The sequence below is a fragment of the Pleuronectes platessa genome, chromosome 13 (genome assembly GCF_947347685.1).
Source record: "Pleuronectes platessa chromosome 13, fPlePla1.1, whole genome shotgun sequence".
NCBI classification, from domain to species: Eukaryota; Metazoa; Chordata; class Actinopteri; order Pleuronectiformes; family Pleuronectidae; genus Pleuronectes; species Pleuronectes platessa.
In genome coordinates, this window is record NC_070638.1 from 22,339,758 (window position 1) to 22,483,936 (window position 144,179).

Genomic DNA, 144,179 nt, shown 5'->3' on the forward strand with positions numbered 1-144,179 from the left:
TGTTTTGTGATGGCGTGTAATCAAACTTTGACGCCACGCCACGGTCACAAAGTGTGACGAAAAGTTGATTTTCGAGGCAGTTTTGATCTCCATCTTGTTGTGATGACACTCTCCTAAATTATAAGTTGATCTGATGAAAGCCCTAGGACAAGTACGTCAAAGTAAAAATGTGAAATATAGCCAAAATGGCGGGCTTCCAGTCATGTTTTTCACAATGCTCCTTGAGGCTTTTTTGTATGAATAGTCACGATACACCTGCGTTCTGATTTTGGTGAAGATTGGTCGTTGGGAAACCTAGGGGCTGCGTTCCAGGTGGCGCTATTGAGCCATTTTGCCACGCCCATTTCCAAATACTCCAGAATACATAAATAAAATAATAATGGTGATGATGATTTCACTCAGTGCAGATGAAAAAATGTCGAGGTGGGCTGCACACCGAGCCTCCGGCAGAGCCGCTACCGATGCTCGGCCGATACATCGGTGTAACACTAGATATTAGATATTTCCAACGGCACACCTTACGATCTCTCACGGCACACTAGTGACTTGGACAAGTAACTTTAATCTGATTACTGGTTTTGAAATAGTAACGCATTAGATTACTCGTTAAAAGTGGTCAGATTAGAGTAATGCGTTACCGGCAACACTGGTCTGGATCTCATTTAAGTAGAAACAGATTGAAGAATGATAATAAGGTGTAATAAGATGGAATTTCCCTAACTATGTCAAACAGCAGCAGCATCACAGGGCTGCTTTTAAAGGGCTTCTGGTCAAATGTAACTAAATGCATGCATGCACACGAACAAACACACACACACTCACACAAATGGGTCCATAAGATGACATGAGGCCTATGACAACAACTATTATTTTCTTCATCATAAAATGTAAATATTTATGTTGTTTCTGCATAATATTGTGCCTACTAATTCTAATCTGTAAATAGTTCAAAGTTTTATGAAAATATGTTTATGTGTGATCTCGCTGGGAGTTATATGAGAAGATGAACCTGGTTCTGTTCAAATGCAACAAAATCCACAAGGACATCAGGAACTCACTGTTCCTGGACAAACATACCCTGACCACAGTGTGTGGTTTGAGGTTGGTAAACAAGATCTCATGTGGTATTAAATTGCTTTTAGTGAAACTAATAAATAGGTTTTATTAGCTTCTGAGTCTTTGTTAGCAAACCTCGACACAATAACAGGGGAAACAGTGAGGCTCTGTCTAAAGCCGACAAAATCTGTGTATTAATGATTAACATGTTTGTTTAATCTGAGGAATTAAAATGAAAGAGCAACGAGTCACTGCTCAGGAAAGAAAAGATCAGAATGGTGAATTATTATAATATTTATTTCTGAACTTTGATCAGATCATACTTATTCATTTTGAATAATAATAATACTTACCTGTTTAGATAAGTATTTTTTCTTCTGGCTGAACCTTTTCAGTCACTAATGGCCCAACTGTCAATGGCAGAAAAAGGCCAGACAATCGATTTGAATTTAATCGAACTGCAACAAATGTCACACACTCATAGATATCAGTTCCCTGAACTCATCAAGATCAATGAAGTATTTCCGGGGAATATTCTCTCAATGTTAAAGAACGTGAAAAAAGCGAGTCAGTCTCGCACTATTATTTCTGTGAAGAGAAGTGCAGGGATAACCCAACCAAACCCAATAGCAATATAAACTACTGCAGCACATTTGCACTGCATTTCAGACCAAATTGAATAGCAGCTGAGGGCTAATCATTTCAATCCATTGATCAAAAAGCAACCTGAATCCCATTGTTCAAACTGCATGTTGGTTGAGATAATTCCTGTGTTGTCTCACGTAGACCGCATTCTTCCTCCGGACTGTTCTGCAAGATCAAACAAGAGGTAGACAAGAAACACCCCCTATGCCCCCCAAGGTAATCATAGAACTGACCATTGATATCCTTGCCCATAAGCTTCATTTAGTGACCTTACGTGATGCTTGATGCGCAAGGGAACTTGTACAAACAATGAGTTAGGAGTTCCTGGTGATCTTGGGTATTGGAAAGCGCACAGGACACAGCACACTGAAAAATGCAAAGGAAAAAGCTTCTCCCCACAATACCCTTCCCCAAATACAAGCAGTACAGCACTACAAGACAATCACTGGAATTACAGTAATCCAAATTACAACAGTTCCCCTCCCAACCCAACATAGCCGCTTTAAGCCTGTACAGAATTACAATGGCTTCTATTAAAGAGACTGTTACCGCACTCCCTGGGAAAACAGAACATCTTGCTACATCTGGAGACTAGTTCTGAAGCTGCTATCCTGCGATAGTGTCCATCTTATTGGTGCACCTGGAAGTTTCCTATTCCTATCCTATTCCTATGGCCCAATATCAGGCCATAGTGTAATGGATAATTATGAGGTATGTACAAGATAGTTACACCCACATGTGCATTTCATGCATTAATGCCCTGCTGGGTTAAGAGGTAGAGGTAGCTGATGTACCAATGAGGGGCTTTTGCTGAAGCACTGAAGGGTTGTGGTATACACGCATCAACTCTCACTCCAATGCTGAAACTTCTCTAAAAGTAATTGAAAAGCTAAATGACTGAGAGTGATACAGAGATACCTCTACCCGTTATACGAACCACCGCCTTGCTTTAACTTGTGAAGCTAGAACATTTGTCTCTCATCACTGGCTGGCTTGTTCTAGAACTGCTGCCTCCGTGATGGTCCCTCTGTGCTGCTCCTCTGCCCTGTACCTCTGACTCCCTCTGGTGTACACATCGCCAACAGCTGCTTCATTCAAAGGAAAATCCTTTGGGTTCAAAATCTAAGGAAAATCCTTTGGGTTCAAAATCATAGGATAAACCTTTGGGTTCAAAATCAAGGGGAAATCCTTTGAATGAAAAATGACTGTATTCTATACAGCATAGGTAATTATGAGCCATCTGCAGTTGAATAAAAATGCCCCTTAAAAACTTGAGGATTCTGAGATTGAGATTAAGGGCCTCTGGCTCTTGCCCCATACCTGTGAAACAAATAGGCTCAAAACACCAATCACTGTATTTAATAAAATGTTTAGACTAAATAAACTAAAATGTTGTTTTTCGGCATCCTGCACTTTCAAATATCGTGGAATAGTAGAATATAATGTGCATCACCCTTGGACAAGGTCTACTTTTAAGGCATGTTCAACGTTGTCAGCTAAAATTGAAATGTCATTATTTTGTATATTTCTATTTTTGATATGGTTAAACCTCGTTTTTACACATTACCTTTACCAAGTGTGCATTTCACTGTTAAAATGTTGCTACTGTACTAGTTAATTCCCCAACCGAAGGACTTCTGCAAAAAGTGTTCCATAAAATTAATAATCCAAACTCGGTGAGGACAAATGTCTGAAGGCCCCTCAATCCAACATAACAATGTTATTATAATGACCCCAAAGTTATCACCGATGCCCAAATGTTTTTTTGTTGGCACTTTGATACTCCAAGCTGTCATGTTGCCAAAGTCAGACTAATCACATCATTGATTTATGGCTATACTGACAAACAGAAAAAAAGAAAAAAAAATGAACAGAAGGTATTTATGTACTCTTTTATTCACAGCTGTCATTGTGCTTCATCGAACATCTGCCATCATGTTCAGTTAACTAATTTTAAAAAAGCCCTTTTACCCACGGTAAAATCTGTCATCTTTGATTCACACAGTGAAATGCAAACAAGTAGTAAATAATGTGAAAAGTTCTAAGACATTTTTGACATTTTTCTCAACCATGGCAGCTTGGAGGACACCAGGAGCAATGTGGCAGACTTTGCATCAGGTTTTTGTCAATTTAAAGATGGTCCTGACACGGAGCTGGAGGAGGAAGGCTCTGTTGCTGCGTGAAATGTTGAACAGCAGAGCAGGTAGTTCAAGTGCCGGGAGACGTCATAGATCAGCTGCTGACATTGATGAAGAGGTGCCCAACATCTGGCTGTACCTCTTAGGTGATCCGCCCTCTGCCTTTGGAGGCGTCTCCGTTGATCAGCTTATTCAAGTATCTTGTAAAAAACATTCTAGAAATAAAATTTTAACATTCCTGATCCCTTCTCTGCTTGGTCACATCATTAATCCAGCTATGAGGACAATAGAAGGAAACCTATGAAGAGTATAGAGGATCTAGAATTTTACATCACAACAGTATCTTCGGTACCAATATTTCCATAGACATGACAAAACCTGAATTATTGCCTTGCAGTATCAGTTTACATACATTTCTTTAAGTTTTATTTGAGGACAAATTAATATTTGTATCAAATTTTATGAGGGGTTAAGGTTAGAAGAATGAAATTCCCCGCAGGTGTTTATCATACAAGAACCAGAGACTCCATCCCCCTCAAAGCATCAGTGGTTTAGAAAATGGATGGATGATGAAGTGTCTCCCATCATTGGTTATCTAGCTCACCACAGTCGTCATCTTCTGACTCTGGTAAAACATTGAGTTGGATCAGTAGCTACATTAATGTCAGCGTGAATTTAGTCCAGAGGTTGAATCAGACTTTTTTACTGTAGATAGCATCAACATATCAAGCCTCATAAATTAAATTTATATGTACTTCTGCATTGAATCTTAACGGCATCACTGGATGTCAATGTTTGACTGCCCTTGCTGCTGTAACATTGCAAATGACCCTGTTGTAGGACTAATAAAGGATTATCTAATCTTATTTTATCTTATCTAATGTTGTGTTATATTATCCTACTGATTAACTGAGCTGAGATGTAGACTTCAGACTACAGCCCCCCTCTCTTTTTTTCAACCACATCTGTAAATCCTACTTTAATGGCCACATGGATTATTTTCCCAGGCCCACATGCAGACTCCAGTACAGTTTCTGATCCCAGTCTCTGACCCTCTCCTCCCTCTCCTCAGCTCAGTGCAGCTCACACTGTATTTACCGGTGGTTTGGAGGCGGGTCTGCTCCATTGTCCGTTGCTTTTTGTATCCCTTAATTCTGTAACACGCTGGTCCACAACCAGTGTACTGAAGTTTTTCAGCTTTGTTTTGGGGGAAGTCTCGTGTCGCTGCTGCCTGGTCCTGCGGATCTGCCTGATCGTTACCTGAGACTTCTTTCCTCTCGCAGTGCTGTTCTGAGTCTGCTGCAGGAGACATGTGGCACCGTCTGTCTTTGCTGCTCCTGTGCTGTGCTCTGACCGGACTCGATGCTCTGGATGCGGACAGGATTGACAAGATGCCGCCGACCGACGATCCGGTGGCGGGTCAAAAAGCGGAGCAGGACGCTACTCCCTCCGCGGCGGCCAGCGCAGAGCCGGGTCCCCGAGAGGAACAGCAGCGGCCCGCGGGGAGAGACGCTCCTGCTGCGGGTGCAGAGGGGAGAGTGGAGCGGCCCACCGCCGAGCCTCTGGAGGATGAGCTGGACAACCAGGAGAACATCATCAGCCAGGTCAGTGACATGGAAACATCTCATCTGTCGCCAAACGTCATTCAGAAAACTCAAACTGTATTCAACTGATCCACTTCAAACTGGTAGAGAGACACTAATTTGAGCAGACCAATCCAATGTGTCCAAATTAACATTTCTTCCTCCTGTTTTATTGCCATGATCATCCTAGTTCATTAGATGTGTTCATCGGTTGTAAAAATGTATAGATACGTAATTAATCTATTATTGTATTGAATATTTTCAATGTTTTATAACATACAGCACATATGAACTGAATAATCTGCACGACACATACCCCAACATCTGGTGCCTGCAGGCCTGTTACAGTAGTTGTACCTGGAGGAGATGGATGCATGACCCAGATAAAACTGTGTTTTACTGAGAATGATTAGAAAGATCAGATTTCAATTCCCACTCTCTTATAACACCTCACTTGATCTCAAGTCTTGTGTGTCAGGTCACTCCTCAGTGGTGAACCCATTTGGAGCAAAGAAATAGTTCCATTCACTTCATTTAGCACGATTCATGTGGAATCAAAGCATTTCTTATTTTTTGGGGTTGCAAATCTCCAATCTCTCACTTCCTGTATGAAAAGTGATTTTGCTATGTAGACACAGCACTTTTTACTCTGCCATTTAAACACAGCCCAAAATCCCACAGTTTGTCAGTTCAGCTTAAATGACGTGGTAAATCAGGCCCAGAGCTTGTGTGTGTGTTTGTGTGTGTGTGTGTGTGTGTGTGTGTGTGTGTGTGTGTGTGTGTGTCTGTGTGTGTGTGTGTGTGTGTGTGTGTGTGTGTTTGTGTGTGTGTGTCTGTGTCTGCGTGTGTGTACCATGGTAACAGTTTGCATCCCTCTGGCGGTTGGTTATATAACATCCTTCAAACTGTAAGAGCTCCACACCAAAAAGGCCCTGTTTGTAAACGCATGTGTCTTACTTCTTCCCAGGCAGCTCACCACCGCTGCAGCTGCACAACATCACTCATGCTGCTATACCCTCCTTCCTTTTAGCTCTCATTCATGTCCTTATAGCTAAAACACAGCATATAATAATACATAGCATTGAGTCCACATTCATATTTATTATTTTTTCAAAGTTACTCCCATCGGAGTGAGTTGAAAAGTTCTTACAGAGCAAGAATCACAAACTCTGTCCCTCTTTCTTTCAGCTGCTGGGTGATTACGACAAAGTAAAGACTGTGTCATCAGGCTCCGATTGTGTCTGCCGCTGCATTGTTCGACCAATCAAGCGCTCTGACTGCAGCCGTATCCCTGACAGTGGCCCAGCATCGCTGTCCCAGGATTTTTACACTGTGGAGACGGTTACCAAGGGAACAGACTGCAAGAAGTGTGTGTGCATGGTGCCGCCTTCAGCTGTCAACCCGTGTGAGGGAGACTACAGGTTTAAAAAACTGCAGGAGGCCAGCAAGGATGACATAAAGGTAGAAAGATTTGTGAAATGGAAAGTTATTCTATATCTATTGGCTACAAAGGTCAAACATCTTCTGAAATAGTTCGGAGTTTGAACATTATTTGAAGATGTTGTTTACAATCACAATCAAAGCGTATTCTTTCTCTCTGCTTTTTTCTGTGTCGCTCATTTTCTGTCTGGTAAGCTGGCAACTATTATGGACTTGTTGGAGGGCTCTCTGTATGGAATGGACTTGTTAAAGCTCCACTCTGTCACCACCAAACTGCTGACCAAGATGGACAACATGGAAAAAGTGAGGACACACACACACACACACACACACACACACACACACACACACACACACACACAGACACACACACACACACACACACACACACACACACACACACACACACACACACACACACACACACACACACACATGCACATGCACAATGCACCAATCTATGAAATCTGTAATTTCCACTGGGTGTGTGTGTGACTTATCCACCTAATTGTGCAAACATTCAGTTGGATTTTCTCACTAAAATCTGTCTAAAATGTGAAACTACTGCCAGTGCAGTGCCTGTTCTAAACCTTTCTGATTGGAATGGTCTGTTTGCTTGTCCTGTGTTAATGCTCTATTAACACATCATAATTATTACTTATCATTAGTGAGTCCTCATCAAACAGTTCTACAATATACATGTCACTTTTCACTGCTTATGTGCAGGACGTTGTGTGCAGAGCTTTTTTATAAACAGTCGGTTTATAAAAAACGCAGTTGGTGAAGAGACATTTTTGTGATAAACCCACCTTGTTTATCTGCAATTAAGATTTTATGTTCAATGTGTTTCATGAAAGAAAACTAGATTTGCTGTACTTCAAGTATTTGGTTTATAGATAAGATTGAATGATTAACTGAACTGGTGTTATTTTTCATAATTTGTATGTATGAATTTTCACAATCTTCAGATCCAAGTTTGCAACTTTTCGAAATAAAAGCTCTCTAACTCAGATCAATATGGAGCAGTTGTGCTTATACTTTGAAGACAGCTTGTCAAAGAGGGCATGATTATATGAATGTTGCTGGCCTGAGATCACCCGTGAATTTCTGTGTCAGCCCAATATGGTGAAGGAAAACAGATTAAATCCTCATAATGAGCAGACGGGCCAGATATTATTGGCCACAGCCCACATATCTCACAAGATATGTGTTCCTCAGACAGACAGATATTTGTGGAAATAGGAGCTAGATAGCAGCTCTGACTATAAAAAAAAATTGATGGATTAATCTATGTTCCCTACATGTTCATTACTAACTGCAATTTTAAATATATGTCATCTAATTAGTAACATATATATGTATCTTTTTTGGTTGAAGATCCCTAGATGCCATAAAATCCCAATGTTTGTCTTTTTGCATTGTGGTAAGATTCAAGTATGATTCATTTAAAGATGATTGCCTTGCACACAAAGGGAATTTCAGTCCTTAGAGTTTAAGGCTGTGACCATAAAGTGCAACGTTCAATCAATGTGTGACTGGAAACCTCTTTTCATCTGACATCTCTCTCTCTCCCTTTATTTTACTGGAGTTCCTGTAACTCTAGACTCTAGACTGTGGGGAAATTTTACGGAGAGCAGGAGATCTGTCACCATTAATGTGACCGTTAAGATCGTGTTCCATTAAGACCATATTTTCTATTAACCTCGATGACTGATAGAGGATACTGTTACTTGGTTGGTTTGTTAATGAAGAACAGTGTTCTCTTCCTGTTACTTTACATCAATCCACGCATGTGTGACCAGGCTGTGAGAGACATAGTTTCAGCCTAATATAACCTGTTTGTATTCTAATTGATTGGATCTGTGCCCATTCACTTGTTTACTTGTATGTAGATTTGCTTGCAGACAGTTTAATGCAAATTGTGCTTTTAAAGGTAACTGTTAGTTACATTTTTGCCCTTAATGTCATCCTGTGTTTGCTCTCCAGGCCTTTGCACGTAACTTTACAGAGAGAGCAAGAGAGAAAGAGCGTGCAATGGACAGAGCAAAAGAGAAGGAGAAGGAGAAGAAGGCCCAGCAGAAGAAAAAGAAAGTGACTGATCATGCAGGACAGAAGAATCGAGCCCCTGCCTCCCCTTGCAAACAGGTATTCATTATCCTGATCTATTGCCCCTCTGTCCTACCTCAGAGAGGGATCCTTCACTTTTGACTGTCCCAGAGGTGCCTGTGTTTTCCCCTGATTTAAGGTTTTTCCTACTAGTCAGAGGGTAAGGACGAAGGATGTTGCACCATATAAATATTGTTAAGCCCTACTAAATGGTAAATTTGGTTTTGTATATATAGCGCTTTTCTAGTCTTGATGACAACACAAAGCTCTTTACGATACATTTTTACATTCACCCATTCACACACACATTCATACAGTGCATCTATTAGCAGCACTTTGTTGTTCTATGAGGGGCAATTCGGGGTTCAGCATCTAGCCCAAGGACACTTTGGCATGCAGATGGGGAAGATTGGGGATCGAACTGCTGACCTTCAGGTTGGCGGACGACGGCTTTACCCCTCAGCCACAGCCACCTACTAGGCAAATTATGACTTGTGAATATGGTCTGTAAGAATTCAATTTGATTTGAATTGATATGATACCCATTATTTGAAAATGTGTGTCTGAACAGATATATACATATTTTTTTAATCTGTATTCCAAAAGATATTAACTGCAAAAATGTCCAAATTCTTTATAAACTGGACTGAATGTTGCTCGTGCTGTTGCAGAAGAATAACCGACAGCAAGATGTTCTGGAACAACAAGAGCCAACCAGCAACAAGACAGCAAGTCAAAAGCCAGTCAAAGAGAAGAACAGCATGGTCGTTAAGGGCATGACCTTCTATAAGGCAGAAGAAGAGAGCTATAAGACGAAGGAGAGAGGGAGGGCAAAGAATAGTAAGTTTGGTGCATCTCTAATGATTGATATCCCAACAACTATTACAGTGAATTGAGGCTGAAGCGAAATAAATGTCCTGTCTTATTTCCTCCTCTCCCAGCGACTCTGACTGCACATACTTCATGGGACCTACTGATTTCTGACCAGCTCCCACCCGACAGAACTTTCCCGATCCAGGATCCAGTACCTGCGTCCACTGTGAGCACAGGACCAGATGGTGAGGAGGCATCAAGGAGAGTAAGCAGTCAAGCACCAACCCAGCCGTCAACCGATCGTCCCACCACCACCCAACAAACCACCAATACAGCCAAACCAGCCCCAACCACCATACAAGCAACGACTGCAGCAACCACCTCCCCGGCTCCCAACCCAACAACAGCCAAACTGACAACAACTTCCCAACAAACTACGACTACAACTACAACAAAGGCTGCTACACCTCTCACCCAGCACAGGACCTCAGCTTCAAGTTCTAATATAAGTCCACCTGTTGATGCGTCTCCCACGGCAGGGTCTGAGCAGGAGCCCAAAAGACGTCTTAGCTGGACGGAGAGCCCTAAGGACCAGCCGAAGACCACCAAGAAGCCTGGTAAAGACACATGTGGAACACTAGTTTATCAGTTACTTAGTGCATGTATTTATAATTGAGATCCTGTGATGTTCCTGACTCATGCATGTGTTCTTGCAGGGATGTGTAAGGACACAGTAGCCAGCCTCTCTGATCCGGTCGAGCACAACTCCTACGGCCTAAGTGACGGAGTCTGGATGAGAGATGCACGCGGCCATGGCAACGTCATCTACCTGACCAGCGGGCTCTATGGCAACAACCTGCAAGAGTTCAGAGACATGGACACCTTCAAATCAGGTTGTGTGTGTGTGTGTGTGTGTGTGTGTGTGTGTGTGTGTGTGTGTGTGTGTGTGTGTGTCTATGTGGAGGTGAAATAACTGTTATATAATCTCCTTATTTTTGTCCTGACACATATTTTACAGTGCTACTACACACAGGGTCTTAAAAAGTCTAAATATAATAATCTGAACCCTTTTCAAAAAGTCTCTTTTGTTGCTCTTAAGAATAGCTTTTTTGAATGTTTTCGAGTTATGATTAGTTTGTAATGCCTCCGTGTTGTAGTTATTTGTCCACAATACTGTTACTAGAAAAAAACAAGAACAAGACTAACGTGGGTTCGTTAGAATTAATAACAGTACATTCTGCCTGGCTGAGGGAAAGACTATGGATAGGGACTCATATTCTGGGACTCAGCTACATTATTAGTAGAGGAAATAAGGGGAACAATCGTTCATTTTGTGATACAAGCATGAAATTTGGCATAACCATTCTTCTGGGTCATCTCTTTAACTTTAGAATGGGGGCCATCCAAAAATCCAATATGGCGGCCATTTTTCAAGATGGCCGCCAAATCATCAAGTCTTAACTATATTTCTTGCATATTTGGGGAAATATTTCGACAATTGTGTCAAGTCAAAAGAACTTCTTTGGGCCTCAAACCTCTCAGTGACATTCACAGCTGCACAAGGCTGTACAAGACAGAGTCAGATGAAAACATTTGCACCTACCATTAGTACATCTGTTTTTGCATGAGCATTTTGCCAATTCCTGGCAACTTGCAGCAATTGGTGGAAGTGTTGTCCAGTTCACCAACCACCTTTGTCCTTGCAGCTTCCATCCCCATTCTGCAGGACTTGGTAAAACTGGTTGAGTGACAGTTGCTTGGCCCCAGACAGCTCCTGCTTGGTAGGCTGCACGTTTAATGTGTTCCTTGAGGGCTGAACTTGTTGGTGGTATGGCATCATATGGCCTTTGCTTGCGGGCGAACAGATGCAGTCGTACATCATTCACAGATGTGGCTGCACTTGATCGGTCATACATTATGACCACAAATCTCTGCAGCATTTGGAGGTCATCATCATCAACAGTGGTGGGCCAGTGACTGAGCTTGGTAAATGTCCCTGACACTTCATCACACACATTCCATGTTTGCCAAACAGATTTCTTAGCCTTGCCACGGAATGCAGACACAACGTCACACCCACTAAATGCATGGAAAAATGGTAGGCCACTGGATCTTTCTGGCCCAATTGTTGAAACGATGTCATGGATTGGAATCCATCGTGAATGGGCTCCCTGAACAAAAGCAATCCACAGCTTCTCCAGACCTATTGCTATGTCATCTACACATAGCTTAAAGGTTGGTTTGTAAATGGAATGAGAACACAGGGAAGTGCTCCTCCTTATATAGTACCAGACAGCCAATCAAATTGTTCGTTCATTTGAGTCTTTTTTCGATGTCTGAAAAAGTGACTAGCAAACAAATCTAGAGTGTCACATGCTACAGTGCAAAAAAGCAACTATAGCGACAAATCTAGCTACTATTTTTACTGTCCTCTACACATAGCTTAAAGGTTGGTTTGTATATGGAATGAGAACAGAGGGTAGTGCTTCTCCTTATATAGTACCAGACAGCCAATCACCCAAATCTAGCTACTATTTTTACTGTTCTCCTATACTGTATATCCCCCAAATATCTCTATCCCTCTAATTAACCCTAAACTTCACGTAGTTTTCCCCTGGACTATAACACAGTTAGCCTATGTTTTAGAAATGTTTCAGATGGTTATTACTGGTAACTCCTGTTTGAAAATGTTCAAAAACATACTATGGGAGTCCGATATTATTGACATCTACAAAGTATAGGCAAAGATTATGCTGAAATGCAAAATCAGTCTAACCATGGTGGCCATCTTGAAATAAATGGCGGCCATTTTTGATTTTCGAGTGGCCCCGATTCCTAAATCGAAGAGTGACCTTCAAAGATGATTTGTACCAAATTTCACGCTTGTATCACCATTTGAACGATTTCCCCAAAATATTGCTTTTATTTCCTCCACTATATCTATTATACTTGACATAGGTCTTAAATTTCATTATGGTCTTAAAAAGTCTTAAATTTGACTTTGTTCCTGTTGGTAGCAGCTCCTGTTTGGATCCACGTTGTGCTTTGTTTCACTCGTTTGTTGTCACGTGTAATTCTGACCGGCTGTATGTGTTCTGCTTGTTCATCCTGCTCAGGTCAGGCGAGTAATTCATACAAGCTGCCCTATAGTTTCACCGGCACGGGCCACGTCGTGTTTAATGGGGCTTTCTACTACAACCGTGCGTTCAGCAGGGATGTCATCAGATACGACCTGAGGCACCGATATGTCGCCGCCTGGACCACGCTGCACGATGCGATACTGGAGGAGCAAGCTCACAGAACGCAAACTGAAGTAAGACTCGTTGAACATGGTAATTGTGATGTCACCCCACAGGAGACCCTGCATGATGATTTACTCGAAGAATACACAGTCAGGACACCTTCACAGACCTGAAAAGTTCAGAGAGGGAACAAAAGCACTACAAATCACTGTAGGGGTCAAAAGGGCAGATTGTGAGGAATAGGTGTTTTTGTAGTTTTGATCCGTGTTAAATTCAATTCGCCTCAATCTTATATATGTCTAGGTTATACCAGGCCCTTACCCCAATGAAAGTGAGAAAGAATCTTAAAAGGAATACCTTTGGGCATTTGGGGAATTTATCTGATTTGTTTCTGACAGGGAGATGGGAGGGTCAACACCAGCATCGTGCATTGAGTACACACAGCTCTATGGGTGGAGGTGGTTATCTCATCCAAATTATTAGAGGAGTACTGTCATCCTTTAATATTCTTGCTCCAGGAGCAATCATCTTTTGGTGAGTGAGCTGAAACGGCCCAGCATTGACTCAGTGTTTCAAATCCATTATTTTTATTGTGAGTAGTTTGTAAAGGTTTCTAAAAAAGGAAGATAACATCAATATAATATCTAGCAACATGCATCCATCTTACATGCAGTGACCTAACAAACAATTACAATGATGCTTTCAAATTCACAAATTAAATATAAAAAACTATTACCTAAACATCAACCCACTATAGATCTGTTCACTGATGGACCATCAAATATGGCAATCTCACATTTTTCATTCACACATACCAAACTTTTGAATATGAGGCCTTCCAGGTGTCTTTGTTCAGGACGAGTGAACCAGGTGAAGTGGCTTCCTGTATACAGTCTGTGGGTGGAGCCACAGGAGGCCCTCAGCCGGGTAAGGGAAGGAGGGGAAGAAAGACAGGATGTTCCTCATGTTAGCTTAGCCTTAAGACGTGAAGCAAGGAGAAAACAGCTTGCTCTATCCCAAACCAGCAGAAGTAATAAACATCTATGAAGCTCAAAACATTTGAGGGTGACACACTCAGTAACTGTTAACAGACAGTTACCACTGTGACATATTTGCAACATGGGGAGCCCCCCATTATGATAATCATGAATATAGAAAATGGTTTTAGAGGCTTATTAGAATTCAGGTGGTGAGAGGCAAGGCAGTGTCGTTTCTATAGAGCCTTTCAGGCATAACAAGTACTTTACAGAAGCTGAAGTGCAGTAGAGAAACCAATCAATTCAAGACACTGGACAACATTAGTGTTTTAAGTTAGTGTGAAAGGGTCTAATGTTGAGGCTCATTTAATTCTCATTGATTCTTATGAGGTTGAATTCACCTGCAAACAGATTCACAGCTTAAAAATGGCTTTGCCCCGTTCAGCTCTGACCTAAAGATTTCTATCTTTAAATAATCACAGAACGTTTTGCTGCATCTAGTTATTATCTTGCTGTAGGTGTTGACACAGTGAGTCTATGGGGAAAATGGTAAGAGAGCTAAGTACATCTGGGTGGGATATGTGTAACTATGATAAACACTTATTGTTATGGATTTTGCCCAGAGGAAGGTGGGTTTTTGTTGGAGAGTCATTCTTGCCCCTGACTAAACTTAGCAGACCATGTCTCAAGCTCCAACTCCAGGCTTATAAATAAGAAATGGAAATAATAATAAGTAGTATAAAGCAATTTCCCCAAAATTTAATATACTTTAGTGGTTTTAAAGCTGAATTATTTTATTTTTCAAACTGCGTCTTATGTTTATACATGTAGGTGTGTAAATGGATGGTACAAAATCTTGTGTTAAACTTGTGGCTCTTTTTTTTCCAGGTGGAGTTTGCTGTGGATGAGTCTGGCCTGTGGTTACTCTACCCTGCTCTGGACACAGAGGGCTTTCACCAGGAAGTAATCCTGCTAACCCAACTCCATCCCCGCGACCTTCAGCCAATACGGAGCTTCCGCACAGGTCTTCGGCGTGGTCGCTACGGAAATAGCTTCCTGGTTTGTGGCGTGCTCTATGCCGTGAACAGTATGGAGCACCGCTACGCCAATGTGACTTATGCCTTCGACACGCACACGCTCACACACACCGTGCCGAGCCTTGCCTTCACAAACATGCACGCGCACACTTCACAACTGGCTTACTGCCCATTGGACAAGAAACTGTATGCCTGGGATGATGGACATCAGATGATGTATGATGTCATCTTTGCTTATTAGCACAATGAAGGGACACAAGATGGAAGAAGTGATGGCAACAGGGATGGTCAACAGAAGGATGGATGAGTTCAAGTCAAAGCTGAGGACAGAAGATTAGCTGAACAGATCATTGTTTTTTTATGGATCAGCCTAAGTGAATGTATTTTAGTATCAACCTCAACTGCTGCTCTACAACACACACCAAAGTCAGTTTTAACCAGCCAGGGCCCCATTTACCATGATCTCTCTCCAGGTTAAGCGGGTTTTCATTGTAGGCTCTTAAATGTCCACAGCAGCACTATAGAGCTTCTCTGCGTCAGCTGTCAGGGGTGCTGGAGATGATGCCTAATACATTTAACTTTCCTTAGCATAAAGCCTGGAATGTTCCAGTATGAAAACGAAGCGTAATAAACAGTGCAAAATACAGCATTCAGCTAGTTTAGGAAAGTAAATTCTGATTGATTTAAATGCTGTTTGAGCCAGATGTTATCTAACTTTAATGAAAACTAAAATAAAGCAGCAGTGAGTCATGTAAACTTCGTGAATATGAAAAAGACAGATGTACCTTCGGGAATGTGTGCTTTCAGCCGTCAGATGTTGAGAAAAAAGAAGTAGAGGAGGACATCAGCATAATTTAAGGGAATTGTTCAGTTATTTAGTGCTTTTGTTTTAGATTTAGTTTTTTAATCTAACCACTATTGCTCATTGTACATGAAACATAAGCAACAATAGCATATAGATGTAACAATGAACAAAAATGTAAATAGATCATGAAGGTTAGTTTTCTCCTACAGATTCTGCAGCATCTGAAGGCGATCTTATCCTCTTCCAAATGGGTTTGAGGTCCCTGTTAATAAATAATCCCTTTTAAGAGCATTGTCAGTCACAACGCCTTTGGGAAATATGGTTGTAAGGCTGTTTTTATAATTACCTTATTCTCAAGATTCCCGCAGAGTAGCACTCACAATATTATACTTGTGTATAATCTTCTGGTAATGAAAAAAGATACGGACACACAATCTCTTCAGGTTCAGTGTATTAATGAGTCTATACTGTATGTTTTTATAATGAATATTTGCCTATTTACCATAGATCCTGTCAGATAATGTTCCCATCCTGAGCGTTAGGACAGCTGGGAATGGAAGCTCGTAACCCTGTTACTGTCAGTATTTCATGATTGAAGCTCAGTCCTTCCAAACTAATTTCACGCTAACACATGCTCCACATGCAGCTCCCAAGACAAGGTTGATTCCAACTGCTGTACTACAAGTTAGACTTTTTGGTCTGTTAATTTATAATAAAATGTTAAAACAAATCATTTTCCATCTCTTTTTCCCTTTCATGGTGTTTCTGTCCCACTCCCCTGCCCGTCTTGTGCAGCTTGCTGTGGACATTACTTTTAGGGTTGATTTAGCTTTCCTGGAAACAGCAGAGCTACTGGAATAATCCCAGGGTGGAAAATAAGACCCAGCTCTGACTGAATACTCAGGTCACAAACCAGACCTTCTGCATGTTTAAGGGCCTTGCAAAGATACAACAGATCTTTGCAAGGCCCGATGTGCAAAAAATGACTGTACAGCAATCCACCTTTGTATTTCATTTTAAGCTGTGGTTTGGATCAGTAATAAACTCAAAACAACAACTTTAATTATCAAAATGAGGACAATTGCATGTTTTCAAAGCTAGTGAGCAAATATGGAGTTAAGAAAGAGTCCAGTCATCCTTGCAGCTTCTGACACATGTTGTCTGGTGGGTTGGAGGTTGGGGGGGTGGGTGACCACCAAGCAGGATGCAGAGCAGAAAGATGCCCATTCATGTCCACCATACTCAAAAAGACCCACTGAGTCGTATGAATGTATGTGTGTGTCCTCTGTTAGTTTTCAAACTATTCATCTAAATGTCTGAAAGCATGAGGACCACACACACACACCAACACACACACACACACACACACACACACACAGCAGGGGTATCTGATCTGTATATGCATTCTTGACTTCCAATGAACTACAAATCTGTACCAAGAAAGAGAAAGGAAGAAAGAAAGAGAAGATTAAGGAGGGTGTTTATCATGGAGATCATGGGCCTTTGGTTCATTAATAGACTCACTCACAGGTCATTTAACTATAGCCAAGGAAGTGGAAGTTAATGAAAAGGGGAATGAAAGAAAGGAGAAAGGTTCATACAAGGGAAACAAGTCCTCCGACCTAAATGACCATCATGAAATAGGCCAGCAGGCAAACCAGACTTTTATTATCATGATTAGAGGATTAAGAAAAGGCTATTTATTAGGTTTGGGCATAAAGTGTTAAGTTTAGAGGGCCTTCGTTGTCATGGTTACTAAACTAAACATGTGGTTAGGGTTTTGGAAAGGTCATGGTTAGAAAAACAACAATGACTTGGTTTTCAAGTGGTAAATGAACAGCGGTGCCCTCCGTTACAGTTCTGTGTTGTGTTGACTCATCCATCCACCACAACCTCCTCCTGACACTGTCTCCCTCTCTGGTTCCCATAATAATAACTATGGCCACAGAAACATACCTAACAAAAAAAAGTCGTGTCATGATATGGTGGTCAGGTTTTTAGGGGAGGAAAGTCAAAAAAAGGAGAGAAAATGAGAAGGAGGCATGTGAAGGTCAAAAGTCACAGAAAAGATGGAGGAGTAAGGGACAAAACAGGATCATGCCACTTTGAATTTTAACGTAAAAACAAATATAGGTTGTATTTCACAACTTTAAGCTTGATTTCTGGTTTATGGCTGACACTGGTATGTTGGTGTGATATGTATCTTGAATCTCGCAGCAGATTTTCAGAGTAGTGGTCTGGTGCAGGAGGCTGAGGCAGACGAGAGTGATGTAATAGTCGAGGTATGATGGAATAAAAAGCAGAGATGGTTTTCCTCTATTGATTTTTCGTTGGAATGTGCCATGAGGACTTTCCTTGGAACTGTGAATCTGTGCAATCTTGACCTGAGTGAAAAAAGAGAGGAAACACGTGTCAGTCGACGCCTCCCAATTAGAGTTTCAGATTGTATCATTATAATAGAACACAGATGTAAATTGAAATAACTGATGATTAAAGAGTCTAGAACAGATGTTCCACAAGAGTTAGATATTCCACGCAGTATCGGACACTTGGATGAAACCACAGGTGCAGTATAGAGGCATTTTATGTTTTTTCTGTTGTTTTCTCTGTTCGAAGAATTGGTCGCCATTTACTTCATTTGTATTGGATTCGGCTGCAACGCTGTTTACCCCAGAAATATCCTAAAGTGATTGTGGACTCGAACACTTCCCCGACCCCTCCATCAGCAAAGTGGTGTGTGGATAATGAGTGAATTTTCTTTTTTGGGTGAACCATCCCTTTAACAAGAACTGGTGTTAAGTGTTGTCTATCTTACCAGAGAGTGAGACAGACTCTAACTCCCCACAGTAAAAACATCTAACTTGTCTTTTGTTGGTCGTGAAAGATGAACATGTGAGGAGTAAATGAGGAGATCAGGAGATCAGAGTAGTTTGAATATTGTGGTTAAATTGAAAACATACAGCTTTAGCTTCCAACCAAACCTTCAGTGACAGTAGACAGGAAATACTAGAAAGCAGAGGAGACATGAATGGTGAGACCAGAGGTGAAGTGAGGAGGAAAGCAATGGAAAAATAATAGAGAGGAAAAAGAGAGGGAGACAGGAGAGTGAGCTAATGTGTCCCTCAGACATAAGAACATCTGGTTTGTTACTCTCCGTTTCTCAGACAGACAGAAAGAGGTATTGATAGACAGAAATATTGTTGTGGTTGATACTTAATGACGGAAATAACACAAATATAGCAAGTTTTCTCGGCTAAAAGAGAAACTGTGATGAATTGGACTGAGAGTAATTTAAATATTTGAAGTTTGGAAGATGTTTAATTAAGCCCCAGTCACACATATGGAAAATCCCTTTGTTTGCCAAGTCTGTCCGCTGCCAAAATCGTAGTATACTATGAGAAATAGAAGGACAGATTTAGCTAATTCTGGAGAGTTGAAAAGGAGCTCTTGCACGAATTTCCTGCAGTTTCCTTCCAAAAAACTCTTACACTCTTTGGGGAAATGACCGAGACCACAATTATTGAAAATCACCTTTCCAGTTCGTCCAATCACAACAGCAGACCGTTCCCTAGTGCTTACTGAGCAGAAATCCTTACTATTTGTACTCTAACCGCAGAGTCACAGGGCTGAGGCTTTTAAGTGACTCACATCCTCCATTATGTCACTCCAACGCTCTCCTACTGTTCTTCCTGTAACTCTTCGTTGGATCAATATACAGGAAGCAGATTCAAAAGAATGTGCTTGTAGTCTGGTGCAGAGAATGAGCAAATGTGCAGTTTTAAAATCTCTGCTTTCTAATGGCTCTGCTGAGCAGTCCAGACCGAAGTCTTGAAATCTGATCCATCTGGACAAAGACAGGAAACCAGGGCAGAGAGAAGGGTCCACAGGCAGAGCATTGAACCATAGCTCTTGTAGTTATGTGTTATGGGCCTCAACTACCAGATGCCTACTTCAACTAGATCCAATTTATTCCTAACACAAATCAAATCCCCATCTAAGATTATCTCCTGTAACCTGCTGATTTTGTACAGAAAATTTAGAAAAATAATCTAATCGAAAACTATATATAAATACAGACCACTTACCATTTAATCAGTCTGCGGAAGTTTATTAATGAACAATGTATGATACAAATCTTATTTAAAGTTGCTAAGGCATCAGGCAAATAAAATGACAGGGCTCAAATACAGAATAAAACTGTATTTACCAGCACCTCTATCAGTCTGGACCGTTTACACAAGACAGCTTGGCTCCATGGATAAATGCTGTTGACTCTAGAATGTGACTCTGATCTTCAGCCTCAGCAGAGGTGTTTTGAGTCTCTAACTGTTCAGTGTTGGTGAGTCTCTGTCACTGTGTGTGCTATTGGGCAGCCCCAGTGTTCAGTCCCCCCCCCCCCCAGATATCTTTCAGGACGGATTGGGAAACTGAGATGATGGACACTGGCCGGACACTGACACCAGTTTGATCAAGTAACAACAAACCCCTGATTTTGATCATCTCATCATGAAACACTTCCTAACATCTTCATTGGTGTCTTCCACATGTATGGCCTGACCTTTTCACCTAATGATATAAGTCGTCTTTGTTTTTTCATTTCTATGTCTGTCACCTGTTAGAAACCTTTACACTAGTGGGCGAAGTCTGCAGAGGCTCTCTCTTTTCCTTTCCTGCCCTTGTCCTCTGGAACAACCTCCCTGCTGACACCCACTGTCTGACTCTGTGGAAGCTTAATCCCTAAAACTCATCTTTCAGTAAGTGGCTGGATCATGTCAGGCCTGGTGTCAGTTACCATTCTCCCACGGCTCTGTCTCAGTGAATCCATTCAACCTATTACATACAGTATAGTCCATGTGGTTTCTCATGACATGATCACTGTAAACCCTCTGAAAACAACTCAATCTCTGTTAACATTTCTGGCCAGGCTATGTGTGTGTGTGTGTGTGCGTGTGTTTGTGTGTGTGTGTTCCAGATGTTTTGAATCTGTCCCAGCCTCCTCCTCTTGCCCTCTGTGATTTTGTTTCCTCCTACTAGATGTGTCCTCTTTGCAAATTTTCATTATGCACCCAAACATTGCAACGCAAGTTCTTTTCTTATGTCTGATCTGTTCCCTGGGAATCTTTTCAAAATACATTCATGCTTGCAGCAGTCATTGAATCCTGGAGGGACATCTCTCTGTTAGGAAAAAAACTGGAAGTCAGGTTAACTTTGTTTAGAATGGTATGTTTGAATAGTATGTTGTTCCAGTGGTGGAAACAACAGAGATCCAATCAGCTCCTGGGTTTAACTCTGCATTTAATGACACAGAGATTTGGACATTCATCCTGCAATGTAAGTCTCAGAGAGCAAGAGGACTAGGTTTTATTACAATGTCCTTTTAAAGCATGAGAAAGTTCTACATGGATAAAGGATTTAGTGTCTTTATTTGTACAAAGTTTCAATGAACCAAAATGGTACACGATCGGTCACAGGACTCGCAGTATTTGAGTTATGTGAATGACAAACACTACTGCTGTCTGCAGTAAGAATACAGACAGTACTGTATTAATAATAACTCAAATGCTTAAAACTGTCATGCTTCTTTAACAATAAATTAAAAAGTGAACCTAACACATATCTTAAAGAGGGTTTAATTGTTTCAGTCTGCAGTGTTGTGAGGTCTGTGAGCTAGAAAAGGTTAGGGGAAAAAGAAAAGGGAAAAAAAGAGGGCAGACCAGAAATTCATCAACGTTACCAACTTACTACCTCGTCACAAAAAAAAAAAGAAAAACTAGTTCAAGCACAACTGACATCTGCATCACTCCACTTACATTTTATTACTTTAAAAATTCAATGTCAACTTTATTAGCATACACACAACTATATACAATCAGAGCACTGGCCGACTAACACACCTCTGTGACAGCAAACACAACCATTCATTCAAATCAAAGACATATTAGCCAAAGTATCTTGTTTAAAGCACTTAACCAAAGTTTTCCTAAGTCCTGCTATTCATTTGATATTCGTGCAGGCCAGGAGAGAGGAGGATGCTACTTTTATTATTTTCATTTAAATCATTGTTACACATTGGCTCATGTTGTGCAACAAGAAACAAGGAAGGCCACAACGTTTTGCAGTTATAGTATTTATTCTACACAGAGAACTAGCCTTAAAGCTAAACGTGGTAACCAGTTCTGTGGGTGGGTGCATAGAAGTAAGAGTCACGCAAATGCCAAGCTGGGATGTCCATGTGGAGGTAGACCCGATGAAGGAGAGAGCCAGAGCCCAGTCTGCAGGTCTCTTAAATATTGGTCAGCCCAGGTGTGCCACATCCCTGCTGATCACTAGGGTCTGACTCAGCCTACAGGAGCCTGAAATACAAACACAAGCACAACCCCATAGCAGAAAACTCCAGGGTTGTAACACCATGTTAAATGAAACGTTTAAAATAAGTCACAGAATGGCCTCAGCGGTATATGAGCTGGAGCCAATTCAACTGATCTGGTTAGAGGTGGGGTAAACCTGACATAAAAGTTAGATTAGGATAGACTTTATGTCCCAAAAGTGATTGATAGGTTGTTTGATTGATGACTTTGACCTTTGACCCTGTTTCTGTGTCTTTAGACTGATGGTGGACGCCGGAGTGCCAGAAAAACATTGAAACCTTGAAACTTCAAACAGAAAGACCCAAGCCAAACCAGGATTTGAATCAAAAACCTTCTTTCTCTGTGTGTGTGTGCGTGTGTGTGTGTGTGTGTGTGTGTGTGTGTGTGTGTGTGTGTGTGTGTGTGTGTGTTTGTGTGTGTGTGTGTGTTTGCCATCTCTGTCCTTCTTCACTAAAACTGATAATCACATGTATTTAGTTATTAATCGGTGATGACAGATCATGACTCCAGATCGTTCCATCACTTTAACCCTGATGTCCTGACTGTGCGCTTCACGTTATGTCTTGTGTTGTGTGAAGCAGGGGAATATGTGCACACAGTGTTTAAACATTTGTCTCTGTTTATATGGTTGTTATTAGGTTTCAGCAAAGAGTCCTCACATGAGAAAAGAAAAATAATTATAATATGTGAAATCTTGAATTATTGCCAAATCAACAAATGTTGTATTGTTTATGACTAGATTTCTCAATTGTTCACATAACCTTATTTATCTTGATGTTGCCTGCATGTCTTTCACATTGAAAGTCCTCCTCTTGCCTCACTTTGTTGGAAAGTTTTGCCTCAAGTTGCCGTAAAAGATGTAGATGTTTTTAATCTAAACTGAGACGCCATCTTGTGGAGCACATCTGTTATTACAAATGATATTAGATTCACAGCTTGTTTCCAGCTTTTTAACAACTGTTGTAATTTCCCTAAATATATCAACTGAAAACAACTGTGTATTACAGCTATATGATTAATCCACAATAGAAAACATGAGTAGCCTCGAATTCATGTTATTTGTCAGTGAAAATGAGTATTAATCATTCTGACTGGTTCATGTCAGTTTATTGTGGCCACAGTCCTACAAAATACTGTCATTTGAAGATTATAATCTGTTTTGAAATTCTCTGCCTGTCAGAAACTTGAGTCCAGAACAAATCTCTTTGTGTGATCCTTGTGTCGGATCCATCAGTTCTTCTCTCAGTCTGGATCTGAATCAAACTATACCATCAGGTGGAAGGAGCTAGCTTTTTCTGTGTTGTAGCATTTGTGAAATATATGTAAATAGTTATACATTTATTTCTCAACATCCATGATTTATTATTTATTATGCAATTTCACTTTTTTTTTTTTTCATTTCCTTCTGATATTTACAGATATTTTTTATTTAAATGTGTGTATAGCAAAACAGTCACATCATATGCACAAATTAAACAAAATCGTTGTACAAAACCATTCTATATATATGTATATTCACAAAATAACGCTAATTGCTCACCTTCACATCTGAATGTGTTGTTTCACAGTTTAGACCTTTCACCTGCCATAAGTTTTTGATTTCTTGTGCATCCCTTTAATTAAAAAATCTCTCAGCTGCATCTCCATGGATCCTCAAACTAACAGAAGCAGCCCTGAATATTCATGGAAATGGAAATGGAAATGAAAATGGAAATATTAAAATATCCTTGATGCATGAACAAAATAAAATAGACTGTTAGTAAAACTTGGTCTTGAATAAATTTGAAACATTTGGCCCATAATATATTTAACCAGCTCAGTAAAGTGAGTGGTTATGATTTAGATGAACTTTTGGGTGTCTATTGTATTAGGTTAGTGGTAGTGTGTGTCTCTCTTAAACTCTGGAGTGAATCAAACAAACACAAAGTAAAGTTCAGTTCTGTTCAGGCTCTAATAACTTTGGATGAGTATTGGTTTTGATAGAGAAAAAGTAAAGTGAGCTGAGGTCAGTGAGTGTGGAGGACGACACTCAGTCTCTGACACAATACAAACCAACAACTGCTTCTGTTCTGATCCTGAAACAGCGGCGCTAATAATTTATCATAGTCCGAAACCCTGTATTCACACTTCCAGTCGAGATTTACCGCCTGGTTCACCTCTCTCGTGTGTGTCAGTGAGTGGGGGCGGGGCCTGTGTTTGCTCGTGCAATGCTTCTTTCCAAAAACTGTTGAATGGATAAAACCAAGTGAAGGAGGGACTCTTAATTCTCTATTTACAACAGTGAACTATGAATATGGATGATATGAATAGCTGCTAATCAATCCTAATAAATATTTTGTTACAAACAATGCAACTGAATCACTGCTCTCCTCTATGAATCCTCATATAACAGTTAAATTGGACTTGCGGTTAAATCTTTCACCACACTCAGAGCAACCAATGGTTTCTGTCCTGTATGAGTCCTCATATGTACGTTCAGTTGGTTCTTAAGTCTAAATCTTTTGCCACACTCAGCGCAACAAAATGGTTTCTCTCCTGTATGAGTCCTCATATGTACGTTCAGTTGGTTCTTAAGTCTAAATCTGTTTGCACACTCAGAGCAACCAAATGGTTTCTCTCCAGTATGAGCTGCCATGTGTGAATTTAACTCAGATTTTTGTTTATATGCTTTAGCACACAGAGAGCAACTAAAGGGCTTCTCTCCCGTATGTACTCTCATGTGTGTCTTTAAAACGGTCTTTCGGGTAAATCTGTTACCACATTCAGAGCAACTAAATGGTTTGTCTCCTGTATGAATCCTCATATGTTCAATAAGCTGTTGGTTATATCTAAATGTTTTACCACATTCAGAACAACTATATGGTTTCTCTCCTGTGTGACTCATCATATGTAACTTTAAATTGTGTTCGTGGTTACATCTATAACCACACTTACAGCAACTAAACTGTTTCTCTAATGTATGAGTCTTCATATGTAAAGTTAGCTGGTACTTTACTCTAGATCTATAACCACAGTCAGAGCAACTAAATGGTTTCTCACCTGTATGAATTTTCAAGTGTAGCGCCAGCACTTCCTTTAGTCTAAAACTTTTGCCACACTCAGAGCAACTAAATGGTTTCTCTCCTGTATGAATTAACATATGTAGAGTTAGCTGGTCCTTTGCACTAAATCTTTTACCACATTCAGAGCAACTAAATGGTTTCTCTTCTGTATGAATTGGCATATGTCTCTTCAACGTGGACTTAAGTCTAAAAGTTTTACCACACTCAGAGCAACTAAATGGTTTCTCTCCTGTATGAATTGTCATATGTAGAGTTAGCTGGGCCTTTAGTGTAAATCTGTAACCACACACAGAGCAACTAAATGGTTTCTTATCAGTTTTACATCTCACATCACTTAAAGGCTGTTTGTCGTTTCTTATATTCAAACCAGACTGAAGCTCCCTGGTCTCTCTCCAATCATCTTCACTATCTTCGGTCTCTGAAGAGTCTTCGGTCTTGTCCTCAGGACCAGTTTGAGAATATCCATCAGGACCTGAGTTCCTGGCTTGTTCTGGTTTTCCACCGTCTGCTCTGTTCTCCTCATTCTGACTCTGATGAAGCTGTAGCGACTGTGGTTTCTCTTCGTCTTCTTCACTCTTCACAGTGAAAGGAGTCAATGTGAATTTGATATCAGCCCTCTCCAGTTGTTGAAGCTGCGCTCGCTCCTGATTGGTCCAAGGTTCCTCCTGTTCCTCTTTTAGGTGGGGGGGCTCTAGGTCCTCCTGGGCCGCAAGAGGGCTCCACTGCTGCTGCTCAGGGGGAACCTCTTCTTTACTCACCACCGGCTGCAGGAAGTCTGCATGGAGAGTAGAGAGGTTTGGTGTTTTTTGGTCTCAAAAAGTGTCACAATACTGAACAATGTGTCGATACAGATACTTTATTGATACTTTTCCAAAAAAGGGAGTGGCTCTATCAGAGGCAGTGACACCAGACTTCTGTAGTTTGATAGTATGATAGGTAATTTGTGAGGCTACAGATGTGTGCAGGTTAATCCTGGGTTGAAAATTACAGAATTACAGTGTCATGGTCTTTATTTCATGCTCAACAAATTTGTGTTCATCTATGGAGTGTTTTCTTGTTTGCATTCCTGCATGTAGGCGTTTTTTGACAATGAATAAGAAGCCCTCATTTTATGGTATGATGTACTGACATGTACTTATACTGGCACTGCAGGTTTTCCTGCATCGTGTGAAATAAAAGTGTTGAACCCAAAGGAAATATACGATTCTTATTTAAACCTGAGGAACACTGGCTGTGGAACAGCTTGCTTATGTTAACTGATTAGTTCACGCTGGGTGCTCTTCTAAAGATTTGCAGTCTCGCCCACTTTTTTCACGTTCTAAGCAGTTCATAGTAGAATATACAGAGAAAATCTTTCAGCACAGTTTCAATGTTACTATGTCAAATACGACAGTGAGCACAACTGCTAAATGAAACCTGAAAACACAGCTTTCAGACATTACTCTCCTTTCAAGCAGACAATTAGGTCAATGTTCAGTCAGTGGACCATCCATGAATACAGATTTCACTGAGTGTATTTTCTCACATGAATAAATAGAAACTATTTCATTTCTGCAACAACTTGTACTTCTATTAAATAGAGTATTGTATATTTGTCGCTTCCTTTTATTTAGTCATATCTGACGCATGCATTCATTCATTGTCTCTGAAACTATCTTTCTCCTATATTATTTCATTTAAAGTTTTATTTTCTATCCTTTGAACTGCAAACAGGTTTTTTATTTGACCTGACTGTTTATATTATTTACACTATTATATACAAGATTTAGGTCAAATTCAACTCAACATCTTGAAGCTGTTAGTGACGAGTTTCTCTGCTCACTTTAAATACATTTTAGAGCCCCAACTGTTTGTGTCTTTCGAAGCAAACCAAAGAGGAGCTTAGCTCCACTAGCTCAGCTAGCTTTCCGGCTCCAGGGAGCAGGGACTAACCTGCTCTGTGCAGCCTTATTTCGGGCTTCATCACGGCATCGAGCAGCCTCCTCTGGCGGCAGATCTCCCGCTCTGACCGCTCCAGTCTGTCTTCGTACTCTTCCACGGTTTCTTCAAACACATCAGCGATCTCCTTCGCCGCCGCCGTCAGCCGCTCGGTGAGCAGCGCTCTCAGCGCCGGTACTGGAACCATTTCTTCCTCTTTCTCCACATGCAGCAGAAAGTCTTCAACGGCAGCGTTGATCCGCTCATGTACCGACACCCGCAGCAGCTGCATTGCGCACATTGTCGTCCTTTCCGCGAACTTTGGGTCTCGAACGAGCGGCGACAACCTTGGCGAAAAGATGCGGAAGTGCTGTGGCGGGCGGATCGATCCGAATATCGATAATATATACTGTCTTGATATTGAGCAACACCAGTGTAATGAGATCGAGACTATAGTTTCAATTTCTCTCCTGTCTGTAGTGATGTGTCCTCCCGTGTCGAGGCTTCGAAGCGTGTGTCGAGTAATCGAGGATGATTTTTGTGAAGCGCGTATCGAGACTTGTGTTGATGACGTATGTGATGACGTTCGAAGCCTCGCGAGCCGGCCGATCACGTCACTGATTCAGGAAATGGTTCGCGGGTTTGGTGTGCGATTCAAGATATAAGGGGCCGCGAAACGCAATGGATTCCCCCTCACACTACTTGTCTTGGGACTTTATTGTGCGTTTGCTTGCAATTTATTCTAGAGTTTTGGGGGGAGAAAAATAATTTATTCCTTAACTTTTTTTTCTTGTACCCCAGCTTCATCTGTGCCCTGTGAAAGGATCGTTTCTAAAGCAGGCGAAATAATTTCTAAAAAAGGAAATCGCCTGAAACCCAGCACTGTTGAGAACTGTTGTTTTTAATAAAAATAAATTAACTATTTTCCCTATTGTACGTGTTACGTGTATTGGCATCATAAACATCATCAAATCATTTATTCAATTCAAAGCTTCTCACACACGCATCTTGAAGCTTCGGCCCATGAGTGAACCAATTGGATGGAAAGCTTCAAAGCTTCATGAAGCTTCATCTCGCCATCACTACCTGTCTGCACTGCTGCAGCTGTTTGTGTGAGTGCCGCAGCTGCTGCTTTCATGAGCCGCTTCAGTTACAGCGCGGAGGAGGCCCACTTTGCTAATCCTCTCCCTCTCGTGATTTGATATCTCACCGTCACGTGACTCTGCAGCGCCAGCAAGGTAAACAAGCAAGCGGATCAGACCCACTTTGGAGACCTGCAACATCTTTCCGTGGTGGAAGATGACGGCTTTAGGAATTTTGTGAGGACACTTGACCAAGGGTAGGAATTTCCAAGTATAAATTCTTTGATGGATGGGAAACTACCAGCTCTTTATGAAGACTGCTGCTCTAAGGTCAGAAAGGCATTGAGTGGCGTGTTGTGCTTTAGACAGACATGTGGACATCAAGAATCACAGAGGCATACTTTTTTTTTGTATCGTATATTTATTGTTGTTTTTTAAATTAATTTGCATACATACATGAATCTTCCCCCAAACTGAACATATGGCAATATATAAAATAAAAATAAATAGTACAAATATCACTTGAAAATAAATAAATGGCTGAGTTTTAATTAAAATATAAATTCAAGGTCAAAAATAACAATGAAAATAGTAATTTAGTTTAAATAAATAAATGAATGGAAATAATCTAAGTAGAATAAAATACAGTCATAAATATGGAGCAGAGTACAGCACACATTCGTCCCAACAGATTAGTTACTTCAAATTTCCAGTGCCTCTTCAATGTCACCATTTTTAACAAATTCCAAAACATCTACCAGATATTGTTAAATTGAGAACCTTTCCTCCTAACAATATATGTTCGTTTCTCAAAATTCAAACTTGAGTTTTTCAAACAGTGGCCTAGAGAGGGGAAATGAACATTCTTCCAACACAGAGCGATTGAGCTTCTGGCCTGTAGTAGACATAGGTCAACCATTTTTATTTCTTTATTAGAAAGAGGACAATTGTCTGGATAGATGCTTAATATACATAGTTTAGGATTTAGAGGTACTGGAGAAGAGGTAATTTGAGAGATATATTGTATCACGAACTCCAAAAATCTTTGAATCTCCACACATTCCCATAGACAGTGCTATAAAGTAACTTGATGAATATAACACTTATAGCAACGGTCATGTACATTCGGGGTGATGTACGTTCTCATTATCCAATTATATTGTATTAATCTCAGTCGTGTGTTAATGGTTTGTGTATTTACCTTTGAACATATTATTCCCCAATCTTCCTCTAAAATATCCTCTTAAAAGTCTCCTATGCACTGCTGTCTTTATGGTTGTCTTTATGGTTTTCCACCATTATATTATATAATTGAGTAACCAACCCTTTGCTGATATAAGGTTTTGTAGAAAATATCTCCAGTGTGGACATTGGGGGTTGTTGCAATGAATTCTTTGAGAATGTCAGAATAAAACTTCTGAATTGTAAATTTATTGTGACATCTTCTGACAGGTTAACATAACATAACATGGGCCCATAAGATTCACTAGTTCAATAGTTTATCTTTGGTGCTATTCTAATGCCCAGATATTTAAAACCGTCTACAGCGTTTACAAATGGGTGGGATAACGTTGGTTTTCTTCTCTCTTGTTCATTTAGAAACATAATAGAAGATTAACCTTTGTTCACCTTAAAACCAGAGTAGCTACCAAACTGGCTGATCAACTTTAAGAGGACTGGTATTGATTTAACAAGATCTGATACAAATACAATGGTATCATCTGCATACACTGCTATGTGATGTTCCAGATCTCATGTCTCAGCTTGTCCAAAGTGCCGTAGCACGTGTCCTGACGAGAACAAAGAGAAGAGAGCACATTTCTCCAGTATTAGCATCGCTACACTGGCTACCAGTTAAATCTAGAATATAATTTAAAATTCTCCTCCTCACCTTCAAGGCCCTTAATAATATAGCGCCTATTTACCTTAAAGAGCTGTTAGTACCTTATAAACCCACTAGAGCACTCCGCTCCCAGAATTCAGGCCTACTTGTCGTCCCTAAAGTCTCTAAAAGTAGAGTAGGAGCCAGAGCTTTTAGCCATCAAGCCCCTCGGCTGTGGAATAATCTACCACTTTCAGTTCGGGAGGCAGACACCATCTGTTCGTTTAAGAGTAGGCTCAAAATCTTCCTTCTTGATAAATCTTATAGTTAGAGCTAATTAGTGTGGCAGAACGTAACTTGTTCTATTTTATGACACATGACACACGGAGCTTCTTTTTCCAGCTTCTCCTTCCTCTTCTCCAGCCCTATCCCCCTTCCCCGGAATCCCTTTGCTTTATCACCCGCAGATCCAGGGCCTCTGTGGCCGCACCATGGATTGCGGTTTGTGGATCGCGCACCGGGGTTCGCGGTGGTGGATCCAGTGTGGCGGATTTGGTGTCATGTGGGCTGATCGTGGTGCTGGTGGCGGACCCTGTGTCGCGTTGGCATTGGGAACGGGCGGTGGACCAGGACCGCGGTGGTGGCTCGTGGTGGGTCCTGGTGGGCGGCGGTGGACGGGAGTGGCGTCTGGTCTGGATGGTGGATCGTGGTCCTACTGGTTACTGACCATGGACTGTGATTGCAGCGGGACTGCTTGGCATGTCATGTTGGGGTTGTCCTTTGGGATGTTTACCCTCATCAATGCTGCTAAAAACTTTAATCTGGATGATGTTTTCCTACACGTGGCATCTATTGCACTTCTGTTCGTCCTGGGAGAGTGATCCCTCACATGTGGCTCTCTCTGAGGTTTCTACGTAGTTTTACCCTGTTAAAAGGGTTTTTAGTAGTTTTTCCTTACTCTTGCTGAGGTTTAAGGACAGAGGATGTCACACCATGTTAAAGCCCTATGAGACGAATTGTAATTTGTGAATATGGGCTATACAAATAAAATTGTATTGATTGATTGATGTCTTAATACCACAAATTGAAGGGTTTGATCTTATTTCTTTTGCCAACGGTTTCAAGGCTATCACAAAAAGTAAAGGTGAAATTGGTGAGCCTTGATTCGTGCCTCGAAAGATTTTAAATGGTTGTGAAATCAAATTATTTGTAGATACTACTGCAGATGAATCAACGAACAGAATTTCAACCCATCTATGAAAGTAGTCACCGAACCCAAAACGCCTAAGCACCTCCAGTAGAAAGGGCCATTTGACTCAAATCAGTCAAAATGTCAGGGGCCCCCTCCCATACATGAACTATGTTGAGAACTCACTTTGTGGAACCCCTGACGATTTTAAACGAAGCCATTTTGGTGTGTGTGTATCATGGGTGGTAGGGCGCTCTCAAGTCTCATAGCCAAGGCTTTAGCAATGATCTTTGCGTCAGAGTTCAAAAGTGAGATTGGTCTGTGGGAGCCACATTCTGTTGGTGGTTTACCTGGCTTTAGAATAGAGCATGATCAAGGCACTTCGTAGCGAAGTGGGAAGGTAACCCTACTCAAAGGATCCTGCATATATATCTAGCAATGGGGCTAATCATTTTGCTTTAAATAATTTATAAATATCTATTGGGAGCCCATCGGGGCCTGACGCCTTACCGCCTTGAATGTTTAGAATGGTGTTAGAAACATCCTCTAAATTCAGATCTTTATCCAGCTCAGGTTTAGTATCTTCATGGATACAGGGGATTTCTAGGAAACTGTTCTGATTTCCTGAATTTATTGGATATTCAGACGGATAGAGGGACTTACAGAACAAGACAAAAGTATTGTTAATTTCCAATGGATCTGTAGTTATTTCTCGCTGTTCATTCCTAATTGCATTAATGGCTCTTTCTGATTTACATTTTTTAATTTGCCAGGCTACTCACTCTCTCCAAGTCTCTGATTTTTTAGCAAGGGGCATGCAAGGGACTCTTACGCTTGCGTTTCCCTGCTTGTCTCTGAAAACACAGAACCATGCGCCGGCCTTTACAGTGTAAGTCTATCGGAGCTCCAAAGACAAGCGACAGCTACTGTGGAGAACTTCTACCTCTCTGTTAATCTAAATGAAAAATATCAGCCCTCATGAGAAAAGTAAACATCATAATAAAAGGATTGTGTGTGTGTGTGTGCGCGCGTGTGTGTGTGTGAGAGAGTGTACGTGTCCATCTGTCACCCCAATTAAAGCTTGTTCCATCCTCTGCACTGGTTCAATGAAGTAAGATGTACACTGGATGTCCCCGAGACAACACATTTTATTTCGTTATTACAACTTCCCCATCTGACACTAGTAAGTGAAGAACTGACTTACAATGATTTACAATATATTTTTTCAAATCTTATTGTTATATGTAATATTTTTGACAGTTTGGACTCTGCTCAGGTTGAAATTTACGTTTAGACTTCGTAAACATTTATCATGCACACTAGTCTTTTGTGTATGATCATGAGTCACTGTTGTCTCTTTTCTTAGGCTACATTCACATTCATACATCTTCTTTTTTAAATGTATTTGTGCGGTAATTAATGTAAATCTCAGTTGTAGCTGCATATCAGAAACAACTTCCGTCCATATCTACATGCACAACACATGGCGATCAATGCACACTGGTCGTGTGTATGTGGGGGTCATGTCATATTTTGTCATATTTATCCCAAATATGAGAAGAGCCGGCAGGTTGGCTACAGACCTGTTGGCTCTGTAGGCAAACTGCAGTGAGATGAGGAGGTGGGTGGTGATGGCCTTTAGGTAGGTCAGCACGAGGCGCTCAATGGTCTTAATTACTACAGAGGTCAGGGTCTGTATTCAATAAGGCTTGTGATCTTCTGCCTATTGGGATAAGGGAGGATGGTGCATGTTTTGAAGCAGGCAGGTGCCACGCTTTCAGCCAGTGAGGTTTTGAAGATGTCCGTGACCACTGGAGACAGCTGGTCCGCACAGTACCTTAGTGTTGGAGGGGAGACAGCGTCTGGTCCAGCTGCCTTGCAGGGGTTCAGTCTCTTCAGTAGTTTGTTGACATCTCTCTGTAGATGTGATGGGGGGGAGGGGGCAGTCTGGGACCATTTTGGTTGGGGGGGTGTAGTGTCATGGTCAAGGCTGGGAAGAAGAGGTGTGATAGCTGTGGAGGGGGGTTGGGAATGTGGGTTAGGACTGGTCCATTGTCTGTCGAATTTGCAATAGAAGTCATTCAGGTCGTTTGCTAGTTTAAGGTCTTCAACAGAGTGGGGGGATTTGGTTTTGCAGCCGGTGATCACCCGAAGACCTTTCCAGACTGAAGATGAGTCGTTGGCTACAAACTGTTCTTCAAGCTTCTTGGAATACTGTCGTTTGGCCTCTTTAATCACCTTGCCAAATGAGTATTTAGCCAGTCTGAACCTCTCCTTGTACCACTCTTGAAGGCCACCTCCTTCTCCAAACGAATCTGTTGGATTTTTGCTGTGAACCAGGGCTTGTCATTGTTGTAGCTCACCCTGGTGCGTGTTGGAATGCTTCTGTCCTCTGTTGGGATTTACATTTTAACCTTCTCTGTGTGTGTTGTCGTTGGGTGGTCGTTTATCCTAAATATGAAAAGAGCAGAACTCGGTTTGGTTCAATCAAGTATTTATTTAGAAAGCAATGAAAGGTATCCATCAGCAAAACAATGGGCATCCAACACACTCCCCCGGAGCTCTAGCAGCCTCGGAGAATCTCTAGTCACATCAGAACGCATCAAACAGCCAGCGTCTGTATATTTTATAACATTCCTTGGTTCTTCCTCCTCGAAAGCACTCAGGCGTAGTCCACGCCTCATGGCACTAGAATCCCTGGGGTCTCATTTATTACCGATGCGTACGCACAAAGCGTGGCCTGAAATGTGCATAAGCCACTTCTCACACAAACGTTGGGATTTATAAAAACAAACTTGACGGGAGAATTTGTGTATTTCCACGCAAACTCTGACCCATGCGTACGCACCTTTTGGAGATGGGAAAGTGGCGATGCAGATGTCAGGTGGTGAACTGAAGCAGATTATTTATAATTCCAATTAAATTTACATTAAAACCAACAGCTTAGTTTTGCTCACGCGACATATCTGTTCCACACAAGCCTTTTAATTAAAAGATATATAAAACAACTAACAGCAAATTACGTTCAGATTCGATTTAACTGCGGAGTTACGGAGCCGAGTCATTAGTAGGTTTTAATAATATCTTATAACACTGTGCGTGTATCATCAAATAACTGCAGGGAACGTGACTGTGCCATCAGGCGCACAGAGCGCACAGGAGATCACTTACAAGAAATGAAGAAACTGTGGATCCACGCCTCAAAGGACATTTTTGGAAGTTCTTCAGGGTTAATACTTAGTTTTTGGATTGTGTTTGTGTGTGTGTGTGTGTGTGTATGTGTGTGTGTGTGTGTGTGTGTGTGTGTGTGTGTGTGTGTGTGTTAGAATACCTGTCCATCCATCACCCCAATTAAAGCTTGTTCCATCCAATGCACTGGTTCAATGAAGTAAGATGTCGTTATTACAACTTCCGCATGTGATACTATTAAGGGAAAAACGGACTTACATTGATTTACAATATCATTTTCAAATATTATTGTTGTATTTAATATTTTGACAGTGTCGACAATTGGTAATTTAACATGCACACTAGTCTGTTGTGAATGATCATGTTAAGAATATGAACATAATCGAATTATTCATCACGCTGTATGACTAACATTATCCAGGTGTTATTTTGAGCAGCAGTGCCTCTGATGCTTCCACATGAGTCACTGTTGTTTCTTTTCTGAGGCAACGTTCACACTCATTCATTTTCTTTTTTAAACGTATTTGTGTGGTCATTAATCTAAACTATCTCAGTCCTAGCTGCTTATCAGAAACAACTTCCGTCCATATCAACATGTACATCACATGACGATAAATGCACAATGGTTGTGTGTATGTGGGGGTCAACAGAACGCAGAGGGTTGCTTAGATACAGAAGATACTATGAACACTGAAAAGTAAGCAACCCTTCTAATGAGTTAAACATGTTGCATTCGCTGCTGGAGGTTGACACTGTTTGTTCCTTCTAGAGGAGGGTGAAGTGATGGGGCCATGACGAATACATAATAATTAATCTGATGAAAGTGTCTTGCAACTCTAGTAGTGGTTAACGTAGCCATGAGCTACGGCCAAATTCAGTAGACTTCCCACAGCTACCTCTCCAGATTTGTTTGCACGTTGACTAATCAGCACGATTTGAAGAAACCTAAACAACAGTCCTGGATTTCTCATGAGTGTGTTTTCTTCTTCTATTTCTAAGTGGAGTCATGGATGTTTATTTGCTAATTGAAATCTTAACTTGGAAACTCACACTGTACACTAAAATGTGTGCATCGTGTCTATGTGTTCAGATATGACATCACAGCCACTGCTGCTGCTGCTTGGTTTTAAGACCACCTCCGTGCTCCTGTCCCTTCCACCTCATGCTGTCTATCTACCTCTGAGTGTATCACCAGGTATTATCTTACCAGTGAGGTTACTGAACCTCACTGGTAAGGTAAGACAAATTCACCAGCTTACCCGACCTGTTTTTGATTCAATAAACTTCTAAAAGCGGGGAGTTGCGAAAAGCGAAGACTGAACGTGGAAAACCTCATGATAAAAGCCCAATCTAGACTAAAACTCAGCCCTCGCCGGAGCTTGGGCTAGCACTAGTACCTGTCATGACTAACCAGGAGGTTAGCAAGGACACTGATGCAGAGTCGAGCAGCATTCTTCTGGCAATAGAGAGCATGAACAAAACGATGACTGATCGATTTGACACATTAGAGGCAACCCTGGCATCCACTCAAGCGTCTTTGGTGAGACTTGGAAACCGTATGACTGAAATTGAGGAAGCTAATTCCAGCTACGGCCTCCGCCTCTCACAAGTTGAACAAGCCTGTAAGAAAATGCAGATGGAAAACCATGCACTCCGCTCAAAAGTGATTGACCTCGAAGCCCGCTCTAGGCGTCAGAATATTAAAATTGTTGGCCTACCTGAAAAGAACGAGAAAATCGCCTTTTGTTAGCTTAACTAAACTATCTTTTCCTATGGTCCGGCAGCCTCTAAGCCTATTTGTAGGGAACGTGTTCTCACTTTGTATGGGAAAGTGGTGCGGGGGGAGGGGGGGCAAGTTCTTAAGTGTGTGTTTTTTGTGTTGTTCTCCTTTATGCGGTTATCAGTGTGTTTCAAGGGCGTCATATGTTCACATCACTGTACTTAGATATGCATCCTAGTCTTTCTTTAAGATGTGGTGGCATTACTTTTACTAGTTGGAATGTCCGTGGATTAGGGCATGCAATTAAAAGGGCAAAAGTATTCTCTCATTTGAAGTCCTTAGCTGCAGACATTATATTCCTGCAGGAAACTCATATTAAGCTCACTAGAGCAAAGTTGCCTAGATGCAGCTGGGTCAATCAAATCTTCCAGTCTACATTCTCCAGTAAAGCTCGTGGAGTGGCTATTTTGATTAGCAAATCTATCCCATTTAGACACGTTTCCACCACGTGTGACCCAAATGCAGTGGCGGCTGGTGACATTTTTTTGGGGGGGGGGTGCACTTGGGCGGCGCGGTTTAAATAGCCCACCGCAATGAGAGCTATGAAACACACACACCCCCACTCCATGACACACAAAAGCCAGGAATTAGGTCTGATGGCTCATCAACATTTCGAATTGGTATTTTAGATAAAGTATAGTCTGATATGATATCCACACAAATCTCACAATTTCCAACATGTGTTCTGCTGTGGGAAAGACAAAACATTGAACTTTAACACAGGCATCTGCTGATTTTGACACTCACCTCTGAGGCAATCCTTTTAAGCTCATCTTGATCGATAGCCCGGCGCTTCCTCGGCTGCTCAGAGCCACTTCTGTGCTCCACCACCATTGCATGGACTGAATCTCTGTAAATAAAAATAATAATAATTTAAAAATCACATTTGTCTTATTACTATGGTTAATGTAAAATAAGAATGTTATGACTAAGCTTACAGAATAATAACAATAATGAAATTACCTGATTTTTTGTATGTCCTCTTGGAACTGCTGGATGCAGCGATTTATAAGGACTGAATCTATGTTTCTGTTCTGGAGCTTGGCATAGAGAATGTCCACGTGTGGCATTATCCGATGAAACAGTTTAAGGAAGAAGTTGAAATCAGGATCCTCCAGTAGCCTGATGTGGCCTCCTGCTTCGTGGCTGGTCTTGTCATCAAAGCCATCTGATGCTCGAATTCTTTCAAAGCAGTCAATGAGGTCATCTCTGTGCTCAAACACAGTATTGACGGCACGGCTGTGAAAGTTCCACCTCACATTGCTGGCCGTTGGCAGTCTACGGGCCACTGTTTTATCAAGGACAACGGTCCGCTTCGCCGATCTTGAAAAGAACGCAGCTAATCCACCCAAGTCAGAAAAAAAGTTCTTGACTTTAACAATGTGAGAGGTGGCCTGTTGCATTATAAGATTGAGCTGAGGGGCATAGCAGTGGATATAGTGGGCAGTTGGGTAGTCGTCCTGGATTCTCTTCTGAACACCTGAAGAGGTACCCCTCATTACACTGGCACCGTCATATGCCTGGCAGATGAGTTTAACTTTCTGCTCACCTGGGAGGATGGCAGCAAGGCGTTCTTTTAATGCCATGGCAATGGTCGCTGCTGTAGCTGACTGCAGAGGGATGAACTCAAAGAATCTTTCCTCCAGGTTAGCACCATTTAAGTAGCGAAGCACAAGCACAAGCTGGGTTTGTGTGCTAATATCCGTGGTCTCATCTGCTTGGATCGATAGAAAATCGCTGCTTTGAATCTCGCTTACGATCTTTTCCCTAACAACAGCCAGCATACAGTCAAGAAGTTCATTCTGGACCGTTTTGGATGTTCCCTTGAACACAGTCGCGCTGTCGAGATGGTCTTTCAGTGCACCGTCGAGTGAGGCAACAACGTCCACCAAGCCACGAAATATCCCTGGGTTATCAGAGCTCTCGCTCTCATCATGACCACGCAGTGCCAACTCAAATGCACCACAGAACTTAATACAGTCTATAATTCTTGAGAGAATGTGCCTGTTCTTCCTTACTTCCTCATTGTGTTTACAGATGCCAATTCGGTACCCTTCGTCGAGCTGTTCCGCTATACTCAGTCTCCCAAAGAGACTTAGCTTCATGCTGTTAGTAAGATGGCAGCGAGACGATTCGTGTTTCTTGCATTTCTGGGTGAAGTGCTTTAGATCCCTCATCCCCGTCGTTGTAGTCCAGAGTATTTCAGTCCCAGTACATTGGAACAACAAGCAGGGGAAACAAAAAAACGCATTACTCACTGCACAGCCCGCTAACCAGCTCCGGTTAGCATAAAGGCTGGAGGAGAAGCTCCGCTTGTAGGTTCTTCCGCGGTCAGTGCTTATCTGTTCAAGTTTTAAATCCGGACGGTCAGGTCCCATTTCTTTTAGTTTCTTTTTATCGACATCCGATCGTCGATTGAATGGTGTTCTGTGAATAGCTAGAGTTTTCATTCGCCATACTCTCAGATTAAAACAAGTATCTGCTAAGTGCTAACTATGCTGCACCTGTAGATATGTGATGTGAGGGAATCACAAAAGGTCTCTGATTGGACAGTCCTGTCAGCATGATATATAAGAAACCCTTCCATTGGCTGTGGGCGCAAGGTACGTGCGCCCATGGCTCGAACTGTCATCCGCCAATGAGAACTGTCCTTGCTCAAATGTTCCTGCCCCTTTTTTTGGCTTCCATAGACTTCCACTTGACCGGCGCCCACAGGGAGGAGTGGCTTCTCTCTCAGTGACGTTATCGTATGTTATCATTCAACGAATGGCAATATATTATATTTGGTCACATTTAAGTGGTTTTTGACAGGGGCTTACGGTCTCCGGCACACATTTAACGTTTTAAAACAGTACATTTCTTATTAAATTATTTGATATATAATGTTTTTTGACATGTCATTTTTTTTTTTTTTTTTTTTCATCTCAAAATTGTAGGGTGGGCGGCGCCTCAGCGCCCTGTATTGACGCACCGCCACTGCCCAAATGGCAGATATTTTGTAGTGACGGGACACATTTATTCACACCATGTCACACTTTTAAATGTATAGGGTCCAAATTCTGATGACCCAGATTTTTTCTGTAAGGTTTTCAATTTACCTACCAGTCTCTCAGATACACATGTGATCATAGGTGGCGACTTCAACTGTGTGCTTGACGATTTTCTGGATAGATCAGCCCAAACAAACCTGGGGCCTTCTGCTGCCTCCACAACCTTGAATAATCTAATGTTTTCCACACATCTAGTTGATATATGGAGGCTTCAGCAACCCACACATAGGGATTATTCTTTTTTCTCACAAAGACACAAATCTTTCTCTAGAATCGACTATTTTTTATTTGACTCAAACTTGATTTCAAATGTGATCTCCAACTCATATCATAATATTCTAATTTCTGATCACTCTCCGATATCATTGGTGCTTGACCTCAACCATAAGAAACAGCAGTTTAGTTGGCGTTTCCACCCTTCACTTCTCTCCGACTCCTCGTTTTCTCAGTTCATTTCTGCTAGGATCTCAGATTTTTGGGAAACAAATGATAATCTAGAGGTTACCGACTACACCTTATGGGAAACTTTTAAGGCTGTGCTTAGAGGACACATTATTTCTTTTGAAGACTCAATGAGGAAAAAAAAGAAGAAGCGCCTTTTAGAAATTGAAAAGGATCTAACGCCACTAGAAACTGCCTATAAATCTTCTGCTAATTCTGTCTGTTCTGCCCCTCAAATATATGCTATGTTTAGTTTTGCAACAGCGCCCCCTTGGGGAAGTTCAGGCATACAATATTGCCAGGGGTCAAGTTGTAAATCACCCGGATGTAATACGATGTTAATTTATCTGCGTCACATGTTTATAGACGGCAGCTCCACTCGTAATTTTGTGTCATCCTTCTATGGGTTAAAGCATCGTCTTTTTACAAATTTCATTAAAGTTCACGAAAATACCTACCGTGGAGTTTTTTGATTGTTTAAGCTGGTTGGATAGTTAGCGCCCGCGCTAGCGAGACGACACAGTAAAAAGACGGCATTACAGCCGGTACGGAGGACGACGACATCGAACTTCAGGAGCTACACAAGGAGCTAAGCGGCTAATCGGCGAGCTAAGTGGCTAACAACGGGGACGTGGACAGCCTTCACGCCAGCCTACACGCCAGCTTACCGCCTCATCTGATATCGATATATCAACAGACTTTGAACGACATGGACAACTCAACTAAAGTGAGTGCAGCGGCGAGCTCCGTGTGCTCGAGCGCATCACAGGCATCATCCAGCTCAAAGGCTAGTTTAGCGGTGGCCATGGCCAGAGCAAAAGCTGACGGTGCACAAGCTAGAGCAGCACACTCCAAGAGGGAAATCGAGCTGAAAGTCGAGCAGGCACGTATACAAGCTACTCTGGATGCACTAAAGGAAGAAAAAGAAAGAGATGCTGCCATAGCTGAAGCCAACACGTTACAAGCTGGTTTATTAGAACTTGATGTTGAAGTGCCCAGCAGAGGCTCTGGTCCAGTGTCACAGGAAATTAAATCCCAGCGCACTGCTGATTATGTGGAATGGCAAGCCAGCACAAGCACAGGTGAATTACCGATGAAAATAAATGACATTGTTGCCCCTCATCAAAGTAAGCCACAAATAAACAATGATTAAGATGTCAATCCAACACTGCATTCCCCAAGCAAAGGTTTTTCAAAAACACAACCAGCTGCCCCTGTCTACACTACGCCTCATCACACATCACAGGCTCCTGAGGATCGTGGTTCAACAGCACAACAGAAAATTTATGATTGTTCCCCACTTCCTGAGCAGAGAACGTCTTATGGATCCAGTTATAATCAGCCCCAAACAACTATCGATCTGGCTAAATATCTTGCACGCAGCAACCTAGTAACCTCAGGCCTCACCACATATGATGACCAACCAATGAACTATTGGGCGTGGAAAGCCTCCCTCCTGACTGCTATTGCTGGTTTAGACCTATCTGCTGGTGAAGAGCTCGACCTGCTATTCAAGTATCTGGGTAAAGAGTCAGCAGAACATGCAAGAAGAATCAAAGCAGTCAACATCAGAAACCCAAATGCTGGACTGTTAATGGCATGGGAGAGACTTGAGGAAATATACGTCTCACCAGAGGCTATTGAACAAGCTCTCTTCAACAAGCTGGAAAACTTCCCCAAGTTTACAACAAGAGACCCACAGAGACTCAGAGAACTAGCAGATATGCTGTTAGAGCTGGAAGCCGCAAAGAGAGATGGCTCCCTCCCAGGCCTGTCATACTTGGACACCTCCAGGGGGGTAAATCTAATTATTGAAAAACTCCCACACAACATTCAAGAAAAGTCGATGTCTTTTGGTTCAAAGTACAAACGTGATCATCGTGTCAGTTTCCCACCTTTCTCTGTATTGGTAGACTTTGTACGTACAGAAGCAAAAACTCGCACTGATCCCAGCTTTAATCTCTTCACGTCAGTCTCTATGGAGAGAAAGAATAAATGGGACAGACCTGTGAAAATGCCTGTATCTGTGCACAAGACACAAGTTTCACCTCCAGAAAGATCTGAGTTCAGAGATGAGAAGAAATCAGACAAACCCGGACAAACATTGTCCCCTGCATAACAAATCACATCCTTTAAGGAAATGCAGAGGCTTTAGAGAAAAGAGTCTAGAGGAACGCAAACAGATTTTAAAGGAAAAATATATATGCTTCCGCTGCTGCTCATCTACAGATCATCTCGCCAGGAACTGCTCAGCCGAAGTCAAATGTTTGGAATGTGGGAGCACCGGTCATGTGACAGCGCTCCACCCAGGACCTCCTGTCTGGAAACCTAAGACGTCCCCTCCCTCTTCAGAGCATGGCGGGGAGGAAGACAAAGCAGATTTCCAGGAGGTCACATCAAGGTGCACACAAGTGTGTGGTGAAGGAGTAAGCTCCAGAGCATGCTCCAAGATATGCCTCGTAAGCGTGTATCCAGCCGGACACAGAGGAGAGGCCAAGAAAATGTATGCAATGCTGGATGAACAAAGCAACCACTCCTTAGCACGCTCCAAGTTCTTTGACCTTTTCAAAATCTCAGGGTCCTCTTACCCCTACACATTGAAAACATGTGCTGGTCAAACAGAAACAACTGGCAGGAGAGCCTGTGGGTTCATCGTGGAGTCAGCAGATGAGAGACTAAGTTTGCCTCTACCCACACTTTTAGAGTGCAACCAAATTCCTAATAACCGCTCTGAGATCCTTACCCCGACCGCAGCACGCCATCATACTCACCTGAAGCACATCGCCGACGTGATACCGTCCCTCGATCCGGACGCTGACATACTCCTCCTACTGGGCAGAGACATTCTCAGGGTTCACAAGGTCCGGGAACAGATAAGTGGTCCAGGAAACACTCCGTTCGCTCAAAGGCTGGACCTGGGATGGGTTGTCGTCGGTGACGTGTGCCTTGCAGGAGCCCACAGACCATCAGAGGTGAGCAGCTACAAGACGTCCATTTTAGATAATGGTCGGGCCAGCCATCTGCAGCCATGCAACAGCCAAATCAGGGTAAAAGAGATCTTCAGTCAAGCACCTAAGCATTCACATCACGCTGCACTGACCCCCACATACTGCTCAACGCCACATCGTGATGACAGCTTAGGACAAACGATCTTCACTCGAACTGCTGATGACCACAAACTCGCGCCATCAGTGGAGGACATGATGTTTCTCCAGACCATGGAAGCTGAGTTCCATCAAGACAGCTCGAACAGCTGGGTGGGACCATTACCCTTCAGGTCACCAAGAAAAAGACTGCCTAATAATAAAAAACAGGCACACAACCGCCTTGTGTCTCTGCGGCGCACACTCGATAAACGGCCGCAGATGAAGGCCCATTTCATAGAGTTCATGGAAAACATGCTCAGCAAAGGACACCCAGAAGTTGCTCCTCCTCTGAAACAAGGACAAGAGTGCTGGTATCTACCCCTGTTTGGCGTATATCATCCTAAGAAACCAGATAAGATCCGTGTGGTTTTCAATTCCAGTGCAACATATGAAGGAGTTTCACTCAACGAGGTCCTGCTCACAGGCCCTGACCTCAATAATAGCCTGCTAGGTGTACTCATGAGATTCAGGAAAGAGCAGGTGGCCATTACTGCTGACATAGAACACATGTTTCACTGCTTTGTCGTGAAGGAGGATCATAGAGACTTTCTCCGATTCCTGTGGTACAGAAACAACGACGTCACCTGCGACATAGTGGACTACAGGATGCGTGTCCACCTCTTTGGGAACAGTCCCTCTCCTGCTGTTGCCATCTACAGTCTAAGAAGAGCAGCCAAAGAAGCAGAGGCAGACTATGGCAGTGGCGCAAGAAGCCTTGTTGACCGTGAGTTTTATGTTGATGATGCTCTAAAGTCATTCGATACTGAGGAAAAGGCCATCAGTGTCCTCAGGCGAGCACAGAAAATGCTTGCAGCATCTAACCTCAGGTTGCACAAGATTGCATCAAATCACCCCAGGGTCATCGAAGCATTCCCACCTGAGGATCGTTCCAAAGATGTAGAGGGCCTGGACCTCTTTGCTGATGAGCTCCCCACTCAACGTAGCCTTGGGCTGTCTTGGAACATGCGCACAGATGCTTTCACGTTTCAGATCGCAGACGATCAGAAGCCGTTCACTCGCAGAGGAGTATTGTCTATGGTAAACAGTCTTTACGACCCCCTTGGATTCCTTGCACCGGTCTCAGTGCGTGGAAGGCTGATACTCAGAGACCTAACCATGCAAGCAGAAGGCTGGGACACGCCACTCCCCAAAGACATGCAAATGGCCTGGATCAGGTGGAGAGAGTCACTCCAAGATTTACAGGAACTCCAGATACCACGCCCCTATGCATCTTTTTCTACTGCAGGTGCAAAATCGAAAGAGCTCTGTGTCTTCGCAGATGCGTCAGTGAAAGCAATTGCAGCTGTAGCCTACATTAAGGTGACAAGCCATGCAGGACAAACTGAGGTCGGCTTCGTCTTAGGGAAAACAAAGTTGGCTCCCCAGCCTGGACTTACAATCCCGAGACTGGAACTATGTGCAGCTGTACTCGCAGTGGAGATCGCAGAGCTGATAGTCGCTGAAATGGATGTAGCATTCGACAACATCACATACTACACCGATAGCAAGGTTGTGCTAGGATACATCCACAATCAGTCAAGAAGGTTTTATGTGTTTGTCCACAATAGGACCCAACGCATCCGTCAGTCACCATGTCCTGGCCAATGGAAGTACATCCATACGGACCTAAATCCAGCGGATGTCGGATCAAGATCTGTGCCACCAGCTCTCTTAAAAAGTACATCATGGCTCACAGGTCCAGCCTTCCTTAAGGACATGTCCTCAAACCCATCTAAGTCTGAAGAGATTTACGACCTCATCGATCCTGCCCTTGACTTTGAGGTACGACCTGAAGTGACAACGAGCATCACACATGTAACCAAGCATGTGTTGCACCCTCAACGCTTCATACGCTTCTCAAAGTATAGCAATCTTGTAATGGCAATGGCACACTTGATCCACATAGCTCGCTCCTTCTCCCACTCTGCCAACAATAAGTGTCATGGGTGGCACAGGGAATTCAGGGAATATTATCAACAATTATATACATCCAAAGCTAAAGGGGACACCTCTGCGTGGCTGGAGAACCTGAACCTCCCCAAGTTAAATGACGAGGCATGTGAAGCGCTTAACGCTGACATTACTGCTCAAGAACTTCTGGATGCTATAAAATCCTTTCCCAATGGTAAAAGTGCTCGCCCAGATGGTTTTGGAATCGAACTATATAAGAAATTCCCTGAACAGCTGACTCCACTCTTGCTTAGGATGTTTTACCACTCATTTGAAACAAAAGAAATTCCAAACTCCTTGTATGAAGCCAACATCTCACTTATTCCAAAAGAAGGGAGAGATAAGACTAAAACCTCATCCTATCCTCCAATTGCATTGCTGAACTCTGATATGAAAATTTTTACAAAATTGATGGCAAATAGGTTAAACAAACACATCGCCTCCATTATTCGTGCAGACCAAACTGGTTTCATTCCTGGTAGGTTCTCCTTTTTTATTGTTGGAAGATTAATGAACATAATTTACCATAACTAGAGAAAGGATCAGAAGGTGGCAGTCCTCTGCTTAGATGCGGAGAAAGCGTTTGATCTGATAGAGTGGGCATATATGTGGAGGGTATTGGAGGAATTTGGATTTGGTGACCGTTTTGTCTCATGGATTAAAATTTTATACGCCCACCCTTCCTCTTCCATTCTAACAAATCAAGAAAGGTCAGCTCCATTTCCATTATATGTCGTGGGACGCCCCCTTAGCCCGGTCCTCTTTGCGATTGGTATTGAGCCCCTTGCTATTAGTATGAGGCAGCACAGCTCTCTTGAACCCATTCACCTGGGAGATGTGGACCACCATCTATCCTTATATGCAGATGATGTTGCAATCTTCATGTCACAGCCTCAACAGTCTATTCCCATTCTGTTAGACCTCATAAAGTCATTTGGGGAAGTTTCTGGATACACAATTAACTGGCAAAAAAGTGAATTTATGCCTCTTGGGGATAACCATGAAGCAGAATTTCTGCATAAACTCCCATTTAAAGTTATAGACAAGCTGAAGTACCTAGTAGTTACCCTTCCAAAGGATCCTAAATTAATATTTAAACTGAATTTCCATGAAAAGGTGGAAAAACTAAATGGAGATATTGTTAAGTGGCCCACACTCCTGCTCTCTATGGTGGGTCGTATAAATGCTATCAAGATGGTCTCACTGGCAAGATTCCTATACCTCTTTCAGAACCTTCCTATTTTCCTCACAAAGTCATTCTTTAAGTTACTAGACTCAATAATCATGCCTTTTATCTGGGGTTTTAAAGCTCATAGAATATAAAAAACTCATTTACAAAAACCCAGAGAGAAAGGTGGATTTGGGCTGCTATGCTTCCAGCATTACTACTGGGCGGCAAATCTTAGAGCTCTTGCCTTCTGGGATGATGGCTACAACCTGGAGATTTCAACAAGCACCCCTGCATGGGTAGCCATTGAAACGAAAGATGTCAAAGACAGTTCACTCCCAGCTCTTCTTTTTTCAACACCTGGGCTGCCCATCACAAAAGTGAAAAATCGAATAATTATTAATTGTTTGAAAATATGGCAGCAAATTAAGAAGTGCCGCAAGTTACCTGGTACCTCTATCTATGCTCCAGTGTGTCATGACCTGACAAAAGTAGGTTTATAGTTTCTGGCTTGGCCCGCCGGATTTAAAAGGGTTGATTTCAAACTTTGTCAGGGTATTCTCTGAACAAGTGAACTATGCCACCCACTCTTTGAAAAAGGCTTGGGAGGAGGAGCTGGGTCTCCAGAATGATGACATTGTTTGGCAGGAGGGTCTCAGCAGAATCCAATATTGTTCTATTAATGGCAGACATCACTTAATCCAGTTTAAGGTTATGCATAGACTCCATTATTCGAACACCAAACTTAATAGAATATATCCTACTGTCTCTCCTTTGTGTGATCGATGTAAATCTGCTGACTGATCCTTAACCCATCTTTTCTGAACATGTTCAAAGCTGTACGACTTCTGGTGTGTAATATTTAAGGGGTTTTCTGAAATGCACAACTGTGTGTTCAAGCCTGAGCCAGAGGTGGCACTGATTGGCTTCTCCCTGTCTCTTTTGCCTCGAAGTATCTGTCATGGGAATTTCTCAATAGTCAAGCACAAGTCATTACAATGTCTTTCTGGAAGTTTATTCTACATCTGCAGATGGGCATCAATGTGCAAGACCATGGAATAGATTTCATACAATGAGCAATGACATACAAGAATTAGGAACACTTTATACATTTCCAAGCCCCTCCTAGTGAGGGAACAAATGTTATACATCAACCTCTTTGATGTATAGAATAGGTGATGAATAATCCTGTCTTCTGCTCTATCTCAGACCCCTGGAGTGTAACATCTGTCTTAATGTTTACAACCACAAATCCCCCGTGCTGTAAAGTCTCTGTTAGGTGACTGTGAGGGTGAGAAAGTAACATACATCATATGGTGGATCAACACCCTGGTTTCTCAGAGAGACATTTGTCTTGTCTAAAGATCAAAGTTGTTCCTCATATTAATCATTGCCCTAATAGTAATTTCTATCACAATCCTCCCCTTGAGCCTTAAAGGCTCAACATCCTCTAAACATCTTCAAACATCTCAGCATCCTGAAAGGGAAGTGTCCAAGATGGATGAGTTTCAGGAAGTTGAACATATTGTCCAATCATAGACTTAATTAGGGATGTAACCATAGTCTTAACACAAGGAACAATAAAACATGCCAAAAACACTAATACACAAAATGAAATCAAAATAGGCATAAAAAATTTAAACAATACATTTTTCCAACCTGTTACAGTTAACCATGACTCCCAATCCCATCCTCCAGGAATTTGAGAGTCCTTGTTCTTCTCCTCAAACAATAGGTCATTTAGATGGGAAACTATATGCGTCATATTATCAGAAATGTCCGGTATATATGTGCAGCAATCTGTTCCGATTATGTGGCAAACACCCCCTTGACTTGCGAGCATCAAATCCAAAGCCACTCTATTCTGCAAAGCCACATTTCTGATACCTTGAATACTTGGAGAAAGAGATGAAAATCCCTCTCCCACTAAAGCTGTTAAATTTTCCAGTTCCAGAGCAATTTCATCTATCCTGTGTGCATTGTTCACAGTTCCCCACCAGGGGAAGAGTCCTCCGAATCCTTTCTCTCCTGGAGACACTCTTACTGTGGAATGCTTATGTCTGAATGGCACAGAATAGTGAGCATAATCTGTATGGAAGTGGGTGAGGTTAGATAACAAAGTAACAGAGGGTACTAATTTGGCGAAATAACAAGTCCCACACCACCCCGGTCGGAGTGACTGGTAAACATATTTCCCGCACACCCACACATGTTCCCTCAAAGACCCATACCCATCACTTGAAGGCATTCTAACAATCGGGTTGTCATAACCTGGTCTATGTAAACTGATGGTATTAGTTAAATTTAACTGAGCAACAAATGGTACGTTATATTTGCATGTTCCTGCTGCTCCCCGATCCCATATCAAACCACAAGTAGCTACAACCTTTTGCTTACATGGTGAGGTTCCCAGATAGTGATCCTCAGCTTTAAAACATTGTCTAGCTAAACAAACAGTGCCTAACTGTCCGGTGGGGTTTATTGTCATCACAGGTTGGTGAATTTCCTGATCTGCCACAAAAGACATATCCCAGAATCGTGCTGTGGAACCCCCATAATTAACTACACTGATATTCAGTAGTTTAAGTGTACTAGTCATGTCTTCCACATTCCTATTCTTTAGTGAAATCCCCTGAGTGAAAGCTATCAGTACTCCTAATGTCTCTGAGGTATTTAGTGGGATGGTCTTAAGTGGGAGAGTAGTACCCACACCATGAGGAAGTTGTGCACAGACATAACAGCTCTCATTAGTTATTTTTCTAGCGATCACCTTCATGGACTCATACCATGCATTATTTTCAGGTTTCATTTGTTCATCAGAGAGATCACACAAAAGTTCTCTTTTGGTTATTTCATTTATGCTCGAGTTGTTTTGGCTTGTTCTCCACAGCAGCAGTGGTAGGACGAAGATGACAGTCAGCAAGAACAGGGAGCACTTCCCTTCCCTCCAACCGCGCACCAGCCGTCCCATCAGATGCCACTGTTTGTCCATTGGCGCCATTGAATATTAGCAGTGTTCTGCTTGTCAACTTCTTAATCAGTGTGTCGCCTCTCTTTGAATTTTAGAGACGTGTAGCTCCGATGATTTCCACACCCCTTTACTTGCGGGCACAAAACAATCGAAGGCTGAAAGCACACCTGCTGACATCAACGTACGTTCTGTCCTGAAGAATCCTCCCCTGGCTCGGGTACCCTCTTGCAATGGCTTGCATGTATCCAGGTCGCCCTCTCCGCAACCTTCACTGCCGTCTGTGTGGTGAGAAGAACTTGATATGGCCCGTTCCACCTTCGTGCTCTCCAGTTCTTCCTCCTTAGGTCCTTCACCACAATCCAATCTCCTGGTTTAAGATCATGCAGTTCGGCGTCTATGGATTTTGGTAGGGCGTCTTTCACCTGTCTGTGGATATCAAAGAGAACAGAGGAAAGATTTACACAATATCGCAACATTTCATCTTCACATTGACTGGTCTGAGGAAGCTGCCTTTTAACAGGACCGATTCCTGCCTCCATTGGACGCGCAAAGAGAATCTCATATGGACTCAAACCATTCTTACTTTTCACCCTGGATCTCATGTACATTAAAACAATAGGCAACGCTTTTGTCCAAGTCAGCCCGGTTTCCTCACAGCACTTTACCAGTTTGTTTTTCAATGTGCCGTTTTCTCTTTCGACTGCCCCTCCACTGGCTGGATGGTAGGCACAATGTTGTCTTGTATCGATACCCAAATACTCACCAACACTCTTTAAAGCTGCGCTTACAAATGGTGTGCCATTATCACTGGATATCTTTCTTGGAATTCCCCACCGAGGAATGAGTTCCCCGAGCAGCGCCTTTGCCACTGCTGAAGAATCCTGTTTCGATGTGGGGAAAGCCTCCACCCATTTGGAAAACATGTCAACCACAACAAGACAGTACTTCTTTCCCTCGCTTTGTGTTAGCTCGATAGAATCCATCTGTAAATGATCAAATGGTTCTTCCGGTGCTGGATGTGCACTTTGTGCAATCTGGATACCTCTACCTATGTTGTTTGTAGCACAAATCACACATTTCTGACAGAATTTTTTTGAGTAGTTTAATTGTAAACCAATACTTCTGTATATCTGCTTGCATTCCCCCTTTTGATACATGGTCCTTACCGTGTATCAACTTAGCATAATGAGGAAACAGATATTTCGGTAAACAAGGTTTTCCATCTGGGCCACACCAAATTTGGTCAGAAACAGAACAGCCTGCTTTCTTCCAAACAAGTTTCTCCCCTGGTGTTGCTCTTGCTTGCAGCTCCTGTAAATCAGCATTAGGTGTCACAGGCACATCCAAAACAAAAACATCATTCACCGGCAGGCTACGTTTTGCTGCAGTCTTTGCAGCAATATCTGCCCTTGCATTTCCCTGTGAAACTGAGTCAAGTTCTTTAGTGTGCGCCTCACATTTACAGATTGCAATCAGTCTAGGTAGCAACACAGCATCAAGAAGAGCAGCAACTAGGGTATGGTGTGTGATGGGTTTACCTGTAGAGTTTAAAAACTTCCTATTAGCCCAAAGTCTGCCAAAATCGTGTGCCACCCCCCATGCGTATCTACTATCAGTGAAGATGTTGACATTTTTGTCTCTTGCATATTTGCATGCTTCAGTCAACGCAACTAATTCTGCAGCCTGTGCAGAATACTGTGATGGGAGTGGTTTAGCTATTATTGTATCATACAAAGTAGTTACTGCAAAACCCACTTGGTTTCTACCAGTTGCTGGATCCCTTGATGCTGAGCCATCAACAAACAGCTCCATATCTGCATTTATCAGCGGTATATCCTGTAAATCTGGTCTGGGAGAACAAATTTCAGTTATTACTGCAACACAATCATGTGGCTCTCCATCACCTGGTGTAGGGAGGAGAGTAGCAGGGTTAAGAACAGTGCACCTCTTAATAGTGATGTTTGGCATTTCAAGTAACACTGTATTATACCTGAGCCATTTAGCTGTTGAAAGGTGAGAAGTTTTCTGTTCAAGCAAAATCATTGAAACAGCATGTGGCACCAGTAACGTCAGATCAGAATAACCCACAACATCACGTGATGCAATCACAGCTTTCTCAGCCGCTGCTACAGCTCTGAGACAAGTTTGGAGTCCTGCTGCCACAGAGTCAAGTCGTGAGGAGAAATAAGCTACCGGTCTCAGTCGTCCCCCGTGGTCCTGCAGCAGCACAGATGTCATGTATGAGGCAGTCTCTTTCGTCCACAGTCTGTGTAAAACGCTTGGTACAGTCTGGTAGGCCTAATGTCGGAGGAGATTGCAAAGCTAACTTCAAATCAACAAACGCTTTCTCAGATTCAGTTGTCCAAGTGACTCTGTTATTTGCAGTGAGGCCTTTTCCATACACAATTGCTGCTAATGGTGCCTCTATTTCAGCATAATGTGGAATCCACTGCCGACAATACGAAGTCATCCCTAAAAAACTCATGACTTGTTTCTTTGTTTCCGGCTTTGGGATAGTTTGAATAGCTTAAATTCGTTTGGATGAGAGGGTTTTACCCTCTGAAGTGATTATATGACCCAGAAAGGTAACTTTTTCCGAAACAAACTGCATTTTAGATAAACTAACTTTATGACCATTTGTCGCTAAATGTTTGAGTAAAGCCACTGTGTCCTGTACACATGTCTCCTTTGTGAGGGAACAAATCATTAAATCATCCACATACTGCAAAAGGGCACTACCTCCTGGTAGTTCCAGTGATTCCAGATTGTCCTTTAATGCTGCATTAAAGATTGTGGGTGACTCACAGAACCCCTGGCAAAGGCGTGTAAATGTGTACATTTTTCCCTCAAACGAAAATGCAAACCAGAACTGACTGTCGGGGTGAATGGGAATACTGAAAAATGCATTTGACAAATCAACCACAGAAAACCATTTACTCTCAGATGGAACCTGTGAAAGAATAGTATGAGGATTCGGAACATTTGGTGCACGAGCCTGGACTGCAGCATTCACTGCTTGCAAGTCCTGCACAAATCTCCATGCTTGTGGTTGTCCAGGTTCCTTCATTTTCCTAACAGGAAAAATAGGTTTTCGAACAGGTGATTTTTCACATGGAACTATCACACCAGCCCTTAAAAGAGATTCAAAAACTGGTTTAATACCTTCCACTGCCTCCTTTTTCAATGGATATTGATTTTGACATAGTCTATATGATGATTTGGGATTATTACTACTGGGTCTGCTCCTTTGATTAGACCCACATCATATTTGTGCTCAGCCCACACACATTTATGTTTAACACAAGACTGAATCCTTCATCACTCATATCAAAAGGTTTTTCTATTTGCGGTGCATGTTTATCATTGACAAATTCTATATCAGAAATGAGTTCAACACTCCTGATTGCATTTATCACTGCAGGAAATCTCTTACGATTCACCTTCAAACCTCTGTGAAACTCAATGTTAGGATCAGATGTTTTCTCCCATCCAGTAGCTGCATTACACCTTTTGGTCCAAGTCTCCAAATCCTTCCATTCTTTCTGTCTGGGTTTGATTAGTGGCACATGGGGATAAGAATTTGGCATTTTAAACAAATCTTGTTTGAGTGAATCAGTCAGAGCTACTGATACAACACAATGATTATTGTTCCAGTACAGCCAATCCAACCTAAGTTTGTCTTTACCCTGGCCTTCTCTGAACCAGTCTTTCTCAAACAAATGATCTGCTTCAACAGAGATGTGTGCTCTACAATGTAAGCTTTGTGCTGTCATAACATCTGTTAATACATCTGTACTAAGTGACTCTGCCTGTTGCAGAAGAGTGTTATTTAAAGAAGTAAAAGCAGAGTCTGGAATATTCCATTGATCTGCATATATCAAATCCTCTTTGCCATACTTCACAAACACTGATGTTTGTGGAACTCTAATTACGACTATTCCCTCTGATGTTGAGATTAACATAATGCCCAATGAACACATCAAATCTCTACCCATGAGATTTACTGGACACCGTGGTGACAGCAAGAATGAATGTTTAAAACTCCCTTCAACCTCATCATGGCAAGACAATGGTACAGTATATCTCTCTGTCACTGTAGTACCAGTTGCTCCCATCGTTCTGAGATATCTTGCACTCATTTTAGGAGTAATATCAAACTCTTCACATTTAATGACTGATTCTGTGGCCCCTGAATCTACCAAAAATGTGATGTCTTTACCACTCACTACAATCGTATGTTCTGGCATTTGTTCATATGCATCGTGTGAATATTTAGCATAAAGCTCAATGAGCCCCCCTTTATCCATCTCCTGTTTAATCTCACAATGATTAATAGCCTTCCTAATCATCTGCTCTGTGTCCAACATTAATTTACATGGTGTGTGTGTGTCAGTGTTCTTACGATACTGCTGTGAGGGATGAAACTCCCTCTCCACGTTTGCCACACCTGGATCCGTATCTGTCCCCAGCTCCGCCGCCAGTCAATCGCACTGTGTGCGCTGATTCATAGGACACTCTCTCGACCAATGCCCCATTTTTCAGCAATTAAAGCAAGCCTCAGCTCTTCCTCGTCCTCTTCCCCTCCATCGACCTCTCCCTCTCCCTCTCCCGCGGACTTGTGTTTGATAAGCTGCCAGCTGTGCCATTTGTAGCTTCTCTGTAAACTCAGAAGTCTTTTTCTTTGTCTTACTGTTCAAGAGTTTTTCGGCATGGGTGGCATGCAACTCGACCTTCTCGAGAGTTGCAGACTCCCAAGCGATGCAGCTTGTTTGCACCATCTCACTGATCTCCGGTTTGATGCCGTGGATGAAGCGATCTCTCAAGTGAGCTTCCCACGGGGTGATAGGATTCTGTCCCCCCATTGCATTCGGCTTCTCGAGGCCACTATTTGCCGTGTGGATCACTGAGAGCCTGTGGAGATAATCGGTCACAGTCTCATCTTCACCTTGTTTACACATCGAAATTTTACTCATGTCCATTCTTGCGGGAAATTGTCGTCTTATTTCTTCACACAGTTCATTGATGAAGTCTCTATATTCATGGTTATCATTATGGCCCCATGCTGGATTCACCAATCTCCGCTCCCGTGCGGGGAAAACTTGCGTTACTTTGGAATAATGAATCCCCATCTGCGTCATCAACAGTCTCTGCAGTTCAGTACTAGTTGGTTTAAACTGTTTGCAAAAAGCTTCCAATTGCACTGCATACTGTGTTCCCCCACTTACAACTTGTGGTAGAAATGAAATGGTAGATTCCTTCATTTCAGTGAATGTCCATGGTCTGTAAATCAACTGAGTGTTTCCATCTCCTGCAGCCACCTCCACCATTGGTGCTTGCACGGATGTTTTTAAACCGTAAGCTGTGCCTTTTCGGGTGAGTTTTGGAGTGTGAGCTGCCGACCATGGCGTGCTATACGCTGGAGGGCTGTCTTCCCCCTCCGCCGCAGGGAGGTCGAGGTCTGGGTAGAGTTGAGAGACGGCTGGAACTGCCGCTTGCGCCATCTGCACCGGTTGCGGCTGAGCATTTGGCGGGCCATCGTGCAGCACCGCTGCCGGCTGTGGTCTTCCCCGTGGCGGAGCTGAGTCGAGATCCGGATCTAAGCGGAGAAACTGAGACTTGGAAATAATATCAGTCCCTACCTTCTGTTTTTTATCTCTGATATTTGCCTCTGTTACCCAACATTCATATGCGGGCCAGTTCGGTACAAATACTCTTTCATTCTTTTTCCTTTTTTGTTTATTTTCTTTACTCCGTTCTTCTTTAACTAGTAGTTTAATTTGAGCTGCTGTAACTGGTTCAAACTCAAACTTCCTGTGCTTGGAAAGCCACAATCCCCAACCCATTCACTAAATTGTTCAGTACAACATTTGCCGTAATTCGTTTCCATGTACTGAAAATTAGGAGATGAAGGCTGAGGTGCATTTACAGAAACCTTCCTCTTTCCTTCTTTACTGCTTTTTAAACCCATTTTTGCAGACCAAAAGATGTACTGATACGGGAGAAAAAAATAAAAATTTTCCTAATTCCTATTTTATTTATTTTATCTATATTTATCTATTTTTTTATTTGAATTTTGATTTGAGATTATTTTCTTTTCCTTTTTAGCTTTAATAAACCCAATTATATCTCGTATTTAGTTACTTTTCCTAAATAGGAGGTTTTAGAAAACCTCTTTTCCGCCTTTTTTTTTTTTTAAATACCCTTAGTGCATCATAATACTTTTAGAGAAATATCATTCAAATCTCTAGACACACTCTTCTCTCTAGTAATACGCCTCTAGGTATTAAATACTTGGAAATGCTATTACTTATTTTATGATAAGTTATTTTATCATGAACTCGACGTCAGAGCTTTCACTTAAAGGTGTGTTTAAATAAATAAACACTCCATACTTTTACAAATACCTTGTTAAACCCGTTAACATTTGGACCTTTTTTTTTTTTTTTTCTTCCTTTTTTTTCCTGAAAGGTTCCAAACTGGAGCGCTCCTGGATCCTACACCGATTTTGTAACTCAAAACCTTGCCATGCAAACACGTCTGTTCCTCACTAAATGAGTGGATCTCTTTTACCCTTGACCTTTTTCTAAAGATCTAAAACAAGAATTTTACTTACCAGAAAGAAAACTGTAGCTTGTCGTACTCGGTTCGCTTGATCACTTCAGTGAGAGGGCTCTCCTTCTCTTCAGCATCCAGTCCCCACTTCTCCAAACTGTTTAGGGAGGTTGAGGTAAGAGTCTTTTAGACTCTTTTGTGCACTATTACCTTCAGCTTTGAGATCCAGAATGTCCTCTCACATCAGTGATCCTGCCGACAACGCCAGATTGTCATGGGAATTTCTCAATAGTCAAGCACAAGTCATTACAATGTCTTTCTGGAAGTTTATTCTACATCTGCAGATGGGCATCAATGTACAAGACCATGGAATAGATTTCATACAATGAGCAATGACATACAAGAATTAGGAACACTTTATCCATTTCATAGCCCCTCCTGGTGAGGGAACAAATGTTATACATCAACGTCTTTGATGTATAGAATAGGTGATGAATAATCCTGTCTTCTGCTCTATCTCAGACCCCTGGAGTGTAACATCTGTCTTAATGTTTACAACTACAAATCCCCGTGCTGTAAAGTCTCTGTTAGGTGACTGTGAGGGTGAGAAAGTAACATACATCATATGGTGGATCAACACCCTGGTTTCTCAGAGAGACATTTGTCTTGTCTAAAGATCAAAGTTGTTCCTCATATTAATCATTGCCCTAATAGTAAAATTTCTATCACATATCCCAGTACAGCACACCATCATGTATGGAATGTTAATTGCAATGAGACTGATTCTAAGGCTGTGGAAGTCAGAAGCAGTGCCACTCTTCAAGACGTGGCTATCAGAACTTATTTCTCTATTATATATGGAGAAGATCCGATACAGTTTGACAAACAATCTTAAACAATTCTACAAGATCTGGCAGCCATTCTTAGACCATCTAGATCAATTTGATGGAGATTTAGAGCAGCTATGAGATTCACAATAGGCCACTCACCTCTTTTTTTGATGTATTTTGTGTACTACTGATGCATCAATACATTTCATTGTCTTGAGTTGTACGCCATGTTTGTTAGTTTTGTTTGTTTGTTTTTTGTTCTGTTTTTATGCCTTTATTTTATTTTATTTCAATTGACTCTTTTTTCTTTCTTTCTCTGTTCCTCTCATTTTGGCATAATTACTTACTTACTCCTAGTCTTTGTCGGTTTGTACTTAACTACCTGAAAAAAAACCTAATAAACATATTGAACAAAAAAAACAACATGCTGCAGTGGTTTCCATTCATCATCTAGACTGTGTCGGCTCAAACATGTTCATTTATCCACCACAGTTTCATAATGAATTTTTTACATTTCTCATGTCATTAAGAAATGTTGCTGGTGCTGTCATGAAATCGCGAATTATAATCAATAACATTTAACCGTCCATGCAGACAGTCAGACGACCTCACAATTTCAGCTGAATTTGCGGCATAAATGAATCTCTCTCTCTCTCTCTCTCTCTCTCTCTCTCTCTCTCTCTCTCTCTCTCTCTCTCTCTCTCTCTCTCTCTCTCTCTCTCTCTCTCTCTCTCTCTCTCTCTCTCTCTCTCTCTCTCTCTCTCTCTCTCTCTCTCTCTCTCTCTCTCTCTCTCTCTCTCTCTCTCTCTCTCTCTCTCTCTCTCTCTCTCTCTCTCTCTGAGAGTGACCTTCATGCACATGCTTCTCCGTTACAGCCATAAATAAGAAAAATTAAATCTGAAGCCCTTATTGTCACCATCATAATTCAGGAAGAAAATGACAAATACAGTAGTTTCTTATTTAAGGTCTTTAAATATTGCTATACAACATGAATCTCCTTCATTATAAAACCTCCCCACATTCAGCCACTTTATAAATTTTTCCTGCAGCGATAGGACACTTCAGAGGAGCTGGAGTGGGCAGGGTCAACGGCAAACAATTCCCTGGGAACTTGCTGCAACTCTAAACCAACAAACAAAAAAAAAAAAAAAACACTCTCTCTCACACACACACACACACACACACACACACACACACACACACACACACACACACACACACACACACACACACACACACACACACACACACACACACACACACACACACACACACACACACACACACACACACACACACACACACAACCACAGTTGGAAAATAATGCAAATTTTCAATAACCAAATAATGAGGAAAGATAATGTCTGTAATGTGTGCGTTTAACAGGGAACTTCTGGGTGATCTTGCTCAGTCTGTATTGTTTGTACAGAGGACTGGAGGCGTCCACTTCACACTTCATGGCTTCATAAAGATACAACTGCTCCTCAAAACAACTCTTGACCCTGAAATACATCAGCCGCTGTCAATGTCCCCATCTGCTTCTTATAATAATGACATGTCCAACCATTCTGTCAATTCTATCATAAAAACTCTCTTCACCCAAGTTATTTGACCACTTAAAGGCTGAAAGTGAAAAAACAGACAACAGAAAAACTTTCAGGCCACATTAAAACCATTACGTTCTAATACGATCTCTGTCAAGACGAAAGTTTTAGCCAGAGTAGTTATGAAGAAACAGTTACACAATACAAAATACTATGAATAAAAAACACCACTGGCGGAAAAGTAAGAGCTGGGATTTTCTTTTCTTGGACAAACCACAAAGTGGAGCTGTTACTGACAGTAGCTGTTAAAAGGATTTGCATTCACCGCTGATAATCAAGTGGTGACTAACAACACTCACACAAGCAAATGTACAGAAGGTGATTTGTAGAGTAGTGTGGATGACAGACATAAATGTAGCTGCAGTGATGGGTTTCAAAACTTAAATGTAGTAGTGTGGACGTAACATCAGTGATTTAAGCTAAATAATGAGATAGTGCTGACACACAGAAACACACACTTACTGTACATCCTGTTTGACACTCTTCAGTCTGTGATAAGCCTCTATGAAGCCCAGCTGGTGTCTCTTCATTAGATAAGCAGTCACAATGGTGGCACTGCGACTTCGACCAGCCTGACTGAGACACACACACAGTCAAATACCTTGTTGGTTTTTTGTTTACCATACAGCAGGGGTTTCACTTCCTCACTCCACACTAGTTTACATTCCATCGTTTAATTTCTGGGTGGATAGTGAAACAAATATTGTTTGCTTGACAAAACTTGGGACTTCCCATAATATGAGAAAGCTTTTGTCTGATGGTCTGTTTTCTACATTTTAATACATTACTAACTCTGAGAAAGTAGGGGAGACAGTAAGATTTCCCAAAGCTACTGTATCTCTGAACTATTTCTTTAAGGAGATCACACACATTCAGGCAGTTCTATGTCTTCCTCTTTTGATAACTAGTGATAAGTAATGTATTATTATTTCACTTCCATTCACTGAGCATCACCAGAAACTGGTTGAAAACCTCTGCCTTGCAGCATGTCTTTCATATTTATCTAACTAATTCTTAACTGTATATGAAGGTGACTGCTTTTATTTGAGATTTTTTAAGTTGATTTGGCTGACAATACTTCTGTACTTTTACTTAAGTACATTTTAAATGCAGAACTTTTCCTTATAATGGAGTATTTTATCCAAAAAGGTTGACCCACTTCATGTGGAAGGCACCATCAGCGGGAAGCTGAGGGTTGGGATCGACAGAGTCCACAGAAAGGACACTTAGTGACAGGGGCATCAGCCAATGCCTGCCTGTCATTGAGATCGGCCGCTTGGCTAATTTACAGACCGGGAGCAAACACGTTGATTTGTTGTTAATCACATCCCTCATGATTGTTTTCAGAAGTATGACCACAAGCATCTCCTATGTATCTAAAGGACTGGGTACAATAAACCTGAGAGGAAGAATTTTAAAATTGTCTAGTTTTCTTCCTTTTAAAATGTGTGAGGTAAAGATTGAAAGATAAAAATCCCATATATTCCTTTTTTTCTTTCAGTACAGGGGAATTTAAAAACACTGAAAATATTATCAGTGCTTATTTCCTTAGTTTTGAATTGATAATTTATGTTATTGTATATATATATGTTTTCATTCTTCTCTCTTTCTAGTTAAACAGTACATTTCTTACACAGAGGTAAATAAAGTGTGCTGTGCAGGGAAATTTTAAACAGCAGGGAGACAAAAGGAAAAGTATCCATTTAAAATCAGAAAGCACAGTTTAAAAAAAAAATTTCAGCAAAATAAAATAATAGTAGAATAAAAGATTAAATCTGTTTTTAAATTTGCTGCCTGTCAGAACAGTCCAGAACAAATCTCTTTGGTGTGATCTTTGTGTCGGATCCATCAGTTTTTCTCTCAGCCTGGATCTGAATCAAACTACACCATCAGGTGGAAGGAGCTAGAAATTTCTCTGTGGGAACATTAGTGAAATATATGTTAAATTGTTATATTATTTTTTTTAAGTTTCACATTTATTTTACATTTTCATCTGATATTTACAGACATTTTTATTTAAATGTGTGTATAGCAAAACATTCACATCATACACATTAAACAAAATTGTTGTACAAAACAGTTCTATATATATATATATATATATATATATATATATATATATATATATATATAGAACTGTTTTGTACAACAATTTTGTATATATTTTTGTATTTTTTTGTATATATATACAGAAAATAAAGCACATTCCTCACCTTCACATCTGAATGTGTTGTTTCACAGTTCAGACCTTTCACCTGGGTAAAGTCTTTAGATTTCTTGTGCATCCCTTGAATTTAAAAATCTCTCATCTCCATGGATCCTCATACTAACACAAGCAGCCTTGAATATTCTGACATTAGAATGAGAAATATTAGAATATCCTTGATGAATAAACTAAATAAAATAAACCACAACTGAAACACACTTTGTTAGTAAAACTTGGTCTTGAATAAATTTGAAACATTTGGCCCAGGATATATTTAACCAGCTCAGTAAAGTGGAGTTGTTATGATGTAGATGAACTTTTGGGTTTCCATTGTATTAGGTTAGTGGGTGTGTGTGTCTCTCGTAAAACTCTTGAGTGAATCAACCAAAGACAAAGTAAAGTCAAGTTCTGTTCAGGTTCTAGTAACTTTGGATGAGTGTTGGTGTTGAAAGTGAAAAGTAAAGTGAGCTCAGGTCATTGAGTGTGAAGGACGACACTCAGACTCTGAAACGATACAAACCAACCGCTGCTTCTGTTCTGATCCTGAAACAGCATCGCTAATAATTTATCATTAGTCCAAAACCCTGTGTTCACACTTATGTGGCTTCCAGTCGACATTTACCGCCTCGTTCACATCTCGCATGTGTGTGTCAGTGAATGGGGGCGGGGCCCGTGTGTGCTTGTGCAATGCGTCTTTCCAAAAACAGTTGAACGGATAAAAATATGTGAAGGAGGGACTCTTAATTCTCTATTTACAACAGTGAACTATGAATATGTATAATATGAATAGCTGCTAATCAATCCTAATAAATCTTGTGTTACAAACAATGCAACTGAATCACTGCTCTCCACTACGAATCCACATATAACAGTTAAATTCGACTTTTGGTTAAATCTTTTACCACACTCAGAGCAACCAATGGTTTCTGTCCTGTATGAATCCTCATATGTCTCGTTAGAGTGCAGCTATGGCTAAATCTTTTGCCACACTCAGAGCAACTAAAGGGTTTCTCTCCTGTATGAATCCTCATATGTACATTCAGCTGATGCTTTAGGCTATATCTTTGACCACACTGAGAGCAACAAAATGGTTTCTCTCCTGTATGAATCCTCATATGTACAATCAGAAAGTCCTTTCGTTTAAATCTGAAACCACACTCAGAGCAACTAAATGGTCTCTCTTCTTTATGTATTATCATATGAACAGTCAGCTTGTCCTTTCGTCTAAATCTTTGACCACACTCAGAGCAACTAAATGGTTTCTCTCCTGTGTGAATCCTCATGTGGTTCTCCAATGCTTGCTTTCCTCCAACACTTTTACCACACTCAGAGCAACTAAATGGTTTCTCTCCTGTATGAATTGTCATATGTGTCTTCAAAATGTGCTTTCTACTAAATCTTTTACCACACTCAGAGCAACTAAATGGTTTCTCTCCTGTATGAATTGGCATATGTTTCTTCAGCGTGCTCTTAAGTCTAAAAGTTTTACCACACTCAGAGCAACTAAATGGTTTCTCTCCTGTATGAATGGTCATATGTAGAGTTAGCTGGGCCTTTAGTGTAAATCTGTATCCACACTCAGAGCAACTAAATGGTTTCTTATCAGTTTTACATCTCATATCACTTAAAGGCTGTTGGTCGTTTCTTATATTCAAACCAGACTGAAGCTCACTGGTCTCCATCAAATCATCTTCACTATCTTTGGTCTCTGAAGAGTCTTCAGTCTTGTCCTCAGGACCTGGTTGCAAATATCCATCAGGCTCCCTGGTCTCCAACGAATCATCTTCACTGTCTTCAGTCTCAGAAGAGTCTTCAGTTTTGTCCTCAGGACCTGGTTGTAAATATCCATCAGGACCTGAGTTCCTGGCTGGTTCTGGTTTTCCACCGTCTGCTCTGTTCTCCTCATTCTGACTCTGATGAAGCTGTAGCGACTGTGGTTTCTCTTCGTCTTCTTCACTCTTCACAGTGAAAGGAGTCAATGTGAATTTGATATCAGCCCTCTCCAGTTGTTGAAGCTGCGCTCGCTCCTGATTGGTCCAAGGTTCCTCCTGTTCCTCTTTTAGGTGGGGGGGCTCTAGGTCCTCCTGGGCCGCAAGAGGGCTCCACTGCTGCTGCTCAGGGGGAACCTCTTCTTTACTCACCACCGGCTGCAGGAAGTCTGCATGGAGAGTAGAGAGGTTTGGTGTTTTTTGGTCTCAAAAATTGTCACAATACTGAACAATGTGTCGATACAGATACTTTATTGATACTTTTCCAAAAAAGGGAGTGGCTCTATCTGAGGCAGTGACACCAGACTTCTGTAGTTTGATAGTATGATATGTAATTTGTGAGGCTACAGATGTGTGCAGGTTAATCCTGGTTTGAAAATTACAGAATTACAGTGTCATGGTCTTTATTTCATGCTCAACAAATTTGTGTTCATCTATTGAGTGTTTTCTTGTTTGCATTCCTGCATGTAGGCGTTTTTTGACAATGAATAAGAAGCCCTCATTTTATGGTATGATGTACTGACATGTACTTATACTGGCACTGCAGGTTTTCCTGCATCGTGTGAAATAAAAGTGTTGAACCCAAAGGAAATATACGATTCTTATTTAAACCTGAGGAACACTGGCTGTGGAACAGCTTGCTTATGTTAACTGATTAGTTCACGCTGGGTGCTCTTCTAAAGATTTGCAGTCTCGCCCACTTTTTTCACGTTCTAAGCAGTTCATAGTAGAATATACAGAGAAAATCTTTCAGCACAGTTTCAATGTTACTATGTCAAATACGACAGTGAGCACAACTGCTAAATGAAACCTGAAAACACAGCTTTCAGACATTACTCTCCTTTCAAGCAGACAATTAGGTCAATGTTCAGTCAGTGGACCATCCATGAATACAGATTTCACTGAGTGTATTTTCTCACATGAATAAATAGAAACTATTTCATTTCTGCAACAACTTGTACTTCTATTAAATAGAGTATTGTATATTTGTCGCTTCCTTTTATTTAGTCATATCTGACGCATGCATTCATTCATTGTCTCTGAAACTATCTTTCTCCTATATTATTTCATTTAAAGTTTTATTTTCTATCCTTTGAACTGCAAACAGGTTTTTTTATTTGACCTGACTGTTTATATTATTTACAAGATTTAGGTCAAATTCAACTCAACTTCTTGAAGCTGTTAGTGACGAGTTTCTCTGCTCACTTTAAATACATTTTAGAGCCACAACTGTTTGTGTCTTTCGAAGCAAACCAAAGAGCAGCTTAGCTCCACTAGCTCAGCTAGCTTTCCGGCTCCAGGGAGCAGGGACTAACCTGCTCTGTGCAGCCTTATGTCGGGCTTCATCACGGCATCGAGCAGCCTCCTCTGGCGGCAGATCTCCCGCTCTGACCGCTCCAGTCTGTCTTCGTACTCTTCCACGGTTTCTTCAAACACATCAGCGATCTCCTTCGCCGCCGCCGTCAGCCGCTCGGTGAGCAGCGCTCTCAGCGCCAGGACTGGAGCCGTTTCTTCCTCTTTCTCCACCTGCAGCAGAAAGTCTTCAGCGGCAGCGTTGATCCGCTCATGTACCGACACCCGCAGCAGCTGCACGGCGCACATTGTCCTCCTTTCTGCGAACTTTGAGTCTCGAACAAGCAGCAACAACCCGGGCTGAGCGACGAGGCCAATGAGGAAGTGCTGTGGCCTAGTGGTGGACGGATCGATCCAAATATCGATAAGATCAATACCAACGTTGGTCTTGATATTGATCAACACCAGTGTAATGAGATCGAAACTCTAGTTTCAGTCTCTCTGCTGTCTGCACTACTGAAGTTGTGTGTCGATGCTTTCAAGAGCCGCTCCAGTTACAGCGCGGTGGAAGCCCACTTTGCTCCACCTCCCCCTCTTGTGATTTGATGTTTTACCGTCACGTGACTCAGGCTCCAGCCAAGCAAACAAGCCAGCGGAGCAGGCCCACTTTGCGCCTCCCCCTCCAGCCGGCCAGCAGCATAGAGACGGAGCAGAAGAATGGCAGAGAGGAAGAGGAGCGCCGTGTGGCTATATTTTCAGATTCAGGCTGAAAATGAAATTATTATTCTAGACATCTTTGGCATTAGTTAATATACATTTTCAAAGTGTAAGTGGTCATTTGTTACTTTAGCCAACTCAAAAAATATAAATTATGCTCAGACTTTGATATAATATATTTCTCCCATTGATACGTGTTATTATAATGAATACATTTACTGGAATTGTAACAAATATACTGAATGATTGTGAAGGACCTGCAACATCTTTCCGTGGTGGAAGATGACGGCTTTAGGAATTTTGTGAGGACACTTGACCCACGGTACAAAATTCCAAGAGATTCTTTGATGGAGGGGAACTACCAGCTCTTTATGAAGACTGCTGCTCTAAGGTCAGAAAGGCATTTAGTTGTGTGTTGTGCTTTCAACTTACATGTGGACATCAAGAGCCACAGAGGCATACATATATATATATATATATATATATATATATATTTTTACATTTAAATCAATTTACATACATACACAAACCTTCCCCCAAACTGAACACATGGCAGTATATGAAATAAATAAATAAATAATACAAATATCACTTGGAAATAAATAAATGGCTAAGATATAATAAAAAATATAAATTCAAGGAAAAATTACAAAATTACAATGAAAATAGATACTTATTTAGTTTAAATAAATGAATGAATGAAAACAATGTAAGTAGAATAAAATACAGTCACAAACATTGACCCGAGTACAGCACACATTCCTCACAACAGATTTTTCACTTCACATTTCCAATATCTCTTCAATGTCACCATTTTTAACAAATTACCAAAACATCTCCCAGATATTGTAAAATTGAGAACCTTTCTTCTTAACAATATATTTTCGTTTCTCAAGAGCCAATCTTGATGTTCGTTTTTCAACCAGTGGCCTAGAGAGGGGAAACGAACATTCTTCCAACACAGATCGATTGAGCATAGTCATGTCAGGACAGGAGGATCTGTACATTTCCATAACAGGACAGTTAGATTCAGTACATTTTCATGACACAAAAGACATTAGAGTGTTGTCCTTATAGAGATCTAGTAGTTTAACTATGTCCTTGATTAACCATTCTTTAAACCCCATGTCATATGTCAGTCTAAATGAGATATGTCAGTCTAAATGAATCTACTCCCCCCAGTCATATCAATTCACAGGTTCCTAGAGAAATTGGGCGAGGAGGTGGAGTTGCTGCTATTTTTAACTCCAGTCTATCAATTAATCCTAAACCTAAACTCAGCTACAAATCATTTGAATGTCTGGTTCTTAGTCTTCCACGCCAATCCAGGAACCACCAACAGCCAATCATATTTGCCGTAGTTTACCGTGCTCCCAGGGCTTATACTGAATTTTTAAAGGAATTCCCTGAGTTTTTATCAAACTTAGTCCTAAAGACCGATAAAATTATTATTGTTGGTGACTTTAATATTCATGTTGATAATAATAAAGATTGCCTTAGCGTAGCATTTATTTCAATACTAGACTCTATTGGTTTCAGTCAGTGTGTGCACAAACCTACTCATTGTGGTAACCACACACTTGACCTTGTATTATCGTACGGTGTCGGAATTGAAAATTTAACAGTACTTCCGCGCAATCCAGTTCTATCAGACCATAATTTAATAACCTTTGATTTTTCAATAACTGAATATATGCCACTAATAAAAAATTCATTTTCTAGATGTCTACCTGATAGTGCTGTAGCTAAATTTAAGGAAATAATCCCAATTACATTTAAACCCGTATTAGCAGTAGATATAAACAACAAATTCTTTAAAACCCTGAGCTCCATTGAGATCGACCACCTCGTCGATAGCTCTGCAGACTCATTACGATTAACATTAGACTCAATAGCGCCTCTAAAAAAGAAAAATGTCAAACATAGTAAATTAGCTCCGTGGTATAATTCCCAGACAAATGAGTTAAAACAATTATCAAGAAAACTAGAAAGGAAGTGGCGCTCCAGCAACCATGTTGAAAATCTAATAGACTGGAAGAATAGTGTTAAAGAATATAAAAAGGCTCTCCACAAAGCAAGAGCCGCCTACTATTCAAAACTAATAGAAGAGAATAAAAACAACCCCAGGTTTCTCTTCAGCACTGTAGCCAGGCTGACAGAGAGTCACACCTCCACCGAACCCAGTATTCCTCGATCCCTAAATAGCAATATCTTTATGACCTTTTTTAATGATAAAATTCAAACTATTAGAAATAAAATCAATCATCTCCTGCCCTCAATTGGCACTAATACCCTCCCAACAACAGAGATCTCAGAAACGGCTGAGAATCCTACCCATTACTTAGACAGCTTCTCTCTGATCACCCGTGATCAGTTTACCAAATTAATCTCAGGTTCTAAACCAACAACCTGTATCATAGATCCCATTCCTACCAAATTACTTAAAGAAATTCTGCCCCTAATTGATAGTTCGTTACTTAACATCATCAATCTGTCATTATCATCAGGTTATGTACCACAGTCTTTTAAAATAGCTGTCATCAAACCCCTACTCAAAAAACCCACCCTAGACCCAGAGGTTTTAGCCAATTTCAGACCAATATCTAATCTCCCCTTCGTCTCTAAAATCTTAGAAAAAGTTGTTGCCAATCAGCTGTGTGAGTTTCTCCGGGAAAATAATATATATGAAGACTTTCAATCGGGGTTTAGAGCCAATCACAGTACAGAGACAGCCTTGGCAAAAGTCACTAATGACCTTTTAATAGCCTCAGATCAGGGACTTGTGTCTGTCCTCGTTCTGTTAGATCTCAGTGCAGCATTCGACACAATTGACCATCAAATTTTATTACAAAGACTCAAACAGTTAATTAACATTAATGGAACCGCCCTTAACTGGTTTAAATCGTATTTTTCTGATCGCTCCCAATTTGTGCAAATTAATGATGAGTCATCTGTGCGCACCAAAGTTAACCAGGGTGTTCCACAGGGCTCTGTGCTCGGCCCAATTTTATTCTCATTATATATGCTTCCACTAGGAAACATTATCAGGACACACTCGGTAAATTTCCACTGCTATGCGGATGACACCCAGTTATATTTGTCAATAAAACCTGAACAAAGTAATCAATTAACTAAACTTCGAACATGTCTCAAGGACATAAAAACCTGGATGACCCGCAATTTTCTCTTATTAAACTCAGACAAAACAGAGGTTATAATACTTGGCCCCAAACACCTTAGAGATGCATTATCTAATGATATAGCTGCGCTAGACGACATTGCCCCTGCTTCCAATGAAACCGTCAGGAACTTGGGAGTGATCTTTGATCCTGATTTATCCTCTAATTCTCACTTAAAACAAATTTCTAGGACCGCTTTTTTCCACTTACGTAATATTTCCAAAATTAGACATGTCCTTTCCCAAAAAGATGCAGAAAAACTAGTCCACGCCTTTGTTACATCGAGACTGGACTATTGTAATTCATTATTATCTGGCTCCAGCAGTAAGTCGTTAAAGACTCTACAGCTTGTCCAAAATGCCGCAGCACGTGTCCTGACGAGAACAAAGAGAAGAGAGCACATTTCTCCAGTATTAGCGTCGCTACACTGGCTTCCAGTTAAATCTAGAATAGAATTTAAAATTCTCCTCCTCACCTTCAAGGCCCTTAATAATATGGCGCCTTTTTACCTTAAAGAGCTGTTAGTACCTTATAAACCCGCTAGAGCACTCCGCTCCCAGAATTCAAGCCTACTTGTCGTCCCTAAATTCTCTAAAAAAAGAGTAGGAGCCAGAGCTTTTAGCCATCAAGCCCCTCGGCTGTGGAATAATCTACCACTTTCAGTTCGGGAGGCAGATACCATCTTTTCATTTAAGAGTAGACTCAAAACCTTCCTTTTTGATAAAGCTTATAGTTAGAGCTAATTAGTGCGCCAGAACGTTACTTGTTCTATTTTATGACACATGACACACGGAGCTTCTCTTTCCAGCTTCTCCTTCCTCTTCTCCATCCCTATCCCCCTTCCCCGGAATCCCTTTGCTTTATCACCCGCAGATCCAGGGCCTCTGTGGCCGCACCATGGATTGCGGTTTGTGGATCGTACACCGGGGGTCGCGGTGGTGGATCCATTGTGGCGGATTCTGGGCTGATCGTGGTGCTGGTGGCGGACCCTGTGTCGCGTTGGCATTGGGCACGGGCGGTGGACCAGGACCGCGGTGGTGGCTTGTGATGGGTCCTGGTGGGCGGCGGTGGACGGTGACTGAGGACTGGAGTGGCGTCTGGTCTGGATGGTGGATCGTGGTCTGGATGGTTGCTGACCATGGACTGTGCTTGCAGCGGGACTGCTTGGCATGTCATGTTGGGGTTGTCCTTCGGGATGTCTACCCTCATCAAATGCTGCTAGAGACTTTGATTATTGATGATGTTTTCCTGCACGTGGCATCTATTGCACTTCTGTCCGTCCTGGGAGAGGGATCCCTCACATGTGGCTCTCTCTGAGGTTTCTACATATTTTTACCCTGTTAAAAGGGTTTTTAGTAGTTTTTCCTTACTCTTGCTGAGGGTTAAGGACAGAGGATGCCACACCCTGTTAAAGCCCTATGAGATGAATTGTAATTTGTGAATATGGGCTATACAAATAAAATTTGATTGATTGATTGATTGATCATTATTAGCCGGGCTAAAGTGTTCATTGTCCCAGATAAGTGAAAAAACAGGACAACACTAGGAAATCTTCAAGATATTTATGCACTTCATGCCAGACAACAATGTTGTTTTTCACAAAGGGATTAACTGTGTTTTTTCTTAATGTCTTAAGGGGAGGAGAGTATAAAAATATATCCAGCGTCAAACCCTGTGAAGACAACATTTCAAGTTGGAACCAGGGCTGACCATCCTCTTTAGCACAAGACGCGGCCTGAAAAGTGCGTACGCCACTTCTCACGCAAACGTTGGCCTTTATAAAAAATAAACTTGACGGGAAAATGTGCGTATTTCCACGCAAACTCTGACCCATGCGTACGAAAGTTTTGGAGACAGGAAAGTGGCGACGCAGACGTGAGGTGGTGAACTGAAGCAGATTATTGATTTAATTCTTCATTTACATTAAAATCAACAGCTAAGTTTTATATCAACATATCTGTTCCACACAAACCTTTTAATTAAAAAATATATAAAACAACTTACAGCAAATTATGTTTAGACTCCATTTAACAGCGAAGTTACGGAGCCGAGTCATTAATAGGTTTGAATAATGTCATCTAACACTGTGGTATATCACCAAATCACTCCATGAACGTGACTGTGCCATCAGGCGCACAGAGCACAGAGCGCACAGAGCACCCAGCGCACAGAGCGCACAGGAGGTCACTTACAAGAAATGAAGAAACTCTCCAAATAATACCCGAGTGGAGTTGAGGATCCACTGATGTAAGGGAATCGGTCTGATGCTCTAAATCAGGCCTATGCAACTAGAGGCGCTAGTGCTGGATACGGATACGGCCTGTTTGAATTTAACTATGGTCCGCAAGACTGCCTGCAAATCAATATAGCTTGGTAAGAGAAGATGAAACTAACGGACATGCTTCTTATACTTTGAGACATCTAACCCAGAGCCAGGGTTAGTTGAGTTTCACTGTTGCCTCAACCAAACCTGTATGATTACGTCTTTATGTTACGCACCTGTGTTGGTTGCCGCAACCCAGTCCTCACTTGTGCTCTGGTCTGGCTGCCCACTGAAACACCTGCGCTAGCTGACGCCACCAACAAGTCGAATCATAGCTCATTTTCCAACAGTTTTCCTGAGGGCTCGGATGAACGGAATAGGAAAACAAACGGACTGTTAGCATCTTTTCAACGAGGTCAGTGTGGCCTTAGTCGCTTTTGCACGGAACAAAAGAGAGAGCCATGATAGCATCTCTACGCAGATTCATCTGGCTGTTTGTGTTTATGGATATGAACCCGCAAAGCACCTTATTTCTGCTTGGAAATTTATTCAAGGCTTATTTACTATAGTGTGATTGATACTGTTTCAAGATGTTCAGTTTACATTATGCATTTTGGAATATGGACCTACTGTTACTAACTAATTTCTGCTTGGAATTGTTTTTGATAGTTTCCTGGCTTGTTTATTGTTAATCTGATATCTGAATACTATTATACTATTTTCAAATTGTTTTCTACATTTGTGGATATAGAAATGTCAGAAAATATGTTTTTTATGTAACTTTTTACACTTCTATCAAAGCTTGATAGCCTTCCTTCTTGTTTTGTAATGGAATGAGAGTCTGTAACTGACTATACAAAGTGAAATAAAAGAGATGTGTGTGTCAATTTTTAACCATTAATTGATCAATATTCTCACATCCCCCGTGATTTTCTTATTTGGCCCACTTGCTACTGAAGTTGAATAGCCCTGCTCTAGATACATGAATAGGGGAGAGGGGGGTAATGTGAGAAATCAGGTAATGTGAGACACCCCCGTATCTAGGCAACGGTACACATTTGTGGTCATGTGACCATTATGTTTTCAAGCCCCTCCCATTCTCCCTTGCCATGAAGGAGAAGTTGGTGCTGGTGCTGTGGCAATTCTTTTTTTTTCACAAAACTGTGTTTTTTGCATGTAAAAGCTTTTTAGGGATTTGAACTTAATCAACTGCTGTGTCCAAACAAATTGATTCAGGTAGAACAACTTATATCATACATGTTGATGAACTTCCAACATATAAAACCATGTGATTGATGCTAGCTGAAGATAAGCCTGAAATGCTAAGAGATGTTGTTTTTTCTAAAATGTTGGCTGTGGGGTTAAGTGAGACAAAAGATGTGGGGTAAATTGAGACATGAAGCACAAGTTAAGTTTAGTCTTAAACATATTTTAGTGTTATATTACATTACATATGTTTTATTTTTAATGTCATAAACATTGTAGAAAAGCCATCATGCCAAGAAACTACACCAGGAAGACAAGAGTGCAGCCGCTGAGGTCATGCAAGGAAAGAAGTCCTTAAGAAAAGCAGGAAGGGATAGAAATATTGACAAGACAACCCTCAAAAGATTCATAAAGAAAAGAGAGAAAAGGGAAGTGTCCGCCTCGTCCGCGGTGCCTAAAGGCCTCAGTATGCTTCTCCGAGTCCGTTGCGGACTGACGGACGGACGGATCGGACGGACCCTTTTTGATTTATAGTTCTACGAGCCTTTTTGTTGTGAAAACAATTCACCGCCAGAACAGTAGATGGCGCAACTGAAGTCGAGCTTAGAGAAGCCTACCTCATGAGGTATATAGAAGAAGTCCACGCTGGTTTATTTACGTCCCCCCGGCTCCTCACACACAGTGAACGATGGCAACTAACAGAAAAAGGATGTTGATGACGCGACAATTTTTGCTGAATAAAGTGACACCCAGCGGGTCAAAATGCTTATGTTATCGTGTCTTAACGCAGCGGTTCCCCGGTCTTGTTTCAGAACTGCGTTGCTAATTCAACAGCTGCAACAGCTTGAAGCTACACGGAGGCAGCTAGCTCCCCCCCCCCAGCTTCCACACACAGTCAGCAGGGACACCCGATACTAACTACTACCAAGTGTTTGCTTCTAACCTGACGGTGTTTGAGAAACAGTGTCAAAGCAGCCGTGGTATTAAAGTCAGCGGGTTTTTGCGCTGTTCCCACTGCAGTTAGCATGGTGGTTAGCCCGCTAGCCCCGTTATGAAAGTTCGTTATAACCGTATGTGACCGTAGACACATGCTGTAAGTGCTCTAACCAGCCACCGTCAGCCGGACAACGCCGCTGGCTTAACACACTTGTCACATTAATCATAGAGTCGTAGTTGTGATTTTGGTTTATTGTGATGTAGGGAATGGAACAGGAAGTTTCCATTCCGAAATGCTGGCGTTAGCGGACCAATCACAGCCAAGGGCTATCCGTGGGCTCTCCGCCGTTTCGACATGTAGTTAGAAAAATGAGAGCTGCACGAAAAGCTCTCCGATGAGCCGCGGAGAGGCACGGAGAGGGCGTTCCACGTTGGAGAAGGCGGTCCTATCTGTCTGTGTCCGTCAAAACGGAGAAGCATACATTGGCCTTCACGGCTACACTGGTGGGGGGGCTATCCTTCTCTTGGGCCAAGGGGCAGTGTCCGTCGCCGGTGCGGAATGCGGGGACCGGTTGGAGGGGACCGGTTGGAGGGGACCGGGTACAGCGGTCGGCGGCGGCGACTCTAGACACATGTCGGTCCCTTCTCGCGGATCACTTCAGCTACGGCGCCCGCTGGGGGAACCCTCCGTTCGCGCGCGGGGCCCCCTCCGGCGGTGCACCTCGGCTGGCTCCTAGCAGTTGACTTAGAACTGGTGCGGACCAGGAAAATCCGACTGTTTAATTAAAACAAAGCATCGCGAAGGCCAACGGTGGGTGTTGACGCGAATTGATTTCTGCCCAGTGCTCTGATTGTAAAGCAAAGAAATTCAATGAAGCACGGGTAAACGGCGAGAGTAACTATTGGCACTCAAAACAGGTCAATCTGAGGAGGGCTGTTTTAGACAGGGTAAAAAGGTCCTGTTTTAAATTATCCTTGTGGTGTTTTCACCAAAATATGTTACAGACATTTCATTAAGACCCCAAGGAACCATATCAACTGTGGTAAAATGGGCATAATATGTCTCCGTTAAATACAGTATCATAAATCTGATTCAATTTTTGCTCATTAAAAGATAAGAGTAATAAAGGGCTGAAATAATAAAAAATTGTGCTTTTTAATACATTTAGAAATTATATTACTAACTATATGTATTATATGTACTGTGTTAGGCCATAGAGTGTCTTTTTGTGTCATTTTGGTTGGTGGTGTGACCCAGGATTTTTTAAATGTAAAAAATGTGCCGCGGCTCAAAAAAGGTGGAAAATCAGTGGCCTAGACAGTGGTGCGGGATTCTGCATGATGTGTGCATGCGAATGGAAGGATGAGGAAGCACAGAGGGTTCAGCGTTGTCTGATCTGACATCACATGCTGTCCCATAAAATCATTCTTCACCTCCACCTCACTAACAAATACCTCGATGTCAGTGTCGGAAAGTTTCGCTTCCTCTTCTCATCTCTTGATGCCGTGTCTCCGTCAGGACTCACGTTGGAAACCCATTGGTCAGCACCATCATTTAATATTCATGCCGTGCTTTGCATTGGCCATTTATGGTTGAAAGTAGGGGTGTGGAGGGCGGATTTGGAGGCAGATCCACGTACGAACGTTTCCAGGTGGACTGTGATTTATAAAGCGAAAATCAGAATCAGGTTTATTGGCCAAGTAAGTTTGCACAAACAGGTTATTTCACTCGGTAAAGTGGCTCTCAGTGTGCTTAAACAGAATACACATCACAAAACAAAACAAAACAAAACAAAACAAAACAAAACAATACAAACAGTCCGAATAGTGCGACGGTCTAAGAAAAGAAGTGTGCATATTACAATTATACAGTGAGGGTGAAATAAGTAAACATAATTAAATATAATTACAATATATATTATATATAATATAATATAATTTCGGGAGTACAGTGGTCCAGAATTATGGCACAGTGCCACAGTGGGTTGGCTGTTCAGAAGTGAGACGGCGAGGGGGAAAAAACTGTTTTTGTATCTGGAGGATTTGGTGAACAGACATCTGTAGCGTGCTCAGCTCTAGGTTGTTGTATGCAGACTCATCATTATCCTGGATGAGGCTGATGACTGATGTGTCGTCTGCAAATTTTAGGATTTTAACAGATGGGTCTCCTGAGGTGCAGTCGTTTGTGTAGAGGGAGAAGAGCAGTGGGGAGAGCACGTATCCCTGAGGTGCACCAGTGCTGACTGACCAGGTGCTGGATGTTATTTCACCCAGCCTCACCTGCTGCTTCCTGTCTATCAGGAAGTTTTTGATCCACTGACGGGTGGAGGCAGGCACAGTGAGCTGGATGAGTTTGGTGAGGAGGACTTCTGGGATGATGGTGTTGAACGCAGAGCTGAAGTCCACAAACTGCATCCTTACATAGGTCCCTGGGGAGTCAAGGTGTTGCAGGACGTAGTGCAGCCGCATGTTGACTGCATCATCCACTGACCTGTTTTCCCAGAAGGATTTCATGACCACAGACGTCAGGGCGACGGGCCTGTAGTCATTCAGTCCAGTGATGTAATGTTTCTTAGGGACTGGGATGATGGTGGAGCGTTTGAAGCAGGAGGGGACTTCACCCAGCTCCAGAGATCTGTTGAAGATCCGTGTGAAGATGGGGGCCAGCTGATTTGCGCAGGCTTTCAGACAGGAGGGTTACACACCGTCTGGACCTGGTGCCTTCCTTGTCTTTTGTCTCTGAAAGAGCTGGCACACATCCTCTTCAAGGACCGTCAGTGCTGGTGGGGAGTCAGTGGGGAGGGGGGAATGATAACAGGGGGTGTAGATGGTTGTCTGAAGTCTGGGTTGGAGCGGGTGAGAGGTGTTAATGTGGGGTGATCAAACCTGCAGTAAAACACATTCAGATCGTCAGCCAGTTTAGGGTTCTCCATGGGGCGGGGGGAGGTTTTCCTGTAGTTAGTGATGTCCCGCAGGCCTCTCCACACTGATGCAGGGTCGTTAGCTGAAAACAGTTTTTCAGCTTTTCAGAGTAGCTTCTCTTTGCCACTCTGATCTCCTTAAGGCCAAGAGCCTACGGTTAGCCATTGGCTGTGATTGGTCCGCTAACGACAGTATTTCGGAAACGACATCATTTCCGGACCTCAAACTTCCTGTTTCATTTCCTATATCACAATAAACCCAAACACAACTACGATTCTACGATCAATGTGACAAGTGTGTTAAGCCAGCGGAGTTGTCTGGCTGACGGTGGCTGGTTAGAGCCCTGACGGCATGTGTGTACGATCACATACGGTTATAACGAACTTTCATAACGGCACTAGCGTCCCAGCCACCATGCTAACTGCGTTGGTAACTGTGAAAAAACATGCTGTCAAGACCTTAATTCCACAGCTATAATGAGACTGTTTCTCAAACACTGACAGGTTAGAGGCAAACACTTTGTAGTAGTTAGTATTGGGAGTCCCTGCTGACTGTGTGTGTGGAAGCTGGGGGGGGAGCTAGTTGCCTCCGTGTAGCTTCAAGCTGTTGAATTAGCAACGCAGTTCGGAAACAAGACCGGGGAACCGCTGCGCTAAGAAACGATAACATAAGCATTATGACCCGCTGGGTGTCACTTTATTTTATTGAGTTGCTATCGTACACTGTGTGTGTGAAAAGCCAGGAGCAGATAAATAATGAACGTGGACTTCTTCTGAGAACTCATGAGGTAGGCTTCTCTTCTTCGCTGCTCGTCTTCCGTTGCGCCACCTACTGTTCTGGCGCCCAATTGTTTTCAGCAACGGAGAACTATAAATCAAAAAGTGTCCGTCCGTCCGTAACGGACTTGGAGAAGCATATATCGGCCTTAAGTCAGTGTGTTTCTGGCCTGGTTGTACAGGATCCTGTCCCCACTCCTGAAGGCCTCCTCTTTGGCTTGACGAAGCCGTTTGAGCTTTGCTGTGAACCACGGTTTATCGTTATTAAAGATGCAGTACGTTTTCACAAAAACTGATATATGACGTCACAGAGTTTGTCCAGTGATGTAGATGCAGCCTCAAAAACACTCCAGTCAGTGCAGTCAAAGCAGGCCTGTAGCTCCAGCTTTGACTCGTTGGTCCATTTCCTCACAGTTTTCACCACAGGCTTTGTAGATTTTAGTTTCTGCCTGTAGCTTGGGAGGAGATGAAGCAGGCAGTGATCGGAGAGTCCTAAAGCTGCACAGGGGACACAGCGGTATGCATTCTTTAGAGTTGTGTAGCAATGGTCCAGTGTGTTTTTGTCCCTGGTGGGACACTTAATGTGCTGCCTGTATTTTGGCATTTCGCGGCTGAGATTTGCTTGGTTGAAATCCCCAAGGATAATCAGAAGAGAGTCCGGGTGTTTTCGCTACGTGCTGGTTATCTGGTCAGCCAGGTGCCATTGTGCCTCGCTAACGCAGGCTTGAGGTTGAATATAGACACCGACCAGAATAAAGGAGGAAAACTCCCACGGTGAGTAAAATGGTTTCCAGTTAATGGAAATGGATTCTAGCTGAGGAGTGCATATTTTCCATAGCACTGTGGCATCTGTACACACATTGCGTTCAGATGTGCGTGCGCACGGTTTTATAAATCTGAATTTTCTTCGGCGTACACCATTTCCGTAAGTTCACTTTTAGTAGGCATCCTACGCACTGTTTTATAAATGAGTCCCCTGCTCTTATATCTGCATGTTCAGCGGTCGGATCTCGTCTACTCTGTTGCGGTGCCGCTTGAAGGCGGGGGTGACCCAGTGGCCACACGAACGATGATCCCCACAGCAGCTGAAAGAGCCTAGCTTAGAGCTACACTTGGGAAACAGCAGCTACACACTTAAAACAAACACAGGGAGAGAGAAAAGAGAAAGCGCAAACGCTCAGTACAGATCACGAAACCATTTGACATGTGGATCTGTGGATCCACGCTTCAAAGGACATTTAGTAAGTTCATCAGGCTTAAGACTTGGTTTTAGGATTGTGTGTGTGTGTGTGTGTGTGTGTGTGTGTGTGTGTGTGTGTGTGATAGAGTGTAACTGTTCATCCATTAACCCAATTAAAGCTTGTTCCATCAACTGCACTGGTTCATGAAGTAAGATGTACACTGGACGTATCCTAGACAACACATTTTATTTCATTATTACAACTTCCCCATATTTAATATTTTGACAGTATGGACTCTGCTCAGGTTGAAATTTACGTTTAGAATTTATAAACATTTAACATGCACACTAGTCTGTTGTGAATGATCATGAGTCACTTTTGTCTCTCTTCTGAGGCTACGTTCACACTCATTCATCTTCTTTTTAAAACCTATTTGTGTGGTCACCTGCACATGTAAATCTCAATCCTAGCTGCATATCAGAAAAAACTACCGTCCATATCAACATGCACATCACATGACGATCAATGCACACTGGTCGTGTGTATGTGGGGGTCAACTGAACGCAGAGGGTTGCTTAGATGCAGAGGATACTATGAACACTGAAAAGTAAGCAACCCTTGTAATGAGTTATACATGTTGCATTCACTGCTGGAGGTTGACACTGTTTGTTTCCTTCTAGAGGAGGGTGAAGTGATGGGACCATGATGAATCAGGGAAGGATACATCATAATTCATCTGATGAAAGTGTCTTGCACCTCTAGTAGTGGTCAACGTAGCCATGAGCTACGGCCAAATTCAATAGACTTCCCACAGCTACCTCTCCAGATTTGTTTGCAGGTTGACTATTCAGCAAGATTTGAAGAAAACCTAAACATCAGGCATGTCTACCGTCCCAAAAACTCTGGAAAAAAACAACTCCCGCGATTTGTTGTGGTTCCTCTATTTCAGAATAGATACGCTAGAGTGCCTCCAATGGGATTGCGACCGAAATAGACGTCATAGTTTCAACATGCTGTTGGGCCAGAGCCCAGCGGGGTGCCACCAGACACTGGAGCCGAGAGGAACAAAGGGTTGTTAAACTTTGGGCGGGAAAACATCCTCCTGCAGGCTCAAGAATCTCCCCCTGGTGGTGGAAAAATGTCCTGGGATTTTCCCAGAAACCCCTGCTCAATTCCAAGCCCCGCCCACTCAGATCCATTTCTGACACTCAATTGGCTTAAAGCCAGCATCATCCTATGACCAACTCCTCAAGGAGGAGGACCTCTCAGGTAGAACAAAACCACATGAACATCAATAATCGCAGCCATTTTTACCCTGCTCTGAAGACAACACCAGGCCCCCTTCGGGGCCTCCCAGCTGATTTAGTTGCTCAAGGGGGCAACCAGAGTTATTTTCTTTCATTAGGGCCCGAGCACCGAATGGTGAGAGGCCCTATTGAATCTGTAAGGATTTTTATTATTATTATTATTATTAGGGCCCGAGCACCGAATGGTGAGAGGCCCTATTGAATCTGTAAGGATTTTTATTATTATTAGGGCCCGAGCACCGAATGGTGAGAGGCCCTATTGAATCTGTAAGGATTTTTATTATTATTTAGGGCCCGAGCACCGAATGGTGAGAGGCCCTATTGAAATTGTAGGCATTATTAGGGCCCGAGCACCGAATGGTGAGAGGCCCTATTGAAATTGTAGGCATTATTCTTATTAGGGCCCGAGCACCGAAATCGGTGAGAGGACCTATTGAAATTGAAAAGATTATTATTATTATTATTTTTCTTCGCTCAGTGAATTGGCTTTTTGAGGGCTTTAACGTGCTCAAAAAGTTTCTAAAGTGTACAGTAAATTAGAAATGTGCGCAAGTTTACGTATTCTGAAGTATTTGGGAACGGGTGTGTCAAAACCGCTCAATAGCGCCACCTACGGAAAAGCCCCTCATTTAGCATTCACCGATCATCAAAAAAAACAAAGACTATTGTGTATCATGACTAGATGCACAAAAAAGTCCATCAGTGCATTATGAATAACGCAACAGGAAGCCCGCCAGTTTGACTTTAGTGGCCATTTTGGTCATATTCGATATTTTTTCTTTTAAGTACTCCTCCTACAGCTTTCATCAAATCAACTTACACTTTAGACGATCGTCATCACAACAAAATGGAGATCTAAAGTTATTGAAGGATTAAGTTTTAGCAAAACCGTCTGACCGTGGTGTGGCCTCAAAGTTTGATTAAACGCCATCAAAACACAGGCTCCTGTATCTTGGACATATTTTGTCCAATCGAGTCCAAACTATACACATAAGACAAGAGTCGCGACCTGAAGACATCGGTACAGAAATCGTGACTTAAAATCACAGCGTCCCCTGGTGGCAACAGCAAATGTCTTGTTTTTCTATGTCTTACAGTTTGACTCACTTCTCGTAGGGCCTTCATCAAATCAACGTAAAAATTTGATGCATGTGTACAAAACAAGATGAAGATCTAAAGTTATCAAAATTTAAACTTTTCATCAATCTGTGTGACCGTGGTGAGGCTTATAAATTTGATAAACAAAATGAAAACACCATGTCTGTAGTTAATGGTCCAACACTGCTCTCTAGTGACTTAATATTGAATTACACCTGTAGTGCCAATATTAAGGCACCAGAGGTCAGTGTAACACCATGGTTTGATCAAGACACAAAATGTAACTATTGAAAAAGCCATTTCGTCCCCTCTTCCCCCAATTTAAATCTGTCTGGAGCCGCACAACATATTTGATAACACAGGTTATAAAGTTATATATATACATATATATATATATAGTTATACAATATATATAAAAACTATAGTTTGTTGCATTTATTAAATAACAGAACGACAATAAAGACAACTGTTGACATTTAACTGGTATTTTTACCTGCTACAAAATAGGAAAACACCATACTCTGACCATGGCGTGGAGTCAAAGTCTGATCACATGCCATCAAAACACGAGCGTCTGTATCTTGGACATATTTGGTCCAATCAACTCCAAACTAGACATGTAAGACAAGAGTCGCGATCTGATGACATCTACAAGGACACCATGACTTAAAATCCTAGCGCCACCTGCTGGCTACAGGAAGTGAAGCGTTTATTCTTGCTGCAGAGCTTAAAACGCACGCAAGGCAGAGACGTGCGTTTGGTCATCGATCGCTCTCTCTTCCCCGACTGCAACAGACTTGAAATTGCCTGTGCTCGGGCCCGTTAGTGCTACAACGTAGCCCTAGTTATTATTAGGGCCCGAGCACCGAATGGTGAGAGGCCCTATTGAATCTGTAAGGATTTTTATTATTATTATTATTATTATTATTATTATTATTTCCCTTTGGGGGGCTTTTTCAGGGTCTAGACATGCTCAAAAAGTTATGAAACTTTGCAGGAAATTCAAGGTCTGCGGATATTTTAGTATTCTGGAGTAATTGGAATTGGGCGTGGCAAAATGGCTCTACAGCGCCCCCTGGAACCAGCCCCTAGGTTTCCACATAACGGATTTTCATCAAAATCTGGATATAGGTGTATCGTGACCAGTCATGAAAAAAAGTCTCATGGAGCATTATGAAAAACGCAACAGGAAGTCCGCCATTTTGCTTTTAGTGGCCATTTTGGCAATATCCCACATTTTTACTTTTACGTACTTGTCCCAGGGCTTTCATCAGATCAACTTCAAATTCAGATGAGTGTCATCACAACAAGATGGAGATAAAAAATGATTGAGGGATTTTTTTTTTATCACACCGTGTGACCGTGGCATGGCGTTAAAAATTGGTTACACGCCATCAAAACACGGGCATCTGTATCTCGGACATACATGTTCCAATCAAGTCCAAACTAAACATGTAAGACAATAGTCCCCGCCTGATGACATCTATGCATAAATGATGACTTAAAACCGCAGCGCCCCCTGGTGGCAACAGGAAATGTCTTGTTTTTTGCTTGTCTTACACTTGGATGAATTTCTCCTCATCCACTGACCTCAACCATGTCAAACTGTATCAAATGGGTCCCAAGACATTGACAATGAAGACATAAGATTACCGTGACTTTTCGTCAAACGCCATATGAATGGCGTGGCATTAAAGTTCATCAACTCGCCGTGAAACACGAAATTGCTGTAACTTCAGTGTTCATGATTCTACCTCTCTCAAACTACATGTGTGTAACAACAGCCCCCCCCTGAAGATATTCATATGGTTTTAAGAAATGGGCGTGGCAAAAAAACTGACCAGCGCCCCCTATAGGGCAACCCCGGCACTACGATGGCCGACATTTATACAAATCTATCGGGACATGTGTCGTTTCATAACAAACAAAAAAATATCTTGGATAGGTATGCTTGACCAAACAGGGAGGCCGCCATTTTGGATTAAGTGGCCATTTTTTTTCCATATTCCACATTTTTACTTGATGCACTTGTCCCAGGGCTTTCATCAGATTAACTTCAAATTAAGATCAGTGCCATCACAACAAGATGGAGATAAAAAGTGATTAAGAGATTGACCTTTCGTCACACCGTGTGACCGTGGCGTGGCGTCTTGAGTTTGATTAAACGCCATCAAAACACGAGGTTCTGTATCTCGGACATACATTGTCCAATCGAGTCCAAACTATACATGTAAGACAAGGGTGCCATCCTGATGACATCTACACAGAAATTATGACTTGAAATTACAGCGCCCCCTGGTGGCTACAGGAAGTGACATGTTTTATACTTTGATGAACTGCTCCTGGCTGATTTACAATATACAGCTCAAATCAGATCAGTCAAGTCATTAGATCATGGTCAGAATTGTGACGTTTCCTCAAACCGTGTAAACATTGATGTGCGGCGAAGGATTTTCCTTCGCCAAAGGACACGATGTTATCATAACTCCACTGTGCATTGTCCTATCACTACAAAACTTCTGTCACATGGTCAGAGTCCAAGCCTGAACAGCTCTATGTGTCAATATTTCCTCAGTGTCATAGCGCCACCTACTGATTCGCCAGGAAACAGGAAGTACTTTGTTAATCCACTCTGCATTATCCAACCGGCTCCAAACTACTGACCTATGATCACAATACTATTCTGAACAGCTCCACATATAAATATTAGTTCAGGGTCATAGCGCCACCTACTGATCAGTGTGAAAATTAAGTTGTGTTAACATTGTCCAATTGACACAAAATTGCTCACGCTACATCAGAGCGCCTACATGAACAGATATATTTAGGGCCCGAGCACCGAATGGTGAGAGGCCCTATTGAATCTGTAAGGATTTTTATTATTATTAGGGCCCGAGCACCGAATGGTGAGAGGCCCTATTGAATCTGTAAGGATTTTTATTAGGGCCCGAGCACCGAAATCGGTGGGAGGCCCTATTGAAATTGAAATGATTATTATTATTATTATTATTATTATTTTTCTTAGCTTAAATGAATTGGCTTTTTGAGGGCTTAAATGTGCTCAAAAAGTTGTAGGAGTTTGCAGTAAATTCGAAGGCGGCGAAAATTTACGTATTCTGGAGTATTTTGAAAAGGGCGTGGCAAAATGGCTCAAGAGCGCCACCTACGGAAAAGCCCCTCATTTAGCATTCACCGATCTTCAAAAAAAACAAAGACTATTGTGTATCATGACTAGATGCACAAAAAAGTCCATCAGTGCATTATGAATAACGCAACAGGAAGCCCGCCAGTTTGACTTTAGTGGCCATTTTGGTCATATTCGATATTTTTTGTTTTAAGTACTCCTCCTACAGCTTTCATCAAATCAACTTACAATTTAGACGATCGTCGTCACAACAAAATGGAGATCTAAAGTTATTGAAGGATTAAGTTTTAGCAAAACCGTCTGACCGTGGTGTGGCCTCAAAGTTTGATTAAACGCCATCAAAACACGGGCTCCTGTATCTTGGACATATTTTGTCCAATCGAGTCCAAACTATACACATAAGACAAGAGTCGCGACCTGAAGACATCGGTACAGAAATCGTGACTTAAAATCACAGCGTCCCCTGGTGGCAACAGCAAATGTCTTGTTTTTCTATGTGTTACAGTTTGATTCACTACTCGTAGGGCCTTCATTAAATCAACGTAAAAAGTTGATGCATGTGTTCAAAACAAGATGAAGATCTAAAGTTAACGAAATTGCAACTTTTCATAATACTGTGTGACCGTGGTGTGGCTTCCAGTTTGAGGAATGAAAACATCTATATCTGGCAGATGTGCTGCAATATTTAGTCACTAGATGGCAGTGTCAGACCATGCTTTGTGTTATCTATGCATTAACAGACTGTGTTTACAGGGTGGCCAACTTTAGAGGAGAATTAAACCTTTTACAGCATTGCTCAAACTTTGGTTTTAGTCTCAATCGCTAAGTTCTTCCTTCATGACAACTCTGAGGGGGGTGTATTTTATTTTAACTCCCTCGTTTAAGCGATATAGATGTTTGAAATTCACGTGACGTCACAGGGACGCGCGCCCACTTCCTGGTGCCATGCTGCGGTTTCAGCTCAATAGAGTGAGCAGCACACGCCTCATCATACTGTCCGCGGCTTCCACTCCCATATCGTTTGAGAAACACGGTTTGAAGTTCTGCTTGTTCTCCTGAGGGACACGTCAAAGACGTCTGCGCTCTGTGGTAAGTCACGTTAAGTATTTTATTTCGATGTGATTCGCAGGGTGCCTTTGAATCAGCCGTGATAGCTAAGGGACGCTAATCCGGGAGCTACATACCAGCTCAGTGTATATCAACGGGTTCGATGCGAATGCCAGCTGTTACCGAAACAACCGCCATGAACCCAGGTCCACCAAGCAGAGATAAGCGTTCGTTTATAAGGATGAATCTGAGACAGGAGACTGTGTGTCGGCTTCTTTTCCGCTAGCGCCGGAGGCTAACTAGCTCGCTAACAAGCAAGCTAACAATATCTTCGCATGGGTGCAGTAACTGTTCTTCGATTCGATTGGGGTTATTACCGACAAACACCGACATGAAACGACATGAGCGGGTCCACCCAGCAGATATAAGCGTTACTTTATGCGGATGACTCTGACACAGGAGACTGTGTGTCGGCTTGTAAGTTAGTTTCGCTAGCGGGCTAGCGATGCTAACTGAAACCTGAGAAACCTGAGTGTTTAAAGTCACATCTGCATTGCAAGAGCAGCTGTTCAAAGGAGCATTACGTGTCCTAAAGCTCTTTCTTCAGAGTAGTGTTGTAACGTGTTACAGTGAAAAGTAACCGTGTCTCCCACCTTCAGTATTTAAATCGTTAATCTCAGACAGACTTCACTGAATTCTTTTGTTAAATATGAGTAAATCATAGCCTTGTAACTTTACTAGAACAGACAGTGTCATACAGAATTGTAGGCTAATATGCACTACCTATTTCCTAAGCTGAAATGATTATGATCTGATTAACTTTGAATTAATATTTTATTATTACCATGTAAAAGTCTGTTAAGCAGATAACATGGCACATGTATGACTTAACATATCTGTGTATTTGTGTTCAATGTTCCTCTAGGATGTCCAGCGTGAGACACAACTTGAATCCAACCAGACTGAACACTGACTCCAGGTACAGACCTGTTTTCATTACTTACAAAGTATTGCACATAATACATAATGTGTTAAATTATAATGCAATACTTTTAATGTGAAATAGCTCCATACTAAACATTCATTGTCATGGTAGTGCACGTTTTAATCCAAAAGCATATTCAAATACATAGTTGAATATCCACCGAAAATAAGAATACACACTTTGTTCATATGTAACTCTAATAAATACTGTATAAGTTATATTTTGCTCCGGAATTGAACTGTGTTAAAGCGGTTCACATGGAAAATATATGTTCAATTATGTGAAGGGTGATTTTCATTACTATTATACTAATGGAGATTTAGCACTTGCTACACATTGTAAGAGCAGCTGTGCAAAGGAGCACTACGTATCCTAAGGCTCTTTATTCAGAGTCACAGTGTTGATGTCCTGTCACGTGTTACAGTGAAAAATAACCGTGTCTACTAGTGTTTACATCGTTAATCTCAGGCAGACTTCCCTGAATTATTTTGTTAAATATAAATACATTATAGCCTTGTAACTTTACTAGAACAGACAGTGTTCATAGAGAATTTGAAAATGATGTACACTACCTATTTCCTAAGATGAAATGATTATGATCTGATTATTTTTATGTTTCCTCTCATTTTATTAGGGACGGACGAGCCTGAAGGACACAGCTGTGATGACCAATTGACCATGTTTTGTCTCTTATGGCAAAGCAGAAATATTAAACACTGGGTTATTATCTAAAGTGTATCAAATCAGAAAGCAAAAGATACACATTGTTGTTATAAGTTTTTATTATTTTAACCAACCATAATGAAGATAGAATTAACCAACCATAATGAAGATAGAAATGAATTCTTATCCATGCCACTTAGGAATGACTGCCACCACCAAACAGTTGCAGGCCATCTTTATTTAAGGGAGGAATTTAGAAGTGTTGTGTAGCTTCTGATGATGATGCAGTCGTCCACGTGTTGACCACCATGTTGCTGCTGACGACGTCAGGTGCTGCAGTTCCTCATCTATGAAGAGAAGAAACGCACTGTTAAAGAATGTTTTGAGTTGTGTATGAAGCACAACAGATTTCAGATAGAACCGTTGTACTGTGGTCTGGGTTTGTATCCTAATGGTTAAATGCACATATTTTAAGTCGCTTTTGATAAAAGTACTGAAAGAAATACAACATTGTAAAAATAGATAAAATGTCTTTCTACCTCATCTGTAATATTCAAGGTGATAATCTCCCACAGAGCTATTGGTAACAGTCCACATCAAGTCTCTCCACTTCCCTCAGTGTGAAAACATAATTATATAATTAATTTGAGAACTGTTTACAACACTGATGTGTGGAGATTAAAATCATATCTAAACTGTCTAATTCACTGTAAAACTCCATGACATTCGCAGGCCATCTGTAGTTAAGGGAGCAACGTATGGAGTGATGTGTAGAGGGCAGAAACTTGGACTATGGGCAGAGAAGGTCTCTGGTTCGTCTCCGGTTCGACTCCACGGAGAGACAACAAAAGACAAACCTGGATTGATCTGTCCAAAAATCCAAGAGTCTCCCTACCCTCTCTAGTGCCCCTGAGCAAGGCACCTCACTCCCCCAACATCTGCTCCGTGAGCGCCGTACATGGTCGCTCACTGCTCTGTGTGTCCTGCAGCAGATGGGTAAAAAGCAGAGATTAAATTTCCCTACCTGCATGAGTGTGCCTTTGCATGTCTGTGCATGTGTTTGGGACGAATAAATGGATCTTAATCTTAATCTTTTAATCTTAATCAGTTGTCTTCCAGTTGACCAGCATGAAGCTGCAAATCTCCACCATGTTGCTGCTGAGGACATCAGGAGCTGCATTAATGAGGAGCAGAAGCGCACTGTTATGAATGTTTTGTGTTGTGTATGAAGCACCACATATTTCAGATAGAACCGATGTACTGGGGTCTGGGTTTGTATACTAATGGTTAAATGCACATACTTTAAATCGCTTTTGATAAAACGTGAGAAAGAAATACAACATTGTACACAGATAAAATGTCTTTCTACCTCATCTGTAATATTCAAGGTGATGATCTCCCACAGAGCTGTTGATAACAGTCCACATCAAGTCTCTCCACTTCCCTCAGTGTGAAAACATAATTATATAATTAACTGGAGAAGTGTTTACAACACTGATGTGTGGACATTATAATCTTATCTATACTGTCTAATTGACTCTACAACTCCATGACAGACTAAATTAACGATGTGAAAATAGTAATGGTGGATATATCAGCCTGTATCAGAATAATGGTGAAACATAGTTATTATCACATGCAACTTACACATGTAGCGTATTGATATTAACTTATTAAAATAAAACAAAGTCACAGCCAAACATACGACTCTGCAGTTAACTTGCTTCAATGTGTTCATTAGACGTGTTAAATAAACTGTAACTTTTATAACAATTTTATATTAAAAAAGCCTTGAGGCATGTAAGTATATGGTGATAGTTAAAGCAATAGGTTTGGTTGTATGGTTTCAAGGTTACTTACCTCTAGTTAATAGAGCCTCCTGCTGGCTACAGGAAGTGAAGCAATAATCCTTGCCGCAGTGCACAAACGCATGCAACGCAGAGACGAGCGCTTGGTCATTGAACGTTCTCTCTTCACCGACCGCAACAGAATAGAAATTGCCTGTGCTCGGGCCCGTTAGTGCTACAACGTAGCCCTAGTTATTATTATTAGGGCCCGAGCACCGAATGGTGAGAGGCCCTATTGAATCTGTAAGGATTTTTATTATTATTATTATTATTATTATTATTATTATTTCCCTTTGGGGGGCTTTTTCAGGGTCTAGACATGCTCAAAAAGTTATGAAACTTTGCAGGAAATTCAAGGTCTGCGGATATTTTAGTATTCTGGAGTAATTGGAATTGGGCGTGGCAAAATGGCTCTACAGCGCCCCCTGGAACCAGCCCCTAGGTTTCCACATAACGGATTTTCATCAAAATCTGGATATAGGTGTATCGTGACCAGTCATGAAAAAAAGTCTCATGGAGCATTATGAAAAACGCAACAGGAAGTCCGCCATTTTGCTTTTAGTGGCCATTTTGGCAATATCCCACATTTTTACTTTTACGTACTTGTCCCAGGGCTTTCATCAGATCAACTTCAAATTCAGATGAGTGTCATCACAACAAGATGGAGATAAAAAATGATTGAGGGATTTTTTTTTTATCACACCGTGTGACCGTGGCATGGCGTTAAAAATTGGTTACACGCCATCAAAACACGGGCATCTGTATCTCGGACATACATGTTCCAATCAAGTCCAAACTAGACATGTAAGACAATAGTCCCCGCCTGATGACATCTATGCATAAATGATGACTTAAAACCGCAGCGCCCCCTGGTGGCAACAGGAAATGTCTTGTTTTTTGCTTGTCTTACACTTGGATGAATTTCTCCTCATCCACTGACCTCAACCATGTCAAACTGTATCAAATGGGTCCCAAGACATTGACAATGAAGACATAAGATTACCGTGACTTTTCGTCAAACGCCATATGAATGGCGTGGCATTAAAGTTCATCAACTCGCTGTGAAACACGAAATTGCTGTAACTTCAGTGTTCATGATTCTATCTCTCTCAAACTACATGTGTGTAACAACAGCCCCCCCCTGAAGATATTCATATGGTTTTAAGAAATGGGCGTGGCAAAAAAACTGACCAGCGCCCCCTATAGGGCAACCCCGGCACTAGGATGGCCGACATTTATACAAATCTATCGGGACATGTGTCGTTTCATAACAAACAAAAAAATATCTTGGATAGGTGTGCTTGACCAAACAGGGAGGCCGCCATTTTGGATTAAGTGGCCATTTTTTTCCCATATTCCACATTTTTACTTGATGCACTTGTCCCAGGGCTTTCATCAGATTAACTTCAAATTAAGATCAGTGCCATCACAACAAGATGGAGATAAAAAGTGATTAAGAGATTGACCTTTCGTCACACCGTGTGACCGTGGCGTGGCGTCTTGAGTTTGATTAAACGCCATCAAAACACGAGGTTCTGTATCTCGGACATACATTGTCCAATCGAGTCCAAACTAGACATGTAAGACAAGGGTGCCATCTTGATGACATCTACACAGAAATTATGACTTGAAATTACAGCGCCCCCTGGTGGCTACAGGAAGTGACATGTTTTATACTTTGATGAACTGCTCCTGGCTGATTTACAATATACAGCTCAAATCAGATCAGTCAAGTCATTAGATCAAGGTCAGAATTGTGACGTTTCCTCAAACCGTGTAAACATTGATGTGCGGCGAAGGATTTTCCTTCGCCAAAGGACACGATGTTATCATAACTCCACTGTGCATTGTCCTATCACTACCAAACTTCTGTCACATGATAAGAGTACAAGCCTGAACAGCTCTATGTGTCAATATTTCCTCAGTGTCATAGCGCCACCTACTGATTCGCCAGGAAACAGGAAGTACTTTGTTAATCCACTCTGCATTATCCAACCGGCTCCAAACTACTGACCTATGATCACAATACTATTCTGAACAGCTCCACATATAAATATTAGTTCAGGGTCATAGCGCCACCTACTGATCAGTGTGAAAATTAAGTTGTGTTAACATTGTCCAATTGACACAAAATTGCTCACGCTACATCAGAGCGCCTACATGAACAGATATATATGTCTGTGCGTAATAATAGTGATGGCGCCACCTACTGGCAAACCTACTGCCGCAGAGCGCAAAACGCATTTAACGTGGAGAAGTGCATGCTCGATCGATGATGTGCGCTTGGTCATCGATCGCTCTCTCCACCGACCGCAACAGGCTTCAACGTGCGGGTGCTCGGGCCCGCAAGTGCTACAACGTAGCCCTAGTTAGGGCCCGAGCACCGAATGGTGAGAGGCCCTATTGAATCTGTAAGGATTTTTATTATTATTATTATTATTATTATTATTATTATTTTCCTTTGGGGGGCTTTTTCAGGGTCTAGACATGCTCAAAAAGTTATGAAACTTTGCAGGAAATTCAAGGTCTGCGGATATTTTAGTATTCTGGAGTAATTGGAATTGGGCGTGGCAAAATGGCTCTACAGCGCCCCCTGGAACCAGCCCCTAGGTTTCCACATAACGGATTTTCATCAAAATCTGGATATAGGTGTATCGTGACCAGTCATGAAAAAAAGTCTCATGGAGCATTATGAAAAACGCAACAGGAAGTCCGCCATTTTGCTTTTAGTGGCCATTTTGGCAATATCCCACATTTTTACTTTTACGTACTTGTCCCAGGGCTTTCATCAGATCAACTTCAAATTCAGATGAGTGTCATCACAACAAGATGGAGATAAAAAATGATTGAGGGATTTTTTTTTTATCACACCGTGTGACCGTGGCATGGCGTTAAAAATTGGTTACACGCCATCAAAACACGGGCATCTGTATCTCGGACATACATGTTCCAATCAAGTCCAAACTAGACATGTAAGACAATAGTCCCCGCCTGATGACATCTATGCATAAATGATGACTTAAAACCGCAGCGCCCCCTGGTGGCAACAGGAAATGTCTTGTTTTTTGCTTGTCTTACACTTGGATGAATTTCTCCTCATCCACTGACCTCAACCATGTCAAACTGTATCAAATGGGTCCCAAGACATTGACAATGAAGACATAAGATTACCGTGACTTTTCGTCAAACGCCATATGAATGGCGTGGCATTAAAGTTCATCAACTCGCCGTGAAACACGAAATTGCTGTAACTTCAGTGTTCATGATTCTATCTCTCTCAAACTACATGTGTGTAACAACAGCCCCCCCCTGAAGATATTCATATGGTTTTAAGAAATGGGCGTGGCAAAAAAACTGACCAGCGCCCCCTATAGGGCAACCCCGGCACTACGATGGCCGACATTTATACAAATCTATCGGGACATGTGTCGTTTCATAACAAACAAAAAAATATCTTGGATAGGTATGCTTGACCAAACAGGGAGGCCGCCATTTTGCTTTTAGTGGCCATTTTGGCAATATCCCACATTTTTACTTTTACGTACTTGTCCCAGGGCTTTCATCAGATCAACTTCAAATTCAGATGAGTGTCATCACAACAAGATGGAGATAAAAAGTGATTAAGAGATTGACCTTTCGTCACACTGTGTGACCGTGGCGTGGCGTCTTGAGTTTGATTAAACGCCATCAAAACACGAGGTTCTGTATCTCGGACATACATTGTCCAATCGAGTCCAAACTAGACATGTAAGACAAGGGTGCCATCCTGATGACATCTACACAGAAATTATGACTTGAAATTACAGCGCCCCCTGGTGGCTACAGGAAGTGACATGTTTTATACTTTGATGAACTGCTCCTGGCTGCTTTAAGATATACAGCTCAAATGAGCTCAGTCAAGTCATTGAATCAAGGTCAGAATTTTGACATTTCCTCAAACCATTTAAACGTTGAGGTGCGGCGAAGGATCATCCTTCGCCAAAGGACACGATGTTTTCATAAGTCCACTGTGCATTGTCCTATCACTACAAAACTTCTGTCACATGGTCAGAGTCCAAGCCTGAACAGCTCTATGTGTCAATATTTCCTCAGTGTAATAGCGCCACCTACTGATTCGACAGGAAACAGGAAGTACTTTGTTAATCCACACTGCCTTATCCAACCGGCTCCAAACTTCTGACCTATGATCACAATCCTGATCTGAACAGCTCCATATATAAACATTAGTTCAGGGTCATAGCGCCACCTACTGATCAGTGTGAAAATTACATTGTGGTAAAATTTTCCAATTGACACGAAACTGCTCACGCTACATCAGAGCGCCTACATGAACAGATATATATGACTGTGCGTAATTATAGTGATGGCGCCACCTACTGGCAAACCTACTGCCGCAGAGCGCAAAACGCATGCAACGTGGAGAAGTGCATGCTCGATCAATGATGTGCGCTTGGTCATCGATCGCTCTCTCCACCGACCGCAACAGGCTTCAACGTGCGGGTGCTCGGGCCCGCAAGTGCTACAACGTAGCCCTAGTTAGGGCCCGAGCACCGAATGGTGAGAGGCCCTATTGAATCTGTAAGGATTTTTATTATTATTATTTCCCTTTCGGGGGCTTTTTCAGGGTCTAAACATGCTCAAAAAGTTGTAAAACTTTGCAGGAAATTCAAGGTCTGCGGACAATTTAGTATTCTGGAGTAATTTGAATTGGGCGTGGCAAAATGGCTCAACAGCGCCCCCTGGAACCAGCCCCTAGGTTTCCACATAAGCGATTTTCACCAAAATCTAGACACTGGTGTAACGTGACTAATCATAGAAAAAAGTCTATTGGAGCATTATGAAAAATGCAACAGGAAGCCCGCCATTTTGGATTTAGTGGCCATTTTGGCCAAATTCCACATTTTTACTTTAATGTACTTGTCATAGAGCTTTCATCAGATCAACTTACAAATTAGACGGGTGTCATCACAACAATATTGAGAAAAAAAATGATCAAGGGAATTTTTTTTTGGCACTTCGTGTGACCGTGGCGTGTCGTCAAAGTTTGGTTCCACGCCATCAAAACACGGGCATCTGTATCTCGAACATACATGGTCCAATCAAGTCCAAACTAGACATGTAAGACAAGAGTCCCGGCCTGATGACATCTACACAGAAATAATGACTTAAAATCACAGCGCCCCCTGGTGGCACCAGGAAATGTCTTGTTTTTTGCTTGTCTTACACTTGGATGTATTCCTCCTCATCCACTGACCTCAACCATGTCAAACTGTATCAAATGGGTCTCAAGACATTGATAATGAAGGCATAAGATAACTGTGACTTTTGGTCAAACGCCATATTAATGGCCTGGCATCAAAGTTCATCACCTCGCCGTCAAACACGAAATTGCTTTAACTTCAGTGTTCATGGTTCTATCTCACTCAAACTACATGTGTGCAACAACATCCCCCCCCTGAAGATTTTCATATGGTTTTAAGGAATGGGCGTCGCAAAATAACTGACTAGCGCCCCCTAACGGGCAGCCCCGGCACTACGATTGGCCGACATGTACAAAAATCAATTTGGACATGTGTCTTTTCATAACAAACAAATAAGTCTCTTGGATAGATATACTAGACTAAACAGGAAGCCCACCATTTTGGATTTAGTGGCCATTTTAGCCCTATTCCACATTTTTACTTTGATTTACTTGTCGTAGAGCTTTCATCAGATCAACTTCAAATTCAGATGAGTGTCATCACAACAAGATTGAGATAAAAACTGATTAAGGGATTTTTTCCCCTTCACACCGTGTGACCGTGGCGTGGTATTAAAGTTTGGTTACACGCCATCAAAACACGAGCATCTGTGTCTCGAACATACATGGTCCAATCAAGTCCAAACTAGACATGCAAGACAAGAGTTCCGGCTTGATGACATCTACACAGAAATTATGACTTGAAATCACAGCGCCCCCTGGTGGCAACATGAAGTGACATGTTTTATACTTTGATGAACTGCTCCTGGCTGCTTTAAGATATACAGCTCAAATGAGCTCAGTCAAGTCATTGAATCAAGGTCAGAATTGTGACATTTCCTCAAACCATGTAAACATTGATGTTTGGCGAAGGATCATCCTTCGCCAAAGGACACGATGTTTTCATAAGTCCACTGTGCATTGTCCTATCACTACCAAACTTCTGTCACATGATAAGAGTACAAGCCTGAACAGCTCTATGTGTCAATATTTCCTCAGTGTCATAGCGCCACCTACTGATTCACCAGGAAACAGGAAGTACTTTGTTAATCCACTCTGCATTATACAACCGGCTCCAAACTACTGACCTATGATCACAATACTGATCTGAACAGCTCCACATATAAATATTAGTTCAGGGTCATAGCGCCACCTACTGATCAGTGTGAAAATTAAGTTGTGTTAACATTGTCCAATTGACACAAAATTGCTCACGCTACATCAGAGCGCCTACATGAACAGATATATATGTCTGTGCGTAATAATAGTGATGGCGCCACCTACTGGCAAACCTACTGCCGCAGAGCGCAAAACGCATGCAACGTGGAGAAGTGCATGCTCGATCGATGATGTGCGCTTGGTCATCGATCGCTCTCTCCACCGACCGCAACAGGCTTCAACGTGCGGGTGCTCGGGCCCGCAAGTGCTACAACGTAGCCCTAGTTAGGGCCCGAGCACCGAATGGTGAGAGGCCCTATTGAATCTGTAAGGATTTTTATTATTATTATTATTATTATTATTATTATTATTATTATTTCCCTTTGGGGGGCTTTTTCAGGGTCTAGACATGCTCAAAAAGTTATGAAACTTTGCAGGAAATTCAAGGTCTGCGGATATTTTCGTATTCTGGAGTAATTGGAATTGGGCGTGGCAAAATGGCTCTACAGCGCCCCCTGGAACCAGCCCCTAGGTTTCCACATAACGGATTTTCATCAAAATTTGGATATAGGTGTATCGTGACCAGTCATGAAAAAAAGTCTCATGGAGCATTATGAAAAACGCAACAGGAAGTCCGCCATTTTGCTTTTAGTGGCCATTTTGGCAATATCCCACATTTTTACTTTTACGTACTTGTCCCAGGGCTTTCATCAGATCAACTTCAAATTCAGATGAGTGTCATCACAACAAGATGGAGATAAAAAATGATTGAGGGATTTTTTTTTTATCACACCGTGTGACCGTGGCATGGCGTTAAAAATTGGTTACACGCCATCAAAACACGGGCATCTGTATCTCGGACATACATGTTCCAATCAAGTCCAAACTAGACATGTAAGACAATAGTCCCCGCCTGATGACATCTATGCATAAATGATGACTTAAAACCGCAGCGCCCCCTGGTGGCAACAGGAAATGTCTTGTTTTTTGCTTGTCTTACACTTGGATGAATTTCTCCTCATCCACTGACCTCAACCATGTCAAACTGTATCAAATGGGTCCCAAGACATTGACAATGAAGACATAAGATTACCGTGACTTTTCGTCAAACGCCATATGAATGGCGTGGCATTAAAGTTCATCAACTCGCCGTGAAACACGAAATTGCTGTAACTTCAGTGTTCATGATTCTATCTCTCTCAAACTACATGTGTGTAACAACAGCCCCCCCCTGAAGATATTCATATGGTTTTAAGAAATGGGCGTGGCAAAAAAACTGACCAGCGCCCCCTATAGGGCAACCCCGGCACTACGATGGCCGACATTTATACAAATCTATCGGGACATGTGTCGTTTCATAACAAACAAAAAAATATCTTGGATAGGTATGCTTGACCAAACAGGGAGGCCGCCATTTTGGATTAAGTGGCCATTTTTTTTCCATATTCCACATTTTTACTTGATGCACTTGTCCCAGGGCTTTCATCAGATTAACTTCAAATTAAGATCAGTGCCATCACAACAAGATGGAGATAAAAAGTGATTAAGAGATTGACCTTTCGTCACACCGTGTGACCGTGGCGTGGCGTCTTGAGTTTGATTAAACGCCATCAAAACACGAGGTTCTGTATCTCGGACATACATTGTCCAATCGAGTCCAAACTAGACATGTAAGACAAGGGTGCCATCCTGATGACATCTACACAGAAATTATGACTTGAAATCACAGCGCCCCCTGGTGGCAACATGAAGTGACATGTTTTATACTTTGATGAACTGCTCCTGGCTGATTTACAATATACAGCTCAAATCAGATCAGTCAAGTCATTGAATCAAGGTCAGAATTGTGACATTTCCTCAAACCGTGTAAACATTGATGTGCGGCGAAGGATCATCCTTCGCCAAAGGACACGATGTTTTCATAAGTCCACTGTGCATTGTCCTATCACTACCAAACTTCTGTCAAATGATAAGAGTACAAGCCTGAACAGCTCTATGTGTCAATATTTCCTCAGTGTCATAGCGCCACCTACTGATTATCCATGAAACAGGAAGTACTTTGTTAATCCACTCTGCCTTATCCAACCGGCTCCAAACTTCTGACCTATGATCACAATCCTGATCTGAACAGCTCCATATATAAACATTAGTTCAGGGTCATAGCGCCACCTACTGATCAGTGTGAAAATTACGTTGTGGTAAAATTGTCCAATTGACACAAAATTGCTCACGCTACATCAGAGCGGCTTCTTGAAGAGATCCATATGTCTGTGTGTAATAATAGTGATGGCGCCACCTACTGGCAAACCTACTGCCGCAGAGCGCAAAATGGATGCAACGTGGAGAAGTGCATGCTCGATCGATGATGTGCGCTTGGTCATCGATCGCTCTCTCCACCGACCGCAACAGGCTTCAACGTGCGGGTGCTCGGGCCCGCAAGTGCTACAACGTAGCCCTAGTTAGGGCCCGAGCACCGAATGGTGAGAGGCCCTATTGAATCTGTAAGGATTTTTATTATTATTATTATTATTATTATTATTATTATTATTATTTCCCTTTGGGGGGCTTTTTCAGGGTCTAGACATGCTCAAAAAGTTATGAAACTTTGCAGGAAATTCAAGGTCTGCGGATATTTTAGTATTCTGGAGTAATTGGAATTGGGCGTGGCAAAATGGCTCTACAGCGCCCCCTGGAACCAGCCCCTAGGTTTCCACATAACGGATTTTCATCAAAATCTGGATATAGGTGTATCGTGACCAGTCATGAAAAAAAGTCTCATGGAGCATTATGAAAAACGCAACAGGAAGTCCGCCATTTTGCTTTTAGTGGCCATTTTGGCAATATCCCACATTTTTACTTTTACGTACTTGTCCCAGGGCTTTCATCAGATCAACTTCAAATTCAGATGTGTGTCATCACAACAAGATGGAGATAAAAAATGATTGAGGGATTTTTTTTTTATCACACCGTGTGACCGTGGCATGGCGTTAAAAATTGGTTACACGCCATCAAAACACGGGCATCTGTATCTCGGACATACATGTTCCAATCAAGTCCAAACTAGACATGTAAGACAATAGTCCCCGCCTGATGACATCTATGCATAAATGATGACTTAAAACCGCAGCGCCCCCTGGTGGCAACAGGAAATGTCTTGTTTTTTGCTTGTCTTACACTTGGATGAATTTCTCCTCATCCACTGACCTCAACCATGTCAAACTGTATCAAATGGGTCCCAAGACATTGACAATGAAGACATAAGATTACCGTGACTTTTCGTCAAACGCCATATGAATGGCGTGGCATTAAAGTTCATCAACTCGCCGTGAAACACGAAATTGCTGTAACTTCAGTGTTCATGATTCTATCTCTCTCAAACTACATGTGTGTAACAACAGCCCCCCCCTGAAGATATTCATATGGTTTTAAGAAATGGGCGTGGCAAAAAAACTGACCAGCGCCCCCTATAGGGCAACCCCGGCACTACGATGGCCGACATTTATACAAATCTATCGGGACATGTGTCGTTTCATAACAAACAAAAAAATATCTTGGATAGGTATGCTTGACCAAACAGGGAGGCCGCCATTTTGGATTAAGTGGCAATTTTTTTTCCATATTCCACATTTTTACTTGATGCACTTGTCCCAGGGCTTTCATCAGATTAACTTCAAATTAAGATCAGTGCCATCACAACAAGATGGAGATAAAAAGTGATTAAGAGATTGACCTTTCGTCACACCGTGTGACCGTGGCGTGGCGTCTTGAGTTTGATTAAACGCCATCAAAACACGAGGTTCTGTATCTCGGACATACATTGTCCAATCGAGTCCAAACTAGACATGTAAGACAAGGGTGCCATCCTGATGACATCTACACAGAAATTATGACTTGAAATTACAGCACCCCCTGGTGGCTACAGGAAGTGACATGTTTTATACTTTGATGAACTGCTCCTGGCTGCTTTAAGATATACAGCTCAAATGAGCTCAGTCAAGTCATTGAATCAAGGTCAGAATTGTGACATTTCCTCAAACCATTTAAACGTTGAGGTGCGGCGAAGGATCATCCTTCGCCAAAGGACACGATGTTTTCATAAGTCCACTGTGCATTGTCCTATCACTACCAAACTTCTGTCACATGATAAGAGTACAAGCCTGAACAGCTCTATGTGTCAATATTTCCTCAGTGTCATAGCGCCACCTACTGATTCGCCAGGAAACAGGAAGTACTTTGTTAATCCACTCTGCATTATCCAACCGGCTCCAAACTACTGACCTATGATCACAATACTGATCTGAACAGCTCCACATATAAATATTAGATCAGGGTCATAGCGCCACCTACTGATCAGTGTGAAAATTAAGTTGTGTTAACATTGTCCAATTGACACAAAATTGCTCACGCTACATCAGAGCGCCTACATGAACAGATATATTTAGGGCCCGAGCACCGAATGGTGAGAGGCCCTATTGAATCTGTAAGGATTTTTATTATTATTATTATTATTATTATTATTATTATTATTATTTCCCTTTGGGGGGCTTTTTCAGGGTCTAGACATGCTCAAAAAGTTATGAAACTTTGCAGGAAATTCAAGGTCTGCGGATATTTTAGTATTCTGGAGTAATTGGAATTGGGCGTGGCAAAATGGCTCTACAGCGCCCCCTGGAACCAGCCCCTAGGTTTCCACATAACGGATTTTCATCAAAATCTGGATATAGGTGTATCGTGACCAGTCATGAAAAAAAGTCTCATGGAGCATTATGAAAAACGCAACAGGAAGTCCGCCATTTTGCTTTTAGTGGCCATTTTGGCAATATCCCACATTTTTACTTTTACGTACTTGTCCCAGGGCTTTCATCAGATCAACTTCAAATTCAGATGAGTGTCATCACAACAAGATGGAGATAAAAAATGATTGAGGGATTTTTTTTTTATCACACCGTGTGACCGTGGCATGGCGTTAAAAATTGGTTACACGCCATCAAAACACGGGCATCTGTATCTCGGACATACATGTTCCAATCAAGTCCAAACTAGACATGTAAGACAATAGTCCCCGCCTGATGACATCTATGCATAAATGATGACTTAAAACCGCAGCGCCCCCTGGTGGCAACAGGAAATGTCTTGTTTTTTGCTTGTCTTACACTTGGATGAATTTCTCCTCATCCACTGACCTCAACCATGTCAAACTGTATCAAATGGGTCCCAAGACATTGACAATGAAGACATAAGATTACCGTGACTTTTCGTCAAACGCCATATGAATGGCGTGGCATTAAAGTTCATCAACTCGCCGTGAAACACGAAATTGCTGTAACTTCAGTGTTCATGATTCTATCTCTCTCAAACTACATGTGTGTAACAACAGCCCCCCCTGAAGATATTCATATGGTTTTAAGAAATGGGCGTGGCAAAAAAACTGACCAGCGCCCCCTATAGGGCAACCCCGGCACTACGATGGCCGACATTTATACAAATCTATCGGGACATGTGTCGTTTCATAACAAACAAAAAAATATCTTGGATAGGTATGCTTGACCAAACAGGGAGGCCGCCATTTTGGATTAAGTGGCCATTTTTTTTCCATATTCCACATTTTTACTTGATGCACTTGTCCCAGGGCTTTCATCAGATTAACTTCAAATTAAGATCAGTGCCATCACAACAAGATGGAGATAAAAAGTGATTAAGAGATTGACCTTTCGTCACACCGTGTGACCGTGGCGTGGCGTCTTGAGTTTGATTAAACGCCATCAAAACACGAGGTTCTGTATCTCGGACATACATTGTCCAATCGAGTCCAAACTAGACATGTAAGACAAGGGTGCCATCCTGATGACATCTACACAGAAATTATGACTTGAAATTACAGCGCCCCCTGGTGGCTACAGGAAGTGACATGTTTTATACTTTGATGAACTGCTCCTGGCTGATTTACAATATACAGCTCAAATCAGCTCAGTCAAGTCATTAGATCATGGTCAGAATTGTGACGTTTCCTCAAACCGTGTAAACATTGATGTGCGGCGAAGGATTTTCCTTCGCCAAAGGACACGATGTTATCATAACTCCACTGTGCATTGTCCTATCACTACAAAACTTCTGTCACATGGTCAGAGTCCAAGCCTGAACAGCTCTATGTGTCAATATTTCCTCAGTGTCATAGCGCCACCTACTGATTCGCCAGGAAACAGGAAGTACTTTGTTAATCCACTCTGCATTATCCAACCGGCTCCAAACTACTGACCTATGATCACAATCCTGAATAGAACAGCTCCATATATGAATATTAGTTCAGGATCATAGCGCCACCTATTGATCAGTGTGAAAATTAAGTTGCGGAAACATTGTCCAATTGACACAAAATTTCTCACGCTACATCAGAGCGCCTACTTGAACAGATATATATGTCTGTGCGTAATAATAGTGATGGCGCCACCTACTGGCAAACCTACTGCCGCAGAGCGCAAAACGCATTTAACGTGGAGATGTGCATGCTCGATCGATGATGTGCGCTTGGTCATCGATCGCTCTCTCCACCGACCGCAACAGGCTTCAACGTGCGGGTGCTCGGGCCCGCAAGTGCTACAACGTAGCCCTAGTTATTATTATTATTTCCCTTCGGGGGGCTTTTTCAGGGTCTAGACATGCTCAAAAAGTTGTGAAACTTTGCAGGAAATTCAAGGTCTGCGGACAATTTAGTATTCTGGAGTAATTTGAATTGGGCGTGGCAAAATGGCTCAACAGCGCCCCCTGGAACCAGCCCCTAGGTTTCCACATAAGCGATTTTCCCCAAAATCTAGACACTGGTGTAACGTGACTAATCATAGAAAAAAGTCTATTGGAGCATTATGAAAAATGCAACAGGAAGTCCGCCATTTTGCTTTTAGTGGCCATTTTGGCAATATCCCACATTTTTACTTTTACGTACTTGTCCCAGGGCTTTCATCAGATCAACTTCAAATTCAGATGAGTGTCATCACAACAAGATGGAGATAAAAAATGATTGAGGGATTTTTTTTTTATCACACCGTGTGACCGTGGCATGGCGTTAAAAATTGGTTACACGCCATCAAAACACGGGCATCTGTATCTCGGACATACATGTTCCAATCAAGTCCAAACTAGACATGTAAGACAATAGTCCCCGCCTGATGACATCTATGCATAAATGATGACTTAAAACCGCAGCGCCCCCTGGTGGCAACAGGAAATGTCTTGTTTTTTGCTTGTCTTACACTTGGATGAATTTCTCCTCATCCACTGACCTCAACCATGTCAAACTGTATCAAATGGGTCCCAAGACATTGACAATGAAGACATAAGATTACCGTGACTTTTCGTCAAACGCCATATGAATGGCGTGGCATTAAAGTTCATCAACTCGCCGTGAAACACGAAATTGCTGTAACTTCAGTGTTCATGATTCTATCTCTCTCAAACTACATGTGTGTAACAACAGCCCCCCCCTGAAGATATTCATATGGTTTTAAGAAATGGGCGTGGCAAAAAAACTGACCAGCGCCCCCTATAGGGCAACCCCGGCACTACGATGGCCGACATTTATACAAATCTATCGGGACATGTGTCGTTTCATAACAAACAAAAAAATATCTTGGATAGGTATGCTTGACCAAACAGGGAGGCCGCCATTTTGGATTAAGTGGCCATTTTTTTTCCATATTCCACATTTTTACTTGATGCACTTGTCCCAGGGCTTTCATCAGATTAACTTCAAATTAAGATCAGTGCCATCACAACAAGATGGAGATAAAAAGTGATTAAGAGATTGACCTTTTGTCACACCGTGTGACCGTGGCGTGGCGTCTTGAGTTTGATTAAACGCCATCAAAACACGAGGTTCTGTATCTCGGACATACATTGTCCAATCGAGTCCAAACTAGACATGTAAGACAAGGGTGCCATCCTGATGACATCTACACAGAAATTATGACTTGAAATTACAGCGCCCCCTGGTGGCTACAGGAAGTGACATGTTTTATACTTTGATGAACTGCTCCTGGCTGCTTTAAGATATACAGCTCAAATGAGCTCAGTCAAGTCATTGAATCAAGGTCAGAATTGTGACATTTCCTCAAACCATGTAAACATTGATGTTTGGCGAAGGATCATCCTTCGCCAAAGGACACGATGTTTTCATAAGTCCACTGTGCATTGTCCTATCACTACCAAACTTCTGTCACATGATAAGAGTACAAGCTTGAACAGCTCTATGTGTCAATATTTCCTCAGTGTCATAGCGCCACCTACTGATTCGCCAGGAAACAGGAAGTACTTTGTTAATCCACTCTGCATTATCCAACCGGCTCCAAACTACTGACCTATGATCACAATACTAATCTGAACAGCTCCACATATAAATATTAGTTCAGGGTCATAGCGCCACCTACTGATCAGTGTGAATATTAAGTTGTGTTAACATTGTCCGATTGACACAAAATTGCTCACGCTACATCAGAGCGCCTACATGAACAGATAAATAGATGTCTGTGAGTAATAATAGTGATGGCGCCACCTACTGGCAATCCTACTGCCGCAGAGCGCAAAACGCATTTATTGTGGAGAAGTGCATGCTCGATCGATGATGTGCGCTTGGTCATCGATCGCTCTCTCCACCGACCGCAACAGGCTTCAACGTGCGGGTGCTCGGGCCCGCAAGTGCTAAAACGTAGCCCTAGTTATTATTATTATTATTATTATTTCCCTTTGGGGGGCTTTTTCAGGGTCTAGACATGCTCAAAAAGTTATGAAACTTTGCAGGAAATTCAAGGTCTGCGGATATTTTAGTATTCTGGAGTAATTGGAATTGGGCGTGGCAAAATGGCTCTACAGCGCCCCCTGGAACCAGCCCCTAGGTTTCCACATAACGGATTTTCATCAAAAACTGGATATAGGTGTATCGTGACCAGTCATGAAAAAAAGTCTCATGGAGCATTATGAAAAACGCAACAGGAAGTCCGCCATTTTGCTTTTAGTGGCCATTTTGGCAATATCCCACATTTTTACTTTTACGTACTTGTCCCAGGGCTTTCATCAGATCAACTTCAAATTCAGATGAGTGTCATCACAAGAAGATGGAGATAAAAAATGATTGAGGGATTTTTTTTTTTATCACACCGTGTGACCGTGGCATGGCGTTAAAAATTGGTTACACGCCATCAAAACACGGGCATCTGTATCTCGGACATACATGTTCCAATCAAGTCCAAACTAGACATGTAAGACAATAGTCCCCGCCTGATGACATCTATGCATAAATGATGACTTAAAACCGCAGCGCCCCCTGGTGGCAACAGGAAATGTCTTGTTTTTTGCTTGTCTTACACTTGGATGAATTTCTCCTCATCCACTGACCTCAACCATGTCAAACTGTATCAAATGGGTCCCAAGACATTGACAATGAAGACATAAGATTACCGTGACTTTTCGTCAAACGCCATATGAATGGCGTGGCATTAAAGTTCATCAACTCGCCGTGAAACACGAAATTGCTGTAACTTCAGTGTTCATGATTCTATCTCTCTCAAACTACATGTGTGTAACAACAGCCCCCCCCTGAAGATATTCATATGGTTTTAAGAAATGGGCGTGGCAAAAAAACTGACCAGCGCCCCCTATAGGGCAACCCCGGCACTACGATGGCCGACATTTATACAAATCTATCGGGACATGTGTCGTTTCATAACAAACAAAAAAATATCTTGGATAGGTATGCTTGACCAAACAGGGAGGCCGCCATTTTGGATTAAGTGGCCATTTTTTTTCCATATTCCACATTTTTACTTGATGCACTTGTCCCAGGGCTTTCATCAGATTAACTTCAAATTAAGATCAGTGCCATCACAACAAGATGGAGATAAAAAGTGATTAAGAGATTGACCTTTCGTCACACCGTGTGACCGTGGCGTGGCGTCTTGAGTTTGATTAAACGCCATCAAAACACGAGGTTCTGTATCTCGGACATACATTGTCCAATCGAGTCCAAACTAGACATGTAAGACAAGGGTGCCATCCTGATGACATCTACACAGAAATTATGACTTGAAATTACAGCGCCCCCTGGTGGCTACAGGAAGTGACATGTTTTATACTTTGATGAACTGCTCCTGGCTGCTTTAAGATATACAGCTCAAATGAGCTCAGTCAAGTCATTGAATCAAGGTCAGAATTGTGACATTTCCTCAAACCATGTAAACATTGATGTTTGGCGAAGGATCATCCTTCGCCAAAGGACACGATGTTTTCATAAGTCCACTGTGCATTGTCCTATCACTACCAAACTTCTGTCACATGATAAGAGTACAAGCCTGAACAGCTCTATGTGTCAATATTTCCTCAGTGTCATAGCGCCACCTACTGACTCGCCAGGAAACAGGAAGTACTTTGTTAATCCACTCTGCATTATCCAACCGGCTCCAAACTACTGACCTATGATCACAATACTAATCTGAACAGCTCCACATATAAATATTAGTTCAGGGTCATAGCGCCACCTACTGATCAGTGTGAATATTAAGTTGTGTTAACATTGTCCGATTGACACAAAATTGCTCACGCTACATCAGAGCGCCTACATGAACAGATAAATAGATGTCTGTGAGTAATAATAGTGATGGCGCCACCTACTGGCAATCCTACTGCCGCAGAGCGCAAAACGCATTTATTGTGGAGAAGTGCATGCTCGATCGATGATGTGCGCTTGGTCATCGATCGCTCTCTCCACCGACCGCAACAGGCTTCAACGTGCGGGTGCTCGGGCCCGCAAGTGCTACAACGTAGCCCTAGTTATTATTATTAGGGCCCGAGCACCGAATGGTGAGAGGCCCTATTGAATCTGTAAGGATTTTTATTATTATTATTATTATTTCCCTTTGGGGGGCTTTTTCAGGGTCTAGACATGCTCAAAAAGTTATGAAACTTTGCAGGAAATTCAAGGTCTGCGGATATTTTAGTATTCTGGAGTAATTGGAATTGGGCGTGGCAAAATGGCTCTACAGCGCCCCCTGGAACCAGCCCCTAGGTTTCCACATAACGGATTTTCATCAAAATCTGGATATAGGTGTATCGTGACCAGTCATGAAAAAAAGTCTCATGGAGCATTATGAAAAACGCAACAGGAAGTCCGCCATTTTGCTTTTAGTGGCCATTTTGGCAATATCCCACATTTTTACTTTTACGTACTTGTCCCAGGGCTTTCATCAGATCAACTTCAAATTCAGATGAGTGTCATCACAACAAGATGGAGATAAAAAATGATTGAGGGATTTTTTTTTTATCACACCGTGTGACCGTGGCATGGCGTTAAAAATTGGTTACACGCCATCAAAACACGGGCATCTGTATCTCGGACATACATGTTCCAATCAAGTCCAAACTAGACATGTAAGACAATTTTCCCCGCCTGATGACATCTATGCATAAATGATGACTTAAAACCGCAGCGCCCCCTGGTGGCAACAGGAAATGTCTTGTTTTTTGCTTGTCTTACACTTGGATGAATTTCTCCTCATCCACTGACCTCAACCATGTCAAACTGTATCAAATGGGTCCCAAGACATTGACAATGAAGACATAAGATTACCGTGACTTTTCGTCAAACGCCATATGAATGGCGTGGCATTAAAGTTCATCAACTCGCCGTGAAACACGAAATTGCTGTAACTTCAGTGTTCATGATTCTATCTCTCTCAAACTACATGTGTGTAACAACAGCCCCCCCCTGAAGATATTCATATGGTTTTAAGAAATGGGCGTGGCAAAAAAACTGACCAGCGCCCCCTATAGGGCAACCCCGGCACTACGATGGCCGACATTTATACAAATCTATCGGGACATGTGTCGTTTCATAACAAACAAAAAAATATCTTGGATAGGTATGCTTGACCAAACAGGGAGGCCGCCATTTTGGATTAAGTGGCCATTTTTTTTCCATATTCCACATTTTTACTTGATGCACTTGTCCCAGGGCTTTCATCAGATTAACTTCAAATTAAGATCAGTGCCATCACAACAAGATGGAGATAAAAAGTGATTAAGAGATTGACCTTTCGTCACACCGTGTGACCGTGGCGTGGCGTCTTGAGTTTGATTAAACGCCATCAAAACACGAGGTTCTGTATCTCGGACATACATTGTCCAATCGAGTCCAAACTAGACATGTAAGACAAGGGTGCCATCCTGATGACATCTACACAGAAATTATGACTTGAAATTACAGCGCCCCCTGGTGGCTACAGGAAGTGACATGTTTTATACTTTGATGAACTGCTCCTGGCTGCTTTAAGATATACAGCTCAAATGAGCTCAGTCAAGTCATTGAATCAAGGTCAGAATTGTGACATTTCCTCAAACCATTTAAACATTGAGGTGCGGCGAAGGATCATCCTTCGCCAAAGGACACGATGTTTTCATAAGTCCACTGTGCATTGTCCTATCACTACCAAACTTCTGTCACATGATAAGAGTACAAGCCTGAACAGCTCTATGTGTCAATATTTCCTCAGTGTCATAGCGCCACCTACTGATTATCCATGAAACAGGAAGTACTTTGTTAATCCACACTGCCTTATCCAACCGGCTCCAAACTTCTGACCTATGATCACAATCCTGATCTGAACAGCTCCATATATAAACATTAGTTCAGGGTCATAGCGCCACCTACTGATCAGTGTGAAAATTACATTGTGGTAAAATTTTCCAATTGACACGAAACTGCTCACGCTACATCAGAGTGGCTACTTGAACAGATCTATAATTAGGGCCCGAGCACCGAATGGTGAGAGGCCCTATTGAATCTGTAAGGATTTTTATTATTATTATTATTATTATTATTATTATTTCCCTTTGGGGGGCTTTTTCAGGGTCTAGACATGCTCAAAAAGTTATGAAACTTTGCAGGAAATTCAAGGTCTGCGGATATTTTAGTATTCTGGAGTAATTGGAATTGGGCGTGGCAAAATGGCTCTACAGCGCCCCCTGGAACCAGCCCCTAGGTTTCCACATAACGGATTTTCATCAAAAACTGGATATAGGTGTATCGTGACCAGTCATGAAAAAAAGTCTCATGGAGCATTATGAAAAACGCAACAGGAAGTCCGCCATTTTGCTTTTAGTGGCCATTTTGGCAATATCCCACATTTTTACTTTTACGTACTTGTCCCAGGGCTTTCATCAGATCAACTTCAAATTCAGATGAGTGTCATCACAACAAGATGGAGATAAAAAATGATTGAGGGATTTTTTTTTTATCACACCGTGTGACCGTGGCATGGCGTTAAAAATTGGTTACACGCCATCAAAACACGGGCATCTGTATCTCGGACATACATGTTCCAATCAAGTCCAAACTAGACATGTAAGACAATAGTCCCCGCCTGATGACATCTATGCATAAATGATGACTTAAAACCGCAGCGCCCCCTGGTGGCAACAGGAAATGTCTTGTTTTTTGCTTGTCTTACACTTGGATGAATTTCTCCTCATCCACTGACCTCAACCATGTCAAACTGTATCAAATGGGTCCCAAGACATTGACAATGAAGACATAAGATTACCGTGACTTTTCGTCAAACGCCATATGAATGGCGTGGCATTAAAGTTCATCAACTCGCCGTGAAACACGAAATTGCTGTAACTTCAGTGTTCATGATTCTATCTCTCTCAAACTACATGTGTGTAACAACAGCCCCCCCCTGAAGATATTCATATGGTTTTAAGAAATGGGCGTGGCAAAAAAACTGACCAGCTCCCCCTATAGGGCAACCCCGGCACTACGATGGCCGACATTTATACAAATCTATCGGGACATGTGTCGTTTCATAACAAACAAAAAAATATCTTGGATAGGTATGCTTGACCAAACAGGGAGGCCGCCATTTTGGATTAAGTGGCCATTTTTTTTCCATATTCCACATTTTTACTTGATGCACTTGTCCCAGGGCTTTCATCAGATTAACTTCAAATTAAGATCAGTGCCATCACAACAAGATGGAGATAAAAAGTGATTAAGAGATTGACCTTTCGTCACACCGTGTGACCGTGGCGTGGCGTCTTGAGTTTGATTAAACGCCATCAAAACACGAGGTTCTGTATCTCGGACATACATTGTCCAATCGAGTCCAAACTAGACATGTAAGACAAGGGTGCCATCCTGATGACATCTACACAGAAATTATGACTTGAAATTACAGCGCCCCCTGGTGGCTACAGGAAGTGACATGTTTTATACTTTGATGAACTGCTCCTGGCTGATTTACAATATACAGCTCAAATCAGATCAGTCAAGTCATTAGATCATGGTCAGAATTGTGACGTTTCCTCAAACCGTGTAAACATTGATGTGCGGCGAAGGATTTTCCTTCGCCAAAGGACACGATGTTATCATAACTCCACTGTGCATTGTCCTATCACTACAAAACTTCTGTCACATGGTCAGAGTCCAAGCCTGAACAGCTCTATGTGTCAATATTTCCTCAGTGTCATAGCGCCACCTACTGATTCGCCAGGAAACAGGAAGTACTTTGTTAATCCACTCTGCATTATCCAACCGGCTCCAAACTACTGACCTATGATCACAATACTATTCTGAACAGCTCCACATATAAATATTAGTTCAGGGTCATAGCGCCACCTACTGATCAGTGTGAAAATTAAGTTGTGTTAACATTGTCCAATTGACACAAAATTGCTCACGCTACATCAGAGCGCCTACATGAACAGATATATATGTCTGTGCGTAATAATAGTGATGGCGCCACCTACTGGCAAACCTACTGCCGCAGAGCGCAAAACGCATTTAACGTGGAGAAGTGCATGCTCGATCGATGATGTGCGCTTGGTCATCGATCGCTCTCTCCACCGACCGCAACAGGCTTCAACGTGCGGGTGCTCGGGCCCGCAAGTGCTACAACGTAGCCCTAGTTATTAGGGCCCGAGCACCGAATGGTGAGAGGCCCTATTGAATCTGTAAGGATTTTTATTATTATTATTATTATTATTATTATTATTATTATTATTTCCCTTTGGGGGGCTTTTTCAGGGTCTAGACATGCTCAAAAAGTTATGAAACTTTGCAGGAAATTCAAGGTCTGCGGATATTTTAGTATTCTGGAGTAATTGGAATTGGGCGTGGCAAAATGGCTCTACAGCGCCCCCTGGAACCAGCCCCTAGGTTTCCACATAACGGATTTTCATCAAAATCTGGATATAGGTGTATCGTGACCAGTCATGAAAAAAAGTCTCATGGAGCATTATGAAAAACGCAACAGGAAGTCCGCCATTTTGCTTTTAGTGGCCATTTTGGCAATATCCCACATTTTTACTTTTACGTACTTGTCCCAGGGCTTTCATCAGATCAACTTCAAATTCAGATGTGTGTCATCACAACAAGATGGAGATAAAAAATGATTGAGGGATTTTTTTTTTATCACACCGTGTGACCGTGGCATGGCGTTAAAAATTGGTTACACGCCATCAAAACACGGGCATCTGTATCTCGGACATACATGTTCCAATCAAGTCCAAACTAGACATGTAAGACAATAGTCCCCGCCTGATGACATCTATGCATAAATGATGACTTAAAACCGCAGCGCCCCCTGGTGGCAACAGGAAATGTCTTGTTTTTTGCTTGTCTTACACTTGGATGAATTTCTCCTCATCCACTGACCTCAACCATGTCAAACTGTATCAAATGGGTCCCAAGACATTGACAATGAAGACATAAGATTACCGTGACTTTTCGTCAAACGCCATATGAATGGCGTGGCATTAAAGTTCATCAACTCGCCGTGAAACACGAAATTGCTGTAACTTCAGTGTTCATGATTCTATCTCTCTCAAACTACATGTGTGTAACAACAGCCCCCCCCTGAAGATATTCATATGGTTTTAAGAAATGGGCGTGGCAAAAAAACTGACCAGCGCCCCCTATAGGGCAACCCCGGCACTACGATGGCCGACATTTATACAAATCTATCGGGACATGTGTCGTTTCATAACAAACAAAAAAATATCTTGGATAGGTATGCTTGACCAAACAGGGAGGCCGCCATTTTGGATTAAGTGGCAATTTTTTTTCCATATTCCACATTTTTACTTGATGCACTTGTCCCAGGGCTTTCATCAGATTAACTTCAAATTAAGATCAGTGCCATCACAACAAGATGGAGATAAAAAGTGATTAAGAGATTGACCTTTCGTCACACCGTGTGACCGTGGCGTGGCGTCTTGAGTTTGATTAAACGCCATCAAAACACGAGGTTCTGTATCTCGGACATACATTGTCCAATCGAGTCCAAACTAGACATGTAAGACAAGGGTGCCATCCTGATGACATCTACACAGAAATTATGACTTGAAATTACAGCACCCCCTGGTGGCTACAGGAAGTGACATGTTTTATACTTTGATGAACTGCTCCTGGCTGCTTTAAGATATACAGCTCAAATGAGCTCAGTCAAGTCATTGAATCAAGGTCAGAATTGTGACATTTCCTCAAACCATTTAAACGTTGAGGTGCGGCGAAGGATCATCCTTCGCCAAAGGACACGATGTTTTCATAAGTCCACTGTGCATTGTCCTATCACTACCAAACTTCTGTCACATGATAAGAGTACAAGCCTGAACAGCTCTATGTGTCAATATTTCCTCAGTGTCATAGCGCCACCTACTGATTCGCCAGGAAACAGGAAGTACTTTGTTAATCCACTCTGCATTATCCAACCGGCTCCAAACTACTGACCTATGATCACAATACTGATCTGAACAGCTCCACATATAAATATTAGATCAGGGTCATAGCGCCACCTACTGATCAGTGTGAAAATTAAGTTGTGTTAACATTGTCCAATTGACACAAAATTGCTCACGCTACATCAGAGCGCCTACATGAACAGATATATTTAGGGCCCGAGCACCGAATGGTGAGAGGCCCTATTGAATCTGTAAGGATTTTTATTATTATTATTATTATTATTATTATTATTATTATTATTTCCCTTTGGGGGGCTTTTTCAGGGTCTAGACATGCTCAAAAAGTTATGAAACTTTGCAGGAAATTCAAGGTCTGCGGATATTTTAGTATTCTGGAGTAATTGGAATTGGGCGTGGCAAAATGGCTCTACAGCGCCCCCTGGAACCAGCCCCTAGGTTTCCACATAACGGATTTTCATCAAAATCTGGATATAGGTGTATCGTGACCAGTCATGAAAAAAAGTCTCATGGAGCATTATGAAAAACGCAACAGGAAGTCCGCCATTTTGCTTTTAGTGGCCATTTTGGCAATATCCCACATTTTTACTTTTACGTACTTGTCCCAGGGCTTTCATCAGATCAACTTCAAATTCAGATGAGTGTCATCACAACAAGATGGAGATAAAAAATGATTGAGGGATTTTTTTTTTATCACACCGTGTGACCGTGGCATGGCGTTAAAAATTGGTTACACGCCATCAAAACACGGGCATCTGTATCTCGGACATACATGTTCCAATCAAGTCCAAACTAGACATGTAAGACAATAGTCCCCGCCTGATGACATCTATGCATAAATGATGACTTAAAACCGCAGCGCCCCCTGGTGGCAACAGGAAATGTCTTGTTTTTTGCTTGTCTTACACTTGGATGAATTTCTCCTCATCCACTGACCTCAACCATGTCAAACTGTATCAAATGGGTCCCAAGACATTGACAATGAAGACATAAGATTACCGTGACTTTTCGTCAAACGCCATATGAATGGCGTGGCATTAAAGTTCATCAACTCGCCGTGAAACACGAAATTGCTGTAACTTCAGTGTTCATGATTCTATCTCTCTCAAACTACATGTGTGTAACAACAGCCCCCCCTGAAGATATTCATATGGTTTTAAGAAATGGGCGTGGCAAAAAAACTGACCAGCGCCCCCTATAGGGCAACCCCGGCACTACGATGGCCGACATTTATACAAATCTATCGGGACATGTGTCGTTTCATAACAAACAAAAAAATATCTTGGATAGGTATGCTTGACCAAACAGGGAGGCCGCCATTTTGGATTAAGTGGCCATTTTTTTTCCATATTCCACATTTTTACTTGATGCACTTGTCCCAGGGCTTTCATCAGATTAACTTCAAATTAAGATCAGTGCCATCACAACAAGATGGAGATAAAAAGTGATTAAGAGATTGACCTTTCGTCACACCGTGTGACCGTGGCGTGGCGTCTTGAGTTTGATTAAACGCCATCAAAACACGAGGTTCTGTATCTCGGACATACATTGTCCAATCGAGTCCAAACTAGACATGTAAGACAAGGGTGCCATCCTGATGACATCTACACAGAAATTATGACTTGAAATTACAGCGCCCCCTGGTGGCTACAGGAAGTGACATGTTTTATACTTTGATGAACTGCTCCTGGCTGATTTACAATATACAGCTCAAATCAGCTCAGTCAAGTCATTAGATCATGGTCAGAATTGTGACGTTTCCTCAAACCGTGTAAACATTGATGTGCGGCGAAGGATTTTCCTTCGCCAAAGGACACGATGTTATCATAACTCCACTGTGCATTGTCCTATCACTACAAAACTTCTGTCACATGGTCAGAGTCCAAGCCTGAACAGCTCTATGTGTCAATATTTCCTCAGTGTCATAGCGCCACCTACTGATTCGCCAGGAAACAGGAAGTACTTTGTTAATCCACTCTGCATTATCCAACCGGCTCCAAACTACTGACCTATGATCACAATCCTGAATAGAACAGCTCCATATATGAATATTAGTTCAGGATCATAGCGCCACCTATTGATCAGTGTGAAAATTAAGTTGCGGAAACATTGTCCAATTGACACAAAATTTCTCACGCTACATCAGAGCGCCTACTTGAACAGATATATATGTCTGTGCGTAATAATAGTGATGGCGCCACCTACTGGCAAACCTACTGCCGCAGAGCGCAAAACGCATTTAACGTGGAGATGTGCATGCTCGATCGATGATGTGCGCTTGGTCATCGATCGCTCTCTCCACCGACCGCAACAGGCTTCAACGTGCGGGTGCTCGGGCCCGCAAGTGCTACAACGTAGCCCTAGTTATTATTATTATTTCCCTTCGGGGGGCTTTTTCAGGGTCTAGACATGCTCAAAAAGTTGTGAAACTTTGCAGGAAATTCAAGGTCTGCGGACAATTTAGTATTCTGGAGTAATTTGAATTGGGCGTGGCAAAATGGCTCAACAGCGCCCCCTGGAACCAGCCCCTAGGTTTCCACATAAGCGATTTTCCCCAAAATCTAGACACTGGTGTAACGTGACTAATCATAGAAAAAAGTCTATTGGAGCATTATGAAAAATGCAACAGGAAGTCCGCCATTTTGCTTTTAGTGGCCATTTTGGCAATATCCCACATTTTTACTTTTACGTACTTGTCCCAGGGCTTTCATCAGATCAACTTCAAATTCAGATGAGTGTCATCACAACAAGATGGAGATAAAAAATGATTGAGGGATTTTTTTTTTATCACACCGTGTGACCGTGGCATGGCGTTAAAAATTGGTTACACGCCATCAAAACACGGGCATCTGTATCTCGGACATACATGTTCCAATCAAGTCCAAACTAGACATGTAAGACAATAGTCCCCGCCTGATGACATCTATGCATAAATGATGACTTAAAACCGCAGCGCCCCCTGGTGGCAACAGGAAATGTCTTGTTTTTTGCTTGTCTTACACTTGGATGAATTTCTCCTCATCCACTGACCTCAACCATGTCAAACTGTATCAAATGGGTCCCAAGACATTGACAATGAAGACATAAGATTACCGTGACTTTTCGTCAAACGCCATATGAATGGCGTGGCATTAAAGTTCATCAACTCGCCGTGAAACACGAAATTGCTGTAACTTCAGTGTTCATGATTCTATCTCTCTCAAACTACATGTGTGTAACAACAGCCCCCCCCTGAAGATATTCATATGGTTTTAAGAAATGGGCGTGGCAAAAAAACTGACCAGCGCCCCCTATAGGGCAACCCCGGCACTACGATGGCCGACATTTATACAAATCTATCGGGACATGTGTCGTTTCATAACAAACAAAAAAATATCTTGGATAGGTATGCTTGACCAAACAGGGAGGCCGCCATTTTGGATTAAGTGGCCATTTTTTTTCCATATTCCACATTTTTACTTGATGCACTTGTCCCAGGGCTTTCATCAGATTAACTTCAAATTAAGATCAGTGCCATCACAACAAGATGGAGATAAAAAGTGATTAAGAGATTGACCTTTTGTCACACCGTGTGACCGTGGCGTGGCGTCTTGAGTTTGATTAAACGCCATCAAAACACGAGGTTCTGTATCTCGGACATACATTGTCCAATCGAGTCCAAACTAGACATGTAAGACAAGGGTGCCATCCTGATGACATCTACACAGAAATTATGACTTGAAATTACAGCGCCCCCTGGTGGCTACAGGAAGTGACATGTTTTATACTTTGATGAACTGCTCCTGGCTGCTTTAAGATATACAGCTCAAATGAGCTCAGTCAAGTCATTGAATCAAGGTCAGAATTGTGACATTTCCTCAAACCATGTAAACATTGATGTTTGGCGAAGGATCATCCTTCGCCAAAGGACACGATGTTTTCATAAGTCCACTGTGCATTGTCCTATCACTACCAAACTTCTGTCACATGATAAGAGTACAAGCTTGAACAGCTCTATGTGTCAATATTTCCTCAGTGTCATAGCGCCACCTACTGATTCGCCAGGAAACAGGAAGTACTTTGTTAATCCACTCTGCATTATCCAACCGGCTCCAAACTACTGACCTATGATCACAATACTAATCTGAACAGCTCCACATATAAATATTAGTTCAGGGTCATAGCGCCACCTACTGATCAGTGTGAATATTAAGTTGTGTTAACATTGTCCGATTGACACAAAATTGCTCACGCTACATCAGAGCGCCTACATGAACAGATAAATAGATGTCTGTGAGTAATAATAGTGATGGCGCCACCTACTGGCAATCCTACTGCCGCAGAGCGCAAAACGCATTTATTGTGGAGAAGTGCATGCTCGATCGATGATGTGCGCTTGGTCATCGATCGCTCTCTCCACCGACCGCAACAGGCTTCAACGTGCGGGTGCTCGGGCCCGCAAGTGCTAAAACGTAGCCCTAGTTATTATTATTATTATTATTATTTCCCTTTGGGGGGCTTTTTCAGGGTCTAGACATGCTCAAAAAGTTATGAAACTTTGCAGGAAATTCAAGGTCTGCGGATATTTTAGTATTCTGGAGTAATTGGAATTGGGCGTGGCAAAATGGCTCTACAGCGCCCCCTGGAACCAGCCCCTAGGTTTCCACATAACGGATTTTCATCAAAAACTGGATATAGGTGTATCGTGACCAGTCATGAAAAAAAGTCTCATGGAGCATTATGAAAAACGCAACAGGAAGTCCGCCATTTTGCTTTTAGTGGCCATTTTGGCAATATCCCACATTTTTACTTTTACGTACTTGTCCCAGGGCTTTCATCAGATCAACTTCAAATTCAGATGAGTGTCATCACAAGAAGATGGAGATAAAAAATGATTGAGGGATTTTTTTTTTTATCACACCGTGTGACCGTGGCATGGCGTTAAAAATTGGTTACACGCCATCAAAACACGGGCATCTGTATCTCGGACATACATGTTCCAATCAAGTCCAAACTAGACATGTAAGACAATAGTCCCCGCCTGATGACATCTATGCATAAATGATGACTTAAAACCGCAGCGCCCCCTGGTGGCAACAGGAAATGTCTTGTTTTTTGCTTGTCTTACACTTGGATGAATTTCTCCTCATCCACTGACCTCAACCATGTCAAACTGTATCAAATGGGTCCCAAGACATTGACAATGAAGACATAAGATTACCGTGACTTTTCGTCAAACGCCATATGAATGGCGTGGCATTAAAGTTCATCAACTCGCCGTGAAACACGAAATTGCTGTAACTTCAGTGTTCATGATTCTATCTCTCTCAAACTACATGTGTGTAACAACAGCCCCCCCCTGAAGATATTCATATGGTTTTAAGAAATGGGCGTGGCAAAAAAACTGACCAGCGCCCCCTATAGGGCAACCCCGGCACTACGATGGCCGACATTTATACAAATCTATCGGGACATGTGTCGTTTCATAACAAACAAAAAAATATCTTGGATAGGTATGCTTGACCAAACAGGGAGGCCGCCATTTTGGATTAAGTGGCCATTTTTTTTCCATATTCCACATTTTTACTTGATGCACTTGTCCCAGGGCTTTCATCAGATTAACTTCAAATTAAGATCAGTGCCATCACAACAAGATGGAGATAAAAAGTGATTAAGAGATTGACCTTTCGTCACACCGTGTGACCGTGGCGTGGCGTCTTGAGTTTGATTAAACGCCATCAAAACACGAGGTTCTGTATCTCGGACATACATTGTCCAATCGAGTCCAAACTAGACATGTAAGACAAGGGTGCCATCCTGATGACATCTACACAGAAATTATGACTTGAAATTACAGCGCCCCCTGGTGGCTACAGGAAGTGACATGTTTTATACTTTGATGAACTGCTCCTGGCTGCTTTAAGATATACAGCTCAAATGAGCTCAGTCAAGTCATTGAATCAAGGTCAGAATTGTGACATTTCCTCAAACCATGTAAACATTGATGTTTGGCGAAGGATCATCCTTCGCCAAAGGACACGATGTTTTCATAAGTCCACTGTGCATTGTCCTATCACTACCAAACTTCTGTCACATGATAAGAGTACAAGCCTGAACAGCTCTATGTGTCAATATTTCCTCAGTGTCATAGCGCCACCTACTGACTCGCCAGGAAACAGGAAGTACTTTGTTAATCCACTCTGCATTATCCAACCGGCTCCAAACTACTGACCTATGATCACAATACTAATCTGAACAGCTCCACATATAAATATTAGTTCAGGGTCATAGCGCCACCTACTGATCAGTGTGAATATTAAGTTGTGTTAACATTGTCCGATTGACACAAAATTGCTCACGCTACATCAGAGCGCCTACATGAACAGATAAATAGATGTCTGTGAGTAATAATAGTGATGGCGCCACCTACTGGCAATCCTACTGCCGCAGAGCGCAAAACGCATTTATTGTGGAGAAGTGCATGCTCGATCGATGATGTGCGCTTGGTCATCGATCGCTCTCTCCACCGACCGCAACAGGCTTCAACGTGCGGGTGCTCGGGCCCGCAAGTGCTACAACGTAGCCCTAGTTATTATTATTAGGGCCCGAGCACCGAATGGTGAGAGGCCCTATTGAATCTGTAAGGATTTTTATTATTATTATTATTATTTCCCTTTGGGGGGCTTTTTCAGGGTCTAGACATGCTCAAAAAGTTATGAAACTTTGCAGGAAATTCAAGGTCTGCGGATATTTTAGTATTCTGGAGTAATTGGAATTGGGCGTGGCAAAATGGCTCTACAGCGCCCCCTGGAACCAGCCCCTAGGTTTCCACATAACGGATTTTCATCAAAATCTGGATATAGGTGTATCGTGACCAGTCATGAAAAAAAGTCTCATGGAGCATTATGAAAAACGCAACAGGAAGTCCGCCATTTTGCTTTTAGTGGCCATTTTGGCAATATCCCACATTTTTACTTTTACGTACTTGTCCCAGGGCTTTCATCAGATCAACTTCAAATTCAGATGAGTGTCATCACAACAAGATGGAGATAAAAAATGATTGAGGGATTTTTTTTTTATCACACCGTGTGACCGTGGCATGGCGTTAAAAATTGGTTACACGCCATCAAAACACGGGCATCTGTATCTCGGACATACATGTTCCAATCAAGTCCAAACTAGACATGTAAGACAATTTTCCCCGCCTGATGACATCTATGCATAAATGATGACTTAAAACCGCAGCGCCCCCTGGTGGCAACAGGAAATGTCTTGTTTTTTGCTTGTCTTACACTTGGATGAATTTCTCCTCATCCACTGACCTCAACCATGTCAAACTGTATCAAATGGGTCCCAAGACATTGACAATGAAGACATAAGATTACCGTGACTTTTCGTCAAACGCCATATGAATGGCGTGGCATTAAAGTTCATCAACTCGCCGTGAAACACGAAATTGCTGTAACTTCAGTGTTCATGATTCTATCTCTCTCAAACTACATGTGTGTAACAACAGCCCCCCCCTGAAGATATTCATATGGTTTTAAGAAATGGGCGTGGCAAAAAAACTGACCAGCGCCCCCTATAGGGCAACCCCGGCACTACGATGGCCGACATTTATACAAATCTATCGGGACATGTGTCGTTTCATAACAAACAAAAAAATATCTTGGATAGGTATGCTTGACCAAACAGGGAGGCCGCCATTTTGGATTAAGTGGCCATTTTTTTTCCATATTCCACATTTTTACTTGATGCACTTGTCCCAGGGCTTTCATCAGATTAACTTCAAATTAAGATCAGTGCCATCACAACAAGATGGAGATAAAAAGTGATTAAGAGATTGACCTTTCGTCACACCGTGTGACCGTGGCGTGGCGTCTTGAGTTTGATTAAACGCCATCAAAACACGAGGTTCTGTATCTCGGACATACATTGTCCAATCGAGTCCAAACTAGACATGTAAGACAAGGGTGCCATCCTGATGACATCTACACAGAAATTATGACTTGAAATTACAGCGCCCCCTGGTGGCTACAGGAAGTGACATGTTTTATACTTTGATGAACTGCTCCTGGCTGCTTTAAGATATACAGCTCAAATGAGCTCAGTCAAGTCATTGAATCAAGGTCAGAATTGTGACATTTCCTCAAACCATTTAAACATTGAGGTGCGGCGAAGGATCATCCTTCGCCAAAGGACACGATGTTTTCATAAGTCCACTGTGCATTGTCCTATCACTACCAAACTTCTGTCACATGATAAGAGTACAAGCCTGAACAGCTCTATGTGTCAATATTTCCTCAGTGTCATAGCGCCACCTACTGATTATCCATGAAACAGGAAGTACTTTGTTAATCCACACTGCCTTATCCAACCGGCTCCAAACTTCTGACCTATGATCACAATCCTGATCTGAACAGCTCCATATATAAACATTAGTTCAGGGTCATAGCGCCACCTACTGATCAGTGTGAAAATTACATTGTGGTAAAATTTTCCAATTGACACGAAACTGCTCACGCTACATCAGAGTGGCTACTTGAACAGATCTATAATTAGGGCCCGAGCACCGAATGGTGAGAGGCCCTATTGAATCTGTAAGGATTTTTATTATTATTATTATTATTATTATTATTATTTCCCTTTGGGGGGCTTTTTCAGGGTCTAGACATGCTCAAAAAGTTATGAAACTTTGCAGGAAATTCAAGGTCTGCGGATATTTTAGTATTCTGGAGTAATTGGAATTGGGCGTGGCAAAATGGCTCTACAGCGCCCCCTGGAACCAGCCCCTAGGTTTCCACATAACGGATTTTCATCAAAAACTGGATATAGGTGTATCGTGACCAGTCATGAAAAAAAGTCTCATGGAGCATTATGAAAAACGCAACAGGAAGTCCGCCATTTTGCTTTTAGTGGCCATTTTGGCAATATCCCACATTTTTACTTTTACGTACTTGTCCCAGGGCTTTCATCAGATCAACTTCAAATTCAGATGAGTGTCATCACAACAAGATGGAGATAAAAAATGATTGAGGGATTTTTTTTTTATCACACCGTGTGACCGTGGCATGGCGTTAAAAATTGGTTACACGCCATCAAAACACGGGCATCTGTATCTCGGACATACATGTTCCAATCAAGTCCAAACTAGACATGTAAGACAATAGTCCCCGCCTGATGACATCTATGCATAAATGATGACTTAAAACCGCAGCGCCCCCTGGTGGCAACAGGAAATGTCTTGTTTTTTGCTTGTCTTACACTTGGATGAATTTCTCCTCATCCACTGACCTCAACCATGTCAAACTGTATCAAATGGGTCCCAAGACATTGACAATGAAGACATAAGATTACCGTGACTTTTCGTCAAACGCCATATGAATGGCGTGGCATTAAAGTTCATCAACTCGCCGTGAAACACGAAATTGCTGTAACTTCAGTGTTCATGATTCTATCTCTCTCAAACTACATGTGTGTAACAACAGCCCCCCCCTGAAGATATTCATATGGTTTTAAGAAATGGGCGTGGCAAAAAAACTGACCAGCTCCCCCTATAGGGCAACCCCGGCACTACGATGGCCGACATTTATACAAATCTATCGGGACATGTGTCGTTTCATAACAAACAAAAAAATATCTTGGATAGGTATGCTTGACCAAACAGGGAGGCCGCCATTTTGGATTAAGTGGCCATTTTTTTTCCATATTCCACATTTTTACTTGATGCACTTGTCCCAGGGCTTTCATCAGATTAACTTCAAATTAAGATCAGTGCCATCACAACAAGATGGAGATAAAAAGTGATTAAGAGATTGACCTTTCGTCACACCGTGTGACCGTGGCGTGGCGTCTTGAGTTTGATTAAACGCCATCAAAACACGAGGTTCTGTATCTCGGACATACATTGTCCAATCGAGTCCAAACTAGACATGTAAGACAAGGGTGCCATCCTGATGACATCTACACAGAAATTATGACTTGAAATTACAGCGCCCCCTGGTGGCTACAGGAAGTGACATGTTTTATACTTTGATGAACTGCTCCTGGCTGATTTACAATATACAGCTCAAATCAGATCAGTCAAGTCATTAGATCATGGTCAGAATTGTGACGTTTCCTCAAACCGTGTAAACATTGATGTGCGGCGAAGGATTTTCCTTCGCCAAAGGACACGATGTTATCATAACTCCACTGTGCATTGTCCTATCACTACAAAACTTCTGTCACATGGTCAGAGTCCAAGCCTGAACAGCTCTATGTGTCAATATTTCCTCAGTGTCATAGCGCCACCTACTGATTCGCCAGGAAACAGGAAGTACTTTGTTAATCCACTCTGCATTATCCAACCGGCTCCAAACTACTGACCTATGATCACAATACTATTCTGAACAGCTCCACATATAAATATTAGTTCAGGGTCATAGCGCCACCTACTGATCAGTGTGAAAATTAAGTTGTGTTAACATTGTCCAATTGACACAAAATTGCTCACGCTACATCAGAGCGCCTACATGAACAGATATATATGTCTGTGCGTAATAATAGTGATGGCGCCACCTACTGGCAAACCTACTGCCGCAGAGCGCAAAACGCATTTAACGTGGAGAAGTGCATGCTCGATCGATGATGTGCGCTTGGTCATCGATCGCTCTCTCCACCGACCGCAACAGGCTTCAACGTGCGGGTGCTCGGGCCCGCAAGTGCTACAACGTAGCCCTAGTTATTAGGGCCCGAGCACCGAATGGTGAGAGGCCCTATTGAAATTGTAGGCATTATTCTTATTATTATTATTCTTATTATTCTCCGAACAATGAATTGGCTTTTTGAGGGCTTCAACGTGCTCAAAAAGTTTTTAAACTTTCCAGTAAATTAGAGAGTGGTGAAAATTTACGTAATCTGGAGTATTTGGAAATGGGCGTGGCAAAACGGCTCAACAGCGCCCCCTGGAACCAGCCCTTAGGTTTCCACATAAGCGATTTTCCCCAAAATCTAGACACTGGTGTAACGTGACTAATCATAGAAAAAAGTCTATTGGAGCATTATGAAAAATGCAACAGGAAGCCCGCCATTTTGGATTTAGTGGCCATTTTGGCCAAATTCCACATTTTTACTTTAATGTACTTGTCGTAGAGCTTTCATCACATCAACTTACAAATTAGACGCGTGTCATCACAACAAGATTGAGAAAAAAATTGATCAACGGAATTTTTTTCCGGCACTTCGTGTGACCGTGGCGTGTCGTCAAAGTTTGGTTCCACGCCATCAAAACACGGGCATCTGTATCTCGAACATACATTGTCCAATCAAGTCCAAACTAGACATGTAAGAGAAGAGTCCCGGCCTGATGACATCTTCACAGAAATAATGACTTAAAATCACAGCGCCCCCTGGTGGCACCAGGAAATGTCTTGTTTTTTGCTTGTCTTACACTTGGATGTATTCCTCCTCATCCACTGACCTCAACCATGTCAAACTGTATCAAATGGGTCTCAAGACATTGATAATGAAGGCATAAGATAACTGTGCCTTTTCGTCAAACGCCATATTAATGGCGTGGCATCAAAGTTCATCAACTCGCCGCGAAACACGAAATTGCTCTAACTTCAGTGTTCATGGTTCTATCTCACTCAAACTACATGTGTGCAACAACATCCCCCCCTTGAAGATTTTCATATGGTTTTAAGGAATGGGCGTGTCAAAATAACTGACTAGCGCCCCCTAACGGGCAGCCCCGGCACTAAGATTGGCCGACATGTACAAAAATCGATTTGGGCATGTGTCTTTTCATAACAAACAAATAAGTCTCTTGGATAGATATACTAGACTAAACAGGAAGCCCGCCATTTTGGATTTAGTGGCCATTTTAGCCATATTCCACATTTTTACTTTGATTTACTTGTCGTAGAGCTTTCATCAGATCAACTTCAAATTCAGATGAGTGTCATCACAACAAGATTGAGATAAAAACTGATTAAGGGATTTTTTTCCCTTCACACCGTGTGACCGTGGCGTGGCGTTAAAGTTTGGTTACACGCCATCAAAACACGAGCATCTGTATCTCGAACATACATGGTCCAATCAAGTCCAAACTAGACATGCAAGACAAGAGTTCCGGCTTGATGACATCTACACAGAAATTATGACTTGAAATCACAGCGCCCCCTGGTGGCTACATGAAGTGACATGTTTTATTCTTTGATGAACTGCTCCTTGCTGCTTTAAGATATACAGCTCAAATGAGCTCAGTCAAGTCATTGAATCAAGGTCAGAATTGTAACATTTCCTCAAACCATTTAAACATTGAGGTGCGGCGAAGGATCATCCTTCGCCAAAGGACACGATGTTTTCATATGTCCACTGTGCATTGTCCTATCACTACCAAACTTCTGTCACATGATAAGAGTACAAGCCTGAACAGCTCTATGTGTATAAATTTCCTCAGTGTCATAGCGCCACCTACTGATTCGCCAGGAAACAGGAAGTACTTTGTTAATCCACTCTGCATTATCCAACCGGCTCCAAACTACTGACCTATGATCACAATACTGATCTGAACAGCTCCACATATAAATATCAGTTCAGGGTCATAGCGCCACCTACTGATCAGTGTGAAAATTAAGTTGTGTTAACATTGTCCGATTGACACAAAATTGCTCACGCTACATCAGAGCGCCTACATGAACAGATATATATGTCTGTGCGTAATAATAGTGATGGCGCCACCTACTGGCAAACCTTCTGCCGCAGAGCGCAAAACGCATGCAACTTGGAGAAGTGCATGCTCGTTCGATGATTTGCCCTTGGTCATCGATCGCTCTCTCCACCGACCGCAACAGGCTTCAACGTGCGGGTGCTCGGGCCCGCAAGTGCTACAACGTAGCCCTAGTTATTATTTCCCTTTGGGGGGCTTTTTCAGGGTCTAGACATGCTCAAAAAGTTATGAAACTTTGCATGAAATTCAAGGTCTGCGGATATTTTAGTATTCTGGAGTAATTGGAATTGGGCGTGGCAAAATGGCTCTACAGCGCCCCCTGGAACCAGCCCCTAGGTTTCCACATAACGGATTTTCATCAAAATCTGGATATAGGTGTATCGTGACCAGTCATGAAAAAAAGTCTCATGGAGCATTATGAAAAACGCAACAGGAAGTCCGCCATTTTGCTTTTAGTGGCCATTTTGGCAATATCCCACATTTTTACTTTTACGTACTTGTCCCAGGGCTTTCATCAGATCAACTTCAAATTCAGATGAGTGTCATCACAACAAGATGGAGATAAAAAATGATTGAGGGATTTTTTTTTTATCACACCGTGTGACCGTGGCATGGCGTTAAAAATTGGTTACACGCCATCAAAACACGGGCATCTGTATCTCGGACATACATGTTCCAATCAAGTCCAAACTAGACATGTAAGACAATAGTCCCCGCCTGATGACATCTATGCATAAATGATGACTTAAAACCGCAGCGCCCCCTGGTGGCAACAGGAAATGTCTTGTTTTTTGCTTGTCTTACACTTGGATGAATTTCTCCTCATCCACTGACCTCAACCATGTCAAACTGTATCAAATGGGTCCCAAGACATTGACAATGAAGACATAAGATTACCGTGACTTTTCGTCAAACGCCATATGAATGGCGTGGCATTAAAGTTCATCAACTCGCCGTGAAACACGAAATTGCTGTAACTTCAGTGTTCATGATTCTATCTCTCTCAAACTACATGTGTGTAACAACAGCCCCCCCCTGAAGATATTCATATGGTTTTAAGAAATGGGCGTGGCAAAAAAACTGACCAGCGCCCCCTATAGGGCAACCCCGGCACTACGATGGCCGACATTTATACAAATCTATCGGGACATGTGTCGTTTCATAACAAACAAAAAAATATCTTGGATAGGTATGCTTGACCAAACAGGGAGGCCGCCATTTTGGATTAAGTGGCCATTTTTTTTCCATATTCCACATTTTTACTTGATGCACTTGTCCCAGGGCTTTCATCAGATTAACTTCAAATTAAGATCAGTGCCATCACAACAAGATGGAGATAAAAAGTGATTAAGAGATTGACCTTTCGTCACACCGTGTGACCGTGGCGTGGCGTCTTGAGTTTGATTAAACGCCATCAAAACACGAGGTTCTGTATCTCGGACATACATTGTCCAATCGAGTCCAAACTAGACATGTAAGACAAGGGTGCCATCCTGATGACATCTACACAGAAATTATGACTTGAAATTACAGCGCCCCCTGGTGGCTACAGGAAGTGACATGTTTTATACTTTGATGAACTGCTCCTGGCTGATTTACAATATACAGCTCAAATCAGATCAGTCAAGTCATTAGATCATGGTCAGAATTGTGACGTTTCCTCAAACCGTGTAAACATTGATGTGCGGCGAAGGATTTTCCTTCGCCAAAGGACACGATGTTATCATAACTCCACTGTGCATTGTCCTATCACTACAAAACTTCTGTCACATGGTCAGAGTCCAAGCCTGAACAGCTCTATGTGTCAATATTTCCTCAGTGTCATAGCGCCACCTACTGATTCGCCAGGAAACAGGAAGTACTTTGTTAATCCACTCTGCATTATCCAACCGGCTCCAAACTACTGACCTATGATCACAATACTATTCTGAACAGCTCCACATATAAATATTAGTTCAGGGTCATAGCGCCACCTACTGATCAGTGTGAAAATTAAGTTGTGTTAACATTGTCCAATTGACACAAAATTGCTCACGCTACATCAGAGCGCCTACATGAACAGATATATATGTCTGTGCGTAATAATAGTGATGGCGCCACCTACTGGCAAACCTACTGCCGCAGAGCGCAAAACGCATTTAACGTGGAGAAGTGCATGCTCGATCGATGATGTGCGCTTGGTCATCGATCGCTCTCTCCACCGACCGCAACAGGCTTCAACGTGCGGGTGCTCGGGCCCGCAAGTGCTACAACGTAGCCCTAGTTATTATTATTTCCCTTTGGGGGGCTTTTTCAGGGTCTAGACATGCTCAAAAAGTTATGAAACTTTGCAGGAAATTCAAAGTCTGCGGATATTTTAGTATTCTGGAGTAATTGGAATTGGGCGTGGCAAAATGGCTCTACAGCGCCCCCTGGAACCAGCCCCTAGGTTTCCACATAACGGATTTTCATCAAAATCTGGATATAGGTGTATCGTGACCAGTCATGAAAAAAAGTCTCATGGAGCATTATGAAAAACGCAACAGGAAGTCCGCCATTTTGCTTTTAGTGGCCATTTTGGCAATATCCCACATTTTTACTTTTACGTACTTGTCCCAGGGCTTTCATCAGATCAACTTCAAATTCAGATGAGTGTCATCACAACAAGATGGAGATAAAAAATGATTGAGGGATTTTTTTTTTATCACACCGTGTGACCGTGGCATGGCGTTAAAAATTGGTTACACGCCATCAAAACACGGGCATCTGTATCTCGGACATACATGTTCCAATCAAGTCCAAACTAAACATGTAAGACAATAGTCCCCGCCTGATGACATCTATGCATAAATGATGACTTAAAACCGCAGCGCCCCCTGGTGGCAACAGGAAATGTCTTGTTTTTTGCTTGTCTTACACTTGGATGAATTTCTCCTCATCCACTGACCTCAACCATGTCAAACTGTATCAAATGGGTCCCAAGACATTGACAATGAAGACATAAGATTACCGTGACTTTTCGTCAAACGCCATATGAATGGCGTGGCATTAAAGTTCATCAACTCGCCGTGAAACACGAAATTGCTGTAACTTCAGTGTTCATGATTCTACCTCTCTCAAACTACATGTGTGTAACAACAGCCCCCCCCTGAAGATATTCATATGGTTTTAAGAAATGGGCGTGGCAAAAAAACTGACCAGCGCCCCCTATAGGGCAACCCCGGCACTACGATGGCCGACATTTATACAAATCTATCGGGACATGTGTCGTTTCATAACAAACAAAAAAATATCTTGGATAGGTATGCTTGACCAAACAGGGAGGCCGCCATTTTGGATTAAGTGGCCATTTTTTTTCCATATTCCACATTTTTACTTGATGCACTTGTCCCAGGGCTTTCATCAGATTAACTTCAAATTAAGATCAGTGCCATCACAACAAGATGGAGATAAAAAGTGATTAAGAGATTGACCTTTCGTCACACCGTGTGACCGTGGCGTGGCGTCTTGAGTTTGATTAAACGCCATCAAAACACGAGGTTCTGTATCTCGGACATACATTGTCCAATCGAGTCCAAACTATACATGTAAGACAAGGGTGCCATCCTGATGACATCTACACAGAAATTATGACTTGAAATTACAGCGCCCCCTGGTGGCTACAGGAAGTGACATGTTTTATACTTTGATGAACTGCTCCTGGCTGATTTACAATATACAGCTCAAATCAGATCAGTCAAGTCATTAGATCATGGTCAGAATTGTGACGTTTCCTCAAACCGTATAAACATTGATGTGCGGCGAAGGATTTTCCTTCGCCAAAGGACACGATGTTATCATAACTCCACTGTGCATTGTCCTATCACTACAAAACTTCTGTCACATGGTCAGAGTCCAAGCCTGAACAGCTCTATGTGTCAATATTTCCTCAGTGTCATAGCGCCACCTACTGATTCGCCAGGAAACAGGAAGTACTTTGTTAATCCACTCTGCATTATCCAACCGGCTCCAAACTACTGACCTATGATCACAATACTATTCTGAACAGCTCCACATATAAATATTAGTTCAGGGTCATAGCGCCACCTACTGATCAGTGTGAAAATTAAGTTGTGTTAACATTGTCCAATTGACACAAAATTGCTCACGCTACATCAGAGCGCCTACATGAACAGATATATATGTCTGGGCGTAATAATAGTGATGGCGCCACCTACTGGCAAAACCTACTGCCGCAGAGCGCAAAACGCATGCAACGTGGAGAAGTGCATGCTCGATCGATGATGTGCGCTTGGTCATCGATCGCTCTCTCCACCGACCGCAACAGGCTTCAACGTGCGGGTGCTCGGGCCCGCAAGTGCTACAACGTAGCCCTAGTTATTATTATTATTATTATTATTATTTCCCTTTGGGGGCTTTTTCAGGGTCTAGACATGCTCAAAAAGTTATGAAACTTTGCAGGAAATTCAAGGTCTGCGGATATTTTAGTATTCTGGAGTAATTGGAATTGGGCGTGGCAAAATGGCTCTACAGCGCCCCCTGGAACCAGCCCCTAGGTTTCCACATAACGGATTTTCATCAAAATCTGGATATAGGTGTATCGTGACCAGTCATGAAAAAAAGTCTCATGGAGCATTATGAAAAACGCAACAGGAAGTCCGCCATTTTGCTTTTAGTGGCCATTTTGGCAATATCCCACATTTTTACTTTTACGTACTTGTCCCAGGGCTTTCATCAGATCAACTTCAAATTCAGATGAGTGTCATCACAACAAGATGGAGATAAAAAATGATTGAGGGATTTTTTTTTTATCACACCGTGTGACCGTGGCATGGCGTTAAAAATTGGTTACACGCCATCAAAACACGGGCATCTGTATCTCGGACATACATGTTCCAATCAAGTCCAAACTAGACATGTAAGACAATAGTCCCCGCCTGATGACATCTATGCATAAATGATGACTTAAAACCGCAGCGCCCCCTGGTGGCAACAGGAAATGTCTTGTTTTTTGCTTGTCTTACACTTGGATGAATTTCTCCTCATCCACTGACCTCAACCATGTCAAACTGTATCAAATGGGTCCCAAGACATTGACAATGAAGACATAAGATTACCGTGACTTTTCGTCAAACGCCATATGAATGGCGTGGCATTAAAGTTCATCAACTCGCCGTGAAACACGAAATTGCTGTAACTTCAGTGTTCATGATTCTATCTCTCTCAAACTACATGTGTGTAACAACAGCCCCCCCCTGAAGATATTCATATGGTTTTAAGAAATGGGCGTGGCAAAAAAACTGACCAGCGCCCCCTATAGGGCAACCCCGGCACTACGATGGCCGACATTTATACAAATCTATCGGGACATGTGTCGTTTCATAACAAACAAAAAAATATCTTGGATAGGTATGCTTGACCAAACAGGGAGGCCGCCATTTTGGATTAAGTGGCCATTTTTTTTCCATATTCCACATTTTTACTTGATGCACTTGTCCCAGGGCTTTCATCAGATTAACTTCAAATTAAGATCAGTGCCATCACAACAAGATGGAGATAAAAAGTGATTAAGAGATTGACCTTTCGTCACACCGTGTGACCGTGGCGTGGCGTCTTGAGTTTGATTAAACGCCATCAAAACACGAGGTTCTGTATCTCGGACATACATTGTCCAATCGAGTCCAAACTAGACATGTAAGACAAGGGTGCCATCCTGATGACATCTACACAGAAATTATGACTTGAAATTACAGCGCCCCCTGGTGGCTACAGGAAGTGACATGTTTTATACTTTGATGAACTGCTCCTGGCTGATTTACAATATACAGCTCAAATCAGATCAGTCAAGTCATTAGATCATGGTCAGAATTGTGACGTTTCCTCAAACCGTGTAAACATTGATGTGCGGCGAAGGATTTTCCTTCGCCAAAGGACACGATGTTATCATAACTCCACTGTGCATTGTCCTATCACTACAAAACTTCTGTCACATGGTCAGAGTCCAAGCCTGAACAGCTCTATGTGTCAATATTTCCTCAGTGTCATAGCGCCACCTACTGATTCGCCAGGAAACAGGAAGTACTTTGTTAATCCACTCTGCATTATCCAACCGGCTCCAAACTACTGACCTATGATCACAATACTATTCTGAACAGCTCCACATATAAATATTAGTTCAGGGTCATAGCGCCACCTACTGATCAGTGTGAAAATTAAGTTGTGTTAACATTGTCCAATTGACACAAAATTGCTCACGCTACATCAGAGCGCCTACATGAACAGATATATATGTCTGTGCGTAATAATAGTGATGGCGCCACCTACTGGCAAACCTACTGCCGCAGAGCGCAAAACGCATTTAACGTGGAGAAGTGCATGCTCGATCGATGATGTGCGCTTGGTCATCGATCGCTCTCTCCACCGACCGCAACAGGCTTCAACGTGCGGGTGCTCGGGCCCGCAAGTGCTACAACGTAGCCCTAGTTATTATTATTTCCCTTTGGGGGGCTTTTTCAGGGTCTAGACATGCTCAAAAAGTTATGAAACTTTGCAGGAAATTCAAAGTCTGCGGATATTTTAGTATTCTGGAGTAATTGGAATTGGGCGTGGCAAAATGGCTCTACAGCGCCCCCTGGAACCAGCCCCTAGGTTTCCACATAACGGATTTTCATCAAAATCTGGATATAGGTGTATCGTGACCAGTCATGAAAAAAAGTCTCATGGAGCATTATGAAAAACGCAACAGGAAGTCCGCCATTTTGCTTTTAGTGGCCATTTTGGCAATATCCCACATTTTTACTTTTACGTACTTGTCCCAGGGCTTTCATCAGATCAACTTCAAATTCAGATGAGTGTCATCACAACAAGATGGAGATAAAAAATGATTGAGGGATTTTTTTTTTATCACACCGTGTGACCGTGGCATGGCGTTAAAAATTGGTTACACGCCATCAAAACACGGGCATCTGTATCTCGGACATACATGTTCCAATCAAGTCCAAACTAAACATGTAAGACAATAGTCCCCGCCTGATGACATCTATGCATAAATGATGACTTAAAACCGCAGCGCCCCCTGGTGGCAACAGGAAATGTCTTGTTTTTTGCTTGTCTTACACTTGGATGAATTTCTCCTCATCCACTGACCTCAACCATGTCAAACTGTATCAAATGGGTCCCAAGACATTGACAATGAAGACATAAGATTACCGTGACTTTTCGTCAAACGCCATATGAATGGCGTGGCATTAAAGTTCATCAACTCGCCGTGAAACACGAAATTGCTGTAACTTCAGTGTTCATGATTCTACCTCTCTCAAACTACATGTGTGTAACAACAGCCCCCCCCTGAAGATATTCATATGGTTTTAAGAAATGGGCGTGGCAAAAAAACTGACCAGCGCCCCCTATAGGGCAACCCCGGCACTACGATGGCCGACATTTATACAAATCTATCGGGACATGTGTCGTTTCATAACAAACAAAAAAATATCTTGGATAGGTATGCTTGACCAAACAGGGAGGCCGCCATTTTGGATTAAGTGGCCATTTTTTTTCCATATTCCACATTTTTACTTGATGCACTTGTCCCAGGGCTTTCATCAGATTAACTTCAAATTAAGATCAGTGCCATCACAACAAGATGGAGATAAAAAGTGATTAAGAGATTGACCTTTCGTCACACCGTGTGACCGTGGCGTGGCGTCTTGAGTTTGATTAAACGCCATCAAAACACGAGGTTCTGTATCTCGGACATACATTGTCCAATCGAGTCCAAACTATACATGTAAGACAAGGGTGCCATCCTGATGACATCTACACAGAAATTATGACTTGAAATTACAGCGCCCCCTGGTGGCTACAGGAAGTGACATGTTTTATACTTTGATGAACTGCTCCTGGCTGATTTACAATATACAGCTCAAATCAGATCAGTCAAGTCATTAGATCATGGTCAGAATTGTGACGTTTCCTCAAACCGTATAAACATTGATGTGCGGCGAAGGATTTTCCTTCGCCAAAGGACACGATGTTATCATAACTCCACTGTGCATTGTCCTATCACTACAAAACTTCTGTCACATGGTCAGAGTCCAAGCCTGAACAGCTCTATGTGTCAATATTTCCTCAGTGTCATAGCGCCACCTACTGATTCGCCAGGAAACAGGAAGTACTTTGTTAATCCACTCTGCATTATCCAACCGGCTCCAAACTACTGACCTATGATCACAATACTATTCTGAACAGCTCCACATATAAATATTAGTTCAGGGTCATAGCGCCACCTACTGATCAGTGTGAAAATTAAGTTGTGTTAACATTGTCCAATTGACACAAAATTGCTCACGCTACATCAGAGCGCCTACATGAACAGATATATTTAGGGCCCGAGCACCGAATGGTGAGAGGCCCTATTGAATCTGTAAGGATTTTTGTTATTATTAGGGCCCGAGCACCGAATGGTGAGAGGCCCTATTGAATCTGTAAGGATTTTTATTAGGGCCCGAGCACCGAATGGTGAGAGGCCCTATTGAATCTGTAAGGATTTTTATTATTATTATTATTATTATTATTATTATTATTATTATTATTATTATTATTATTAGGGCCCGAGCACCGAATGGTGAGAGGCCCTATTGAATCTGTAAGGATTTTTATTATTATTATTATTATTATTATTATTATTATTATTATTATTATTATTATTATTTCCCTTTGGGGGGCTTTTTCAGGGTCTAGACATGCTCAAAAAGTTATGAAACTTTGCAGGAAATTCAAGGTCTGCGGATATTTTAGTATTCTGGAGTAATTGGAATTGGGCGTGGCAAAATGGCTCTACAGCGCCCCCTGGAACCAGCCCCTAGGTTTCCACATAACGGATTTTCATCAAAATCTGGATATAGGTGTATCGTGACCAGTCATGAAAAAAAGTCTCATGGAGCATTATGAAAAACGCAACAGGAAGTCCGCCATTTTGCTTTTAGTGGCCATTTTGGCAATATCCCACATTTTTACTTTTACGTACTTGTCCCAGGGCTTTCATCAGATCAACTTCAAATTCAGATGAGTGTCATCACAACAAGATGGAGATAAAAAATGATTGAGGGATTTTTTTTTTATCACACCGTGTGACCGTGGCATGGCGTTAAAAATTGGTTACACGCCATCAAAACACGGGCATCTGTATCTCGGACATACATGTTCCAATCAAGTCCAAACTAGACATGTAAGACAATAGTCCCCGCCTGATGACATCTATGCATAAATGATGACTTAAAACCGCAGCGCCCCCTGGTGGCAACAGGAAATGTCTTGTTTTTTGCTTGTCTTACACTTGGATGAATTTCTCCTCATCCACTGACCTCAACCATGTCAAACTGTATCAAATGGGTCCCAAGACATTGACAATGAAGACATAAGATTACCGTGACTTTTCGTCAAACGCCATATGAATGGCGTGACATTAAAGTTCATCAACTCGCCGTGAAACACGAAATTGCTGTAACTTCAGTGTTCATGATTCTATCTCTCTCAAACTACATGTGTGTAACAACAGCCGCCCCCTGAAGATATTCATATGGTTTTAAGAAATGGGCGTGGCAAAAAAACTGACCAGCGCCCCCTATAGGGCAACCCCGGCACTACGATGGCCGACATTTATACAAATCTATCGGGACATGTGTCGTTTCATAACAAACAAAAAAATATCTTGGATAGGTATGCTTGACCAAACAGGGAGGCCGCCATTTTGGATTAAGTGGCCATTTTTTTTCCATATTCCACATTTTTACTTGATGCACTTGTCCCAGGGCTTTCATCAGATTAACTTCAAATTAAGATCAGTGCCATCACAACAAGATGGAGATAAAAAGTGATTAAGAGATTGACCTTTCGTCACACCGTGTGACCGTGGCGTGGCGTCTTGAGTTTGATTAAACGCCATCAAAACACGAGGTTCTGTATCTCGGACATACATTGTCCAATCGAGTCCAAACTAGACATGTAAGACAAGGGTGCCATCCTGATGACATCTACACAGAAATTATGACTTGAAATTACAGCGCCCCCTGGTGGCTACAGGAAGTGACATGTTTTATACTTTGATGAACTGCTCCTGGCTGATTTACAATATACAGCTCAAATCAGATCAGTCAAGTCATTAGATCATGGTCAGAATTGTGACGTTTCCTCAAACCGTGTAAACATTGATGTGCGGCGAAGGATTTTCCTTCGCCAAAGGACACGATGTTATCATAACTCCACTGTGCATTGTCCTATCACTACAAAACTTCTGTCACATGGTCAGAGTCCAAGCCTGAACAGCTCTATGTATCAATATTTCCTCAGTGTCATAGCGCCACCTACTGATTCGCCAGGAAACAGGAAGTACTTTGTTAATCCACTCTGCATTATCCAACCGGCTCCAAACTACTGACCTATGATCACAATACTATTCTGAACAGCTCCATATATAAATATTAGTTCAGGGTCATAGCGCCACCTACTGATCAGTGTGAAAATTAAGTTGTGTTAACATTGTCCAATTGACACAAAATTGCTCACGCTACATCAGAGCGCCTACATGAACAGATATATATGTCTGTGCGTAATAATAGTGATGGCGCCACCTACTGGCAAACCTACTGCCGCAGAGCGCAAAACGCATTTAACGTGGAGAAGTGCATGCTCGATCGATGATGTGCGCTTGGTCATCGATCGCTCTCTCCACCGACCGCAACAGGCTTCAACGTGCGGGTGCTCGGGCCCGCAAGTGCTACAACGTAGCCCTAGTTATTAGGGCCCGAGCACCGAATGGTGAGAGGCCCTATTGAATCTGTAAGGATTTTTATTAGGGCCCGAGCACCGAATGGTGAGAGGCCCTATTGAATCTGTAAGGATTTTTATTATTATTATTATTATTATTATTATTATTAGGGCCCGAGCACCGAATGGTGAGAGGCCCTATTGAATCTGTAAGGATTTTTATTATTATTATTATTATTATTATTATTATTATTATTATTATTATTATTATTTCCCTTTGGGGGGCTTTTTCAGGGTCTAGACATGCTCAAAAAGTTATGAAACTTTGCAGGAAATTCAAGGTCTGCGGATATTTTAGTATTCTGGAGTAATTGGAATTGGGCGTGGCAAAATGGCTCTACAGCGCCCCCTGGAACCAGCCCCTAGGTTTCCACATAACGGATTTTCATCAAAATCTGGATATAGGTGTATCGTGACCAGTCATGAAAAAAAGTCTCATGGAGCATTATGAAAAACGCAACAGGAAGTCCGCCATTTTGCTTTTAGTGGCCATTTTGGCAATATCCCACATTTTTACTTTTACGTACTTGTCCCAGGGCTTTCATCAGATCAACTTCAAATTCAGATGAGTGTCATCACAACAAGATGGAGATAAAAAATGATTGAGGGATTTTTTTTTTATCACACCGTGTGACCGTGGCATGGCGTTAAAAATTGGTTACACGCCATCAAAACACGGGCATCTGTATCTCGGACATACATGTTCCAATCAAGTCCAAACTAGACATGTAAGACAATAGTCCCCGCCTGATGACATCTATGCATAAATGATGACTTAAAACCGCAGCGCCCCCTGGTGGCAACAGGAAATGTCTTGTTTTTTGCTTGTCTTACACTTGGATGAATTTCTCCTCATCCACTGACCTCAACCATGTCAAACTGTATCAAATGGGTCCCAAGACATTGACAATGAAGACATAAGATTACCGTGACTTTTCGTCAAACGCCATATGAATGGCGTGACATTAAAGTTCATCAACTCGCCGTGAAACACGAAATTGCTGTAACTTCAGTGTTCATGATTCTATCTCTCTCAAACTACATGTGTGTAACAACAGCCGCCCCCTGAAGATATTCATATGGTTTTAAGAAATGGGCGTGGCAAAAAAACTGACCAGCGCCCCCTATAGGGCAACCCCGGCACTACGATGGCCGACATTTATACAAATCTATCGGGACATGTGTCGTTTCATAACAAACAAAAAAATATCTTGGATAGGTATGCTTGACCAAACAGGGAGGCCGCCATTTTGGATTAAGTGGCCATTTTTTTTCCATATTCCACATTTTTACTTGATGCACTTGTCCCAGGGCTTTCATCAGATTAACTTCAAATTAAGATCAGTGCCATCACAACAAGATGGAGATAAAAAGTGATTAAGAGATTGACCTTTCGTCACACCGTGTGACCGTGGCGTGGCGTCTTGAGTTTGATTAAACGCCATCAAAACACGAGGTTCTGTATCTCGGACATACATTGTCCAATCGAGTCCAAACTAGACATGTAAGACAAGGGTGCCATCCTGATGACATCTACACAGAAATTATGACTTGAAATTACAGCGCCCCCTGGTGGCTACAGGAAGTGACATGTTTTATACTTTGATGAACTGCTCCTGGCTGATTTACAATATACAGCTCAAATGAGATCAGTCAAGTCATTAGATCATGGTCAGAATTGTGACGTTTCCTCAAACCGTGTAAACATTGATGTGCGGCGAAGGATCATCCTTCGCCAAAGGACACGATGTTATCATAACTCCACTGTGCATTGTCCTATCACTACAAAACTTCTGTCACATGGTCAGAGTCCAAGCCTGAACAGCTCTATGTATCAATATTTCCTCAGTGTCATAGCGCCACCTACTGATTCGCCAGGAAACAGGAAGTACTTTGTTAATCCACTCTGCATTATCCAACCGGCTCCAAACTACTGACCTATGATCACAATACTATTCTGAACAGCTCCACATATAAATATTAGTTCAGGGTCATAGCGCCACCTACTGATCAGTGTGAAAATTAAGTTGTGTTAACATTGTCCAATTGACACAAAATTGCTCACGCTACATCAGAGCGCCTACATGAACAGATATATATGTCTGTGCGTAATAATAGTGATGGCGCCACCTACTGGCAAACCTACTGCCGCAGAGCGCAAAACGCATTTAACGTGGAGAAGTGCATGCTCGATCGATGATGTGCGCTTGGTCATCGATCGCTCTCTCCACCGACCGCAACAGGCTTCAACGTGCGGGTGCTCGGGCCCGCAAGTGCTACAACGTAGCCCTAGTTAGGGCCCGAGCACCGAATGGTGAGAGGCCCTATTGAATCTGTAAGGATTTTTATTATTATTATTATTATTATTATTATTTCCCTTTGGGGGGCTTTTTCAGGGTCTAGACATGCTCAAAAAGTTATGAAACTTTGCAGGAAATTCAAGGTCTGCGGATATTTTAGTATTCTGGAGTAATTGGAATTGGGCGTGTCAAAATGGCTCTACAGCGCCCCCTGGAACCAGCCCCTAGGTTTCCACATAACGGATTTTCATCAAAATCTGGATATAGGTGTATCGTGACCAGTCATGAAAAAAAGTCTCATGGAGCATTATGAAAAACGCAACAGGAAGTCCGCCATTTTGCTTTTAGTGGCCATTTTGGCAATATCCCACATTTTTACTTTTACGTACTTGTCCCAGGGCTTTCATCAGATCAACTTCAAATTCAGATGAGTGTCATCACAACAAGATGGAGATAAAAAATGATTGAGGGATTTTTTTTTTATCACACCGTGTGACCGTGGCATGGCGTTAAAAATTGGTTACACGCCATCAAAACACGGGCATCTGTATCTCGGACATACATGTTCCAATCAAGTCCAAACTAGACATGTAAAACAATAGTCCCCGCCTGATGACATCTATGCATAAATGATGACTTAAAACCGCAGCGCCCCCTGGTGGCAACAGGAAATGTCTTGTTTTTTGCTTGTCTTACACTTGGATGAATTTCTCCTCATCCACTGACCTCAACCATGTCAAACTGTATCAAATGGGTCCCAAGACATTGACAATGAAGACATAAGATTACCGTGACTTTTCGTCAAACGCCATATGAATGGCGTGGCATTAAATTTCATCAACTCGCCGTGAAACACGAAATTGCTGTAACTTCAGTGTTCATGATTCTATCTCTCTCAAACTACATGTGTGTAACAACAGCCCCCCCCCTGAAGATATTCATATGGTTTTAAGAAATGGGCGTGGCAAAAAAACTGACCAGCGCCCCCTATAGGGCAACCCCGGCACTACGATGGCCGACATTTATACAAATCTATCGGGACATGTGTCGTTTCATAACAAACAAAAAAATATCTTGGATAGGTATGCTTGACCAAACAGGGAGGCCGCCATTTTGGATTAAGTGGCCATTTTTTTTCCATATTCCACATTTTTACTTGATGCACTTGTCCCAGGGCTTTCATCAGATTAACTTCAAATTAAGATCAGTGCCATCACAACAAGATGGAGATAAAAAGTGATTAAGAGATTGACCTTTCGTCACACCGTGTGACCGTGGCGTGGCGTCTTGAGTTTGATTAAACGCCATCAAAACACGAGGTTCTGTATCTCGGACATACATTGTCCAATCGAGTCCAAACTAGACATGTAAGACAAGGGTGCCATCCTGATGACATCTACACAGAAATTATGACTTGAAATTACAGCGCCCCCTGGTGGCTACAGGAAGTGACATGTTTTATACTTTGATGAACTGCTCCTGGCTGCTTTACGATATACAGCTCAAATGAGCTCAGTCAAGTCATTGAATCAAGGTCAGAATTGTGACATTTCCTCAAACCATTTAAACATTGAGGTGCGGCGAAGGATCATCCTTCGCCAAAGGACACGATGTTATCATAACTCCACTGTGCATTGTCCTATTACTACCAAACTTCTGTCACATGATAAGAGTACAAGCCTGAACAGCTCTATGTGTCAATATTTCCTCAGTGTCATAGCGCCACCTACTGATTCGCCAGGAAACAGGAAGTACTTTGTTAATCCACTCTGCATTATCCAACCGGCTCCAAACTACTGACCTATGATCACAATACTATTCTGAACAGCTCCACATATAAATATTAGTTCAGGGTCATAGCGCCACCTACTGATCAGTGTGAAAATTAAGTTGTGTAAACATTGTCCAATTGACACAAAATTGCTCACGCTACATCAGAGCGCCTACATGAACAGATATATTTCTTATTATTATTCTTATTATTCTCCGAACAATGAATTGGCTTTTTGAGGGCTTCAACGTGCTCAAAAAGTTTTTAAACTTTCCAGTAAATTAGAGAGTGGTGAAAATTTACGTAATCTGGAGTATTTGGAAATGGGCGTGGCAAAACGGCTCAACAGCGCCCCCTGGAACCAGCCCTTAGGTTTCCACATAAGCGATTTTCACCAAAATCTAGACACTGGTGTAACGTGAATAATCATAGAAAAAAGTCTCTTGGAGCATTATGAAAAACGCAACAGGAAGCCCGCCATTTTGGATTTAGTGGCCATTTTGGCCAAATTCCACATTTTTAGTTTAATGTACTTGTCGTAGAGCTTTCATCAGATCAACTTAAAAATTAGACGCGTGTCATCACAACAAGATTGAGAAAAAAAATGATTAACGGAATTTTTTTCCGTCACTTCGTGTGACCGTGGCGTGTCGTCAAAGTTTGGTTCCACGCCATCAAAACACGGGCATCTGTATCTCGAACATACATGGTCCAATCAAGTCCAAACTAGACATGTAAGAGAAGAGTCTTGGCCTGATGACATCTACACAGAAATAATGACTTAAAATCACAGCGCCCCCTGGTGGCACCAGGAAATGTCTTGTTTTTTGCTTGTCTTACACTTGGATGTATTCCTCCTCATCCACTGACCTCAACCATGTCAAACTGTACCAAATGGGTCTCAAGACATTGATAATGAAGGCATAAGATAACTGTGCCTTTTCGTCAAACGCCATATTAATGGCGTGGCATCAAAGTTCATCAACTCGCCGCGAAACACGAAATTGCTCTAACTTCAGTGTTCATGGCTCTATCTCACTCAAACTACATGTGTGCAACAACATCCCCCCCCTGAAGATTTTCATATGGTTTTAAGGAATGGGCGTGTCAAAATAACTGACTAGCGCCCCCTAACGGGCAGCCCCGGCACTAAGATTGGCCGACATGTACAAAAATCGATTTGGGCATGTGTCTTTTCATAACAAACAAATAAGTCTCTTGGATAGATATACTAGACTAAACAGGAAGCCCACCATTTTGGATTTAGTGGCCATTTTAGCCCTATTCCACATTTTTACTTTGATTTACTTGTCGTAGAGCTTTCATCAGATCAACTTCAAATTCAGATGAGTGTCATCACAACAAGATTGAGATAAAGACTGATTAAGGGATTTTTTTCCCTTCACACCGTGTGACCGTGGCGTGGCATTAAAGTTTGGTTACACGCCATCAAAACACGAGCATCTGTATCTCGAACATACATGGTCCAATCAAGTCCAAACTAGACATGTAAGACAAGAGTTTCGGCCTGATGACATCTACACAGAAATTATGACTTGAAATCACAGAGCCCCCTGGTGGCAACATGAATTGACATGTTTTATTCTTTGATGAACTGCTCCTGGCTGCTTTAAGATATACAGCTCAAATGAGCTCAGTCAAGTCATTGAATCAAGGTCAGAATTGTGACATTTCCTCAAACCATTTAAACATTGAGGTGCGGCGAAGGATCATCCTTCGCCAAAGGACACGATGTTTTCATAATTCCACTGTGCATTGTCCTATCACTACCAAACTTCTGTCACATGATAAGAGTACAAGCCTGAACAGCTCTATGTGTCAATATTTCCTCAGTGTCATAGTGCCACCTACTGATTATCCATGAAACAGGAAGTACTTTGTTAATCCAAACTGCCTTATCCAACCGGCTCCAAACTTCTGACCTATGATCACAATCCTGATCTGAACAGCTCCATATATAAACATTAGTTTAGGGTCATAGCGCCACCTACTGATCAGTGTGAAAATTACATTGTGGTAAAATTGTCCAATTGACACAAAATTGCTCACGCTACATCAGAGCGGCTACTTGAACAGATATATATGTCTGTGCGTAATAATAGTGATGGCGCCACCTACTGGCAAACCTACTGTCACAGAGCGCAAAACGCATTTAACGTGGAGAAGTGCATGCTCGATCGATGATGTGCGCTTGGTCATCGATCGCTCTCTCCACCGACCGCAACAGGCTTCAACGTGCGGGTGCTCGGGCCCGCAAGTGCTACAACGTAGCCCTAGTTATTAGGGCCCGAGCACCGAATGGTGAGAGGCCCTATTGAAATTGTAGGCATTATTAGGGCCCGAGCACCGAATGGTGAGAGGCCCTATTGAATCTGTAAGGATTTTTATTATTATTATTATTATTATTATTATTATTATTATTATTATTATTATTATTTCCCTTTGGGGGGCTTTTTCAGGGTCTAGACATGCTCAAAAAGTTATGAAACTTTGCAGGAAATTCAAGGTCTGCGGATATTTTAGTATTCTGGAGTAATTGGAATTGGGCGTGGCAAAATGGCTCTACAGCGCCCCCTGGAACCAGCCCCTAGGTTTCCACATAACGGATTTTCATCAAAATCTGGATTTAGGTGTATCGTGACCAGTCATGAAAAAAAGTCTCATGGAGCATTATGAAAAACGCAACAGGAAGTCCGCCATTTTGCTTTTAGTGGCCATTTTGGCAATATCCCACATTTTTACTTTTACGTACTTGTCCCAGGGCTTTCATCAGATCAACTTCAAATTCAGATGAGTGTCATCACAACAAGATGGAGATAAAAAATGATTGAGGGATTTTTTTTTTATCACACCGTGTGACCGTGGCATGGCGTTAAAAATTGGTTACACGCCATCAAAACACGGGCATCTGTATCTCGGACATACATGTTCCAATCAAGTCCAAACTAGACATGTAAGACAATAGTCCCCGCCTGATGACATCTATGCATAAATGATGACTTAAAACCGCAGCGCCCCCTGGTGGCAACAGGAAATGTCTTGTTTTTTGCTTGTCTTACACTTGGATGAATTTCTCCTCATCCACTGACCTCAACCATGTCAAACTGTATCAAATGGGTCCCAAGACATTGACAATGAAGACATAAGATTACCGTGACTTTTCGTCAAACGCCATATGAATGGCGTTGCATTAAAGTTCATCAACTCGCCGTGAAACACGAAATTGCTGTAACTTCAGTGTTCATGATTCTATCTCTCTCAAACTACATGTGTGTAACAACAGCCCCCCCCTGAAGATATTCATATGGTTTTAAGAAATGGGCGTGGCAAAAAAACTGACCAGCGCCCCCTATAGGGCAACCCCGGCACTACGATGGCCGACATTTATACAAATCTATCGGGACATGTGTCGTTTCATAACAAACAAAAAAATATCTTGGATAGGTATGCTTGACCAAACAGGGAGGCCGCCATTTTGGATTAAGTGGCCATTTTTTTTCCATATTCCACATTTTTACTTGATGCACTTGTCCCAGGGCTTTCATCAGATTAACTTCAAATTAAGATCAGTGCCATCACAACAAGATGGAGATAAAAAGTGATTAAGAGATTGACCTTTCGTCACACCGTGTGACCGTGGCGTGGCGTCTTGAGTTTGATTAAACGCCATCAAAACACGAGGTTCTGTATCTCGGACATACATTGTCCAATCGAGTCCAAACTAGACATGTAAGACAAGGGTGCCATCCTGATGACATCTACACAGAAATTATGACTTGAAATTACAGCGCCCCCTGGTGGCTACAGGAAGTGACATGTTTTATACTTTGATGAACTGCTCCTGGCTGCTTTAAGATATACAGCTCAAATGAGCTCAGTCAAGTCATTGAATCAAGGTCAGAATTGTGACATTTCCTCAAACCATGTAAACATTGATGTTTGGCGAAGGATCATCCTTCGCCAAAGGACACGATGTTTTCATAAGTCCACTGTGCATTGTCCTATCACTACCAAATTTCTGTCACATGATAAGAGTACAAGCCTGAACAGCTCTATGTGTCAATATTTCCTCAGTGTCATAGCGCCACCTACTGATTCGCCAGGAAACAGGAAGTACTTTGTTAATCCACTCTGCATTATCCAACCGGCTCCAAACTACTTACCTATGATCACAATACTAATCTGAACAGCTCCACATATAAATATTAGTTCAGGGTCATAGCGCCACCTACTGATCAGTGTGAATATTAAGTTGTGTTAACATTGTCCGATTGACACAAAATTGCTCACGCTACATCAGAGCGCCTACATGAACAGATAAATAGATGTCTGTGCGTAATAATAGTGATGGCGCCACCTACTGGCAATCCTACTGCCGCAGAGCGCAAAACGCATTTATTGTGGAGAAGTGCATGCTCGATCGATGATGTGCGCTTGGTCATCGATCGCTCTCTCCACCGACCGCAACAGGCTTCAACGTGCGGGTGCTCGGGCCCGCAAGTGCTACAACGTAGCCCTAGTTAGGGCCCGAGCACCGAATGGTGAGAGGCCCTATTGAATCTGTAAGGATTTTTATTATTATTAGGGCCCGAGCACCGAATGGTGAGAGGCCCTATTGAATCTGTAAGGATTTTTATTATTATTATTATTATTATTATTATTATTATTATTATTATTATTATTATTATTTCCCTTTGGGGGGCTTTTTCAGGGTCTAGACATGCTCAAAAAGTTATGAAACTTTGCAGGAAATTCAAGGTCTGCGGATATTTTAGTATTCTGGAGTAATTGGAATTGGGCGTGGCAAAATGGCTCTACAGCGCCCCCTGGAACCAGCCCCTAGGTTTCCACATAACGGATTTTCATCAAAATCTGGATATAGGTGTATCGTGACCAGTCATGAAAAAAAGTCTCATGGAGCATTATGAAAAACGCAACAGGAAGTCCGCCATTTTGCTTTTAGTGGCCATTTTGGCAATATCCCACATTTTTACTTTTACGTACTTGTCCCAGGGCTTTCATCAGATCAACTTCAAATTCAGATGAGTGTCATCACAACAAGATGGAGATAAAAAATGATTGAGGGATTTTTTTTTTATCACACCGTGTGACCGTGGCATGGCGTTAAAAATTGGTTACACGCCATCAAAACACGGGCATCTGTATCTCGGACATACATGTTCCAATCAAGTCCAAACTAGACATGTAAGACAATAGTCCCCGCCTGATGACATCTATGCATAAATGATGACTTAAAACCGCAGCGCCCCCTGGTGGCAACAGGAAATGTCTTGTTTTTTGCTTGTCTTACACTTGGATGAATTTCTCCTCATCCACTGACCTCAACCATGTCAAACTGTATCAAATGGGTCCCAAGACATTGACAATGAAGACATAAGATTACCGTGACTTTTCGTCAAACGCCATATGAATGGCGTGGCATTAAAGTTCATCAACTCGCCGTGAAACACGAAATTGCTGTAACTTCAGTGTTCATGATTCTATCTCTCTCAAACTACATGTGTGTAACAACAGCCCCCCCCTGAAGATTTTCATATGGTTTTAAGAAATGGGTGTGGCAAAAAAACTGATCAGCGCCCCCTATAGGGCAACCCCGGCACTACGATGGCCGACATTTATACAAATCTATCGGGACATGTGTCGTTTCATAACAAACAAAAAAATATCTTGGATAGGTATGCTTGACCAAACAGGGAGGCCGCCATTTTGGATTAAGTGGCCATTTTTTTTCCATATTCCACATTTTTACTTGATGCACTTGTCCCAGGGCTTTCATCAGATTAACTTCAAATTAAGATCAGTGCCATCACAACAAGATGGAGATAAAAAGTGATTAAGAGATTGACCTTTCGTCACACCGTGTGACCGTGGCGTGGCGTCTTGAGTTTGATTAAACGCCATCAAAACACGAGGTTCTGTATCTCGGACATACATTGTCCAATCGAGTCCAAACTAGACATGTAAGACAAGGGTGCCATCCTGATGACATCTACACAGAAATTATGACTTGAAATTACAGCGCCCCCTGGTGGCTACAGGAAGTGACATGTTTTATACTTTGATGAACTGCTCCTGGCTGATTTACAATATACAGCTCAAATCAGATCAGTCAAGTCATTAGATCATGGTCAGAATTGTGACGTTTCCTCAAACCGTGTAAACATTGATGTGCGGCGAAGGATTTTCCTTCGCCAAAGGACACGATGTTATCATAACTCCACTGTGCATTGTCCTATCACTACAAAACTTCTGTCACATGGTCAGAGTCCAAGCCTGAACAGCTCTATGTGTCAATATTTCCTCAGTGTCATAGCGCCACCTACTGATTCGCCAGGAAACAGGAAGTACTTTGTTAATCCACTCTGCATTATCCAACCGGCTCCAAACTACTGACCTATGATCACAATCCTGAATAGAACAGCTCCATATATGAATATTAGTTCAGGATCATAGCGCCACCTATTGATCAGTGTGAAAATTAAGTTGCGGAAACATTGTCCAATTGACACAAAATTTCTCACGCTACATCAGAGCGCCTACTTGAACAGATCTATATGTCTGTGCGTAATAATAGTGATGGCGCCACCTACTGGCAAACCTACTGCCGCAGAGCGCAAAACGCATTTAACGTGGAGAAGTGCATGCTCGATCGATGATGTGCGCTTGGTCATCGATCGCTCTCTCCACCGACCGCAACAGGCTTCAACGTG

General features: G+C 42.0%; 4 protein-coding genes across 5 annotated transcripts; 1 reads left to right on the top strand and 3 right to left on the bottom strand.

Annotated features, from left to right (window-relative positions):
- The first annotated feature begins 1,003 nt into the window (after window positions 1-1,003).
- olfml2bb (olfactomedin-like 2Bb) lies at window positions 1,004-16,572 on the top strand. The gene is made up of 12 exons (XM_053438934.1): window positions 1,004-1,101; window positions 1,843-1,917; window positions 4,912-4,966; window positions 5,123-5,443; window positions 6,611-6,883; window positions 7,058-7,165; window positions 8,849-9,007; window positions 9,640-9,808; window positions 9,910-10,398; window positions 10,498-10,674; window positions 12,898-13,094; window positions 14,889-16,572. Exons 1-12 carry the CDS (start codon window positions 1,004-1,006, stop codon window positions 15,276-15,278), a joined length of 2,511 nt encoding a protein of 836 aa, XP_053294909.1. The 3' UTR covers window positions 15,279-16,572.
- A 6,055-nt stretch (window positions 16,573-22,627) lies between these two features.
- On the bottom strand, window positions 22,628-28,472 carry LOC128455252 (zinc finger protein 3 homolog). The gene is made up of 3 exons (XM_053438935.1): window positions 28,276-28,472; window positions 27,205-27,806; window positions 22,628-26,047 (listed from the first exon to the last, which is right to left on the bottom strand). The coding sequence occupies exons 1-3, from the start codon at window positions 28,470-28,472 to the stop codon at window positions 24,603-24,605; spliced, it is 2,244 nt and encodes a 747-aa protein (XP_053294910.1). The 3' UTR covers window positions 22,628-24,602.
- An 18,573-nt stretch (window positions 28,473-47,045) lies between these two features.
- Window positions 47,046-59,304, bottom strand: LOC128454150 (uncharacterized). Of its 2 annotated transcripts, none has more exons than XM_053437416.1 (2): window positions 58,426-59,304; window positions 47,046-49,403 (listed from the first exon to the last, which is right to left on the bottom strand). In XM_053437416.1, the coding sequence occupies exon 2, from the start codon at window positions 49,005-49,007 to the stop codon at window positions 47,457-47,459; it is 1,551 nt and encodes a 516-aa protein (XP_053293391.1). In that variant the 5' UTR covers window positions 49,008-49,403; window positions 58,426-59,304; the 3' UTR covers window positions 47,046-47,456. The 2 variants fall into 2 exon arrangements, with proteins under 2 accessions (XP_053293391.1, XP_053293392.1); XM_053437417.1 differs by lacking the exon at window positions 58,426-59,304 and adding an exon at window positions 55,591-55,845.
- An 817-nt stretch (window positions 59,305-60,121) lies between these two features.
- LOC128454149 (zinc finger protein 391) lies at window positions 60,122-64,010 on the bottom strand. Its single transcript, XM_053437415.1, has 2 exons — window positions 63,474-64,010; window positions 60,122-62,327 (listed from the first exon to the last, which is right to left on the bottom strand). The coding sequence occupies exons 1-2, from the start codon at window positions 63,757-63,759 to the stop codon at window positions 61,042-61,044; spliced, it is 1,572 nt and encodes a 523-aa protein (XP_053293390.1). The 5' UTR covers window positions 63,760-64,010; the 3' UTR covers window positions 60,122-61,041.
- Window positions 64,011-144,179: the final 80,169 nt, after the last annotated feature.

Coding starts and splice junctions, on each gene's coding strand:
- LOC128454149 (XM_053437415.1), bottom strand. CDS start 63,759: ATGTGCGCCGTGCAGCTGCTGCGGGTGTCGGTACATGAGCGGATCAAC. Junction 62,328..63,473: donor CATAAGGCTGCACAGAGCAG/GTTAGTCCCTGC, acceptor CTCTCCATGCAG/ACTTCCTGCAGCCGGTGGTG.
- LOC128454150 (XM_053437416.1), bottom strand. CDS start 49,007: ATGGCGCCAATGGACAAACAGTGGCATCTGATGGGACGGCTGGTGCGC.
- olfml2bb (XM_053438934.1), top strand. CDS start 1,004: ATGAACCTGGTTCTGTTCAAATGCAACAAAATCCACAAGGACATCAGG. Junction 4,967..5,122: donor GGAGGCGGGTCTGCTCCATT/GTCCGTTGCTTT, acceptor TTCCTCTCGCAG/TGCTGTTCTGAGTCTGCTGC. Junction 5,444..6,610: donor AGGAGAACATCATCAGCCAG/GTCAGTGACATG, acceptor TCTTTCTTTCAG/CTGCTGGGTGATTACGACAA.
- LOC128455252 (XM_053438935.1), bottom strand. CDS start 28,472: ATGTTGCAGGTCTCCAAAGTGGGTCTGATCCGCTTGCTTGTTTACCTT. Junction 27,807..28,275: donor AGCTGCAGCAGTGCAGACAG/GTAGTGATGGCG, acceptor TTCCTGAATCAG/TGACGTGATCGGCCGGCTCG. Junction 26,048..27,204: donor AATAAGGCTGCACAGAGCAG/GTTAGTCCCTGC, acceptor CTCTCCATGCAG/ACTTCCTGCAGCCGGTGGTG.